Source organism: Lytechinus pictus, chromosome 11, assembly GCF_037042905.1.
Source record: "Lytechinus pictus isolate F3 Inbred chromosome 11, Lp3.0, whole genome shotgun sequence".
NCBI lineage: Eukaryota > Metazoa > Echinodermata > Echinoidea > Temnopleuroida > Toxopneustidae > Lytechinus > Lytechinus pictus.
In genome coordinates, this window is record NC_087255.1 from 26,708,243 (window position 1) to 26,852,421 (window position 144,179).

Here is a 144,179-nt window from a genome sequence, read left to right on the forward strand (position 1 = left end):
GTGCACAGCGTTTACTTTAGAGCACTGGTATAATAGTTGGCACCGATCGAGTTTAGTGGTCCATAAATGTTTCCGATGAATATTATGTTTTATCAGCCATGTCAGTCACAATTCTGCTTTGAAGACAAAACACCCATCTCCCATTCTCCTCTTCACGACTAAAAAACATTACATGTGTTTGTATTGAATATGACGGGCATCGCAGTATTGGGATGGAGATTAAGGGGAGGGGTTGGGGGTTAGGTCAGCTGAGGTGGACACTCATTTTGAAGAAAAAAATATCGCCAGAGGATCGTTAGATTCTTGTTGATATTTTCGTACGTGCAAATGCAGGTAATTTCGAAAATGCTGATTGGACCATTCTATAAGATAAGAAAGAAAGAGGCTGTTCTCACTACGTTCCTAAAACTAGTTTACTGGAATCTAGTTTAGTGGAAACTAGTTTAACGCGTAGTGAGAACGGTCGAAGCGGTCTTGGAAGCGATCTTCCAAACCAGTTTGGAAAACCACCTCGCGATGTAGTTTTCATGATCGCTTTGCCTCGTTAAACTGGTTTTAGCGTAAGTGAGGACACAACCGTTCTTCGGGAAGCGATCTTCGCACATTTTGAGCGCGCTACTCCACACGACAGGTGTAGAATGCCTATGCTGCGGTTTCGAATTTCGCGCGAAACGTGTCACCCCACTGAGAGCGTTTCCATAGCAACAAGAGCGCTTTACGTGAAGTAATTTTGAAAACCACTTTCGTGTGATGTAGTGGGAACGCTAGCAAAGCGATCTTCCAAAGTGGTTTCCTGAATCGGTTTCCAGTAAACTAGTTTTAGAAAGCGTAATGAGAACGGCCTCAAAGTGAATTGTGAGAAAACGGCCGCACATTCATAACGCGAAGTATTACTGTGCGCACCAGCCTATTTTGAAAGCGCCCTCTTGAGGTGAGATTAGAAACGTTCTGCCAGGATGTAAGCCACAATGTACTACTCTTTGTACAAGCTTCGATACCTATTCAGGGTTTTCCCTTTTTTTCAAGTTCGATTAGAAAATAATACCTTCATCACCCCCTACCCAAGTTCCCCGTTTCACCTTCCTCCGTTGTCCGTTGTGATTAATTTTCCTTGATTTTAGATACGCCCTCATCCGTCACCGCGGCTTGGTCAACTTCATAAATCTTGACCGAACAGAACAATAGCACCAGAACTTAATTTAAACGAGCATTTATTGTTTCCTCCTTCATACAGACACCTGCTTGGCTACATCACAGCTTCACGATCACAGGGAGTGTGTATTATCTTGCACGGTCATTTTTCGTAATTCCCTTTATTTATTGATCCAAACTTCCAAAGCAGAAAATATATTTTGAGATCATGAAGACCGTTTGCATCCACTCGTCCAAGTTAAGGTTCAACCAATAAATGATCTCACATTCACTCTAAACCTTCCAATGGTATGTGAACTAGAAAATACTCTAGAAAAAAATGAATACACATCATACGTGCACTTTGTAGAATTTCCATTTATTAAAAAAAAGTTTATAGAAAAAAAGGATAGTGTCTTTTAATTGAATAAAATGTATTCATTCATCACCTATACGTCTCTTTCTGGTTCAAGCCCTTCATAATTATCTTTCTGAACTCAACAACAATTACCGATCTTAGTCACGAACCCTTTTTATGAGGCCGCCATCAACTACAAGCTTAACCGCTCACGATGGCGGTCTCCTGCGTTCATTTGTTTATGCTGCTTTTTATTATCATCCTAATGTGAAGTATATGCCCAAATCATTTTTTTCTATTTATGTAATGTGAAGTATATACCCAAACCATTTTTTCCTTCTAATTATGATAAATGATAAATCCATAATTTATTGTTCGAAAATAGACATGAAATGAAATACTCCGAAAATTTGCTTTGCCCAATTGATCGTGGGCCCGGCAGCCGCTGTGCAGCGCCAGATCGACGAGGCTCTATCCCTTTAATCGTTGAACGCCAAACAGGGTTTATTATGTTTATGTTGTAAACATTATGGATTGTTTTATATATTGCAAACAATGTAAATAATTTTTGATAATGTATTGTGAACGCAGAAATAAAATAAAACAAACAAACAAACAAACAAACACACAAGCGTCTCCTTCAGGTTCCTCGTTTTAAGACACAGTACTACGGCCATAGCTCCTTCACCTTCAATGCTGCAACCCTCTGGAACTCTCTCCCGCTTGTCATCCGGACTGCACCCTCTATCCATACCTTTAAGACTGCACTAAAAACGTACCTGTTGAAGAATTGATGACTTATCTAGTAAAACTATGTCTTTGCTTTATAGTTTTTATTTGCACTGTAATAATACAAGTCAGAATTTGGAATATGTTAAGAGTTAAGTTATTGTATCATTAGATAAGCGTTATCATAAATTGCATGGTTTTATGCCATGCTGTATAATTATTGAATTATCTAATCCTAGTGTAATCTATTCTTTTCAATGACCATATTGCATATTATTAGTTGAGATATTTAATTCATGTATAGTGAAGCGCATATGAGACTTCGTGTATCATATGCGCTATAGAAATGTAATTTTTTTAATTATTATTCTGATAATAATCTTCTATTTTAGATAGAAATCATATTAAGTGCCCCGCTTGAGGAATATATTCAAATTTAAATAGATTTTACTCCACTCTAATAGCTTTGATCGCTCTGGAGTCGATTTCGTTTGTGTGGCTGCTATATGGCTGTACCTGCTGTTTGTAAGAAGTAGAGTAAAATCAACAACGAAATTTTTGATAAATTCTAACTTATTCCTGTCTCTCTGGTCGTTTGTTTAGGTAATTTAATTCAATATTTCTCTTTATTTTTCAGGACAATATTGTTCTTTATCTTGAGGACCCTGAATGGTGTCTATCCAGAGAAGACCCAATCAATGGGGGATTGCAGAGCAAGCACGAACCCTACACCCAAACCCCCAAACCCTTCCCTTGGAATATAGATTCTCCCAAAATAGGAAAGTGGCGACCGTTCTGTAGTTTATAGTTCTTGCTTTTGTAATGTTATTGATATTTCAAGGAAAACGGATTTTAAAAACTTTTCTGCTAGACAAATTTCGATGAGACAAATGTTGACCCATTCTACCTCCATGACGTTTCTTCGTCTTCTTCTTTTTCTTCTTCTTTTTAACCGTTTTTCAGTCGAGGAGAATGACTTTTTTCTGGCGGGGGGGGGGGGGCAAATTGAACCTCTTAAAAAAATACGGGTTTGGTATCCCTGTATTTCGGATTGACATTACTTTTAACATAGGGTCCATGCTTTTAACCATGGATAATCTCCTTGTTGGTCCATGTTTTAACAGGTCGAAATTTGGACCTATATATTGTCCATAAGAGTGGGATAGACACGGGTCAGGGAAAGTCAAAGTGCACGGATCAGCAAAAGTCACTGACACTGTCTATTTTGATCTGATCGTTCAGAAGTGCTTTCACCAAGATATATCACGCGTAGTCGGGTAACCAGTTGAGTGAATTATTTTATTTTTCTTTAAGAGAAGTAAAGTAAATGCTTTATTGTTCTGCAGCGAGCAATCCACTACTTCAACAAGTTGAATTGTTTAGTAATGAGTTTGGTTAAGAAAATATGAATGAAATAGAAAGAATAATAAGTTTCCATTTCCAAAAGTCATTCAGAATGATATCCCGACAAAAATATTTCATTGTCTTTTATTTTTGTTTATATATTTTTCAAATAAGAGTAGCAATAATATAGGTTAAATGAAATGTAATTATACGAAACGGATAGCCTAGCAGGCAAGGACGTAGGAATTTTGATTTTCTTTTCATTAAAAATTATGATTATTAAGTATTATTATTATGGATTCTGAGGTTCTATAACCTGCAGCTATTTATCATTGTAGTGTATTTCATGTAGAATTGAATAATTTGTTTATTTTCCCCACACATTCGCTATTCGCCAGTCTGAGAAAATGTATAAAAGATCATGACCACATAACGCACACAACTGCACTGAATAAAATGATAACTAATATTATTTTGATGGACACGCGTCATGTGTTGGCACGAGAGATGACTCCCGGCAAAAAGAGTGTTGACAGACACACAGGACTGGTGGTGCTGGTCGCCGCGTTGGCTTGTGGGTAGGGGAGTTTCCCCCTAAGGACTATGGGGGAATTCCCCCGGGACGCGTGTAAATTACCGCAGTGGTCTAGGTCAGTGTCACTAGTGGTGAAGGATGTGTATCTTGGCTGTTTTTAAAGGGAAACATCGAGGTGAAATTGTAATGGTATGAAAACTATATATTTCGAACAACAAGGGATTATGAAATGTGAATTCATGAACGGGGTAAATATTTTGATTGAAGTGTGACGTAATATTGAAGCGTATATAGTGTAGACCTAATTACTGAAAATATTTTGCATTGAGCCATTCATAATTTGTATTAAGAGTTAGAAGCACTGACAAATTATTGAGCGCATTATTTGTTTTATTTACAGCCTTTCGTTAACGTTGTCCCATGACAACCGTCATTTTGATAATAAACCACTGCAGTGTACAAAAATGAGTTGTTTTTCAATTTTTAGTTTTCAATAAGTTTAATGTTTTTCAATTCAATTCAAATAAACATTAATTTTCTTCAATTATTAACAAAAAATATCATTATTCAATATGAATTCAATAAAATCATTTGTCACTAAATCTAAAATGTTTTTTAAAAGAAGAAGTACTTCCCTGAAAGCAAAAGCCGGTGACGGTGGTAACTGGTAAGCACCTAAGAAACGCACCTGTCCAGTCTGTATTATGAGAGAACCATAGCCTCTGGTGTTAGAAATACAGCATGGTGTTTGGCAGTAACACCAACATAACATATCAATGTTACGTACTCTGTTCATGATGTTAATGTTCTTTAAATAACTGACAGAAAGTGTTGTAATAACACCAAAGGATGCTGATCTAACACCATCAAAACTGGTGTAAAACGTTTGTTGTGCAAGGTCTTCTATGGACACTTGGGGTGTAGTTCAAACACCCCTGTCTCTGCACTATGACCAGCTTTCTATTGTAATCAAGCCAAAATCAGATTCGATTAAAGATGAAAGATGAGAGAGCAAAAATTGTTCAGCAAGGCCAGTCGCAGCTTATGTCAAAGTTTGTCAAGTTTTGATGAGATGCGACAGATTCATTTTCATACTCTTCCAAGAAATTAATATTGACCTTTACCGGGTGAAGAGGAGTCGCTGATTCGGTTAGGGTTTTGTTAACGATTTTACTTATATACGAGGAGATTCCTCAAATTGGCAATATTAGTATTTTGGTTTTATACCATAATTTGGTTTGATTTCTCGTAATTACCGCCAGGTTGATATAAGAAACCGCTTGACAAGGATTTTTAATTGTTTGAAATGAATGAAATAGTTCCTAGCTATTCTTTATGCCCTTTTTAATCACTGTTGTGGATCTAATTCGAATATCTTCCTCTATGTTTTCCGTAGTTTATTCTATTATAAAAAGTAATACGCATGATTCCATCTCTCTCTCTGCCCCTTTTATCTATTAATCCCCCTCTCCCCCTCTCTCTCTCTCACTCTCTCTCTCCCTATATGGTCTCTTAATCTCCCTTTCTCTCTTGTTTGACTTTCCATTTAGGTTTACAATTATGTTTCTCCCCTCTCTCTCGCTCTCTCCTTTCTCTACATTTAATTTCCCGCGTGTCTCTGCGCAACTTTTTTCTAAAAATATCATTATATACCCCACGTGTCTCTCAGAAAAGGTACATCAAATACCTCAATTGATACCCGTAGATCAACCGTGACCATGAGGAGATAACTAGGATGAGTCGGAGAGGAAACGCCTTAATATCCATACCCCTATCCGAATCAATTACGGTGTGTACATGTTAGTCTGTCAACCCCCCCCCCCTCACCTCAAAAGAACTCAATTTTTTACATATTTTTTTTTATAATTCAGTATTTAATAACAACATAATCAATACAAAATTATAGATAAATCGAGAGAAATCTTCGTTGGTTCACTGACAACTCGTCCATTTCCGACATTACCCCTGATTTTTTTCTTCTTTTTTTTTGGAATGCGGGTGGTGGTATCGCTCGTCTACTTTTCTACCATGATTACAATAATTTCTCTTACCACTTTTGGTATTCTTCAGTACAAACTGTACCATTTTATTTTAACATAAAGACACACCTCTTATACGACTGTAAGGGCATGAAGGGTGTTAACGATTTACCTCGGTAAGCCTGGGAACAACATACTCCCTATATAGCCGACGCTCTCAATGTATAACAATGTACACTCCAGTCAAATATTCATGTTTCGTCTGTATGTCATGAAAACCATAAAGGCGGATTACGGTAACCTTTCCGCGTGCGCGAAAAAATTATTCACCTGTTCTTGCATTGTTTAAGGAGTTACCGTCTCCGTGACTTACCGAGGTAAATATTTAGTTTTACCGCGTTTCGACATCGGTATGACTTCCCATAGGCATAACGTCCAATCTATGAATGGCAAATTGCTAAATGAAATCAATTAACAAGGACGAAAAAGTAGTCACCCGCTGGTAATTGGGTTGTGTGAGAACGAGACATGCTTCGTGAGGACGACTGCATGAAATGGCGACAAAAGCAAGTCGGACGAGCACGATACGGACATAATAAATATTGATTTAAGATGTTCTTCAATATCATGGATATACTACATAATAGTAATTGTAATTTACAGACGATAAAAAGCTTAAAGAAACGGGCTGAACTACGGGATGAACTACCACAACATACCATGTAATATAGAGCATGATAGGAGCGTGACAGCGTGTGACAAACTCAATTTCACGGGAGGACGTTCACGGAGAGTGCCGTCTTTCCCGCCAAAGATCACAAACCATATCTGAAAATGGCGCGAAATAACAGGTCAGGCGTGCAACCAAGTTTGAAATGCCGTCTGTCAGCATCGGTACGTGGTTGAAACAAGAGAACAGTTTGCTCATTCTTTCTTTTCTTCCAATCCCCTCTGGTTTCACAGATGACTGGTAATATTGCCAGAGGTAAAAAAAAAAAAGGAAAATGAAAAAAGAGATTGGGATGGGGGCGGAAAAGGAGGGGCGATGTGAATATAATATAAGAGGTTGATCAAGTGCTAACAAGAATGTAAACCCCCCCCCCCGAAAAAAAATGAGAGAAGAAAAAAAAAGTAAAGTTGTTGGAAAGTAACCCAACTATTGACCCTCCAACCGTAGGTCCGTGCTCCAACAAATGGTCCTGTTTTGAGTTCTCTGAAGTCGTGAGTTGGTCAAGGGCAAGGGTTTAAACGATTTGGCTTGGAATAATGTGATGGTGGGGATAACCCAAAGAATATTGATTCCAATATCATGATTGCCCAAGTATAAACTTGCCATTTGAACAGAGAAAATCTATTTCGATTGAGTTGTTTAAATGTTTATGATATCCCGAGCGAAAAAGAATAGTATCATAACCAGTTAACATAGTGAAACTTATAACATTTTGATCATACAACAAAGTATAGAGCCTATGCAACAAGACGTTGCAATGAAGAGATAATTATCATTATGTGAGGGAGTGTAGCGACCAAGCCATGTCAAATACAATTACGACACGGGTTTCAACTAGATGAGGTAAATGGGTTTGGGCGGTCTATGGACTACAGTAATCCCCAATGCCTTGCAGTGTCAAATTAGTGTTCGTGTTAGTGCAACAAAGTGTTTCATTCCCTATTATTGATTCGATTCTATATTGTTTAATTTATTCCGAATATAATAAAATTCAAGCAAAAATCTGAAATAATGTGATGAATTTTGTTGACCGAGAGTAGCGAGGAGATGAAAACCGAAGAGCACTTTAAATCCAGGTAACAGCTCAAGATGGGTGACGTATTCAAAGAAAACCTTTTGATGATCGGGGTTAGAGCTTTTAAAACCACCTACTTTCCTTTCTTGATGAAACTTTAAACAAAGTTTTAGTTTTTAAGGTGGAGGTAAGTCAAAACTAGCCTTGGGCTGAGTGGGATGTAATGATAAAGCCAGGATACAGGAACCTGGGTATAGCCTGTGACAACATGGCGCTACACGCACCAATAAGCATGTCGTTCATCACCGATATATCATACAGAGATGAGGTATCGATGTCACGATGTGTGACGAAGAGGCTTCGGGAACCCAGCCGAGATGATCGGATCCTCTCGGAGATTATCGAGACCTTCCGGAGAAGAACGGAGGTTGCTTACGAAATCATCGAGAAAGTCCGATCTTGAATGCCGTGTCTGAACTCTGAAGAATGGTAAAGGAAGAGATAAGTATGAATCAGGTTCATTCAATTTCAAAAGGTGAGATTAAGATAGATTTGAAATAAAGGTGCAATAATGTGCGTGCATAAAGATAAAAGTTGCATTCGAAAAAAGAAGAAACATTTTGATATAAGGTCATATGAACTAGACCCTGTAATCAAGTTGTTGGGCGTTGGTATTATAATCATTTATTTCAAGAGAGTGTTCAACGACGTCAACGATCATTGTTGGAATGCTTCCCAGGCAAGGGAGTGGATAAAGTGCATACATTGTATTCGGGCAAGCAATTAGCCGATGACCGGGGCAATACTAAATTTGTAAAGCATATAACGTTGGAGACATCGTTGTGATGTATAAAAGCAGACTATTGTTATCCTTATTATATTATATTGATTTTGTTTAAAGTTGATAATATCAAGAACGTGTTCACTGGCACTAAAAATTACATATTAACTTTTATTAACAAAAATACGAAAGTAGGTCAAATATTACAGTTGATTTATAACACATTGAAACTCACATGTAAATCCATTGTTTTTCACATTTAATGACCATGAAATAGCAAAATGAATGGTTCAACGTTTATAATTCCACAATACCCCGTGATTAAAAAAAAGGATTATTGGCGCCGATAAAAAGTCTTGAAAAATCATTATGATTGTGTTGGTGAAAGTTTAATGTGCCGGGGGTTCGGTTCATGTTCTGGTTATGTGGGTAATATTACCTTCAAAACGAGCATTTGTTTGATGATTGTTTTCCTGAGCAGTTGCGAAAGTTGCTAAGGGGGTTTCCGTTGTAGCATGATTGTCTGTACACACCTATCATCAAGCAAAATACTCCATGGTGTATTAATAGAGGGTCACAAATGAAATATTGATACCAAAAGGCATTAAATCCTCATTGCTTTGGGAGAACAGTTCTGTGAATATACTAACTACTACTAACAATATTAGCTGGATTTATACATGTATAGCGCTTTTTGCATGGGATGGGGATACAAAGCGCTGCTATTTTTACCCACGCTTTAGCTCGAGCCCGGGCTCGAGCTACCAGATTTTCAACGGCGCTCAGTGCATTCAAGGAATTAATCCTAGGTACTCATTCACTTCACCTTGGTCGATTGCAGCACAGTGTGAATATTTTTTTTACTGAGTGTCAGAACCACTATATCACGACAAACCCAACACTGATGGACGCCATACAACTGGTGACATCCCCAGGTCAGATATAATAAATTTGTAAAACGTATCTTTTACGCCAATATTAATATTGATATTGTATTAATATTATTATATTGTATGTTGATGGGTGGGAAGCGTCCCCATTTGGCTGACTGTGGTCATGTTTGGCGTCATAACGTTCGTAAATGAACCCGGTTATAAGGGATCGAATGGAAAATGTATAACATCGTTCACACATGCACGTCCCCACTTTGGCAGGAAAAGATAAACGGATCCCCTTTGACACTTTACAGGAGTGTAGGGGTACGTGATATTGGCATAAAAACATGGACCCATTGCCGGCGGAAGCCAAACAATTTAGGGGTGTCCACCTGAAATTTAGGGATGGACACAGGTAAAAAAATTGGACAAGCAAAAAAAAAAAAAAAGTTATCAACCACAATTTAAGGGGGGGGACCACAATCATTTTAGGGGGGGTCCACCTGAATTTAGGGGGACGCAGGAAACAAAATTGACAAGCAAAAAAAAAGGTTATCAACATAAATTTTAGGGGGGTCCGTCCCCCCACCTCAACTTTAGAGGGGGACAGGACCCCCCCCCCCGCTTTCGCCGCCTATATGCATGGACCTATTAATGAGAAGTAACACAAATATTCATTGGTATTCTATAACTCAGAAAGGTCGCATTGTTGATATTTAGGAAATATTTTGCTCATATATACGAATTATATTTTGCTTATAGAAGTATACTTCATTTGTGAAATTGTGGTAGCTGACCTCTGCATTATAAGTTTTGTACTTGTTTGAATTGTGTCTATTATCCATTATTATCATTATCTAAATGTCACATTGTAAATTGATCAATTCTTTTGTATGTTTTTTTCGTGAATTTGTATTTCTATTTATCAATTAATGCAGAAACTCCTGATAAAAATATAAACAGAGTTATCATTTGGACCATCTTCCTCACAAATATGTACCGATATCACGTGGAGTTCAAAATATATACATGTATAACCGTGTAAATCTTACATGTCATTAAAAAATGTGGAAACAACATTTGATATGCAAGAGCCTCGGTATAACTGAATTATTCGAAGACTTGAATACCCATAAACCCTTTTAAATCATCACCAGTGATTACTTGACTATTTCTAGCTACAGTACGAATGAAAAAAAAAAATGAAATGAAATTTCTATTTATAAATCGTTATCTACCCCTGATTAAAGCAAAAACAAACATACTAAAAGTTCAAACAGATATTCCTTGAATCTCTGGCTATCACTGATTAGGCCCCTGGCGAAATTATTCCATGGATTTGCTGCTCTTTCTTGTCATTTTATAAGAAAACTGAAGCAAAAGACGGAAAGGGATTTCGTGAGACCACGCACCGATGACATATTTAAGGCGGGAATTTGGCGGGATTCGGCGCCAACAAAAATTGGTTACGTTTCCGCGCTGCGTCGTCTGTTCTGTATCTCTTCACGCTGCCAGTCCCGGCGCCTCCACGGCTTACATGCCCCCTTCTGTCAGCACAGTACCTGGTGCTAATTACGTGTCCAAGATTCTTCTGCTTTGGAGAGAAATTGCAGTGTTTCTCTTGCACTTCACGAAAGTTGCCTTTACAAATCGACTCTCGGCTTCACTCTATATTCGTCTTGCTTTGCGTGCCCTCACGCTAATCCGCTAAATTAGTCTGGTGATAATTTATGTTTATTTTTAAAGATATGTGTTCTCTGGTCTCGTTTTGGGGGGAGGGAGGGGAGAAGGGAGGAGATAGAAACATATTTTGGGGCTATGTTTAATGGGTAGCTTTTTACTTCTATGTACTTGACACACATATGGCGCCACAAGATAAAACAAATTGAATAAAACTTTGACAAACATTTTGTTTACCTGATGCACCTGGCATACTTTGACATTAGCTTCGGGTAAGTTAATTAGTTCCATATATTTTTATATAAATATCTTTTAAGCGTAATTTGTTGTGTGTTTTTATATTCTCCCTATCACATTATGTTTGCTATAAATACTTTATCAGGTGATCTGAAGTTACTCTAAAAAAATACATTATACACATTTTCTTACTCTCTTATAGTCTGAAATATAACGATTTTCATATCGTCCCCCTCCCCCTTTAAACAGTTTTCTCCCGTCTGAGTTTTTTTTTCTTGTGGCTAAACTCACGACGAAACCGTCCGACTCCAAACCGACCGATGGATGGAAGGATTTGGTCGTTCTTGAGTCGGTTTTGCCAGTGTTTATACTGCGGAATAGTTTCGTAAAGTTGATTTTCGTCAAAGAACGTACATATTCGGACTTATTGATTTCATTGATTCTAAACTGTCTTTTACCACATTTTTTTACAATCATGTTGTTAACACTTCGATTAGAATAATAAAGAAGTGATAGAAAAGGTGCATTCTTTAAATGTGTTTTGTTCTCGGAGATGTGACGCAATGGTCCCTCCCCTGATGATGATGATGGTGACGACGACGATGATAATTATTATGGTGATGATTATGATAATGATGATGACGATTTTGTTGATGACGACGATGTTGTTAATGATGATAATGATGGAGTTGTTGTCTTTCATGATGATCATGATGATGATATTGATAATGATGGAGTTGTTGATGGCGATTATGTTGTTACTGATGATGACAATCATGATAATGATGGTAATGATGATGATAACGATGTTGGTGACGCTATTCTTGATGTTGTAGTTTGTATGCAGCGCTCTGTAACCGAAAGGAAAAGACGCTATATCAAAATTGAATTTGAATGGATAATGATAGTAACGACGATGACGACCAAAGTGATGTTATTGCTGATGATTGTGAGGACGAAGGCGACGCCGACGATGTTGTAATTGTTGATGATGAGGACGAAGATGACGGCGATGTTGTTGCTGATGATGATCATGGTGTTGTTGCTGTTGATGATGACGAGGATGCTGTTGATAATGATAATCACGATGATAATGATGATGCGATGATAATCTATTATTATCTCGTTCTGTTCTAGAGGTGACTCATTGGTTATAGTTCTGTAATACTGTTATCTCTAGCGTTTGTACATCCATCTCACCTTTTACTTTCAATCCCGTCAGCCCCTGGGAGAATTCATTTCGCTGATGTACATCCGAGATAATCAACTCGTATACGTAAACATACACAATAATATCAATGGGAAGCAGCGTAATGTAATAATATTTTTATAACGTGCATTGTCTTTTGAATACCTTTTCTCTTCTTGACTATGGTTGAAAAATTAATGTTCCCCTAGACATAACTGAAAATGAAAATGAAATGAAATAAATGTTAAAATAAGGCTCGTTATAAATCTTAGAAATTTTTAAATCCACGCAACTTAACAAAGAAAATTATTGAAGAAACTTCTACTGCAAATGAAATTTGGTTAGAATGCGTGAAAGGATAAAGGGTTTGACTTCCAATAATTTAATCTTCTGGCGTTAATGCAAGCAGTTCCCGTTCCATAAATGCGCTTTTTTATAATTTAAAATGATTTGATTTTTAAGGTGATTTTTCCGCTAGCTGGTGACATCACATAACAGTACAAAACTTAAAAACTACCCATCTCGGCTAATCTTTGCTGTTTTTTTTTTGTAAAACCTACGATAATATGTTATTTTTCCTCTTATTTCTCTACATTTATTACATAGTTAGGATGAACCCCCTTTAAACAATATTAGAACCGTTTGTCCTTAACTTCAAGACAAAAGGGTCAGCATTTCCGTCACTAATTGGCAAGATAATAGACAGAAACAAGTGGCCAGAATGGGCGTGGTAAGCATTGAACTCGAGCAAGTGTCTATTTTCTATTCCACCCTTCGCGTCTCACTGCGGTTACCCGGCATTCCCTTCGGACGTGTGAGTTTGCTTCCGGTTTACATAAAGTAATGCCGATTGAAATTTGATATGACTTTGAAATAGTAAGAAGAAACATTCAACATTGATTTTCTTATCGCTGCTTTCTCGCAGTTTATTGCCATGAGTAAACCACACGTGTTTAATTAGAAAAAAGTTGAGATTTAAGAGAACGAAAATGATATCAGACCTAGATACTAAATTTAGAGCCATAAAAACAGTTATCCATGTTAAAACTATATTTAAACACATATCGGCGTATACCAAAAATTACAATTGTGAATTTTATAAAAATAAATATATTGGATATTTTACAAAATGTACACTATTTAAGTATATTACTATTCAGATTCATACATGCCTGTAGTTTTTGTATCCGGCGTGTGCTCTATGAGGTAAAGGCCTATATCTTTTGTAAACTCGACGACCTTACAAATGTGACGACCAGCCAGTGGGGTGTCATATTTTAACACCAGCCTTGGAAAAATGAATCTGCCATTTTAATTTTCTCAAGATAATTAGTTGAATGATGTGACAGCGTATATTGTGTCGCGGAAATCCCGCCTTATTGTCGGCTCTTGCCAGCGGCCTCTCACACACAGTCATACCCCAAACTCTCGGGGGAGATTTAGAAACAAGAGTCCCCCAGATTTCGTGAGTTGTAACCCAAGTTAGAGTTGGAATGAAACTTGATTTTGGATGGAATTAGAAAGGTCAATCCGTTAACAATTTAACCAGAAGGGCAAGTATACGATTGGAAGGGTGAGAGATTAAATGTTTATTCACTGGAATCCAACTAAATAATGTGTGCTCGAATATCGCTTGCCGATTGGTTACTGGAGGAAATTATGATGTGTATTCCAGAGTTGCAAATGACCTTAACATGTTTTCTTTTTGTTGTGAGAATTATACGGGTTCTAAAAGATGTGTTTTTATGAAATAAATCTTTATAACAATAGGAAAATATCTGTACAATATAATATTACAATACACATACTGCTTGTTCCTTATCTTTATTTAATGAATTTATTATTGGATGTCCAAGTACCTAAACCCAGCACAAAAACATTACACACCACTGATCTTAAATTCAAGGAAGACAAGGTTGATATTTTTTCTAGAAATTTCAATACGACAAAAACGTCATTTAAAAAAATTAAGATTTCAATCGTCATCATATCGATATCGTCTACATCATAACCATCATAATTTGCCATCGTGTTCTTCATTATCGTCGTCATCCTCATCATTATCATCATCTTCATTGTCATAAACAATAGCATCATATCCGTTATTAGTCAATATATACATAATGTAAACAATGCAAAATTATGATATTCAGTGAATTCTATACTATTATTAATAACGTTTTATTTACCCAGGGTAGCCACTTCAGTTAGGAAACTCCTCTACCAGTGGGCCCTGCATAACATTACTATGTTAGATTTATATTTTAGAATGTGATTGGATAGACCACATTCATTGCGCAAGATGGAAACAGACAAATTAAACGTGGTAATTATTACAGCATTGACATATGAAATTAAACAAAAGCTAGTCTATTTGGGGCACTAGGAAGGTCGACGATCTACCCCCTTTCTCTCGTTCTCCTTCAAATTGGGCTTATACCTCTAAACGTCAGAGTCAATATACTCAGTCGATCCTGGAATAGTTCCTGCAAATGTTCTAATTTTATTGGGTTCACGTCCAATTAAAACAAAGTCCCATAAAAGGTCATTCAGTGAAATACAAATCCTTACATTCATCGGGAAACCTGTTTGCAATCTAATGCTGCAGTTACACCATTAACTTACTGACTCCAGACCGATCAAAGCTATTATCATCGGTCGATTAAGAGTTCCCTAAAAGAAAAGTTTACCCAATATTGGGTAAAATGGGATCATGCGTGTTGGTTGAGTAAAAAGATACCAAATATTTTGTACATTTTACGTAATGTTGCGTTGATATTTACCCTTAAACATGCATTTTGCCCAATATGGGGTTTAAAAAAATACCCAGCAAATATGCATGTTCCCTTTCTACCTAATGTTGGGTAAAATTTTACTCAGTGTTTTTAGAGTGTTGGTTTCGCCGGTGTGACACTAGCATTATACAGCAGTGTATGAAAAGAAGAAAAACGAATATAAATAATGTATTTAAATTCAAAGTCATATTTCCAATATGAAATGCAGTCATGTTAGGTACAAAACAGCGCCATTTCAGTAAAAAAAAAATGACCATAAATCAAAGCAAATGAAAACAGCAACCTTTACACTTTAAAGTCAAACCGATCCGATTCTAGTAAATGACTCGTAGTCTAAGATCTAATTATAAGAATCTTGGCCATTCTTATAAAATATAGGCCTATGTCACAGTATTTCGATATGTGTACGTGCTAACCTTTTTAATATTTCTCTCAACAATTTATTCAATTCTTTGTTTTTTCAATTTCTTAAAAGCCCAACTACTTTATCCCTATTTTTAACATTTATCATTGTAATCGTTTGATGGAATTGTGAATGAAATGAAATAAAAACTATTTTTAGAAAGAAATTTTGATAATTTTTAACCCTGTGGCATATTACATGATAATAATATGTTGAAGTGACAAATATATTGGAAGTCTTCGGAAGCTCTCGGAGTTGTCGAAGAATCAGGTCGATCCAGTTCACGAACACGACAGCTTTGGAGCGAGCCGGAAACGACCGAACACACCCGAATACGTGAATCGGGACAATCCGAATCACTCTCAATTTCCGAAATCACTTCGTTTCAATTCATTCAAATTACAGGAATAAGGAGTACAGCCCACAAAACTTTTCTCGCAGTTTGCAAAATGGTTACTACTGCAGTGAACTAACAATGTGTATAATAGACTAGTCTATCCAATATCATTAATTGAACTGCACTTACTCTTTTCCGTATCGAAAGCCGGGAACTTAGAAATGATGTTCTTTAAGAAAGCATTCAATAGATCCTGAATTGGCCTGTTTCTGACTTGAAAAGGGTATAAAATCACATGGACACCTTTGACACTGTTAACACGGATTCAACTATATTAGAGTTTAAGACATGTCGAGTCAATATCAATTTCCTTCAGCAAGGAATTCATATTAGAATGGTCATGATGGTGTTCCATCAATATTGAAGTTTCACAGAGCCCGAGTAAAGTTAACTGGAAAGGGAGTCACTTTGACTCCCTTTACGCAATTCCAATATTTTTTTTTACTCAAATTGAAAACAAACGATGCAAACGGGAACCCGAAGTCCCTGTAAAATAATAAAAATAAAATGATAATGGAATAGTAAAGTCCATGGTTAGCATGATTTTTGTTATTGGTGTAAAATCATTTTTTTTTATTCTTTGAATGGAAAAAATATAAAGAATCACATAATTTATTACACTGATATTATTATTTCCACTTGAGCTCATGTCAACATGGTCAAAGATCTTGACGTCATAATCTGAGAAACATCAAGGCGTGTTACTTTCGGTGCTGTCATGGATTGTAGCTCATTCTCTTCATTTTTTTGCAACTCATCATTTGGTTCGCCATTTGTCATTTATATTTACAAAACTTAGTAGATAAGTCCATACAAATTAAGTGTATTCTTTACAGTCAAGAACTTTGTTGAAAGTATTGCAGTCTACCGTTTTACTCTTCATTATAACTTATATATATTTTATGTCCATTAATGGTAATTATTGTTGTTGCTTTTTACTAAAATAAATGAGAATTAAATAAAATGAAACAAATCTTGAGATCTTAGTATATTGGATATTTTTCAAGTATGTCTATTCCAATAAACGAACGACTTCTCTCCTTGTTGCCAAAGTATTGCCCTTATGCCCACCTCAACGGATGCGGAAAAGGAACAACAACAACTTATAAAACTGTTGTTGAGCGCCGCCTTTTCTTATCCCCGTGTGATTAAACTTGGAATGAGTCAGCAAAGTCGGCACCCACATGTGGGTTGTCAAAGCACCAAATATTTCATTTTTAATAATCCAAAACCTAACAACGACACATGGGTTTCATCTGGCCTTTGCCTTACACCTGTTCGCGGGCATCATGCCCCCTTTCCCTCCCGAATCATCTTTGGCGGGGGACACATTGTTTTAATCTCAATTTCTGGTGGTTTTTATTTCTTTTCTTGAGCAATCTTGGAGAGGTGATGACGACAGCAGCGAATTAAAGGCCTTGCCAAAGACGTGTCCACCCTGTTACGAAAGTCATGTTCGCGCCATGCCGATTGGCAGAAAGTTGGTTGACGTTGCCATGGTGACAGTCATTAGAGGTTTATGAGGTCTGGTCAGGTGTGAAGGGTAGGAAAGACGTGAACCACCTGCTAGCAAGGAGTAATTAACAAAATAATTACGAATAGCTTCTTTACATTGCATGCATTTTATGATGATATATGGCACAGAATTTCAAGTTGGTTTAAAAGTCAGTTTTCGTGTAGTTAGATATAGTAAGTAAATCAAAGATTGTAAAGTAACTTTGATTTCAATACAAATTGAAGGGGGAATAGTGAACAGTTAAAGGTTTTTCCAGATGTGACTACTTTTAATCCCAGTGATCACTCAGTTTCATAATCAATGATAACGTTTATCGACTTTCTGTTATTTTGTTATTCGCACAATTCTCCAACAAACCTCAGTTGGCTTATTCTGCTCTGCTAATACATGATCCATCCCCTTCTCCAACTGATTGCTATGTGATTTCCATTTTTTTTTTAGATTACAAGTCAAATTATTCACGGTTATCATTGTAGTAATACATAAATGAAACGCTACAGCACAAGTTGAAGTTGAAGTTATTTATTTTCATTTAAGTACATTAAAACATAAAAATTAATATGCGATTCACATATAAATAAGTAAAGTAAAGTAAGTAAATTATCACATTAATAAAGATTAGCAAAGGAGATAAAGGCAGACGTATAAGTTGATGACCTTAAACAATCACAAAGCAAACTTACATTTCATAATATCGAACTTTATACATGTTATATGAACAATATCCATGGCATAAACCCCTTCAAAAACACACACAAAGGTATCAAAATATAGTTTAGGCCACGGGTTCGTTCTAATGTTCGGCTCTACATTTTTGAATGATACTTCGGAAATTCTTCTCAAAGAGTCAAAACTCGAGAATGTGTGCTAGGAAATTCGTCAAACTTCCGAATCGTCTACCTTTAGCCGAAGAATGCGGAAGGATCTTCTCGGATGAAGCTTTATGGATCTTGGGATAGATGATGGAATATCATCCAAGGTCTTTGAAGTCATCCAGCTTGATCTGCAGACAACGAAAGTTCCATAAAGTTCAAACTTTGAACGAACTACTTTTATTATTTTCACGATTTGGATACATTATACAGATAAAATATGAGTGCAATAAAGCGTTTGAAAGAAAACAGATTAATGGCGGATTGCCATGGTAAAACTTGTGGATTTGATTCTTAGTTGTATACCACTGGGCCACCTTTTCATACCTCTGAAATCACAATGGCATAGAAGCGGGAGTGCTGGAGGTGCTGAAGCACCCCAAAGATTTCCCCATGGGATGCTGCGTGTATTATTCTCCATAGGCAGCACCCCCAGGAATTCTGGTAGGTGTGGCAAATGGGGAAATTATAATGAAAATGACCAACATTTTTTTTAGTGAATCCCTGTTTTTTTTTTTTGCTTGTCAAACTTCTTTAAACAAAAACGACCTTCATTTTGTAGAGACACCCTTTTCTCTTTGTTTTGCCTGTCAAATTAATTGCATTGATTGTGTATGTATGATCAAGTGTAAAAAATCAGCCCTACGCTGTGTTATGGGGTCCAGGTGGGTGTTTCATAAAGCTGTCCGTAAGTTAAGAGCGACTTTAAGAACGACTGGTGATTCTTTCTTGTGGTAAATGGTATATTCATTGGAGATGGTTCAGCGCGTAAGAAAGGATCACCAGTCGTTCTTAAAGTCGCTCTTAACTTACGAACAGCTTTATGAAACGGCCTCCAGATCTAAATCAATTGTATACTATAATATATCACCTTGATTTCAAACACTCTCGAAATGATTGCTCAATGCATGCGTCTACAAGATGTTGGTTAACCGTGGAGTTCGTATTCAAAATAATATAACCCCATGCTTTTACTGTGACGGAAAGCCATGGGGAGATATAGGATGAGGGAGATTTTGTTAGATCGTAATACGAGAAACGTGCAAGGAAAATGTATACCTATGGATGAAACATATGACAGCTGAAAGGATCGAACTGAATTTGATGAACGATATATTGATCTTGAGGGCTACCGATGAAACTTCTTATGAATTTTGGCTCAGACATGATAGGCTTATATTTTAATTGACTCCAAGACATTGTATTATGTCTGCGGATTGTTGCCATGGATATAGCAAATGCATCTGGAATCCCCGAGCGAGGGCAATTTCAAGAAATACTTTGTACCAACTCAGAGGGATTCTATTTAAAGACTATTTTGGAGATAGCCTCAATAGAAGCACGTTAAATTATTCAAATCCTCGACCTTGGCCAAATCTTGAATTATCTTCCCCGATACTTGATACAAAGAAGTTTTAATTAAAGTTTGTTGGCTCTCAGTTGGTTCAATCACCGAGGCAGCCAACTCTAGCTAATGTAGCAGGCACACCAACTCAGACGACCCCAAACCGACCGATGATATACCATTCAAAATAATGTAATAGCTTTGATTGATGTTGAGTCGGTTAGGCTGGTGTGATTGCAACATTTACATCCTGTTTACCGTAGTGTCACTAATCAATAAGTTCGTTAGATTAAAGAGCGGTTTTAAATCACTCTTGCCAGAATTTCGTGTGTTCATCAAACATTGTGTCAAAGCTCCGCTTGATGTCATTTTTTTGTAGAATTTGGGAGAATCATAAAATGTTATTAATTTGGGAAGAACCTTCAGGACTGATTGAATATGTATTAAGTGAACAAACGAGAATCTATTAAAAGGGATACTCCAGGCTGGAGATAATATGATTTGAATAGATAGAGGAAAATCAGACAAATATAACACTTAAATTTTGATCAAAATGGGACATGGAATAACAATGTTATGACATTTTAAAGTTATGCATTATTCCGGTGAAACAGTTTTAGGCTTGTCTTCATGATAATTCAATGAGCAAATTGACGATGTCATATCCCCACTTTTTTGTATTTTATTATATGAAATTAGGTTTATTCATTTTTTCCTCCAAGAACTAAGAAAAAACTTGAATTGACAATTGAATGTGATTTTTATATGTAACTTTTTGATGTCATCACTCATATAGGCCTTCTTAGTCCGGCCGTCGGCTGACGGGTGTGATTTTTTTAATAAAGAATAAACTACTACTACTACTACTGATTTAGTGCATTAGATATTCAACTTATTCATTATAAGGGAAACATATCATTCACACATGTATGAAATAATTAAAAAATTATGATTTCATGTAATAAAATAAGAACAAGAAAAGTGGGGATGTGATATCATCAGCCCATCTAATGAATATTAATGACGACGTGCATATAACTGTTTTCACAAAATATTGTTAAGCTTTGAAATTCAATGACTTCGTTATTTGTTATCAGACTTTAATGACATTTTCAGCATTTTGCTCTGTGAATTTTACTCTGTTTATTTAGATATACATATCCGTCAGCCCAGAATACCTCTCGAAGGGAGAGGGATCAAAAGACTAGGAAAGAGATAGTGAAAAAGGATAATATCCTGAATATAGTGAGATTGAGAAAGGTAAACAAATAATAAGATGGAAATTAAAATAATGAGAAGAAATTAATAAAAGAGAAAAGGAAAGAAGAGACTGAGAAAAAGAGAAAGAAATAGATAAAACACACAAAACGGTGAAAAAGTTGGGGACCGGGATTTGTATGTAGCTATCGGATATAACGTTGATCTTGAAAATCGATCTATATGAATAAATGATGTTTTCAGCTGGTTCTTGTTTCTTCCTCTTTAGTCTTAGCACAGGATAACAATACTGTTTATGTTCTTTAATGTTCATAATCGCAAAAAAAAATTGTTATACATCCACTTAATGAATAATCAAATAAAATAAATTTGAATTTTAAGCCGATGTATAGCCAATTTGATAACAGGTCTCAGATGCATTACACCACTGGACCCCCAAACCCTGAAAACCCTTCCATAAAATAAAATCTGCAAATTGTTGATTTGGATAAAAAGAGGGAACCAAAACAAGCATAACACCGAACATTTCATAAAAATCGGATGTAAAAAAGTTATAACGTTTTAAAGTTTTGCTTATTTTTACAAAACAGTTATTTTCAAATTAAATCATCTCACGTGCTCATTATATCTAATTTCATTAGATGAACGATATTTTTCTTCATTACAAATTTGACCATAAGCATGATAAGGACTTTCTTAACTCAATGATATCTGGTTGCATTAATGACAATTCCACATGTTCAGAGAGGCATCATGACCAGGATGTACGCATACTTTTCTTTATAATTAATTCAAACGTTAAGAAGTCATTGCATTTTTATTTGATATCCGATTTTGATGAAATGTTTAAGTGTTATAATATAGGCTTGTTTGGGGTCGGTTTGACCTTTATGATTCATCAAAACTTCTTAATGTTTTCATCATTATTGCGATTATCACGAGACTCATTTTCTCCGTGCAAGTAGACACTAAAGCACAAAATCATTGGATCACGACTTTGTGTAACCAAAAATATATATTTTAGCTCCTTTTCATAACTTATCGTATGCAATGTGACGAAATGTTTAGTGGTATACTTTAGTGTAAACATAGAATTAACAATGTTCCAAATTCGTGCAACTCCTTCCACGTTTTTCATTATTATCTTACTCTAGAATGACCTACTTAAAGGGGAATCCAGCCTTGGCCATAAAATGTTGTGTTGGGAAGGAGAAAAATAAATTAAATAGAATGGCGAAAGTTTGAAAGAAATCGGACAAGCAATAAGAAAGTTATAGCTGCTTTAAAATTGAGATCACTAATAGTATGTAGATTTCAAATTGGCAATTGGGTGAGTAAATTATGACAAGGGGCAAGGACAACTTTCCCATAGGCCATGTACTTTATTATCAGGGATTTGTGGTTTTCTCCTAAGTACCCATTCCCCGTGGGCAGTAATCTAAATATAATCCAGGTAGTATATTGTTTTATGTCCTTATGAAAGAAAAATATAATTTGAAATAAAACTTTTGGGAAAAATGACATTTTAGCCATAATATGTATTGGAGTACATGTAAGAGTAGTCCTTGCCTTACATCACTATGACATCCCATATGCGGCCAATTTGAAGTCTCCATGGGTATAGTGATTACCAATATTTACAACTTTTAAAAATTCATAACTTTGTTGTTGTTTGTCCAATATTGATGACACTTTCACCTATCAACTTGTCTGATTTTTCTCTTTCTTATAAAAGCAAGTTTTTATTTGGGTTGGATTCCCCTTTAATGTACTTAGGTCATTAGATTCCATTTTTATATTTCCAGGGCAAACGGAAAACGAAGCAACGAAAATGAAAGTAAATATGATTAATTATCGTCGTATCCTCCCCACATTAACAAATCACTACAGTTTAGTAATAGGCCTACCAATAATGATTTAATAATTATGTTATGTTCAAGAGAGTTTATATTTCTGTATCTATATATTCTATTTTTAATGTTCGTGTATACACTGCACTTTTTTTAATCGCCATGAGCACAGGAAAAAGGGCACTTGTGCTTTTTGTATTTTATCATTTTGTTATATCAAATAAAACATGTGTCTCTGGTACTGTTGAAAAGAATTTTTTTTCCAGTTTTTTTCCCCTAACTTTAGTTTCTGGAACTTTAAAGATTAAAGAATGACTGCGACTCCAACGTGACTCTAAAAATAGCTCATGATTTTCGCCATGTTTCATCAAAGATTTACATGACTTTTTTGAGGGATGGTGAATGGTTAAATCGCCCTCGACAACTAATCCCTTTCTAGGCTCTGGATCTGATCGATGTTACATTCGTATTCAGTCACACCATTGAAACCGACCCAAAACCGACCGATGATATGCCATTCGAAAGCAACGTTATAGCTATGATCGGCCCTGGGGGCGGTTTCATCGTTGTGACTGTAACATCAGGTTCACTATCAGACTTTGACCTCACGTATCATAGTAACTCCCCCTATGTTTATACCGGGCTCGTGACTCGAGAGATCGGGGGCTGTTTCACGAACGGTCCCGTTAGATATTTCCACCGGCAACTGTTGGAAGCTCATGAAATCCTTGTATCTGATTGGCTGACTGCACATTTCCAGTGAAAATCACTGACAGCACGCTTCAAGAAACGTTCACCAGTTCTATTTCGGTCAGGTTTATCAATCGGGTTTACTCTGTTAGCACAGTATAGTGCTGGAAATACGATTTGTGGGGATGGCGAAGAGTAACTAATAAAAACAAACAACAAAGACACAAACAACAAAATAATTTAAAGGAAAAAAAAATCAGCCAAAAAGGAAAGACCAGAATGAGAACAAGAACATAATTATTGATGATTTATGTTTTTTTCAAGGAAAGATAATTTTTCTATCATTTTGACGATTCAGAATTTGTTTCAGCTGGGGAATTTTCAACATTTCCAATTCTAAGAAGAAAATACTGATACAGAAAAAGATACCAAAAACGAGATCTTTCTGCAATAAAAATATTAACCAGGTTGATGCACTCAACAGGTGGTCAGGCCACGATGCAATTCCCGGATGTAGTAAAATTTCCAGGAAATTCCTTCGAAAACTGATGCGCTATTCAGGCTTATAAATCCACTGTCTGGTTGGATATCTCAGAACCGCTTAACACAATTACATAAGCCTTATATGAATTATTATATACATACCGAGGATTTTGTTTCATTATATTTCTATTAGGATCTAGCCATACACAGTTCGGTTGGGATGTGCATGTAGTTGTAGTAATGGGAGGTTATACTGTTTGGTCATAAGTCATAATATGCAAGTTATACTGTTTGGTCATAAGTCATAATATGCAAGTTTAGTGTAATATATATAGATAAGAATAATTAAAATATAGGCTAATCTCTCAACTTATTATAGTCTTATTACATCTTCTTCTACTTACCTCCCCACCCCCTCTCTCTTTTCCTCCTCGTCCTACTTTTTCTCCATCTATACGTATATACCATCCCTCACACCATCATTTTCTTTCTATTTAACTACCCCTCCTCTGCATGTGTTTCCCCTTATTCCAGCATTTGTTTCCCCGGAATTGCCCTCTTCTGTTGGTATTATCTCATTTTCTTTTCATTTGCTCTGCCGTTCTAAGATTCTGAATTTCTCTCGACCTTTCCTAACTCGCACCTATCCAATTTTATCTCATTTGTACGCAATATTTTTCACCGATAGGAATAACTTATGGGGCACGATGGGCACCCTAACATGATTGCCCCCCCCCCCCATCCCTTCGGCTTGATAAACTCCTTAGCACATTTAGCTTGCTTTGTAATTTATTTCAGGAAGAAATCGTGTCATATACGAAATAATGATTTGTTTTCTAGTTGCCGTTTTGGGGATTCTGCATCCCCACTTCTTTGAAATCCTGGATCCGCCCTCGCTCACCGACAAACCTAATGGCCCTCTTGCATCCTTTATCTATAGAGATAAACCCCTCGCAGTTTACCTGAAGTAAAAGCGTCTTAGCCTCAAGAAAATAGAACATTTATCTTCCTATCACGTGCTTATAATGACGGCCGTAGCCAAACTAAACTATTTTTCTAATAGCATCTAAGGAGGGGAGATAACATCCCGTATCAAGGGGGTAAAGGTATCTTCTTTCATAGGGGACACTTTCCGACGTCTTACTTCTGGAGGAGGATGGAAGTTGGAGGGGGGGGGGGTATCAGTCTTTTCATGACCTAATATTAATAATTTCGAATATATAGAATTGAAGTTAACTGAACTACAGTTTGACGTTGGTTAGGATTTAACGTAAAAAATGACAATGATGAGAGGAAAATATTCGTGAAAGTTGAGGAAATACCGAATGCGAATGTGAAGCTAATCAGTTGTACAAGAAAAAATGTCATATGACTTTTCAATGAAGCGTACAACTGACGTCATCCAAAGGGACTTCTTTCTCTCTCTTTCTTACTTTTTCTTCACCTCTTTATCTTTATACACATACACACATACAGCCCAATAGCATTTATGATATCAACTATCTTATACCCCTCTTTCTCCCCTTCCCATAGATCATGGAACGAAAGCTGATCAATACGATAATGAAAATCAAAATGCATTCCATTATCAATCAGTATTAGAAATAGCAGCAACAACAGTAGTAGTAGTAATATTAGTAGTAGTAGTAATAGAAGTAGTAGTAGTAGTAGTAGTAGTAGCAGTAGTAGTAGTAGTAGCAGAAGCAGCAGCAGCAATAGAAGTAGTAGTAGTAGTAGTAGTAGTGGTAGTGGTGGTTGATGGTAGTGGTGGTAGTAGTAGTAGTGGTGGTGGTGGTGGTGGTATTAGTAGTAGTAGTAGTGGTAGTGGTGGTAGTGGTTGATGGTAGTGGTAGTAGTAGTAGTAGTAGTAGTAGTAGCAGTAGCAGTAGCAGCAGTATCACTACTAGTAGTAGTTGATGTGCAGTGATGAGTGTAGAGTTAGAAGCAGCAACTAATAATGACAGCAGTCCAGCAGCAAAATATTGATTGGAATGTTGAAAAACAACAGATGTATCTTTATATAGGCCTTCTTGTACAAAAGGTTGTAAAAATCAGTATTAAAATAGCATTCGTCGTGCAGCAATAGAGGAAGTCATTGCAAAATACGCGGTGAAGATTCGCTATCACTTTCACTATCAAAACCTTCTTCTTGTTCTAGTCTTAACACCAAAAGATCACGTCTCTCTTCGCTTTAAAGGAAAGAGTTCGTTACCTGGAATCTCATGGGCTGTCACACTAATCGAAGGTGTTGAAAGAAAACCTCGAAATATTTCTCTTTGTGACTGATTCCAGGTGGATCAATGGACTTTATGTTTAATGCTACAGTTACACCGACTCTATAGCGACAAATGGCATGCCGTTCTAAGTAATGTAGTAGAGTGATTGGTCTGAAGTTGGTGTCGCAGTAGCATGGAGCGGTCAAGTCGTTTCACCTCATTTTACAATAGACAATGATAGAGCTCAGCTTAGCATTGTGAACTCAAATACACATGTGATATTACTCATTTGTTGGATCATTAGGATTAAACTGTCAATGCCACTGTTACAAGTGAGGACTTCATTCAGGGGTGATGCCACAGGAGCGGGTACGGGAGGGACCACCTCCAATGATTTTCAAGGAGTAAAGAAAGGTGGAAAAGGATACGAATAGAAAAGAAAGGAAGAAAGAAAACAAAACAGCATATAAGAAAGAGCCTTGGGTCGTTTCACCAGGTTAGCCATTATCATCAAAAAAGAAAAAAAAACAATGACGTCACATTTAAGTCACCTACCCCCGTTCCCCTTTCAAAATCGAAATATCCTTGTATTGCCCCCCACATCTCTTATTGTTTACCCTTTTCTCTTATTTCTTTTCAATATCAAGTGAAAATTGTACGCATGGTGCGGCTATAAAATTAACGCCATAATCGTTTTCTATTTGAATATCCAAAGGATATTCTTAAGGCATTTCGGGATTGTGGGATATTATCAGTGTCCTATCTATGCTGTTGAATGTCTTACCTTACATTATCGCTGTTCTTTCTCTTTAAAAAGGTTGGATGTCATGGTTTTCCATCTTTCTGTGTCTAGTGCAGTATCAAAACATTCATTAATCTTTCTGCCCGTCATTTCCTCGATATTTCCAAGCCAGCCTTTTCAGTTGAATAAAAATTTATATTGAAATACAATGGAAGTTATACGTTACACCGGTGTCTAGATTTAGGCCTTCTAACGTTAATAAGCCGTGGGGAGATTTGGGTCTTTTATGGTCAGCCAGCTGTGACGAAATTTGAGGGTTTTCTTTGTTACCTCTTTATCAACTATGGTTGATGGATTTGAGGTCCTTTATCTCTCGTCCTTTATCTATCTCTTCACTATCTATAGTAGTGAAGAGTTTGGGAATTTATCGTCACCTATTGGAAACGATTTAAGGGTCTTATATTCCCGTGGTTATAACAGGTTATGTGCCTTTAATCGGTAGCGAGTTCGAGGCTACTTATCGCCATCAGGTCATGACAAGTTATAATATGTTTTTCACCCATTCGTCGCCCAATATTTACAAATTTGGGGCGTTTAATTTCAGACAGAGATGGCTATGTGGAGACCTTTCGTTTCCCTCCAAGTTGGCAAATATTGTTCCTTTGTTTTCATTGAGTGATTATAATCTTTATACCTTCCATTTAGCCCAGTTATTATATTTCAGAGCTGTTTCATTGTCATCCAACGGAATTTAGTCATTACCAAGTGGTGACGATTACTTCTCGGCCTCTCGTTTTCCGAGTGGTGGCAAGATTTTGGTCTTATATTTTTGCTTAATAGCAAAAAGATTTGAAATTTAATTGTTATCTGGTGGTAACAAAATATTGATTTGTCACTTTTCTTATCCGTTGGTGACTAGATTTTGACCTGTCATATTTTTCCAGTGTTGACGAGATTTTGAACTGCCCTTTTTCTTATCCAGTGCTGACAAGATTTTGACCTGTTATTTTTTCCAGTGCTGACGAGATTTTAACCTGTCATATTTTTTCCAGTGTTGACGAGATTTTGACCTTTCATTTTGTAGTATTGACGAGATTGTAACCTGTCTCATTTTTACAGTATTGGCGAGATTTGACCTTTCATTTGTCTAGATTTTAACTGGTCATTTTTTCCAGTGTTGACGAGATTTTGACCTTTCATTTTGTAGTATTGACGAGATTGTAACCTGTCTCATTTTTACAGTATTGGCGAGATTTGACCTTTCATTTTTCTAGATTTTTACCGGTCATTTTTTTCCCAGTGTTGACGAGATTTTTACCTGATATTTTTCCCAGTGTTGACGAGACTGTAACCTGTCATATTTTTTTCAGTGTTGAATAAAATTTGTCCTTTTATTTTACCAGTGGTGACGAGATTTGACCTTTTATTTTTCAAATGGTGACGATATTTTGACCTTTTATTTTTCCAATGGTGACCAGATTCTGACCTTTCAATTTTCCAGTATTGACGAGATGTTGATGTGTCATTTTCCTTATCCAGTGATTAGGAGATTTTGACCTTTCATTTTTATCCAGTGGCTACGAAATTTTGACCTTTCATTTTCCAGTGGTGACGAGATATTGACCTGCCATATTTTTTCCAGTATTGACGAGATTTTGAACTACCCTTTTCTTATCCAGTGGTTACGAGATTTTGACGGTTGACCTTTCATTTTTATGCAGTGGTGACGAGATAGTGACCTTTCATTTTTCTAGTGGTGACGAGATTTCGACCTATCATTTTTCCAGTGTTGACGAGATTTTGACCTGTCATTTTTTTTTCAGTGGTGACGAGATTTTGGATCTACCATTTTTTCTAGTGGTGACGAAATTTCAACCTGTCATTTTTCCAGTGTTGACGAGATTTTGCCTTGTCATTTTCCTTATCCAGTGATTAAGAAATTTTGACCTCTCATTTTTCTCCAGTGGTGACGAGATTTTGACCTTACATTTTTCCAGTGTTGACGAGATTGTAACCGGTCATGTTTTTTCAGTGTTGACGTGATTTGACCTTTTATTTTTCCAGTGGTGATGAGATATTGACCAGTCTTTTTTTCCAGTGGTGACGAGATTTTGATCTGTCATTTTTTCCAGTGGTGACGAGATTTGGATCTATCATTTTTTTCCTGTGGTGACGAGATTTTGACCTTTCATTTTTCCAGTGTTGACGACATTGTAACCGGTCATGTTTTTTCAGTGTTGACGTGATTTGACCTTTCATTTTTATGAATTGGTGACGAGATATTGACCTTTTGTTTTTCCAGGGTTGACGAGATTGTAACCTGTCACATTTTCCAGTGTTTACGGAATTTTGACCTTTTATTTTTCCAGTGGTGATGAGATATTGACCAGTCTTTTTTTCCAGTGGTGACGAGATTTTGATCTGTCATTTTTTCCAGTGGTGACGAGATTTGGATCTATCATTTTTTTCCTGTGGTGACGAAATTTTGACCTTTCATTTTACTAGTGGTGACGAGATTTTGACCTTTCATTTTTCCAGTGGTGACAAGATTTTAATTTGGCATTTCTTCCAGTGTTGACGAGATTTTGATCTGTAATTTTTTTTTTCAGTGGTGACGAGATTTAGATCTACCATTTTTTCCAGTGGTGACGAGATTTCAACCCGTCATTTTTTCCAGTGTTGACGAGATTTTGCCTTGTCATTTGCCTTATCCAGTGATTAAGAGATTTTGACCTGTCATTTTTTCTAGTGGTGACGAGATTTTGACCTGTCATTTTTCCAGTGTTAACGAGATTGTAACCGGTCATATTTTTTTCAGTGTTGACGTGATTTGACCTTTCATTTTTATGAATTGGTGACGAGATATTGACCTTTTGGTTTTTCCAGGGTTTACGAGATTGTAACCTGTCACATTTTTTTCAGTGTTTACGAGATTTTGACCTTTTATTTTTCCAGTGGTGATAAGATTTTGACCAGTCTTTTTTTTCCAGTGGTGACAAGATTTTAATTTGTCATTGTTCCAGTGTTTACAAGATTTTTACCTGTCATTTTTTTCAGTGGTGACGAGATTTGGATCTATCATTTTCTTCCTGTGGTGACGAGATTTTGACCTTTCAATTGTCCAGTGGTGACGAGATTTTGACCTTTCATCTTTCCAGAGGTGATGAGATTTTAACATTTCATAGTTTCCAGTGGTGATGAGATTTCAACCCGTCATTTTTTCCAGTGTCGACGAGATTTTGCCTTGTCATTTTCCTTATCCAGTGATTAAGAGATTTTGACCTGTCATTTTTTCTAGTGGTGACGAGATTTTGACCTTACATTTTTCCAGTGTTAACAAGATTGTAACCGGTCATATTTTTTCAGTGTTGACGTGATTTGACCTTTCATTTTAATGAATTGGTGACGAGATATTGACCTTTTATTTTCCGGGGTTGACGAGATTGTAACCTGTCACATTTTTTTCAGTGTTTACGAGATTTTGACCTTTTATTTTTCCAGTGGTGATGAGATTTTGACCAGTCTTTTTTTTCCAGTGGTGACAAGATTTTAATTTGTCATTGTTCCAGTGTTTACAAGATTTTTACTTGTCATTTTTTTCAGTGGTGATGAGATTTGGATCTATCATTTCCTTCCTGTGGTGACGAGATTTTGACCTTTCAATTGTCCAGTGGTGACGAGATATTTACCTTTCATCTTTCCAGAGGTGATGAGATTTTAACACTTCATAGTTTCCAGTGGTGACAAGATTTTAATTTGGCATTTTTTCCAGTGTTGACGAGATTTTGACCTGTCATTTTTTCAGTGGTGACGAGATTTAGATCTACTATTTTTCCAGTTGTGACGAGATTCAACCTGTCATTTCTTCCAGTGTTGACGAGATTTTGCCTTGTCATTTTCCTTATCCAGTGATTAAGAAATTTTGACCTGTCATTTTTCCAGTGGTGACGAGATTTTGACCTGTCATTTTTCCAGTGTTGACGAGATTGTAACCGGTCATATTTTTCAGTGTTGACGTGATTTGACCTTTCATTTTATGCAGTGGTGACGAGATATTGACCTTTTATTTTTCCAGGGTTGACGAGATTGTAACCTGTCACATTTTTTCAGTGTTTACGAGATTTTGACCTTTTATTTTTCCAGTGGTGATGAGATTTTGACCAGTCTTTTTTTTCCAGTGGTGACAAGATTTTAATTTGTCATTGTTCCAGTGTTTACAAGATTTTTACCTGTCATTTTTTTCAGTGGTGACGAGATTTGGATCTATCATTTTCTTCCTGTGGTGACGAGATTTTGACCTTTCAATTGTCCAGTGGTGACGAGATTTTGACCTTTCATCTTTCCAGAGGTGATGAGATTTTAACATTTCATAGTTTCCAGTGGTGACAAGATTTTAATTTGGCATTTTTTCCAGTGGTGACAAGATTTTAATTTGTCATTGTTCCAGTGTTTACAAGATTTTTACCTGTCATTTTTTTCAGTGGTGACGAGATTTGGATCTATCATTTTCTTCCTGTGGTGACGAGATTTTGACCTTTCAATTGTCCAGTGGTGACGAGATTTTGACCTTTCATCTTTCCAGAGGTGATGAGATTTTAACATTTCATAGTTTCCAGTGGTGACAAGATTTTAATTTGGCATTTTTTCCAGTGGTGACAAGATTTTAATTTGTCATTGTTCCAGTGTTTACAAGATTTTTACCTGTCATTTTTTTCAGTGGTGACGAGATTTGGATCTATCATTTTCTTCCTGTGGTGACGAGATTTTGACCTTTCAATTGTCCAGTGGTGACGAGATTTTGACCTTTCATCTTTCCAGAGGTGATGAGATTTTAACATTTCATAGTTTCCAGTGGTGACAAGATTTTAATTTGGCATTTTTTCCAGTGTTGACGAGATTTTGACCTGTCATTTTTTTCAGTGGTGACGAGATTTTTACCTTTTATTTTTTCCCAGTATTGGCGAGATTTTGATCTGTCATTTTCCTTATCCAGTGATTCAGAGATTTTGACCTCTCATTTTTTCCAGTAGTGACGAGATTGTAACCGGTCATATTTTTCCAGTGTTTACGAGATTTGGCCTTCCATTTCTCCAGTGGTGACGATATTTTGACCTGGCATCTTTCTAATCCAGTGGCGAGGAGATTTTGACCTTTTACTTTTTTGTAGTGTTGGCGAAAGATTAACATGTCATATTTTCCAGTGTTGACGAGATTTTGACCTTTCATATTTATCCAGTGGTGACGAGATTTTTACGCTTCATTCTTATCCAATTGTAATGAGATTTCTTTTTTCAATATGAATATGAATGTGGACGCTTTCAATTGTCGGATTCGCATCTAAGGGATTGTCTCACCATCTTCACTAGCAATATAATTTGCTTAGCATCGAAATATGTTTCATAACCACCATTTACATTCTCGTGATTACGATCACGACATCACAGTCTTTATCATTACATCTGAAAACCAGCATCATCATCGTCACCACCATTATCATTATTATCACCGCCACCAAATTCGCCAACTCCATCACCACTATCGTCATCATCCTCCTCCTCCTCATTTTTTATCATCATCATCATCATCATCATTACCATCATCATCATCATCATCATCATCATCATCATTATCATCATCATCACCACCATCATCACCATCATCATCATCACCATCATCATCATGACCATCATCATCATGATCATCATCATCATGATCATCGCCATCATCACCATAATCATCATTATCGTCATCATCATCATCATTACCAACACAGTTATCATTAACAACATTAACACCGTTTTGTCATTATCGTTATCAAGAGCAAGCATAACAGCCACAATTTCTTTAATGTTGTTATCTGTTGCTCTGTGCTTTAGCACCAACCATGCAATTCTTCCATTAACCTTTTTAGGATTCACCCAATCACCTGCATTCGATAAGAAGCTAAGATAATAATGACGAAACAAACATCATTCGTAAGATTCATCTTTTTTATTATTATATTTTACAATCTCTTTTTATGACATGAAAATATAGGAATGTACGTACGTGGAATCTTCTCATATGTCTACAAAACGTGATATGAAAACTTTACTCGCTGAATCTACTTGCCTTGCAAAGTTCATTGCTCCCATGCAAGGTAGGGCCCAATCACACTGCAAATGTTCATGCATGTAGGTAGATGTATGAAGTTTGCGGTGTGAAAGAGGCGTGGAATCACATTCATCGAGTCATTGCATTTGTTATTTTTTTATCTAAAATATAGTATAAAACGTGCAAAAATATTTTCTACTTATTTTTTTACACAAAATAGCAAGCATTAAAGCAGGAATGTACAATAATATAACACTCTTCGCACATAGAAATACATATAGGAATGACAATGTCTAACTTCCATCCAACCAACATTTAGCATTAAATCGCTAAACAATCTCAAAATATATCTTTCAACTTCTTGTGAAAACAAACAAAATAGGGAAAAGGCACTTGCGGTACCAGCCGCATCACAGCAAACCATAGAAAATAAAACTTCAACGTAACAAATATACAACATAAAATTGTAAACTATATATATAAAGATAATATCGCGACAAAATTAGGGAAAGTGCGGCTAGACGGCCTTGTTTCGATTCTCACTTTTAAAACGAAATTGCTTAGATTTCATCTGGGAACCATTTTCCTCTTTAATTATGAACTAAAATCCAGCAGTCGCAAAAACAATCTATATGCAAATAAAATCAAATGCATGATACAATTGAATACATATAACAATATATTTGAATTTCTATACATTCGTGACAATAGTCGGTCAAATTCTACAGCGTAATTTTATGCTTTTTTATCTCAATTTAAAATTATAGTAAATCTTAACTCAAGCATACTCCAACATATTTCTATTTGTTTATACCGATAATGATGTTAGAACTGTCTATATATTGAGCCGATTTTTAGAATATTCAAAAAGTGGGTAGGTAGAGGGTAATCAAAATCAGATTCTTTGATGAACCGTTTAATTTGGAAGTCTAAAGATAAAGACTTCCCCTTTTCCGAATGATGTACGAATAAGTGTCGGATTACCCCCTGAAACAGCACATAGCAAGCGTTCGGGGTAGTCTACTCATTCAATACCAGAGGGAAGAAGGGGCGTGGAATGCCGAGGGGTGTGCATGATTACCCCTACTTTTCATTCTGCCATGATTTACAATTGCAAACAAAATGTAGGCATTGATTACACAACGTTGTTAAACGTGGCACATTTAGGATTCCAATATCCAATAACACTAATGTTAAAGTTGCACCTGCAACCGTATTGTTTGTAACATTAATATCATTTAAACACCTGCTCAAGAAATATCAATCTACAAAAATGAAGAAATTGTATTTTACAGCCAATATACCTGGAATGCTTTCAATCTTCAACGTTTTATAATCTTGTTTCAATTTCAACATCTACTCATTTGATCCAAAAAGAAAATGACAACATATATTTTACAGCTGATATGTCTGGAATGCTTTCAAATTTCAGCGTTTTCATGATTTTCATACTGGAATGGTTGAAAATCTAATATTTTCTTTAGCAACCGGAAAAGAAACGGTCCTCAAAAATATCATTACTTAATTAATAGTTTGGAATGTCACTGTCCGTTACTAAAACTTAAAACCGGTAAAGACAGGGAACTCACCAATTGGTTCCTAATTTGAGAGTGGTTCAAATTAATATTAAATACCAGTCATCGCTGAAAAACGTGGTATTTTAAACTGACGTTTAAAAAAATTTGGATAGAATACCATCCTAAAAAATATCACATCAAAAGTAGGTCTGATATTCACATTCTATATAATATATTTGAATTATAAGATCTTCCCTGATAAATGCTACTTTAGAATATAAATATGTCATAAAAATTTGCTGAACCTGACTTCTGATTTATAAATTTTAAACAGTCTGGGTTGCAAAACATGTTTACGCCTGAACGGTATTGTTAGAAATGTCGGCCATGTAATTTGATTTTTTAGTTACAATTACAGCTAGACTGTTGTTGAGTGGTAAAAATGAAAAATTGCCTTGTTTTCTTGATTTTGGTCTATATTTTAAATTCAGATCTGTGACAAACAACAAATATTAAACTGTGCAATGTATATGCAATTCACCTTCTGATTTCATCACTACGGCCAATTTTACTGAATTGTTTATGCCATTTATGTGACCGTCCTGGCAATGCAGCTGTTTGTAATGATTATAAGATTGGGTCTAAATGAAATAGGTTAAACATACATACGTCTTTCATTGGTGTACTTCAGTTCATAGGTGTATTTTGAGTGAGTTCCCTTAACAAAAATAGACAATGGATAAACTAACGTTTTCGAAAATTCCACCCCAAAACACGATTACGAATAATACAAATAATGTGTTTTATACATACATACATAATGATTTTGATAGCATATTAACTCTTATGGCTTATTAAAAACAATATCTGACGTTCCACTGACTTCTATTTAGATATAGGAATGTGAAGCATTGATTTGCTGGAATTATTCAGATTTTACAAAATAGAATGTTTTGAAGTTGCAAACAATTTCAGACTCTTATTGAATGCATATGAAAAATATAGCAGCTTAGTAATTTTTTTAGATGTCAACAAACGAACAGATGAATATTTTCTATATTTTTTTAGGTATGCTTTTATTCAGCGCAAACCATAATAAATTTCCCTTTATCATGTTTATACCGCATATTCGCATTTTTTCCACATGCATTAAGAAATATAACAAGAAACATATAGCGTTAACATGAGTCTGTTACATGTGTGATTAGTAAATGTATGTCGTATTACTTAATGCAGTTCATTACCCAAACAACGATAGAAAAAAATAGTTTTCATAATTAGAAATCTAGTAAAAATCTGACCAAATATATTGCGATCAATTTCATTTTTTTTGCAAATGCCATATGTACTTCCTTGTATTTTCAAAACATAATTTGAAAAATCATCTGAATCATAATTTATTTCCAAATCAATAATAATGCCTCACAGGACAGAGCGAATAATCTTCGTTTTGAATAATTTGAATACAAATATTCTATAAACCTCTGAAATAGGATTCTAAAAGAAATCGAATCACCGTATCGATCAACGCATTATTTTTTTCACAATTGATAAACATGATAAAGCCAAATCAAACCAATCTGCAATTATCATCTTCACAAATTCTGAGAAAGATTGTGAAACTTATTCCGTTTCCCGGATTTAGATGCTGCACATTATACCAAGAAAATATTTGTGCATTCATCATCCACATGCATCGTCAACATAAAACATCTGTTACAGTGATCATCTTTATTGAACGTTAATGAATTGAATATAATAATTTTTGCGGCTAAAATAACAGGGAAATGTAAAACTTGGCAGCATATACATAAGATATTTAAAACATTTTTTTCGTTAATTGTTGCTTACATTTACTGCAATAATTCTAATATGTGAAACGCTTTAATTGAATTTTTCTTAAATTTCGAATGTTGCCATCACTACGACAAGCCTCAAATTGACAACTTGGAATGTAACCGTCTGGTTGTTACTACGCATGCGCGCTGGAATGGCAACTCCCAGGTGGAATTCTATCACGTCAAAACGAATGGAATGAGAGAAGAAAGAAGGAATGAAGATAGGAATGATCTTCTTGATAGAGAGTAAAAATGATTGGATTAGAGCGAATCGGGAGAGAGGGATAGAGCGAGTCCAATCCCCTTTTTTTCCTCTTCATTTTGTTCCGTCCAGGTCACCTTAACTTGGCAGAACAGGCGGTGTGATGTGTCAATTATACCGGGAAGTTTCCCGTCTCAAGGAGGAAACAGAATGCTACGTCCCCCTCCCACGGTCCGCTGATGTAGCAAAATATCCAATCAATCTCACATGAATAATTCTGCAGCTTTGCCTCAAATTACTGCAGGCGCACGTAGCTTGGTAGTTCACGTCCCGAATCGCAAATTTAATAATTCATAGTTCGGTCATAATCTTTCTTTCAGTGTTTTCGTCTCTCCATTTTTTTTCTTCCAAAGTCTACGGCGCCTTTTTTCTCAGAATAAGATTAATACAATATGGAATGAAGAATTATAGGAATGTCTGAATCAACATGCATACATAAATGTTTATTATGTACAAGTAATATCATATTTCTCCTCGCGATTTCTAATTATCTATCAAGCGAGCGTGAAGACTTGACGAAGTTTAGTTCACGAAAGTTCTTTTTTTTTTCTCAAAAGAGAAGGTTGTATCTTAAAGGCTCTCATTGCTAGCTGGCGATGAGAACCAAGGCGGGCTGATATCACCAGGACATAGCTGGTCGTCGCTGGATTCGCTGAAATAAACGCTGTTCGCGCTTCCGCAGACACTTCCCGTGCTCCCGCAAATGCTTTCCGAATCACCGATCCCACTTTCGGACGAACTTCGACTGCTCCTCGCTCGGTGTCGGACCGGTTCGCAGGTCATTGGAGGGTAACCGATGACTTCGATTGGTGAGTTGGGATCGGGCTCGGTTTTGACCACCATCGGAGTCGGAGAGGGAATTTCGGGTTCGATGTTCTCGTAGGTCTCCATGGGTGCAGCAACAGCTTCCTCGACGTCACTTCCGTCACTCTGGTCATCACGAAGCTTCATCAGGAAGTTGATGTACCGTATGGTGAGGCGAAGAATCTCGTTCTTACTCAGCTTCTTATCAATAGGGTGGGTGGGGAGCAGCTTGCGAAGCTCGGCAAAGGCAGAGTTGACATTCTGTTGCCGCCATCGCTCTCTGCTGTTGGTGAACATTCGGCGGACGACTTTTCCCGAGCCTGTCCGCTCAATTACCGGTGCGTGCATGGCTTGACGAGGAAGATGAAATACTTTCTGACTTCTTGGATGTACGGTGAACGTCTGCTGGTGAGGGTTGGTCGGTGCTTGGTGCGACTGGGGCTGTTGCTGAAGCTCAGAGAGCCCTTGGCTAGCCAACGCAGGGTTAACAACAGTCGGGAAGGTCCAAGTCACCTGGGGTGAAAAGTGCTTTCGTTTTACACCGCCGGTGGAACCAATCTCTGTGGTGATGTCTGGCTTCATGTCTGGATTGGAACCAGTCAACATCACTTGCGGGGCTGCGATGAGCGTCGGTGAACGCGAGTCCTCGACTTCAGATGTGTCGGTTTTGATTTGGACGCGTTCAGAATTCGGAAGAGTAGGACTCTGGACTACCGGGCTAACCAGGTTGCATCTCGGTGTTGGAGCCATGGTCGTATCTGCACGACCTAAGACCTTCCCGGGTTGAGATAGAGTGATGTGAGGTGGTCGAGACTTGATCACCTTGCTGGTTGGCAGCGGGTTGAACTTCGCTACGGTATCCGCATCGGTCGGTGAGGTGATCGCGGAGAAGCTCGGGTTGACGTGGCCGAGTTTGAGTGACAACATCGGGGCCATATCAACGAAGTGATTGGCGTGGTGGAGTTGGGTGGGAGGGGCTGCCATGTCAATCATTGTGATAAGGGGTTTGACGTCACAGGTCACGTGGAATTCGATAGGTCCGATTGTTCCGGTGTTGGGTGATGACGATGATGACGGCTGTGAAATGATGAGGAGGTATTACGTCTGTAAGGGATGACAAAAAAATATAAAGGAATTGTGAGTGATTTTCAAAAATCGAACTTTTCCATTCATACTTAACATAATATGTGAAAGCAATTTTTCAATCTTTGGAAATCTCAAATATCCAATGAAAATAAATATGTAATCGTCGAAGACATTATAAATGTGTTCGTCAGTTTTTTTTAACAGGTTAGTGTTTGCAGATACTAGGTAAACAGTCTTTTGGTAAAGACTAAGTGGAAAAAACAGCGACTTAAAGGAGAATGAAACTCTTGGAGCAAGTTAGCTTTTGTGAAAGCAGAAAAATCAAAGAATAAGATCAACAAAAGTTTGAGTAAAATAGAACTAGCAATAGAAGAGTTATGAGCATTTGAATGTCGAGATCACTAATGCTATGGAGATCTTCCCATTGGCAATGCAACCAAGATCTATGATGTCACAGATGAACAACTCTCCCCTTTTGGACACTGAAAATATACCCCAAAACATCTCTTTTTGCTCATTCTAATCGTATGACAAACGATTCATCAATGATATAATGTTGTGAAACCTCTGTACTTGTCCTCTCATAAAGAGAACACCTCACCTTGTGATAGACTCTATAAAAGAGAGAATATAAGTGAAATAAGTACTAAAGTAATGAGGGAGTTGTACGTGTGTGACATCACAGATCTTGGTCGCATTGCCAATGGGAGGATCTACATGGCATTAGTGATCTCAATATTCAAATGCTCATAACTTTCTTATTATTCATTCAATCTTCCTCAAACTTTCAACAATATGTATCTTTGATTTTTCTCTTTGATATGGATTCAGCTGGTTTCAAGGGTTTCATTCTCCTTTAATAAACGTAGATTATCATCAATATCATTAAAGACATCTGAAAGGTTTAGGGAAAAGGATAAAGCACAACTGAAATATTCACTTCAAAGTCATATCAGCATATGCCGGTTCCATTGAACAATATGCAGACAACATAAGCAAGCCACTAACAAAAAGCAAAGGCTATGTGAGCCAACCGAAGGGGAGGGACGAAACTCCTTATCATAACTCTGGATTTCAAATTAAATACTTTCTTCCAGATATTTGTAGGACCTCTATATACTACAAGACGTTAGATGCAGGACCAATTACGTTGATTCTCAGAATCCACCTGTGATAAGAAACAGGTTTAAACAATGCTTTCCCAGAAACCGACACCTGCAACAAAGGGCATTGAAAGTACATTCTGAAAATACTCCATTCTACTTTCCGAGTACAAGATGTTCAGAGGTTCTGGACATAGTATCACTTTCAGGAAATCGACCAGAAAACATGGAAAAGGAATATTATCTAACATAAGCATGATTGCGTTAGACCAGGGTTTAATAGATATCACTCTAATCTTACCAAGGTCTGGTAATATCGCTTTCCATTGACCGATTCTTATTTAAAATTGTATACTTGCTATTCCCTTTGTTTAATGTTCCTAAAAGTCATTCAAGTCACGAAACACCTATGTACGATTACAAAGATATATCCTGAAATGGACAAATTCCATTTTCATCATACCATGAACCTACTACTCTCGGTCCGTGATCATACCAAACAGAATACTTTTATAGGCCTACACTCTAGATAATAAAAAAAATATGTTATTAGGAACCAAACAAAAATTAGTTCATTCTTTTTTATCAACAAGATTGATTTTCCATTTTATAACTTATAAGATTCGGATTTTTAATCTTATTTTTATTTTGGTCCCTAATTACACACAAATGAGTGAGAGTCACGGTGGGATTTCAGATCAGAACTTTTACATAACATGGTTATGTAGTATTTTTTCACCTTTTATCTATGAATTCAACATTTGACAACGATAAATACTATTATTATCAAAATGCATTAAAGGTTTTAAACATTCGGAGCTCTTGGACCAACTTTTTCAGTGTTGCCATGGCAATTACACTCGATCTTAAAACAGATCGTGAACTCCACGTATTTACAGGAAAAATAAACACAATCGCGTGCACGCGTTCATTATCTCTATACTTAATAAAGGGGCTTTCTATCAAAATGAGTTCATCGCCTATTGATTTTCAAAACAAGCAAGTTTTCACAGACTCTATTCCATCGTTTTGTTTGAAAACTTCTGGGAGTTCATTGACTCTATCGTTTCCGAGCTTTGCAGGATCGTTTAAACATCAGCTGTTAGTCACACATTGACCAAATATAAAGTTTAATTTGAGTATGAAAGTACAAACCTACTCCACCATTCTAAAGAAGGGTGTGATACTATTCAATTATCAAACGTGACTATAATGACGCTCACATTTGAACTCTTAACATGTATTTCTTTCTGTTTTTAAGCTATGATCAAGGGTAGCGAAAATCTAGACCATTGAAATCATAAAACAGCTTAATCAGGGATCATCTTTGGGTCGTAAATTGGGGTTCCAAGCGTAAAATAATAAATTCAAATCTTTTCAACTCATCCAAAAATCCTTTTCTTCTTCATAATCATATAAATCAAGGTGACCAACATGTTTACCACACTCTATCTAAAACTTCTGAAATTATGTCCTGGGCTCCTGAATAGTCCTGAGTTGTTCCGAACACGAAATAAGTATACATTATTCCACATTTTACTTCCCATTTGAACATGCAAATGGGACCATTAGTACCATGGGTCACTTTCTGGGCTGACGAGGTAGCGAATCGCCCTGACTTTTTCGTGGAGACCAGTAAGGACATGTTGTGAGATTACCTCGCCAGCTGGTGGCGGGTATATTCTTTCCCTAAAAAAAAACAAACTGATCAAGGTGTCTCGATCTAAATTATACACTCTCGATTACCCCCATTAATCACCTTGTTTCGGGCCTTGTTTGCGGTTAGCTGGATAATTTATACAAATTAGTTTTATTTCTATTGACTATTGATATAGATTGTAATGTGACTTTTTTTGTTACTTTTATCGTTTATCGAAACATGTTTCTATCGATGTCATAGCATGCATCACGATGATCACGATGATAACAAATTACCCGAAATGGTGCCTGGATATTGTGATACTGTTTGGGGGCAAGATGATGTGACGTCATTTTTTTCGCAATTGAATAACCATGGTAACATAGCGTTACATGACCAAAACCTCAGTATTAGCTGTTCTTTTCTCTTTCCTTCCTTTTCTTCCCATTGTTTTTTCTTGTATTTTGGCACCATACTTGAAAAAGCATCGAGGCGCGGTCATCCTTTGCCCTTTGTAGCACCATGCACCACTGGGTATGAATATGCAAAATGAGAAAATGTGTGTGCAAACTGACAATTGTGCAAAAATCGTTTGTGACCGAAAGGAAAGCAAAATTCTAGTAGAAGATAGCATATTGATACGACGTGATTCCTCTTCTGAACACCATACGGTGATAAAATGATTATGAAGGAAAAACATCCCGACTTATCTTCAAATATTATTTTTGCTGTTGGGTCCAGACACCACTATCATCAGATGAGCTCCTCGCCCACCGAGATCTAAGACAGAGATCAAGGGGCCGTCACCGGTTCTCATCCCCTCCGATCCCGCTACAATCCCCCTCGTAACAACGTTTATTTTTTCTTGATTGAAATGGATATAAACAAAATGAAAACATACCTGAAAATTAGCCTACCTTTCAAATTTCCAGTCTTTTTTCCCCCTCACCGACCAATATTTGAGGTACATGTAACATCCATTTTCAAATCTGCTAATTCAGCCTTCTTTGGAACTCACAGCAGTCTATTTCTTTTCAAGACAAATCCTCTATTTGTCTCCTTAAACACCATTACAAAAATAGTGTCGTGAAATGAAGTTTGTAGACTATTGATTGGTGGTGGTGATTTTTTTACCTGATTGCTAAGAAAGCATGAATGCTTGTAAGCAAGCAACCAGAGGACCGACGGCTTAAGGTCCCCTCCGAAGGACCTATAGTTATTCCAATCACAAATATCATCACCAGAGGTGGTATCCTTGTACTTGATGGTGATGGGGCGGGGGGTTGACCCAACAGGCTGGCTTGAGTTAATAACCAAAAAAGCCATCTCTCTTTGTTTAATTACTTTTTTTCTCAAGTTGGGTTCTTTTTTTTACCTGTAACACCGGCCCTGACCATCGCGATTCTAGGACTTTAATAAAAACGCTCATGTTTATTATAGCATGGAACTACTAAGGTCCATGATTATAGTGAGATGTTGAACATAGGGTATCATCTACCTCACCGAATCGAAAGAAATGTTCCTTTTTTATGACATGATTGATGGGATTTTATTCGGCTCGACGGAAGTCATGGAACATGAAATCAGTATCACACACTCCCTGTTCATGCCACGATAACGAAAGCGATGATTATCATTTCGGCCACCCTAAAACAATGAACTTACTACGGATGTTACAGCATTCAATCACAAATGTTCTAGACATACTACTTTGTAATTACTACTGGTTTAGAAGAAATGGCGAGGGGTGGGGTCGGGGCGGGGGGGGGGGGGGGGCTGGGCTACAATGGGTCGGCCATTAACCACGTAGCCGGGTCACTGTGGCGGAAACTCGATGCATCCGGAGGTACCGTGTTACTTCCTCCAACCACGAATTTGAGCCTAGCTCTGGTTGGGTGGTGTTCTACCAGGGAATAGGGTGTGAGAAGAAGAAGTAGTAAATCAATTATTTCTAATATATATACTGTATTTTCAGTCAGCGGCATATATAGTTTTCTGAGCTTGAATTAAAATCATACAATACGCCACATAATGTTTTATGAGCTATTTTAGAGCATTTTACTTACGAGTAGATTCCTATTATGTTTGTACATTCAGGGGAGGGGAACGACTTTAAGAATGGGATGGGGAACCTTGAAAAAATCAAAATCAGGTGACATTTTTTACGTCATTGTAATGGAAAGGTTTGGGCTCAAGCCCCCAGCAGCCCCCCACCCCCCCCCTTCCGCGGCTCGTGGAATGGATCATGGCCTCCAAGTGAGAGTATTTCCATTTCATTTTTTCACCCCAGAATTCATGTATAACAGAATGAATAAACAAGCAAAGAAATAAATTAATTCATAGAGATATGAATGAATATATATAAATTAACACATAGGCCCTAATCAATAATACAGTAGAAAATAGAATTGATAAACAATTAGAGCTAATGCTATAGTGAATTAAAATGTGCAAATTTGAAGTAGTTAATTAAATGTGATAAATACGGGGTTTTCCCCCAACAATGAATGAATTAATGAATGAATACATTTTTCAAATAATTTGATTAAAAAATAAAGCATTTTGTTCTGTGTTACCAGTGTTGTTTTTAACCTCGAAATATATTTTCCAGTGGCATTGCAGGGCGCAATCCATTCATTTTAACGCATCTAGGCCTATCCGCCTATACATGTATACTTTACAGTTTATATCTGCCTTTTTAGTAATCGCTATCATATGAGATCCTGGAAGTTCCGTTCATTACACCCTCGACAGAAGAGAGGATGTGACGTGTAACAATAAAGCGTATACGCTAGTATTATGATCCCATGCTGAAATAAATAGTTAAAGGTATATATCATATTTTATAACCGCTTTGCTCTCAATACAAACAAATGAAATAAATAAACTGAAATATCGATTTTTTTTTTTTTTAACGAGAGGGGGCAAAAATTGATACTTAAAAGTGAACATTTAGATAAATACAAGTCTTACCGTATATTCAATGACTTTAAAACGTTTACTAAAGCCTTTTATATGGCTATAGATTTTCTTGTTTCTACGAAATTACACTTGAAATAATGGGTTATATCCCATCGATCCTCTTTGGCGCGAAAATGACAGAGTTCATGTGGACGAACAATTGCTGCTTTCATTCTTCATTAAATCATTACACACCAAAGACTAACGGTCGACTCGGAGATTAGTCGCGCTAATCAAGGCCCCTTCCGAAAACTTGCGACAATTTCCGCGCCAAAAGAGACGCGGGAAAAGACATTGTTTATGTAACATACAACATCAAGAGTAATCAACAATAAATTGAAATTGGGCAATTGCCTCTTTTAATTAATCTAATTACAAGGCATTACTTTAATTGCCATTGCTTATATGCTTAGGTTTTCTGTATTGGTCGTTGATCAATTTATTGCATTAATTGATAACTCGCTTCAACAATGCGAATGAAAGCAACAATAGTAACTAATTTGATGACATTTCTATGAAATTTAATTGTTATCTGAAAAAAGGTATTATGGTCATTATTACTTTATAGCCATAAACGTTGCACATTCAAAAATAAAATGTTTCCACATGCTGCAGACCGATGCTTCGCTTCCAGAAATGAAAATAATTTCCAAACCAAATCGGATATATTCAAAGAACATGAAGAGGGATTATTACCGCGGTCGTAAAAAAATACGTTCCTCCAAAGGCGGTTCAATCATTTGCCCATTTCATTTTATCTCCTTTTTATTACCATCGCACACTGGTCATTTTTAGAAGAGAGCCAGGGGTGCAGTTTCGCACCCCTCCTGCACCCCTAACGTTCTTCCTCACGGACTGATATACTACATTGAATTAGAAACAGCACGCGCACTAAAAGAATAATTGTTACATTTCAACCGTTTTATTGCTATCGTAAGGTCACCAGCAACTCCAATTTGATCCCCTGCAATGGGCCATTTAAGTGTCATCACCTGTTTTACGGGTTAAGCTTATCTTTGAAAAGTTCTGAGAAAAGGCATATTAATAAAAAAAAAAAGGTGGATACAAAAGAAGAGAAACGTAGTGAGACTTCGAGCAATTAAACCATGTAACTATTTTTCTTTATGTTCATGATAAAGCTTCATATTTTGTAAAACAAACAAACACCAAAAACAAAAAAGAAGAGAACTTAAGCTGAAGTTTGTTTTATTTTTTACTTTATCTGTTTAGGAGTAACGTCCAAGTCATGGGAATATTAATCTAGGACCTAAAATATGTGGGTTTATAGCATAAATGTATTTCAGAGTTTCCCCTAACGCCGTGATAAAAAAGAAATTGAAACTAAAATTTAAAGGCCAATATAAAGAATGAAATGATAATTGATCTATGCATCAAGAGGAGAGGGCAGCCCAGGGAAACTACTTCAGTTCAAGAAGATCCAGCCTGTAAAAAAACTGGCTTCAATTCAACGGTCCCGTGGGGAGGTTCCAGTCGGCTGGAGTCGGCATGTCTCTCTGGATTATCGCGTCAGCCAACCCAAATCGAGAAATCAAACAGATCTACAGATACACTTCCACCAGCCAGTAAATCACATTTTCAAAAAGTACAGAGAAGAAATCCGGGGAAGAAATGCTGCATGAATGTCTTGGCAATGGCATCGCCAGGGCATGTCACAGAATATCGGTTTGTACTATTGGTATTCAGAAGATATTCATTGGATAGAAATCTGCTGCCAAAAAAAGGTAGCCTGTAAATAAATTGGACCCATAATTTCATCAATATCGCCGTCATCATCGTTTCGCAAATTTACTTCAAACGAAAAACACGTTATCGATTTAGGAATATAGCATGAAGTGAAAAATATATCACACATTCAACAGTCTTCACTGAATCATATTGGTGATTGGTGAAACTTGGATATTAATAATGTTCATGAGACCCTTAATTGTCCATAAATAATAGAAGTATAAGATACAGGCACGATCCATGGTTGAAGTTCTCTCTTGGAGAAACCACTAGATATTAAATCTTTTCAAAACTCCTACACATTTTTCTTTTATTATATAGTGGAAAATAGAATTGTAAAATGCCGCTTCTGACCATGCTGACTGGTGTAAGCAAGCATGGACCTTTATGATAAAAGACGACAGAATTTTATTTAGCTGAAAGGGTTTATGTCTATCAATTCATACATGTCATATAGGGCCTATTTTCTAACCATAATTAGTATATCCGTGATCAAACCGTCTCCTACATAACTTTGTGTGGAATGAAGATGTTTTATAATAATCACTTAAGGGTCTTGCAAATATTATTCAAGCAAAAATTTTGATGCTTTTTATACCACCTCCTGAACAAATTTGCGACGCAAACAGAAAAAAATCTATGCCATCTTCATCTGTTCATTTGCCATCGACGTGATATGTGTTGTTAGTTGTCAGAGGAGAGGTGGAATTACGACTTTTTCAGAGAAAGATGGAGTGATATCATTTAATGTCAAAGGTCAAGTCCGGTGAACGTCTTGACTTACGTTACCATAGCAACACAAACATGGAGTGTGAATAATAACATGACTATACCCTCAGTGACAAGACCTTAGTTATGAGTAGCGAGGTTAACAGCAACCTTCCAACATGGAATTATGTACGGTAACTCAATGGTCATGATGGAATACCAGATAAACCCTTGGTGTAACTGGGTTGCAAACTTACGTCTTTCATCTTTCTTTATTGTGGCACAACGCAAGAAACATCCATTTGTTTTTTTCACAGGTTTCTATCAATTAAGGTCTTTGGTATATCTCTTCCGTATCCTTATTTTCCCTCTTTATTATCACGATGTCGAAACGTCCATGTTGTAACCAAAGACACATTCTCGAGTCAGTACCCTCCAGCTTTGATGTTGAAATCACGGCTGTGTCTGCTCTGCTGTCAGGGTTTTCCCGAATTGTCGTCACTCTACTTGTAACAGAAGTTCACATGTCATGATTTTGGCATATATTCCAGACGACTGTGTTTTGTTTACTCATATTTCTATATTTTCTTCCAATGTTTGGGTTCGATAATGGTTTAGGGATGTATTAAGGGCCATTAAACCTGCATTGAGAAGTCAGGGGTCACTGAACACTTGTTCATCTCTTCCTGAGTCGGGAATTTTTGCAAAGAAAATGACGTTAGAATTGTTATCGAGACACGATACAGATAACAATGACCATTGACATCTACATGATAGAACATTCAAGACTCCTGAAGAAAGAGAGAGAGAGAGAGAGAGAGGGAGAGAGGGAAGAAAAGGGACGACAACTTGGTTCTTGAAAGGATGACGAAACATTGAACATCTACGACATCTTAGAAGCATTACTATGTCAGGGAGATTATGGGACTGGGAATCATTTTGTTAGGTACGATCACTTTCCAATTATGATTTTAATACAATCAAAATAATACTCTCGTCGGTAAAAATACTTCATAATTTCAATATCTGGAACTTTCCCTCTCTAATGTCACCTGTTCTAAGTATGTAACCTCTATTCTACAAACTGAATCTCGACGTTGTTGTGCTAACAAAGTCAACCAATCGTTCTACCACCTGTCGGATCCTCTACTCTTCCATACACTGATACAGGTTCTTGAACTCAGTCATGCCCCTCAGGTCAGGTCTGTCTTGTCGTGTCCTTGAGGAAACTGACCTTCACGGGGGCACCCAACTCTTCCAGAACCATCACAAGCCCATCGGAAACTTGGTTCCAGACATCCTCAAGAATACCTAGACAATGACCCAATGATATCGACATATTTTTGAACTTCCATCCCACTCATCGAGAAGAAATATCTCAAACCCATCGGAAACACAGGCATAAACATCATCAAGAACATGAAGAAAATGACCCAAGAAACATCAACTTCTTAATAAGAAAGGACATTCAATTGTCTTCGTCTCATCATGGGAATATTAACACAGATCTCCATAGACTCATTAATGAATTCAATCTAAGAAACATGAACTTCTTTGTAACAGGGCATTCAACTGTCTTCTTCGCATCATCACGGACCTAAGTTGGTAGGCCCACGGTCGCATTAATGAATTCAATTTGTAGAGCTATTATTAAGAGGTCAAGAGACCACAAACAACAGAATTAGCGGCATCTGCTTGAAGATTCATCGGGTTCAATGTCATATCACTTCAGACATCATCATCGTCGGATGAGGATTCTTTTAACCACCTGTTTCTTGGGTTCTTCGTGTCTACAGGGTGTTCAACCAACAGCGAGAACACGGGGGAGGTGAGTGGAGGGGAAGCGGCGAGAACAAGAGCAACGTCGATATTGTATAACTAAGAGATCTTACTGTATGAGGCGATCTGGAATGAAAACACGACGTTCTTAATAACCATTTAGGCCTACTATACTCCATTGCTATAGAAACGTGGAAATCAAAAGGAAAATCATACAAATAAAACCAAATGAACCACTTGATGGCAAATTGTGATATCAATACGGTGATTGCCATGCTCCCATGCCAGTACATCCCCGGTCAGAACATAAATTATGTTTGGGTTATGGTAAGCGCACATTTATGTTGTCATTATTTATGTCGCGGTTGCAGTTATTAAGGACTGTAATTTTGCATACTTTAAATAGAATTACTGTTCGATAAGATAAGTTCTGATACATACCTATATCGTGTGCGAATCTGTTAAGTGATCTTCGATGATGTGTTTAAAGGTATTCCTCGAGTCTACGTGGTTCATTGGCCTGAAGCATAGAAGAGGTACAGAGATTCGAATCCCACTTCACACATGATCTCATTAAAAACACTAGATGAGACTGACATCGTATAGGAATTACTGTGCAGTAATGATATTATCCACGTCACTGCGAGGCTAAAATCATTCAGTATATAGTATACCAAAATATGATACGCATACAATCGTGTATGTCCGCTGAGATCCGGGTGCGAAGCAATACCAGTTATATAACCTTGAGGAGATGTACGAGTTCAAAGCAGAATTCAAGTCTCCAAACGTTGCCCGTTTCCACTATAAATCAGTTCACATTGAGATGTTCCAATGCCGTCATGCGATGTTGAAGTATATCCCGCAATTCATGTGTAGAATGAAGTCTTGTTTTGTTCCAATAGACGTCGTGGATATTTACCAAGTCGGTTGCTCGACCTCGTTTGATTACAGTGTACTGGAATGTGGTTGTTGGTGGGGAATGTATCTGGTTTTCGGTCGCGTGCTGTTCGCGCGAGTCGAACGACAACTTGTTGCTTCAGAGCCTCGCACGCTTTGGGTTGACTTCTACCTGTTACATTCGACCTCCGCAAGAGTTTTATATCAGCGCTCGTATGCTAATCTCCCCGACAGCGTGCGATTCAGTTGCTTGTGCCGAGGGGGCGGGGCTGGTGCTGTACGCGTGCCCGATCAGCTGCTTCAGAGTCAATCAATTCGTTCAAGGCTCGCGTTCTTTTGGCCAATCAGCGCTGCGATGGCCTCAGTAGAGTGCGATAGTTTTCTCCAGCTGGCGCTGCTCAGCTGTTCGGTGAAGCACTCGCTCGCTGATTGGTTGCAGTCGCGTGAGCATTCAACATTACACGATGATCCTACCAACAAATAATGGTCCTTGGTAGTAAATTCTTGAAAAATACAGGGAAGTAAAAGAGGACGAGGTTTTATTAAACAACGATATCAATCCCATCACCATACTCCCTCTCCTCCCCTTCTGCAATCCTTTTCCAGCTGCAGTTTTCGCCTTCCATTCTCCCTTTTTCCGACTATTTATGGAACATGTAATAACAGGTCCCTAGGAAGGCAGAAGTTTTAGCAATTACGCGTCTCTTATTCCCGAATCTTTATTACTTTATGACTTTACCCAATGTGCCCTAATATCTTAAAACTTTACTGTATTACCTAGATTATTCGGAGGTCGTTGATGTTTTCACGACGCCCAGCTCCATGATTGTGATACGTTTAAATGTTTGTAAGTATTTAGTTCATATACACAATTATAAAGGTTCTACCCGAAAAACAGATTATCTGGACAGCATTGTAATGCAACAGTCAGCCCAACGAAAGAAACAGACTCCAAAACGACAGATGAAATACCAATCGAAATAACATAATAAGTTAATCGGTCTAGAGTCTTTTTTGTTGGTATGACTGCTTCATGATATTTTGAAATCGGCTCAGTATTTTGAGCGGGACCAATGCGAGAGGAGGCGGGAATGATATTCCAGGGGAGCGTTTCATGAAAGAACTTGTGTCCCATATATCCGACAGTTACCGTAGTAGCAGTGCTTCTCAGCCAATCAAAATCAAGGAAAGTTGTCAGATCTAACAACTTGTCGGACATAAAATGTTGATGAAACGCTCCCCAGGTCTAAAAATTATGTTTAAAAAATAAAAATCAGGGAGACTGCCCTATAATTTCCATTGGTATATTTTGCTCCTCCTCCAATTAATAGTTCATTCACAGCAAAAACTGAGGTGTTAACCGGTGTACATAGAGGACCACACCAGTTATTTTACACCGGTGTTGAATTGGTGGTGTTAGTGTTACACCTGTAGGTGTCATTAGAGCACCTTTGGTTGTTACATTTACACGTTTTGGTGTTATTTTTAATCTCTAGGGTGTAATTTTAACACCTCGGGGTGTGGTCCTCTATTAACACCAACTGGTGTCAGTTTTAACACCGCAGTTTTTACAGTGTTACAAAACCTAAGTAAGAGATGTTTTTAAATGAATTTATAGTTTTTTTTGGTATAATCAACCATAAAGGGCCCATATTCATCTAGTTGTGAAATAGTATTGTGTACGATTGAGTAAAAGGCGCTGTATCCTGCACCATCAGGGGCCCATTGCAGAAAGAGTTGCAATCAATCACAACTCAAAAAATCAAGCGTAACTTGATTTTCAACCAATCAACCGCGCGCATTTGGGACTTGCGATTGATTTTTTGACTTGCGTTTAAACGCAACTCTTTCTAAAACTGACCCCAGAACTGCATATTTTTGCATCACTATTCTTGAATAAACAGCAGTTGATGTATCATGTATGTTAATCATCATGCATACCAATGATGTACATAACATTGCACTTTAAACACTACCAATTAAAAAGTATGAGTTAATCGTCTCGAAAACGATTTTTTAAGGTGGAGATCCTATGGACAAGTGCAACAACCCCTTTATTATTTAAGAAGACCTTCTTTTTATTTTATATTTGTTTGCCTCTCGGATTTTTTTTTTGCGACGAGAAAGTCCCTCTGGACAATGGTGGCGAACTTTGATCTTTGTTTTTATATATTCGTTTGTTTGTTGCTGTTTTTTCGTTTCTTTTTTTTTTCTCGTCCAACCCCCCCCCCCCCCGGGTAAATCCTTGATCGGCCCAATCCTGTCTCAACTTGCAAGAACGGACCCAATGCAGGTTCCCAATCCTACATCACATTTCGAATCGTCGAAAAAGTACGCGATCAATGGACTGAACGTGGAATGAAGATTTGATTATAGAACACTCTTTGACTCGCTTCTTAGTTCTTACTGAAAAAAGGAAAAAAGCAGTTTGCATATTTGAAGAACCAAATATGATTTCATTCCCTTCCGTTGATCCGTGTTCATTTGGCTTGATAACGAGAGATGGCGGTATTGTAAAACACAAACGCTCAGTCAATACCAGTTATTCCGGAGAAAATGAAGAAAAAGGGTTTGAAAATAATTGTAAAAAATACTTTCCTCATATCTCCCTCTCTCTCTTTCTCTCTATCCCTGTAATTATCATTTTCTTACAAAACAAGAGACTCGGTTGGCATGGTTGACTTTATTTATGATGATTTGATATGCTCTTCGGTGGAAATTGTGTAAGTAACTTCACCCACAATATACATAAAAATATGATGGTGATCATAATCATCTATAATATATTATATTTCATTATTCTCAAAAAAATTGTGAATTCTACGAATGGAGGACAATAATCCATTTCATTAGCTGTGCTATTAATTAGTAGTGGGGTCTATTTTATAACAAATGTTATCTTAATGTGGGTATAACTATTTACACCGTTATACCGCGTTCATATGCTATTGAAAGATTAGAAAAGACCTCGAAACTGTACCACTTAACACACCCCAAAACATTAACCTAACAACTGCAGTTAGCCCCAAATTAAAACCCCATCTCCAATTTTCATACCATCATTAATTTCAAATACTTATTCATCAAGCCGACCTCTGGCCGAGTTATGATCGCTCCGAGTTCGGGGTAGACGGAGCGGCATTTGTCATTTTGCTGATTGATTCCATAGTTAAGCGACCTTCGGAATAATAGAAAAACGTGCAGAGTTGAAATATAAGCTTTAATTTCATTAAATTCTTTTTAATAATCGACGTGAGCTAACTATTAGCTGGGACCGTTAATTGACAGAGTGCACGTGGCCCCCATTACTTCGCGTCAAAGTCATGAAAGTGGAATAATTCACCTTCAGAAATTGGTAGTAGATTTGTCATACGTCCAGCGTCCAGGGGAAATAACTTGAGGACATTCACCTTAGAAAATTGGTCATTGGAGAAATCGTTGATGGCGAAATGCTTCTAGACCAAATGATGTTGGACGATGTCGAGCGTTGAATCGGATTGCACCAATTGCACCAAGCGGCAGTTAACCGTAAAATATATGAGGCAAACTCCCTCAATAGCTTCAATTCACAAAATTAGTTAATTTTCTTCTTCTTTTTACATTTACCAAGGATATTATAGGACCTAACTATTGGACGAAATGGTCAATGGAAGAATCGCGATAAGACGAAATATTCTTTGACCAGACGTTTGGGCACTGGACCCACTGATCTATCATCTAGCGGATCGATGATTCGACCGGATGGCGTTGGACCACCAATTGGCAATTTACCGTTGTAAATGGTGGCGGCACCGGGGACTTACTATTTGGCATATTTTCTTAATGATTTCATTTTTCTTACCGAGTCATCTTTATTTTTTTATTTTGTCAGAATATTCATCAGAAAATTACATGTTCCATGTTTCATTAACAATTTTGTGGTCTGATAGATTGTCAGATCTAACAATTTTCCTCCATGTTTATTGGCTGTAAGAATCATAGGTGTCCTACTGTTGCTATGGTAACTATAGGATAAAACAGACTTTATCGGGTAAAATATGCAAATCGTTCATAAAACGTTCCCTCTGCAACAACGACTCCCTTTCCAGAAGAAATTGTCAATGGTACAAATGGAATAGAGTTCCGTAGAGGAAAGGGTGGAGTGGTTAGTGATTTGAAAGGGAGGGGGTAGGGGCTTTTATGGTAGACTTTGGCTTATTAGGGAGTAAAATGTCTAGGTTTTTGCTTTATAACTTAATATTACTAATTTTTTTTATCAAAACAATTATTTCAAAACATAGTGACCTCAACCCTCCCTCAACCAAGCTAGGTCTATTTATTCGCTTCTAGATGACAATACTGCACTGTTCCATGCATTTTTCACACTAGTGTGCTTTTTTTTACCTCTGCGAATAATTCCTTACATTCTAAACGTGTAAAGGAGAAAATACTCTCACGAACATAAAAAAAATTAGTATAATTTTTTTGTAAATGTCTGAGTGTCTGGTGAAAGTCCGTCTCGGCCCATTTGGCAATCGTCACGTGACTCTTAATCCATTTTAATCCCTCTCCCTTAATCCACGGATTCGCGTTAATCACTGATGGCAGATTTTAGATGCGCACTCTCTTCGTTACAGAACGACATAAAATTTATGAAATAAAATATTGGGACTGCAGAATCATTTTCCCTGCAAATCGACAGTCATGGTTCACTCATTAAAATAATCTATTATTCTAGACCACGGTTAACAGTTCCCCCGTTTTCTTGTTTGGTTTAATTCAAGGTAATTTTTTGCCTCAGAAAAACACGATGTTACTCATTACGATAGCTCAAAGTTATGTAATATATTTGTAAACTTTATACCAATGCCTGCAGTTTGAATCGACAGTGTGATACGCCTTGAATAATAACAAAAGTATAGGAGGAGTTGGAGATGAAAGAAGAAGTTTTAATCAAAGAAGACAAAAAGAAGGAGGAGAGAAGAAGGATGAGAAGAAGAAGAAAAAGAAGAAGAAGAAGAAAAAGAAAGAAAGAAAGAAAGAAAGAAAGAAGAGAGAACAAACAAGAAAGAAAATATAATGATATTGGAGGGGATGTCATTGGAAAAGAATAATTGAGAAAGCTTTAAAGAAACAAATAAATTTAGAAAGAAAAAGAAGAAAGCAAGTCAAACATTACACCAATTTCGAGAATGTATTTGGACACCATTTCCGCTTCATCTTAATTCTCTTTTTAAAAATCCCTGTGGGCAAAAACGCTTATTTTTAGAAGTAAAGACCTTGAAATTTGTAGAATAGACAAGCAAAAAATTGGAAATAAATAAAAGACGAGACAAGAGCAACTGTAACGAGTTACTAAAAATAGAACCTATACGGCCGCGAAAGCCTCTCGCTGACGTCATAACCCATGTAGGGGTCACGGGGTCAATAGATAGTCTCCGTTCGGGATGGCATTCGGAGTTCACAAAGAGGGTTCAATAAAAACACGACTGACCTATTCCTTATTAAATTGTTGACTGAATTTGCGTCATAGGCACTTGTTTATACCGGAAACCGAGAGAGGAAGTTTACAAGTTTAAGGGATTAAACATTCTTCAATTTTCAGAAAGCACTAAAGTATTAAGGTCCCAAATCACAGATTGACCTCTATGTTTAATGATGAAGAGCTAAATATAGGAAGAAGTCTATGTTATCATCGCAGCATCTCAACATTAAAATCAATAAAAGGACACTATACCTCGTGGTGTGCTCTTGAAACTTCCGAAGGATGTGGTGATAAAGAGGCAGAGAGAAAGGGGCACATGGGTCTCCGTTTTTTTTGTTTTTTTTTGCGTTGTAACATTCTCAGTCACTCACTACGATAAAATATGACAAGATTTATGACCTCTAATCACAAAATTATAATGTCCATTATTATTTGTTTGAATTGTGTTAGAAAAATAGTTTTGTTTTTCAGAGTTGTAAAAGACAATTTAGGCTTCTTAAAACACAAACGAATGTACAGTATAAAAGAACACTTTAAAAGTGCTAAATTCAGCACTTTCAGGAGCTTGTATCTTGACTGCAAAATAAGTGTTGAGTTTTCTTCACATATATAGTTCCTTGGGTGCTTTTTTGAGCACGTTACATCCGGGTTTTTTTTTACCACCGAAAGCGCTAGAAATAAGCACCTGAATCTAGGAGGGTGGTGATATGTCACTAAACATATATCTGTATAAGCTGAAATCAGACCGTGAAGAGTTTTAGTCCAAAAGGAGCTAAATCCACTTTTGGCAATCTTTTGTAAATCAAGGTTTTTTTAATTCACCACTTTCCCTTATCCAGTGCTATCTCAGATTAACTAAGTCATGTTTTAAAAAATCTCGCATTCATTATCAATTTTCAAAAAAAAATTGGAATTTTATTTTCATGGATTTAGCTCCTTTTGGAACAAAACCATAGTAGAATGTAAATTTTTGCTAATGTTTAATATTGAAAATTGAACACGAACAACATGCCTGAATATTGCTATAGCAGAATACATTTCACACCCTTTCTGATGTTTATCCATTGAAAATTACATAAAGAAAAAGAATATTATATTTTTTTATCTTTTCTAAGGACGGTGACTTTTTGATATCTAATTTCAAAAGGAGCTAAATCCAAAAATATTCATAAAAACAGTAAAATTCTGTCATTTTCATCAAAGTTTGCACTGATGGTGTGAACTTGTATCCACATCATGTACCTACAAAATAATATTGACTGCATAACTTTATGTAAAGTAGCAAAATTGACCAATTTAAATAACCACATAATGGATTTAGCTCCTTTTTGGAATAAAACTCAAATTTGAAATCAATTTTTACCAGCCTTCTATTTTATTTTTCAAATGCGATATGGTGCATTTGATTCACACGTCTAAGATATATATATATATATATATATATATATATACATATATATATATATATATATATATATATATATATATATATATATATATATATATATATAATAATAATTTTGGCCAAAAGTGGATTTAGCCTTTTTTGGAATCAAGCTCTTCACTTATAAAGTTTGAGATCCTTGACAACCTGAAAGATTATAAGTGGTTTGTCAGATACAACCACAAATGATTAAACAAATAGGCATAGTTTCGTTATTATTATAACTACTTACTAAGTATCCAGTAAAAATGCACGAATTGTGGTCAACTTGCCTTTAGAATTAAAGATAAACATTACTTCTTCCAATGTGCAAAAAGAGTTTCTGCAAAACAAAGCCCAATCTTATAGGGAAATCATATACTTCTTTTTCGAGGCTTACGTATCTCCCACTTCCCCATGTTTACGAGACTAAGGGGGTAAATCAAAGTTCAACTTGAGAGTGATAAATAACGTTCAACTTTTTGTTAAGAATCCTTGAAGTTGAGGTGAAAAACAATCTTGAAGTTGGACACCTGACGCTTACTTGTCTTCCCCAAAAACATGTCTTCTCCGATTCAATTTGAGATGAATTCACAAAGTGGGAGGATTGAGAAACCAGCTGTAGTTTATAATGCTTTATAATGATATCTATTAAGTTAACAAGCGCCGGGATAATACTGGCGTAATAGGACGTTTCCTATTCTGATACCAGCAGTGACGTCACGCCAGGCGGGCGGTGCTTCGAACCAAACAGCTGATTTTGGAGGAAAATGTCGAGTTTCTGTGTGAGTTCACTCTCTTTTTTAGTTGGGGGCTTGTTTCTTTCATTTTATTTCTTTATTTCGTCTTTTCCTCTCTCCCTTCTTCCTTTTGTTATTTTTCAATCCATCATCATTTCTTTTATTTCTTTCTTTTTTTTCGTAGTCACATCTTCTTCTTTACTTATATTTTCATTTGTTTATCCTTATTTCTATCCCAGCTTTACTACTTTTCTCTGTAAAATAGGGAAAGAAATTAGACAGAGCGTCAGAAAATCCTCACATTTTAAAAACAAAATGAATTGTTTAGATTTTACAGTGTAGTATCAAAAGCGCAGATTACTTTATGATTCGTATTTGCTTTTGATCTCTCTATTCATATTGTTTTTAATATTTATTTCATTCATTCATATATTAATAATTTGCTTATAAATTTCTTCATTTTTATTATATAGGTCCTACTTATTCAACTAATCTGCAATTTCAGCGAATACAATAAATAAAATAAAAAAACTTATACTGATTCAATTTGTGTATTTATAAAGCACGGTCTTTTGAAGGTGGCAATTGACGGCCAGGGAATACGATAAACAAAACTAATAACTGTAATATATACTTCTGCACCCAGTCAACTGATACATCGTAGAAAAATATTCCAAATATAAGTAATCAAATATGATAAAAACCGGTTACAATGCAACCCGATTAAAAGGGGATTGATGGATATATTCATTACTATAATTATTTCATGTATCTCAGTCATATAAGCTCACTTCAAAGTTTCAAACCTATTAACTATTAATAAAGGTTAATATCCAAAGTCCAATAGTTTCAGTTCAGTTCAGTTCAATTTCATTTATTTCCAATTAAAAATCACAATATCAAAATTCATAAAAATACATAATGTAAACCAATTCATGTACATGTATTACAAAAGTCTTCCACATAAAATATATATGTATACAATAAGTAAACATTTTAAACAACAGAGGAAATAGGGAAATTATAAAAACCCCAAAATAGAGTTTGTCAAGATAACCTCCCTTAAAGGAATTAGACAAAATATAATTAACAAAATAAGATATAAAAAACTTATTTGCCCACAATAAAACACAAGATCAAACAATAAAGAGGAACAAAAAAACACCAAACAAACAATACACGCAAATGATGAAGGGACCCATTGGTAATTTATATTCTAGAAGTTATTGATACTGTCTTGAATTTAATGACCGGGTAATAATAATATCACATATATATATTTATATATATATATATATATATATATATATAATCGTTATTATTATCATATTTTTATTATTATTATTATTATTATTAATTTCCCTTTTCCTGAACTGACCACAATACCTGTTTTATCCTTGATGTATTTCTTCTTTACTCAATTAAAACAACTGAATGATTTTTTTAATGCTTGCTGGCGTTGACTGACATGTCTTTCTTACACATGATGTGTACCAGGAAGAAGAAAACGAGATATCGAGAACAAGGAAACGACTTGCCCGTGATTTCCCCGATAGATCAAGCCGATATCCCGCTAAGTTAATCACCCAAATGTATTGTTTTTATACTCATTAAACACGTCTTATCACGCCTTTCGTAAATGCCGGAAGCTATATATTTTTTGGCAACATTGAATTATTCGTACCGGAACGATACCTTTTCGCTATTTTCTATTTACCAATCAAATTATATGGTCTATAGCCTATACTTGTCTTGGATTAATCCATTTTAAGTGGTCTAATTCAAGTTGTCTTCCTGTATCATTCTTTTGTTTTTTTAGTGCTTGCTACTTCTAGAACTTGTGCCATTTAGGACCTCTGTGCGATTGAGCCATCATACTTCAATACATATAAATATGTAAATGAAAATATGCATAAATTATTGAATGATCAGGTAAATGAATAATTTATCAATTTAGTAATCAATTAATGGATACATGGATGCATGTTCGAAAAAATTAAGAAAATAGTAAACCAGTTAATAAATAAATTAATAAATTATTAACAAATGAATAGAAAGTACACAAACTATATCAAGGCAAACTTAAATGAATAAAGAAAGTAAGAAACAAATGTGGAGATAAAATTACTTTCATTAATAAGATTGTCGATTCCATAATACATTTTCGCAGTCATGTTAGAAAAGTCCTATAACCCAAACCCAATAAAGATGTTTGACCGATAACCACGAATCATGTATTAAAAATGCAAAATGTTAAGGGGATGTGGGGTAAAGACAGTGAGAAAACTGTACCGAACATTTGCTATGATGGTATGGAATGGGACAATTTTCCAGTTTTTTGTTTCGTAATAATTGTATTCTGTTGTTTAAAATAATTATTATTGCAGCCTTTTGTGTGTTAGCCCCCCCCCCTGACAGAAATCTGAAGACATTTTTGTTTGTCAATATAGGTGTTGGCGATTGGTTACCGAAATGGCAGTGACATGTGAACTTGTTATTAGTTATCAAAACTTCTGCCTCCTCGTGTTTTCAGGTATTGGCATGCATGCAGAAGTATGTTTGTTTCCCTCATTTTGAATCAATATTACAAGAAATAGTCTCAGAATTTCGCTATATTTCGCACACCCAACTTTCAAAATTACAACAATGAACAAATTCGAAATTCATTTTATAAAATTCTTTGGCATTTCTGATGTTGATACATTATTTGATATTTCGGCATCGGGAGTTATCATGCCCCTTTCCAATTCTCACATGAATGATAAATATATTATACTCAATGTTTTTCTAAAGGTAGGCCTATATTTTACGGATAATCATGTGAAAATTTGTCATTTTCTAAAGTTAGCTATTTCCAGCAACATGGCTTGAAAAACAGAGAAAACAGAATAAAAGTGCAAAAACTGCCAACAGCTAAAAGGGCCATACCCTTCTTTTGTCCTGTACTTCGACCACATCTCCCAGAAGATATACCAATATCTCTCTTCAAAATCAGTTTGACCGAAAATGACCTCGCCAAGAGAATATCATCCAATGAACTCTATATTCTTGTTTTTTTTACTCAGCTGATACTTTCCAAACTACACTGCAACTCCTCCCAGTTTAAAGGTTAGGAATGAGTAAAAAAAAAACGAAAAAAGAATCCCGCCAATTGTACAAAAATCCTCTTGGAGGCATCGAACCCTCGCGCGCTCTCGAGAGAAATTCATTCTCAGCGCGGCGTGAAATTGACAGAGGACGAAAGTGACAATTCGACGGGGAGCTCCAGAGTAATTAGTTTTGGCGGATTTTAAAACTTTTGCCAAGGAAATGTGATATGTCGTGATAAATATCGAAAATAATGCTAGGAAAATGGAAATATAGGGTAGTCTTGCCGAGTAGACACTGATGAAGATCGCTCTTCACACTCACTGAGAGAAAGTGGAGAAGTTTGCACTCCAAATACAACACTTGCAGCTCCTTTTGGGTATCATCTTGCATTCTATCATGCCTATAGTGCAATGATAAAGGTGCAAAAGTACAAATATTCGTTCCTGGTGGTACCCACATTTGCACCATAAAAGGTATGACATTGCACCTTTTAGGGTACGAAAGAGAGTTGTACCATCAAAGGGTATAACTCTGCCCCCTAAATTGGTGCAAAATGTTGCTAACAGCTTAAAAGCGTCTTCGGGTGCAAAGTTGCACCGCAAAGGAGCTTCCTGTGTTGCATTAGAGGGTGCAAAATTTCACCCTTTTAAAATATGTTTATATATTGTATGCCAAAATAAGATAATATCTGAACTCGGTAAAAAGAAGAAATTGGAGCACTTTAACAGCGAAGCCGGAATCGTACAGTGTACCATCGTTAATTACCAGGATGTTTCCTTCAAGGAAGTATTGTATTCAATTTCATTTATTCGTGAATTCATCAATTTTTATCGGAAGACGAGTGAGAATATATCAATTTTGGTCCAAGAATAATTCATCATGAAGAAGTGTAATTAGCTCTTATGTTTGAAATATTTTTATCTGATCTCAGACCACAGATTGTTAGGAGGCGGAGAGACATTATGAGTTATAATAATTATTGTCAAATAAAACAATTTGACTTGACTTTACATATAATTTCATTATCTGCCTGCTTTTATCATATAGGTTATTTGTGTTGGTTTCTTAAACGATTTTTTTTGTTTCTGTTTCTTAATCATTTCTTTGAAAATAAAAATTATTTATGAAAATATATATGTTTCTAGAATTTTGTTTAAAAAATATTTTTAAAGGGTGTGTTTATTCTGCCTGCAAGTAGACACAAATTTCCCTTGCTATATGCTCCCGCGGTACAAAGCAATTATTTTTAAAAATGAGAACATTGGTCTAGAATTCCCCGAAAGTTTCACTACCAAAACCAAAAGAGAAACAGAAAAGAAAAGGGTGAAGTGAAATATTATAATATATTTTGAACATTATGTCACAATGTATCATTAAATCAGATTTTGCCTACTCGCTTCGCTCGTTCGCAAGAAATTTTGCCCCGTATGCCATGTCTAACCCCTTCAAAAATTGGCTCATTATGCCACTGAGAATGAAAGAAAATGGAAATGGAAGAGAAAAAGATATCTCTACAGACACACATTGGAAATCATTATTTTTTCATAACTAATTATTTTCAGCTCTTGCTCTTTATATGATATTTTATGGCCCACAATGCCCTCAAATAAGTTAATGTTTCGCAATCTCGGCGACTTTTTTTTTAGGGGGCGGTGAGCGATTTTTTTTTTAACCTACCGAACTATTCATTTCAAATGGATATTTCATGATTTCATGAAATCAAAACGGTTTTTAATTCCAGACTAGACGGGTACCTGGGACGAAGTTCCGAGTCCAACTGGGAGGGGGCAACCCCCAAAGAACATAACATTGTCTGCTTTATATTTTCGCTGGATGTCGATTTGCACGCACAGCCACGTGTAGATGTCATTTTCTTCTCTTTTCTATCTTTTTTCCTCTGACTTTCTCCCCTTTCATTTCTTTCTTGTGGTTGCACGGTCGCCCCTTGATAATTGATATTGGACGAGACGGTAAATAGGTGACGAAATAAGTAATTACGATGCCACTACCCGTATAGGTGATGCTGTCAGAACATCGGACCTATCAGCACCCATTCATTTCGGCCTCATGAAATTCGGCTTGTACACCTCGGTCATTAAAAGTACATTTTACCTTATTTGGAAGTGTGATACGTGCGAGCAATCATCGCTCATTAAATTGTGATTCGCAAAACGTGAGTCAAATTATTTATTCATAATTATTTATTTCTTTGTTACTGCATGTGAATGAGATTTGAATTTATTAGGATCAATACTGTTATTTTTCAGGTGAGAGCTAACGATAAAAGAAAAGAAAAACTATTTACCTTTTTGATGATGACGGTCTCATTAATTACCTATTTCTTTAAAGACAAGTTCAAATGATATATCTTTGTATTTCTTAATGTATTTCTTAATTTATACTTTGTTATTTTGTTATTTGTTGTGTTATCTATTTTTTGAGGGGCCCACATTGTACAAGCATTGCTTTTTAGTGGGTCCCCCCATTTCCATCTTAATTTAATTTCTATTGAAAAATAGTATACATATTCAAAACCTACAATGTGTTGCCCAAATTGTCTAAGTGTTTTTTCACAACATATGTATCATTAATTTTTTTTTGCAACGGATACAAATATTTATGTTTATATATGGTATACAATTTGTTTTTGTTTGATGGAAGTGAAATAAATAAATTTGAATTTGAATTTGAATTTGAATTCGAATGTTATGTATCCTTATGCCTCTTGTTTATGCAAACAGACAAACTTTTAGTAACTGTTTTCTGTCTTAATTTTACACACAAAGATAATTAAAAAGTCACTAATTCATTCCAGATTGTGACACCTCGTGAAATATCTAAGATCAAACCGACACATTAGCGTGTTCTAAAACAATTAACCTGAAAACTTTATGAAGTTTAATGGTTCTATAATTTTATTTCGTCCTGGTCATCATTCTGATTATAATGGTTGTAAAATAATTAATTGTGATAGATATTAAATTTCAATTCTGCTCAAAATATTTAACATATCCCGATCATTTTTCTGTGGTAATAATATATGACCAGCTGTTACTTCCTCCATTTTGCGGTTATCTAGTAATTCGTTGACTATATACCTTGCCGGACATGGCATCAATCGACATCTGCTCGGAAATCATCGTCAGAGCGTATACACACCGCTCCATGTCAACTCAATTTGCCCCAAGATCAATATTTCTCGCTAGCAATTAACGCGCTATTTTGCCCCGGAGAAAAATGCAAATTCCAAAACAAAAGCTTGACTTTTTCTAAGAGGATAATCGGAACTTATTCGTACCCCAACAGATTCCCCTCCCCGGACACAAGGAGTCTAGAGAAGAGGGCACTCGGGGAGAGCTATGGGGGAAGTCCGTGTCCATAATTGGCCTCATGCCTTGGAGCGGTCTGTCGCCGGTTTCCTCAATCGTCATTATCATGATTATCATTGACTGGGGGCTGTTCGATGATTTTTTTAAGAGTGTCGTACCCATTCCTTGGGGGTGGGGGAGATTGACCCATAGTTGTATATTTCTTACCCATGACAGGATGAATTCCTCATTAACCTCCCTCCCCCAAAAAATCCATTGAATCAAAATATAATGATAATGAATTAATCAATAAATGCTTAAACTTAGACCCTTTCTCCTCTTTTAATCGTCTTTTCAGTAGGTCCTATAACTTTAATGCAGTTTTTATTTCAAATTTCTAATATTTCTAATCCCCTTATTCAATCACCCAAATTTTCCCCCTCTCACGCATCCTTCCATCTCTATTGATTCCATTTTCTCTGCACATAGCCATTTCCCCCCATTTCTCCTTATACCCCATTAATTCATCTTACCCCTCACCCCCTTTTTTCTCTTGCTCTTTCTCGCTCGCTGTCTTCCTGTGTTTTCCCTTTTATAGGTCCATGTTTTTTTATAGAGTTTCCTATCAACATGCTATCATCATTAGATGTCGACCTCCCAAGAATCGTTGACGACGTGAAATTATACTGGATGATTATCCATTCATCCAAGCAAAATAAAATGTTATGAACTAGAAAAAAAAACTAGAAACTTGGTCATTATCAATATAAAGGGATGTGACAGAAGAGGAGGTAGTGCCATCGGAAAGTTCTGAGAAGACTAAACATTGGGAAAGCAATGGGTGCGTTAGAACACAGATTACGGTAGGGAGACATAATAATTTTTGTTTGTTTTTAAACATAAAAGTAGTATAAAAATACAGCATGGAGAATTTTATATCTCCTATCTCCATGCTTATATAGAGATGGGTAGGATGGCAGAGTGGTGACACGACATTCGCTCCTGCGACATTTGCTCCGTCCTTAATATTTCAGAGGGTATTGGGTTAGAGTTAGGATTGTAATATAGTTTTTGATTCAGAATAATGCGAAGATAAGGATTATGGTTTATTTATGTTTTGAGATTAGGTTTATGCTTGGCTTAACGTGCAGATTTTCCTTCGGAGCAATTGTCGCCGGAGCAAATGTCATGGAACCGGCAGGGTGCCCCCATCCTCGCCGCACAGAATATTGATAACATTTTGGAAATTATGATGACCTTGGACTATGAGAAAATGAGAGCCCCTTCTGAGCAGAGTATCATATATGCCACTGGCAACGTCTGTAAAAGGGCTTTGACTATCAGATGGCAACAATCGGTCAGTATTTAAACAAGTTTCTAGAAATTTCTGACGCCATCACACGTTTACTCGTGACAATAAAATTGCGCATTATGTGCAGTCGCAATGAGGAATAGTTTGATGTAAAAAAATGATAAAAAATATTGAAGTTTTGATGAAAATCCATTAAAGATTAAGAAAGTTATTAGAATTTAAAACTTTGAATTTGTGACGTCACAAACGAGCAGCTGCCCCAATAGTTATGTTATATAAACGCCTCAATTGTTATGTAATATAAAACGCATATAAATTTCAAACTAAAAAAAATATGATAGGCTTACGAAATGTTGCGAAATTCTGACACAGTTTTTTCTAATAATATACAAACTGAGATAGAGAACAAAGGTATAGCTTTGGTAACATCCACCATACATATACCACATCCTGCCCCCGTTAGCTACCATAAAACTCCTTTATTTCAGGCTATTTTTCTTCTTATTCCAATATTTTCGTTTGTTTTTTCTTTCTTCGTAAATGTCCACATCCTGCCTCTGAAACGGATGTGCAATGTGGACCGAATTTTGCCAATAATTTACTCCGAGGTTAGCTCCAAAAACTCAACTTGTTTCTTCCGGTCGTCCAACGTAAAATGCGTTTGTGCCTTGTAAATATTGAAATTTGTCTATTCCATTTATTTGTGTGCATTTAAATGAACATAAAATACTAACATCGATTTAATCGTTACGATGGATGAAGAGGAGCATCGATGATTTTAAGTGACGATCTTATTAAAGACATAACACACAGCTATGAGATGACGTAAGCGTACGTAGTTTCTGGAGCATCCTTCATCCTGAAATTGATGACCAAAACATGATAGCAGTAGAATATACATCTTTAATCGCTCTCAAAATTCAGATGAGAGTACTTTTGTTTAAATAAGAAAGGTTATTGCCTCTGTCCTGCAAAAAAAAACCAACAAACAAACAAACAAGTCCGAATTAGTACGACCCATATTTTCAAAATGATCTCTCCAATAAGTTACAACTGTTGAAAATAAGTAACATTACAATGTGGCTGCCATTGTTTGACCCAAATTACTTCATACACCACTAATCAGAGACGCCATACTGCTACGCAAATGCGCATGCGTGGACAATGCTCAAATAAAAATTCGGCTTTGTCTGAGTGCTGAGTTGAGAGAGTCCAGTCTTCGCATTTTTGAGCCAAAAATTAATCTCTTCCTCTCCATGATCTCTGGACCATTTTGCAAATACGTGTTCCTTGTCCTCGGATTATTGGAAGCGACAGGTGAAATCAGGTGATGAAAATTTGTTTTCCATTATCCAGTTTGAATTAATGACCGAAAACGGTCAAGTGCTTCCCATTTTGATATATCATTATGAGCCGGTTTAGGAGGGGTGAAATTGTAACTGTAACGAAAGAAATGTACTTAACTCGCATTAAGTGATAGGTCACGCCCCTTGATTACACCATCATCGAATGAAAAGTCAGTCGATTCAATTATTTCGCAATAAGTACAATTCAAATAATGAGAACAATATAACAGTTAAAATTATAAACATGATAAAAATATGCATAAATGAATAGATACGAAGAAACAAATACAGGAGCAAATTGTGTATCAATAAATTTAACTCAAATCAAATGAATGAGTAAATAAAATTGTTTTAAAGGATTAGCATATTAATTAATAAAGTCGAAAGCCAGCGAAAATTTCAACCCTTTTCTATAGAAATCTAATTTTGTGATATGTTTTAACATCATATTCAGAAAATAATTTCACACCACACCCGTTTTTTTTTCTTTATTCCTACTATCCCCCCCCCCCCCTTGATCGTGAAACTTTTTTGAGATTCAGTGGTCCAAGCCCCCACCCCATACACAAATTGTCTGTCGTAAGGGGCTACTCTGCACTGGTAATAACGACATAAGTAACGAAAACTTGACGTTTGCATTTTTAACAGCCTCACAAAAGTTTTCATCACGTTCCGGGAAATTGGTTGACACAAAGTTATTATTTCAGATCACGATTCTACCCAAAATGTCAATTTTCTTGATCTCTAAGGAATGACCCTCATCCTCTTTCTAAAGTTTCCCCCAAATCTTGGAAAAGAGTTTCACCCCGCCCGCTTCTATACCACTTGAGCGGGAATTTTAAGCCGAAAATCGGCTGCCCTGGGAGTGTCGTCTGCGTCGAGGATTTGGCGCGCATTTAATTCATCAGAGCAAGGGCGCTTTCTTTATTGGCGGGAAAAAGAAATTTGATGCATCTATGTCTGATTAGTTTGGATCCCTTTGTATAAACACCGCGTTAAGTATTAGAAAGCAATACTATGCGATGCTAATCCTCGAAAAATAAGTTTTCTTCAAGATAGTGTATAGGCCTGCCCCGATGATGGGCGATCAGCATGTGTCATCTTTGTCAACCATCACTCGTCGTGGTTGATGGGACTAAAAGTTGAGAATTCAAGTATGAGGTGGTGTCGAATTCTTAGAAAGAAATATATTCATATCATTTAAATTTGTTTTGCTTATTTACTAATCAATAATACCCATGGATGTTCTAACAATGTGTTCAACATCAATGTTACTAAGACCTGTTAATTTTACTTCACATGCATTAACAAAATAAATATTTTTTAATTTCTTTGATAAAAAATAAGATTAGGAAAAAAGGGAATGTGATTGTGCTGAAAATTATGTCGAAATCTATCACAGAATTAGATTTTCATTCTTAAAAGACAATTTTTGTTGCTCGTTCGGGTCAAATAGGCACAATATTGTATGTACCCCGGACTTTACATGTATAGCCAGACACGGCACCTCCATGTTGGTTGGGTAAAAATATACCCCAAAAAAGTTACCCAGCAAACATGCATGTTCCCTTTATACTCAATATTGGGTAAAATGTTACTCAGTATTTTAGAGTGTATACTATTTGTCACGTTTGTTGACTTTCTTCTCTTTTTATCTGACTCGGAAATGAAAACATCCTTTCAATCAAGTATGGTTTCTGTGCCTTGTTTAGGCCAATTTTTTTGTCATAATGAATAGATAAATAAACAATTCTATGTCAAACTTTGCATTTGCGATGTGTTCTGTCAATGATATGGAATTGGAATTAAGTTAGAGTCGCTTCAAAAAATAAAATTCTTTATCATTTTTCACAGTAATGAGGGAAAGTTTTGGATGATCACGTGTGGCGAACATTTTGAAATAAAGATTCAGCGAATCTTATCGTTTACAGAAAAACGCGATGCACCTTAGATTTATTAACCTTTAAGGATTGCCAAGTGTAGTAATTGAATGCATTTAAACAATGACTATTTATTTCAACCAGGTGTCACTGTCCTTTTTCATATTAGCTTTGGGAAGAATTGAAAACGCAACGGAGCGAAATATGTCAAGATTTGACCGTGTAAAACACAAACTTAACCAGGTGAACTCACAACCCTGGCCCATTTGGCAATAACGATCCATCAATGACGACTTTCAGAGTACCATAAATTAACAAAAAAATTAAGAAAACTCCGATAGAGGAGACGGAGGGGTAATACTCGATCGAAATCCGATCTTTGGGCGTTGGCCCCTATTGGATTAACCTGACCCCCTTCTAGCCTCAGTCACATTCATGATACAGAACTGCACGCCGAGCGCCGATGCGTCATTCAAACTCGCGCAGTATGGTCGGTCTATTTGAAGTAGGTTTTCTTGGTGTGGCTGAGGTATTGGAAATTTATGAAGTGGTATAAGTAGGGGGTTAGGACTGTAAAGCGTTAATCATTCTAACTGTATGAGTCAGTTGGATAATTAGCTATACTTCTATTGCTCAGACTTGGCCTTGGTGTATGTCATACGATTAACAATTCCATGCCATCGGCAAAGATATTTAACATTTTAGGAGGTATAATTTTGATGACAAATTTTCGTATCTTGTGTTTCCCTTTCAGGCCACCGTCGATTTCAAGTAAATCACTCATAATGATGTTTTTTAAGTTATTCTATTATGTATTACATCATTAAAAAAATAATAATATTAATTCATTTTAATTAAATGTACTTTTGATGCATCTATGTATATACAGCACACTCTCTCCGTAATGGTTTCATTTTCTTTTGAAATTACTCATATTCAGATTCAGATATTTTTATTGTATAATTGCAATCGAGTACAAATGGAAATTCAATTTGTTCGCACAAAATAATTTAGAATATCACATGATACACACAAAAGATTACACGATACAAACATTGTACAAATCAACAAGCAAAGATAAGAGAAATTAAGATTAAGGCAGGAAAGGGAGTAACATAATTTCAGGTATATAGCTATTAAACGCACGGATTGAAACTGGAACGGAAGAATTCTGAGACTTTATCTTACAAAATTTATGATTGAATACAGAAAATTGCAGAAAAAGACATCGACCGTGCCTATTCTATGCTCTAGAAGTGGTTTTATATTAAAATATATTACCTGGTGGGTGTTTCATAAAGCTGTTCGTAAGTTAGGAGCGACTTTAAGAACGACTGGTGATCCTTTCTTGTGGAAAATGGTATATTCATTGGCGATGGTGTAAGAAAGGTTCACAAGTAATGCCAGTCGATCTTAAAGTAGCTCTTAACTTACGAACAGCTTTATGAAACGGCCCCCTGGATATTTAATTTTGATCGGAGACCCAGCAAATAAATAAATGTTTTTTTTATTAAATTTTTATTAGGAAGTCAGCACACATTAAGTGAGCCAATTAATGCCGATTGCATTTATTTTTCGCTGTGTAATATAACCGAGCTCGATGCTAGAACTCATTTAGCAACATGTCATGAAATTAAGATTTCGTTTTTATTATGAATGTGTTGTAATGTTGGTAAATTTATTACGATTAGACTTAAATTTGAGGCGTATGTACGGATGGGGCGGGGTGGGGAGCAATTAGTAAAAAGATTATTACCACAACTACGTTCTTTCGATTTTCGTGTAGGCTTACAGATCAAGAGGAAGCTTGGATGGTCTTATATATAATGGTGACCGGAATCAATATAGGTCAGGCGTGATCAATTTGTTTAGAAAACCTACATTTTAGTATCCTTGTATCCACATCATTGACATGATTTTGTGTTAGAAACCACCTAGATTAGCGCAAACAGTTCATAACAGTTGTATGAAATTGGGAGGTTGCCAATGGTGTATCTGGGAAATCTCGTCAGCGGGGGGGGGGGGGGGGGGGGGAGCAATAAACGTAAAAAAAATCGAAGAAACTTGAAAGAGAGGGGGCGAAGCGACCGGGCTTTTCACGAGGGCGTGCTTTTGTACTTTCTATGGTAAAACTGAAGGATCTCGTGCACACACGGTGAATTTTGTGAAAACATGATTAAAAAACAGAAAGTTTTCAAAAATTTCTTAGTGCCCCCCCCCCCGGCGTACGGTCATGGTTCATATGAGGCAACCTTACAATGTGGTTACTACAATAATGGTGTAACATCAGTTGGTCACTGCCGTATCTGGGGTAACAGGACAAGGGTCGTCATCACAGGCAAGCGACCCCCTCCCCCACAACCCCCACTCTCACTCTCCCTTGATACATTCATCTCGATTGGCGCTTGTCGGGGAGGGGATAGTCCGCCCATACAGTTAGATTTCCATAATACAGGTGGTATAGTCATGTAGTAATATCATCATACTAAATGAACATTTATTTTCACAAAATCCATGCAAGAGCACGAGAATGATATATTGTGGCTAGAAATGTCATCACGGTTCCATCTTTAAAAATATATTTTCTAGTAAAAACCCTAATAATTAATTGGTCCGTCTTTCCCGCTAATATGGGATTTGAATTGGGTGGCTGCAGCGATGACCCCACCCCCTCCCTCACAATCAAATCTTGGTATCTCCTCCCATCCCCCCCCCCGCTCTACTTACGTTGTCACAACTCTTTTCTCCTCCATATCCATGACGACGCCCTTGTACGCTGAGCCTTTATTTTTTTCTTACTCCAGTATGAAATTACCATTTTGATCTTGAGCGTTGTGACGAGGAACTAATTAGATTGGACAGCAATTGCCCTTACGTTCATGATTTTAATGTTATTCGTTTCATAAGCTCTACTTACTTCGATCAAAGCAATCCAATAAAACTTGAAGAGCGAATGGAATTGTATCAAGGATAATTAGATGTTGAAGGGTAGACTCCTCGCCTCGAAACTTTAAATTATATTGGTAAAAGGTACTCTCGTCTCATGTTCAGCAATAATTTTTGGCACTGATCGTATTTGGAAATGATGAATTGAAGGACTGGAATATGATGGGTGCAGAAACCATGAAGTCTATATGTGATATGAAATATGAACTATGTCTCCTTTTTGGTAGCATTCGACCCCCTTTGTCCGGAAGTTTTTTTTTTAATCTTTGAAAGGGGGGAAATGAAGCCTTTTTTTTGGGGGGGGGAGGGGGTGTAGCATCCTGAGATCCGCTCGCTGAGCACAAACTTAAACAACCAGTAGTCTATTACAATAAGCATGATAAATCCGTAGCTTGTGAATTTTCGCCCTTCTTGATTCAACAAAGATTTGTTTGTTCAGTTACAGTCGTACCATGGGTGTCTACCTCCATGGTGTTACCAATAGACACCATGTGTTCCTTTTGACAACTCTGTCTAATGATTATGTAATAAACCATGTGCGTTGCTCTGTCAGTTCATACATCATTTTCTTAGGAATGCTTCATATTCAAATTCGTATTCATTCATTGAAATACACTCCATCTCCAGTCATAAACCATAAAACATAATCCAAACCTAATTGATCTATGTCACGGATGTGTCTAGTCATGACTCTTGAACCAGCCCAGAGGGCATTGAGTTAACATGGTTAAGGAGTATTGTTTCCATAACCTATCACTGACCTTAGAAAGGTGTATCTTTCGAGCTCCATTTTTAATTTTCTAACCTTACACTTGGCTAATAAAATTCATATTTCATAATTTCCTCTCTTGCGCTCCACTCCGTCATCGGGTATCGGCATGGCATGAGCCCCGGGAATCCCTCGGGGATTAGGTCGCGAGCGTCTGTGGTATTGTTTTGGGGTCTGTCTATTTGAACGAAGAAAAATAGCAGATTAGAGCATGGACCTATAGGTCCATGATTAGAGGCACGTGGCGAAATGTGCGAAGATAAAAAAAATTCGTAAGGTGTGCATAAGAAATTATATTGAATGTTCATCGGGGTCAAATCGTCTGCAAGCACACGCGAGGGGTGATTTTACTTCCGCGTGTGGTCGCGTGCCATCATGGTGTTGACTTTCAGAGCATGCTAAAAGCAAATTCACCCCCACCCTCCTTCAAGATTTTATTCTTAGAGGAGATTTTTTTTTTAAGTTAAGGTCCAATACTCTGAATATAGGCCTATAATAGCGTCCTTCTCTGCCCTTCCATAATAATTGCAATGCTTGTTTATCGCTCCAAATCGATATGTATCATCACGAATTTTGATATTGGGCTTATAAGTAGGTACTTTGAAGGCAAGTACAACTCTTCATCAGTCTTTTAACTGAAAGCTATACATTGTACCTTATATAATTACATTGACAGTGTACAAAGTATCCCATCCCTCCTGTTTTCATAACCGACATCCACCCCCCCCCCCCCCGCCCCGCCCCTCTACATCTTTCCCCAACTTCGATGTGTGTTCTATAGAGTACAAGTCGCACCAAGTCTGGAGTCCAGTGTCATGAAAAAAATAAATTATTACAGTGGTAACATTTTCTTTGATGAGAATTACCATGACGTCAGCGATTTTCAGTGATAGTTTTGTAATTTATACCATGAAAATTACCATTAATCGCTAAGTTACCCAAATCATGATAACGGTAACGGGTCCATGAAGAAAAAAAAACAGATAGAAACGAATATCTAGTCAAAGAACCCGTTTGATTCTTGTAAAGAGGGGGTGGGCTCTTGTACGATGGACCCCCACCCGTATGAGTCTCCTGCTTCTGTCGAACGTGATGGAGTTCAAGAAGTGTGTTTGTTTCCATCATGTTTTATAGTTTAATCTCAAAATGGATTAGTGTCATCTTGGATCAAGGGAGGGGATTACTCGAGACGCGCGTGGGGGAATGGTTGCAACGTGCAAGCCTAATCCATTGAGCTCATACGGCAATGGTCGTATATTGTGATCCCGCCCCCTTTCCGCATTTAAATGCTGGTAGTCAGTGGTAGATCGTAGAGAAATGCGTGACATGGGTACCCCTCCCCCTCACCAACACCAGTCAAATTCTTGCCTCCTTACCCCTTTTTCTCTCGCTCTCTCTTTCTCTCTCTCTCTCTCCTTCAATTCTCACCGTTGCCCCCCCCCCCACTCCTCGGATGAATTATTGATTTATTGATTTTAAATGGATTTATTCACCAGGTACAGGCCGGGCCTATCATAGTAAATACAAATTCAATCTTATTTCCAATTAAGTCCTTACCTCATTAAAGAAAGAGGGGAGGGGCAAAGAGATAAAGGCAGATACTTACAGAGAAGACAACAAATATAAGAAATATATATGTTTTGGTTTTTTACTATCAACGGTTCCAACGATCCATCTCCCGCCCTTTTTGGAGAGTTTAGCGGAAATCAGTTTAACTGGGGTTTTCCTCTGCCATTCTCTCGAAATAATTACCCCTTATGGTATCTGACGCCCTGGATATTGTCTCCCATTTCCTGCCCTCCAATCTACCTTTAATTTTCAGCCCCGAAGTGGTAATAATTCAAGTATTTTGTTGTCACTGTTTCCAAGTAATCATATATACAATTTCGTTCTTCATCTTTTAACCCTCGCATAAGTCCTCATGACGCAAAATTTTATATTATGTAGGCATTCACTCCTATTCAAAGCTATAGCGAGTAAAAGTTTTCGCTTTGCTGACTGATCAAGTACAACGCGCGTAAAGCCCCTTTCACAATTGACGTACGACCTGTTTACGACCACCTGCAACAGTTTTTTCTTGTTGTTGCACGATCGATCCCTTGGTGTCTTGCGAGCACTCGCAGTCGTTGTAGACGATCGCACAAACTCGAGGTGGTCGGAGGTGATCGTGACTGGTCGCATCTGAACTTTGAACATGTTCAAAATCCAAACGCGATCAAATACGATTGATTCACTCGCAACAGGTCGTACCATCGGTCGGGCGATCATCGTGTGAGTGTTGTTCAACGTTGTACGACTTGGTGCGAGAGGTGGCACAACTAAGTATAGTCGCATTTAGTCGACTGGAGGTCGTACAACACTTGCACATGTGCTGGAGACCTACAGAGACCAGTCTTGCGACTGGGTGCGATAATATGAGACTGTTGCAAGACCGATCGAAATTACGGCTTACTACATTCCACTACCGTTGCATTCGCATGTATACGACCGTTCAGCCCCTTTCACAATTGACGTCCGACCAGTTTACGACTGCCTGCAACAGTTTTTTCTTGTTGTTGCACGATCGATCTCTTGGTGTCTTGCGAGCACTCGCAGTCGTTGTAGACGGTCGCACGAACTCGAGGTGGTCGTGACTGGTCACATCTGAACTTTGAACATGTTCAAAATCCGAACGCGATCAAATACGATCGATTCACTCGCATCAGGCCGTACCCGGGGTCGTACCATCGATCGGGCGATCATCGTGCGAGTGTTGTTCAACGTTGTACGACTTGGTGCGAGAGGTGGCACAACTAAGTAGTCGCATTAACTTGACTGGAAGTCGTGCAACACTTGCACATGTGCAAGCGACGTACATGTACAGAGACCTGTCTTGCGACTGGTTGCGATAATAATATGGGCCATAAGACTGTTGCAAGACCGATCGCAACGGCTTACAACATTGCACTACCGTTTCATTCGCATGTATGCGACCGTTCCACTCGCAATCCCTCGTGCAACACTCGCATGTGATCGCACGAGCACAATAAGAGCATATGCGACTTACTCGTGCAACGGGGTTTACTGGCTGTTTTTGTTGTACGACGGCTGTTGCAACTGTGAAAGCCTCTGTGCGATCTTATGAGATGACTAGCGATTGATGCCTGTTGCAGCCTGTCGCACGACCAAAAGGTCGCAAATGGTCGTACGTCAATTGTGAAAGGGGCTTAAAACAATGGTTTGAATATCAGAAGAAAAAGGATGTGTTTTTTGGAGGTTCAAATGGATGTGTTTCTGCGATTTTTTTTCATTTAGGGCATGGTCTATACTCTACCACGATGGTCTCAATTTGCGTGCGACCAATAACGAATAATTGATTACTGTTTTACAGGTGTTATGATACAGCCATACTAAAAGAAACCGACCCAAATCGATCGATGGTATGCCATTCGAAATAATGTAACAGCTTTGATCGGTCTGGAGTCCGTTTCGTTGGTGTGACTGTGTGGTAGAAAAACCTGTGGAAATCCACGAGAAAGCTATGAATTTAGTAAAATTATTTATCAGCCCAAAATCATAGGTTTTATCATTCTGAATTATTGTTATATCATTCAATTACGTAAAGACGATAATTTTGGTTAAACTTTTGCTTATTATTTTTACCCTCTCTATACTTGATCCAACGTTAAAATAAGGATTCGATAATATAATATTTGTAGGATTTTATCGGCTGTTTTTTTTCCTGAAAGCAAATAGGCCCCTATTGTGTTGTGTTAATAGCCAATACATTATTAACAAGACTTCCCGTGTTAATTGTTTCTAATCTCCTAAACAAGCTATAAACGTCTAAATGGTTCCTTCGTGTCTTGAGTGGTGGATGAAGAATGTCTCGAAAAAGACAAAGTCAAATTTATTTTTAGACATAAAAACTTGACACTAAAATGCTTGAACTATACACTGTTACACAGCTCATTCACTATTCAACATAGGATGGACTGGAGCGTTTGAACAACATTTTTCTTAGACAATTAGTAAAACTTTTTTTAAATATCTGCAAGGTAACCAACGAAAATGTTAAATATACATGTAAATATTCGTCCGCTTGACCGTAAATTGGGGGAGAGAGAGAGCTTGACCATAAATTGGGAGAGGGAGAGAGAGGGGGGGGGGTGGTCTAACAATTGCTCCTGTCAGCTCACACCCCCACCATGATTATACAATCTTGTATCGAATTAGAGTAGACCTAGATTAAATTTCATTTCAATTTTGTTCATTAATTCTTTCAAAGTTTAATTAAACGTCGAAAGACTCTGCGCTTCGCGCTGGGGGAAATAAAATTCACTAGCATGATGTGCACGTTCTCCAGCTCGATAAAAACCCTTTCCCTTTTGCACTGGCGAGGCTTTGATTTTAATACGGGCATTGGAGCCTTGATTTTGTTTCCTATAATGGCACTCAAAATAACTTGGGGGCACATATAAAAACAACCCCCACGCATACAGGTGCGTTCTTCTCATAGCCTCAGGGAACTTAGTTACGGTACACCGACAAGCTGACACAGTCGAATTGCTACATGATAATGATAATAAACAAAATGTAAAATACATACTTTGAAAGACGGTTATTTCTGTTTTTTATCTAAGTTTTGGTGACCCTTTTTTTGGGGGGGGGGGGGTGCTGTTGATAGTAATATATACCTGGGCTGTATTTTGATTTTTTTTTTTTACTTTGGAGTCACTTGGAGTATTATAAAGTAATACAAAAAGTTTCAAACTATCAGAAATTTGTCGTTTCGAAGTATATTACGATAGAAATTTATGTCCCATTCCTGCTCATTTTCAACGAATATCAAAACTAATCTCCCAAAGTTGACGTTACGCAATAAGAACGAAGAAGAGTTGATGGTTGTGATCATTATGCCCTCTACGTCTACATCAGGAAAGGGAATCGCAAGTTCCGGTCGGGAATGGAATCACTGAAAAGGTAATTAATGAATTAAATTACCTCATCTGAGTGACCCCCAATTTTCCCCCTTTTGTAAGTCCTTTTGTATATGAAATCTTATTTTCCCCTCTCTGGCCCTTTCAATCTCTCTATCTATCTATCTATATATCTATTGATCTACCTACCCTATCTACATGTATATATTTACCTATCTATTTACCTATCTATCTCTCTCTCTCCCCCCCCCCCCCCCATTCTGATTCCCTATCAACCGTTCAGCATCTTGCAAACCTTTCATTTCTTTAAAAAAATCATATTTTAGTTTCGGTAGATCATTAAAAAAAAAAATCATCGTCACAGTGGGGTTCCCCCTATAGTTCTCATCCAGGTTTATTATTCGTACGTCCATTCCCCCGAGCTTTAAACTGATATGGACGTGTAAGGTGTTGATGGGCTTCGCATCGATGTATTTCCTCCTCCTCCTCTCATGGAGTGTGTTTCACAAATCCAAAACCATCAAACTTCTTTTACTCATTGATATGCATATTTAATAACAATTTTATGGAAACTTTGTAAAGCCATCTACTTGACGAGATGGCGATATTTTATCTTTCCATGTTGACTTGATAGCCTTATTATGTCGACATGGCGAGATACTTTATCTATCCATGTCGACTTAATAGCTTTTATTATGTCAACATGACGAAATATTTTATCTTTCCATGTCGACTTAATAGCCTTATTATGTCAACATGACGAAATAGTTTATCTTCCCATGTCGACTTAATAGCATTATTATGTCGACATGGCGAGATATTTTATCTTTCCATGTCGACTTAATAGCTTTATGACTATGTTGACATGGCGAGATGCAACTCCATGTAAAGTCGACTTATAAAAAGCTATAGGCCTATGTTGACGTGGCGGGATATATCATTTCGCTAAGTCGACTTATAAAAAAAAAGTTATAAGTCGTCATGGCGAGATACGTAGTGAGGCGACGTCATAGTGACTCGTTTTGACGACTATAGCTTTTCATTTCATTTTATTTAATTCATTGGTTTTTAATTGGGCAAAATTTTTCATAAAACAAGAAAATACATATCTAAACTTTGACATCAAGAATAATGAACAAATAATTTGTATTTAAATCATCAAATGTATCATGCACAAATAAACAATTGGTATTTTCTGTTGCACAATAGATAGGATGGTTGCAAGGGTCGTCAAAATATCAAAGCTTAAAGCGTGACAACCATTTGTATGTACAAGTAGATCTCGAAAGGTTACCTCTTTTACCATGTCGACATTGTTTTATAAGGTGCTAAGTCGACATAATGGCAATATAAAATATCTCACCATTGCGTCAGTTAGTTGACAATTTAAGTTTTCCATACAATGCTCATCTCTATGTTTTGTTCAAGGCATTTGTAGCAATGAGACTTGGCTTGTTCAAGAAGTCGTAAACTCGGAAAATGTCTTGTGAAACGAACCCCTGTAGATTCCGGTCGCGCTTTCGGCCGACCAAAACCACTTCCGCGTTCAGAGAGGGGGAAAATGACGTCACAGTTCTGATAAAAAACGAGACATTTCAATTAATCTGAATCTGAAGACTAAATTGTTTATCCTTGTTTGTAAACAAAGTGAAGGTTACTTGCTTCCTTCTTCCTTATATCAAAACAATACCCATTAAAAGTGCTCTTAACCTTCCAAAGGCAATTCGATAGTTATCACTGTTCTGTTACAATAATTTTAACAATTTATGTATTTATTATGTGATTTTATATAGGCTAGGCGGTACAAGATTATATTCGTAGGGGATGCAAGACAACCTGATAGTAACAATTTTCTTTTTCCAAAAAGGAAATTATACTAAAAGCTACCCAGTTCTCTCTTTTTACAGTCCTCTTCCTTCATGTACATCTCCCATACCGGTTTTCCCCTTTTTAATTCTTAAAAATATCGTAGTCGCATCCCTGCACCCTGTCCAAGGATTTTTCTTTAATTAGTCAAATTAATTTATGATAGGCAGGATAATAATATTTAGGATTTTAACAACATATCTAGTTGCAACATAAAATTTAATGACACATCTAGTTAAAAATTATGCTTTGGTAGCAAACAACTGCTACATAGCAATGTTGTTTGTGATTTTTTCTGTCTATTTCTCAATATTTCTTTTTATAACACACACATATACTTGTTCAGAATGAGTATCTGAAATGTTATTATCCGTAGGTCGGGGGGGGGGGGGGGTTGATTTGGTCGCCGTCGGCTTATTGTACCGTCGTGTGATGGCGCTATTCCTGATTGCCTCGCAGAGCCACAGTTGACATTGTCTTGTGTACCGACCTCTCGTCAGTGGAAGAATGAAGAGCGTTTATATATATCATTCCTTGGTCATGAGGTTGTTGTTCAGGAGGGTGGTATTCATTCATCCTACAAAGCATCGATCTGAAAGAACATTATCATTATCAATGATTACCAATCAGTCAATCACTCAACCAACGTACCAATCAACGTCTCAATCAACTAATCAATCAATCAATAAACCAATCAACCAACCAATCAATCAATCAATCATTCAATCAATCAATCAATCATTCATTCATTCATTCAATCAATCAATCGATCTTTTAATGAACCAAGGAATCAATCAATAAGTAAGTAAACAGATGAATAACTAAATGAATAGATAGTTAGATAGATAGATAGATAGAAAAATAAATGAATAATAGATAAAGTAATTCATAAAAAAATAAAATAAATACATTTATAAAATAGTCAATCAGTCCTAAAGGCACAATCACTTACAAGGCGTTCAAGTTTTATATTTGTTTCAAATTCCATAATCTTCGTTTTAAGGTCAAAATTATTGACCAAAACGACAATAAAAGTTTACAATCTATACGCTTTTGACAAACACACAATTAAAATCAGTAAAACCTCAATAACATCTATAATTCCTTTGTTATTCTTATTAGACTAACATATCTATTATAAGCACATATCTGTCGGTATGAAATAATTTATCAAATCAAGTCATTTTATTACAATCAAGATAAGCTAGTCCAAAAAAAAGTTAGGACAAAATATCAATATCATACTAAAAAAATCATGCAGTTTTTAACCGAGTCTATGAAAGCTACAGGCATTTTGATAGCTTAATTCAAGCAGCAGTAAGTCCCCTGAGAAAAGGAATAAGTTAGACCAATAGAATATCGAAATTTTACAATATCGGTGCACTGATTTTGATCACCTTTTGCTTCATAACAGAAAATATGATAGCGAGAGAAAATTTAGGGAAATTATTTTCTAATGGATAAAATATAATAGAATTACATAAACATTCTAAAGACATTCTAGTCAGATTTCACTAGATTATCGGATCCTCGAATTATCACGATTCGAGTCAAAATGACTGCGGTGTATTCAAATATCCCAAATCAAGAACATCTTATTTTCACTAAAATGCTGTGCATTATATTTTAGAATATTAGTTGTCCCGGTGTTCGGGAGATGTAGTAGACAATAATTGTTTTTTTATTTTAAGGTCATTTAGTCTAGAATGTTGTTATGTTAAAAATTCAGTAAAAAGTGACTAATTTTCTATTTGCGAAGGTATGGAAAAACCCAAAAGAGAAAATAGTCTGGAACAGACAAAATACTGGGCCCGTTTCAATGAAGACATGCAACTATATGGTAAACAATTATAATAATTATAGTAAAACGACAAGCCGTATGTGCGTCGGCATGCGCTGGTTTAATCGTTCATGTGTTACAGCCCGTCTTTAATTTCGATCGCACGACTTATCAAACTAATCGATATTTGACAGAGGAGATATTAATATGCTTCGACTTTAATTAGACCAGACCCTACTCTCATGACCATATAGCTGCATCTCTGAATGTAATTAAATTACCCGAAGTTTACAAACTACAATCACGCAGTGGTATCAGAAATTATAACGCGTTAGAATAAATGTACTGCGTTAAAAGGATTCAGTATTACTGTCGTAAAAATTGAAAAGTAGATCAATATCAACGAAGTTCGAAATTGTCCAAAATACAAAGATTATTATCAACCATGATTGTCTTTTGGGGGTAGTGATTATTTCAGAATATTAAAATTCATTTTTATGCTATCATAATATCTTTTTAACAAGGGAGTCTTCATCCTTGCTTGTCTCCCATTGCTGGTGGCACATAATTACCTTTCCTTCTCCTGAATGCATTCATCATCATCCGAGCCGCCGAACTATCTTCCGAACTCACCGAAGACGCCGAATCTTCAAACGGTCTCCCCCGATCACGCGTTCGGAGATCTCCGGCCTTCGATTTCCTGCCAGCATTCAGGTCTATACTACTACTGCTGCTGGACAGTCGACTGCTCCCACTCATGTTTAAACGTGACTGCTGTCGCGTCAATTTCCCAGACGCATGAGCATGATGGGTTTGACGCGGTGTCAATTGTTCGATGATTGGTTGGATATCAGGGACTTTCATGTGCTCCGGAGTTTTGGCGCACTGACGGAAGGAATCGGAAGACTGGATCTCGTAGCGTTGGAATATCTGCTTGAAGTGGCTCTGCTGGTAGTCTGGCCCAGGGTCAGACTGCATGTTCCTGTGATTCTTTCCTCGCTGGCGAGAAAGACTGGTGGTAGAAGAAGAGTGTGGCGCAGAATGCATTTGCAGAGTCTCAGATGTTGCTGGCGCTGGTGCAAAAGTGGCAGTAATGACCTGTCCTTTTGAAAGGTCTTGGACCCAAGGCTTGAAGAGCATTCTGCGTTTTGTCGATGTCGATGGTAGCTTCTTTTCCCTTTGCAAAGAATTCCTCGGTGAACTAATGGCATCTTCGCTTTTCGTCAGTGATACGACGATGGCGGGAGGTAAGAAGACATCGTCTTCCATGAGGTGACTCGCCCTAGAGATGGAGATGGATGGTAAACCATCGCTGCCATTGCGTGATGTCGACAGGCTAACGGTCCGTTTGCGGGCCCAAGCGTCTTTATTCAGCAGCCAAGGTTTATCGTAAGACCTTCGTCGGGGAGCTTCCTCAATTACCCTTTGTTCATGATCACGTCGCCAGTCAGTCGGTCCCCAATGTAGGATAGAATCTTTGACTTCGATGGAGGCACCATGATCCTCAAGCATCTGTGCCACTCTCTGGTGACCCTGTCGACAAGCCTCTAACAGAGGTGTCATTCCCCACTTATTTGGCTTATCCAATGGAAGCCTAAAATGCAACAAGGATTCGATAAGAGCCTCTACGACCGCTTCGTTTCCCTTCGACGCGGCGTAGAAGAGCGCGGTGTTGCTGTATCGGTCGCGTTGGTTAGGGTCATAGTCAACCGCCTTGAGGAACACCTTGACGAGCTCTGCGCGTCCGTAGATGCACGCAGTCATGAGAGCGTTCTGACCGCGTCGATCTGAGTGGCCCACCATGGCGCCATTAGCGAGGAGAAGCCTAGCGATGCCAACTCCCCAATCCTCCTGTTCTATCGTAGCACACAGCATTAGAGGCGTCCGATGTTCTGCTGGATCCTGGATGTTGACATCTTCCCCTGTTGTCACCATGTAACGAATGTCCTGGAATTGACCGTTGCGGATGGCCGCGTGAAGGTCAGGAACGTCCTGGATACTTGTCTTTGACATCTTGAATCTGCAAGAGGGAAAATTGATAAAGAAAGAAGATAATTGGGGGAATCGTGTATGAGGGTATAAATATGGTATTTTTAAAGATATTATTGTCTTTAAAACACTCAAATGCCAAAGAACGACTTAAACATAAGACTGGTAGTAGCGTCAGCAGCTCTGTGTTGCGTATGGAAATGGAAAAGACCAAAGTTGAATTTTCTAGTCATGTGAAAATTATTAGTTATAACGACAAACCAAACTCATTCCGATTGAATCCGGGTAAGAATTAATGAAGGAAAATATCATTTAGTTTCATGAGTAAACAATACCTGCATCATTTAAAGCAGGGCAAATATTTATCAATGTTTTAATAGGTCCATAGTTCTATCATGAATATCGTATAAAAGTGATTTAGAAAAAAAAACATTAAATCTTCATTTTAGATACAGTAGCCCCGACCCCTTGTTATTATATTGTAAAATAATAACTCTTTGTGATTTCATAGCAATTTATCAAAGTTACGCAGGTGTCTTTCAAATTTGTTTGTTTGTTTGTTTTATTTTTATTTCTGCGTTCACAATACATTATCAAAAATATTTACATTGTTTGTAATATACAAAATAATTCATAATGCATACAATATAAACATAATACATAATTTGAAGAAAAAAAATGGTGTGGGCATATACTTCACATTTTAATAATAAAAAAGGGAACATTAACAAAATTTAATGAACGCAAGAGACCGCCATCGAGAGCGGTTAAGCTTGTAATTGATGGCGGCCTCATAAGAAGGGTTCGTGACTATGATTTGTAATTACTGAACAAGTGGGTGCAATGCAGGTGCAGGTGTGGGTGCATAAGATAGCTGTAGAATTTATATTTTTTATTTAATTTATAGTGGTAAATGAGGATTAATTTGAAGGTTGGGATGAATAAGATCGAATGATATTTCTTTTAAAAGTTGATTTTAAAGAGTGTAAAGTGGAACAAGATTTAATATTTTCTGCAAGATTATTCCAAATGTCTGGACCATGATGTCGAATTGATTTAGAGGTAATTAACAGTCCGGGGTTTGTGAGATGAAAGTTTCCAGATGTACGAGTTGGGTAGGTATGGACAGAACTATTCAACTTAAACATATCATCAAAAGACGAAGGGAGTAGGTTATTAATATACTTAAACATAATGATAGCTACTTGAAGAGTATATAAGTCGGCAACTTTTAGTGTTTTCTGTTTGAAAAATAATGGATCAGTGTGAGCCAAGTAATGAGATCCTGTACAAATGCGAATAACTCTCTTTTGTAATTTGAAAATAAAAGTCAGCTTTGTTGAGCCACAATTAGCCCAAACAACGTTACAATAAGTAATATACGGGAGTACTAAGGAATTGTACGATAGGAATAAAGTTTTAAGAGGCAAAATAAATTTTAACTTAGAAATAATTCCAATGCTTCTCGAAATACACATTGTAATATGGTGCAGATGCTCATTCCAAGATAAAGCTTCATCTATGATAACCCCTAAAAATCTAGAGTGAGTTTTCCGTTCTAATGACTTGCCGTCAATCTGTAGGTGAAATTGAGTGTTAGAAATATGAAAGTGATGTTTAAAATATATGTAATGAGTTTTTTGTGTGTTCAAAGATAATTTGTTAGCTTTGAACCACTGTGATACTTTGTTTATTTCATGATTTAAAATATTGTATAAGGAAGTGGGATTTGTATGAGAAAAAAATATATTTGTGTCGTCAGCGAATAATACAAAAGATAAAATGGATGATGTATTAATTATGTCATTGACATATAGTAAAAATAATAGTGGGCCTAATATGGAGCCTTGAGGGACACCACAATGAACTAAAAGTGAGTCAGAGTCATAACCATTAAATGCGACGTATTGTTTTCGATTTCTTAAGTAATCTTTAAACCAAAGGAGGGATTGACCTCGTACGCCATAATAATTAAGTTTTGAGAGTAGAATGTCGTGATTAAGTGTATCAAATGCCTCACTAAGGTCAGAAAATATGCCAATGACATGTTCTTTGTTAGCAATGGCGTTTGTAACTTTATCATAGATTTGGATTAAAGCAAAGTTTGTTGAGTAATTTTTCCTAAAGCCATATTGATTAGAATTTAGCAGATTGTGTTTGCTGATGAATTTATAAAGTCTGTTATATACTATTTTTTCTAAGATTTTTGATATAGTTGGGAGAGGAGAAATGGGGCGGTAATTAATAATTTTATGAGGATTGTCTTTTTTGAAAATTGGATTGACTTTGGCGATTTTGAATAAGTCGGGAAAAACCCCTTGTGATAATGATTTATTAAAAATGTTACTAAGAGGATTAGCAAGTGGGTGAATTATTTATTTTAAAAGAGACATACTAATTCTATCATGTCCATGCGATTTTGAACTGTTAAGAGACCGTGTAATATTGATAATTTCAGTTGGGTCCGTAGGGTTAAAAAATATAGAGTGTGGGTTAGGTTCGGGGAGATAGTCGGTAAAACGCGCATTAGGGCTATTAATTTTGCTTGAAAGTTCGGGTCCGATATTTGTGAAAAATGAATTAAATGAATTTGCATGAAGCGGGGAAGAGTCAATTTTAAAACCGTTTAGAGTCATATCATCAGTAGGAGGGGAATCTGTCTTTGTTCCCATTACCTCTTTAATGATTTTCCAAGTTGCATTAGTGTTTGAACTGGCATTCTTTATTCTATTAGCGTAATACATTTTACGTGATATACGAATTAATTTTGTCAATTTGTTTCAAAATATATACTTTATATGTTTTTAAGTTAGCTTCGAACGGTTTGTGTAAATGTGACTTGTAAAGGCGATTACGTGTCTGTGTTGATTTCAATATACCTTTTGTTATCCAGGGATGTTTGGGGGTCTTTTTTCGATTATTTTTCATTCTACCTATGGGGATATTCTTATCGTAATAATGTTGTAATTTATCATTAAAGCGATTATAAGATGTGTTTGCTCCAACTTTATTATAGACATCCTCCCATTCCTCAATTGCTAAGTCTTGTTTCAATAATTCAATATTACGTTTAGATTCTCTTCTATATGTATGTTGGTTAAATGTTTTGAGGTATGGTAGTTTTAAATCACAAGTTAGAAATATTGGTAAGTGGTCTGAAACTTCAGAGCATAGAATTCCTCCTATCATTTTGTTGATCATGTTATGTACGTTGGAAAAAATGTTGTCAATTTGAGTTGATGAATTTTGGTTGATTCTAGTGGGATTATTTATGAATGAATTGAAGCCGAACGAGTACATTAGTTTCATGAAATTGTTTGATTTATTATTGTCGATTGAGGGTAAGAAATTGATATTAAAAGCACCAATCACACTCCGCCTCTTTTCCCTTTGCGGTCTGCCCTAATCAGCTTATAATCTGGTAAGTTAAACAAATCTGGGGAATTTTCGTGTAACCATATCTCGCTAATACCAATAACAGAAAATTTAAAATTGTTTAACGTGTGTAAGAGATTTTCAAAATATTCGAAGTTTCTATTCAGACTTCTTAAATTTGCATGTAAAAGAGAAATGTCATCATGATTATTATTAAATATGTTGTTAAATTCTTGAGGTGTGTAATATTTACTGTTGTGTGAATTTTCTATCAAATTATCAGGAATAAAAGAGAGTGAATCCATCAAAAAGTACCGGCGATTATGTAAGGGATATACTGCGAGCGTGCTTGTGGTGAAGGTGCGTGTGATAGTGATTGTGTGTATATTCATGTGTAACTGTGGTGCTGATGTGCAGTTAATATAAATGAAAAATATGTCTACAAAAATAACAAGACCCATCTTGGTCTGCATTTACAATATAGGAAGCACTACGGCAGAGCTCTGCCACCTAAGTACATATATACAAGAGTTGAAATAATTACATATAAATAATAAACGATTACATACAAATGAATTAAGAGCAAACCCAAAATATGCCTACGGATCTGTATTCATAATAAAAAATATAATGTGTATTACTATTGGCATGGTAAATCACTCCATTAACTCCATGTATTAACGCATGGAGTTGAATCGGAAATATGATCAATGAAAACATTCTTACAATCCAAATAGTAATTTTCTCATTGTAAAGAGACGAGAAACGGTTGAATACTGTTGAATGGGGCACGTAGCAGTAAACTTCCCCGAATAAAGAAATCCAATCACATTAAACGAAACATTTTAAATGAAGCATATCGAGTACAGAAAAGAGTAACACAAGAAGGATGGAGTCTATAGAGGGTTCAGTGCCAACACGACCATGGGAATAATATCATCGGGTCCATTATCATGACAATAGCGAGATATATCGTATTCCTCTTTTGTACATACACTTCAAATGTTTCACTATAACCCTATTCACACCCAGTGACACCGATACCAAAACGATAATACATTTAGCAATTATTACATTACTTGAGTTGCCGCGATAGCTCCAGTATCGGTTATTGATTTGGAATCGTTTGATAATGTCTGGCGTGTGACTGAGACACCACGTTGCAGGGGTCAAGTAAATAAACCGTTTACTGGCCAAAGTTCATCATACGTCTGATAACATTTTTACTTTTGCAAATAATCGTCGGTAAATAGATTTCGTAAGATTTTGAATACACAGTGACTTCATTTTGTATATGCATGTAATCTGCACTGATAAAAGTTCCTCCATTATAAGACCATGTGTCATCCCACATGTTGACTTAAATATACAGTAGGGTAGGCCCCGTTGACAGCCCCTAAGTTACCAAAAGCATTTTAAAGAAAATGTCACATGAATATTTCGAAAGTGCTTTATTTTCAACATCCCAGCACTTTTCGTCTAAATTAAAATGATAGAGAAATAACACTTGGATAGAAATAGAAATTCCTTTTGAATTCTAGCTTTTGTTGAAATACGGTATTTTTCTACCTATCAACTACCTTGTTAAACTTCCATTATTGTGTATTTGGGAAGATAAGGACAATATAACCATTAAGACTATTTCATTTTACATTTTACCCGAGTACAAAAAAATAAAGAAACAGAAATTATACGAATATACAATTATTACATTAAAGTTTAAACTACTCTTTTTAGTTTTACTTACCTTGTAATGCAGTTAAATCCACGGCCGATCGTTGTAAGTTTTCACCTTTTAGAGGCGGATTAGTCACCATCTTCATCACCAACTAAACAGTGATGATTGTTCCATTTTGATTAATACTTAGAACGAAATAATTTCTGTTCCAAATGATCTGTTATTGTAAGTTAGGCGCCAACAAGATAACAGGAGATTTGAAAACAATCAAATATCCTGACAAGATGTATTCCTTACAAGAAGATTGTCCCTCTCAACAGTATTCAGATAAGAAGAAATGTCCTGTTGGCTTAGTCCGTATACTAGAAACGGATAGGGCAATATTAGTATTCCTCCAAATTCTCAAAGCTTTCCAATCAGAGCCAAGTTTAAGATCAGAAAACGGTATACGTCTTGGGCAATGGTTGAACAAGAGCCAAAACTCCTGTTTAAGAACTTTTTGGTCCTGAAGATATGCGTATATATATAGAAATATGCGTATATAAAAACGTATAAATATATAAGAAGCGTGGCACTGGTAGTAGATTGGAAGACGCTCTTTGTAGATTGGAAACAGCTCTTATGACAAATATAAATATTTATCAGTCAGTAGTTCAAGATTATAGTTTGTGCGTACGACTTGAGTGGGCACCGTGACTGGTTGAACAAGAGCAACAATTCCTGTTTAAGATCTTTCTGGTCCTGAAAAAAAAAAAAATCGCCGAAACGTATCACTCTCAAGAACCTTGGTATTTTTGCTGGTGCAGCCACTGGTAGTGGATTGGCCACTGTTGTGTGACAGCTATATTCATTAGTCGTCTGATCAAAGGCTTCTAAGTCAACTCACATGCTCCAGAAGTAAGAGAATGTAGACTTTGAATACAGGAGTTCTGGAGGAATAAAACATCCTACAGAAATGGACAGCAATGATCAGGGGGTGTGAAGATCGCATCGACGAAAACTGATTTTTTTTTTCTTTAAATGTCGTTTAACTAAATTAAAACAATTTAAAGAGAATTGTCCAAGATTGATTTAACATTCAAATGGCGACATTTTTTTTGTTTGTTTCCCCATTCGATTACAATGCCAGTATGCTATTGATTATTTTTTAAAGAATAACACAATTCAGCACAATTCAAAGCCATGATGGTGTACAACATTTTATTGTTTTTTAAGTGCTTTATCTTAGGTATTCATTATATATTACATGTGATATTCATTGTTTAAACAATCGCCGTCTTCAGTCAATAATATTTAGTCATTAACACGCCATCTTCTTGCTCTGTTATTTTTATTTTCTTGAAGTAACTTCCCATTTAGAAAATGGTTTAAAAATAGAGGGTTGGGGCATTGGAACCCCCAAAAGTTCCACGCACAAGAAAAAGAAAGAAAGAAAGAAAGAAAGAAAGAAAGAAAGAAAGAAAGAAAGAAAGAAAGAAAGAAAGAAAGAAAGAAGGGGAACTTAAAGAAAAGTATAAGTGTATTAAATACCCTCTCTATAACGTTATGTCAAATATAGGCATATCACGAAATTTGGATTTTCATTTTGAAACAAGGTCAACATTTTCGCTAGTTTGCTTCGCTCGCTTGGGACTTGCCCAATTTTTTTTCTTTTTTTTTATCGCACCACTGCCCTTGAAATCCTAACATGACTCGAATTTCACTCCAATGAGGTAGGGACCTCTTAGTGGTCAAACTGATATTGGAATCTTCCCTTTTTCTGCTGTAAAATTTTCAATTTTACGCAAAGTTACGAGATATTGTCAAAACGACTGGACTTATCCCTCTACAAACTCTGGCCAACCATAATGACAATAGCGCAGGTACTCTTTACTTATCGGATATATTGCTATGCAACGGTACACAATCACTACCGGCTATAACGGGAGAAGCCCTTTGGGGACGCTGTAGACATGTGATGGTCTCCAAAGGGTTTCTATCTTTCGAGCTATTTGCTCAGTTACGTAATTAGTCAACTTTTTTTGCTCATAATATTTTGGAGTTAGGACGAGGTAAATACTTCAGAGTGATGGTTGAAAATCGGTAATTTATTCATTTTAACACATCGACAGAAGGGTGTCGAAAGTTTGGGGAAAAAATCAATCTGAGTTTGACACACACATCAAACAAGAAGCACACTTTTTAGCAGAGAAAAAGGAGTTATTAACCCATCATTTTCCAAACTTACTTATTTTGAAAGTGTGATTCTTATGGATATTGCTGTTACTAACTTTCGACAACGATGGGTTCTTTGATTGTTCCGAGATTAAGAATTCAATTGTTTTTAATTCCCAATTTGTTCCTTTCTTTCCTTTCTCTATTTCCTGCCCTTTTTTCCGAGTCACCGCCGAAAGTGGCATAGAGGGAACACGCCCCCCCCCCCCCACCCATAAAACACCGCTCAGGCTGATAATGCTCCTTGATGCAAATAAAATGGTGGGTTACTTCGCACCATTTCAGATTTCTTAATTACAGGTGTAAAAGACCTTGGGGCTGAGTAAACGGTAGTCATTCGTGTGATATAAAGGAAAACAAATAGTGAAGAGCAAACACTAATTACTCGACAATTACAACGATACAATGCCTTGGAAGAAAACACGACGACATGTACCACGGGTATGAATTCTAGACAGAAGAAGAAGAAGGAAAAGAAGAAAAAGAAGAAGAGAAGAAGTAGAGAAGAAGAAGAAGAAGAAGAAGAGGAAGAGGAGGAGGAGGAGGAGGAAGAAGAGGAGGAGGAAGAGGAGGAGGAAGAGGAGGAGGAGGAGGAGGAAGAAGAAGAAGAAGAGGAGGAGGAGGAAGAAGAAGAAGAGGAAGAGGAGGAGGAGGAACTAGAAGAAGAGGAGGAGGAAAGAGGAGGAGGAGGAAGAAGAAGAAGAAGAAGAAGAAGAAGAGGAGGAGGAGGAAGAAGAATGAGAATGAGAAGAAGAAGAAGAAGAAGAAGAGGAGGATAAGGAGGAGGAAGAAGGAGGAGGGGAAGGGGGAGGAGAAGGAGAAGAAGAAGGAGAAGAAGAAAAAAAGAAGAAGAGGAGGAGGAGGATGAGGAGAAGGAGGAAGAAGGAGGAGGGGAAGGAGGAGAAGAAGAGGAGGGGGAGGAGGAGAAGGAAGAAAAGAGGGGATGAGGGAGAATAAGGAGCAAAAACAGCAGTAGAAGAAAAACATTCACCCTCCTGATCAAAATAAGACCCTTTTAATTGTTTTTATCAAAGACGCCACACTTCACATACGGTAAACGTCTCAAAGTGCCCTTCGAGAGTATTTGTATTGTGAGCCTGCTATTCATACACCCCCTTCAGATTGTCATGGTTTAACTCCAGATATTTCTTCGAGATTTGCCTCTAATATTCAAGATACTTTACATTGGTGATCTTCTATTTAAATAAGTTGTGTGAACAAAGCGAAAAAAGGAAGTGAGGTATAAGAGGTAGAGAGAGAGAGGTAGGGAGAGGGGGAGAGAGAGAATGGGGGGGGGGGGAGAGACAGAGCAGGGAGATATTGAAATAGAGAATTGATTAAAGGTTGAGAAAAAGAGAGTGAGTAGAGAAGAGAGGGGGATATTTCATAGCGAATAATATAAACTCACACAACATAAACTCGGGGTCAATTTCTTGTTCATAATCAGTATAATAAACGTAATTCAGGCCGGCATCATGCAGGGTACTTTGATTGGGGGGGGGGGGGGTTGAGCAAGAGGATCCTTCTTTTTTGGAAAATAAATTGCAATGATTATGAAGAGCTACACGACAAAATCCCTTTTGTTTGATACCATTTCTTTCTTTTCTATTCTTTTTCTGCTATTTTCCCCTTTTTCTCACTAATTAAAATATCGTAGAGAGTGACTCTACATATTTTATTCTTCATAGCTTAACTCTAATTTGTTGCTGAACACGGTTGCTGTTAAATTTGGTGTTGTAGAGCTATATTACTGTTATTTTTATCAGACCGGTAATTCTTACTGTTCTACTACATTTCGCGTTTTTTTTTTCTTCAACAATCCATTTAAAAGTCAGAAATAGATAAAAACTTATTCTCTTTCTAGATTAAAAAAATCTCCCAACAAAGGTAAACACTGGCGAATAACATACACAAGACACTACAAATATTTAGACAAGAAATATTATATTTTATTGGCTCCCAATGCGAGGAAGCAATATTTATGTCATAAATTCTTCTCTTTGAAAACAAATCTAAAGAAATAATCAGCTCACGGTACGCAACATGGGTATTATTTGACATCACTAAGTATACATTGTATTGCAACAGTATTCATAGATTATCATGCAATGTTCAGGATGACACGGAAATAGAAATTTGTGTTAAAAAATTCACAATTCACTTGGTAAGACATCGAATAATAGAAATCAATTAACTTTATCACTGATTTATTCGATTAACTAGTCAAGAAAGCCACAAAATTTCCCAATAACTAGTCAAGAAAGCCCCCAAATTTCCCAATAGTAGATGTACGATTAATCAAATTCCATATTACAATTACCTAGTTGGAATTTTACATCATACCCGTCCATCACCTAAGATAAGAATATGAAAGTTGCATTCTGATCATAATTATGGCGTGAAGTTGTACATAAAGTCATGCATAACTTACGAACAAATTTGTGAAACGGTTCCATGACAAAATCTCCGGCGACAATTGCTCCCAAGGAAATCATGCACGTTAAATCAAACATAAAGCCTAACCTCCAAAACTAAATAAACCCTAATCCTTATCTTTACATTATTCTGAACCCAAAACTCAATTACAATCTTAACTATTATCCTATGCCATCTGAATCTGAACGGAGGAAATGTCGCAGGAGCTTATGTCGTGTCACCCATGAAACACTTTGTGGGTCAGTCCAAAGTTCACTGACCTTTCAATGCCTTGCATAAAGATTTAATTACAGAATATAAAATATAAAACATACATTGATGCATGCATATAAGAGTCATTTTTGAGATTGAGGCAAGGTCCTGAATAAATAATTCAAGGATTCAAATAAACATGAAATTAGATTTTTACAAGATCTAAAGGACATTTCAGCTTCACTAGGCCTCAGTGTAAATTACATTGAAAATTCTATCACGCACTAAGATTGCAATAATAAAGAATAAAGGGCAACGAAAAATATACAAACACAATAGTACAACAAAAACTAGTACATTAACCTATATTGCAAGAAGTAAATTCAAGAGAGCTATACTATGTATATGTTGGCTTAGTGGTAGAACAACCCCTCGTGAATGGAAGGATTCGGGTTTGAGCCAAGGCAGAGCCATACTAATGGCTCTTCTTTTTTTTTTTAAATGGGACTTTCTGCCTTACTTAGCCAGGTGTGTGGCATATTGGAATGGAGAAGCTAGGGTATCATAACATAATATGTCATGCTTGAAGTGACTATCCTGGGTAGATAAGAATTGTATTACCATTAATATCATTATTCTTTAACAAATGAGCTGAATAAATGAGAACAACTAAGTGCAAAATACCTCATGTTCAACTGAGAATTATAAAAAATATGACATCGTAACGCACAGAATTGCATGAAAAGAAAATAAACAGATTGGTACAAATCTAATCATAATTTCAAGAAAAGTATGTAAAAACAACTCAAATCATACTACTTGTAATATTTTACAAAAAAAAAAAGAAAACTTGTACTTCATCAAAAGTGGGATGGATCAAGAAAAAAGTACTTCAGCCAGAAAAAAAGTACATACACAGAGGAAACAAAAATTAATTCATCTAGATGAACTATTTACCATTTTATCACTTGTCCAGGCCAAAATAAAACCAAGCAACATTGGACATGCTGATGTGAATATGAAATAAATTACTATTCATTCCAAGAAATAACAAAAATGTAAATTAGATAAACATTCGGCAAAAAATTTCATAAAAAGTGAGGAAGTGGATATCTATATACATGTATAAATAAAGAGTAGAAAGGACTACAAAAATGTATACATGGAAATAAAAATAACACAAATACATAACAAAATAATATGCGTTGATGAAGAACTGAGCATTGAAAATGAAAATAACAAAACCAGCAAATATTATAAAATGAAATAAAGTTAAAGAAAATCAAGACACAAGCAAAATTTAAGATGGGAAAAAACCTGATCATAGAAGATGATACAATACAAAACAATGCAAGTCAGAACCGTGCATAACTCAGGTGGGTCATCAACAAAAGTGACCAGATCATAACATCTGGGCCCATCAACATAAAGATCCAATTGATTGTACAGTAAGTTACAATTAATAGTAAAAATAAAATGTATCATGTTTATTGTACAGGGCCTACATTGTGTATACAGCAACATAACTTACAAATGTATCAGCAAAAAGATTTTTAAAATGAAACTGTCCTGGATGTTATTGTTAAAGACAAATAAACATGTATGCATTAATTCTGTAAGTCACTCATTTCCGAAACAAACCAAACCCTGTATAAATAATACACCTGTCAAGTTTTACTCTGTAAGTTCAGAATGGTATGTGCACCTTCTCAGTAATATTACCTTGACATGGTACACCAAAGTTACCCTAAGCTCATTGCAAGATGATGTTTTTTATGTATACTGATGCACATGTAAGCAACACATGAAACTCGTATACTACCGGTATATCCCCTGATAATTCTTTGTATTAATCAACCCTTTATTGTATTTTTGAAATAGAAGTAATAATAATTTTAATGATGATGATGATAACAGTACTACGCAAAGCAATACTAATAATGATAGAGTTAAAGTAACAATGAAGTGGAATAAATGAGAAGGGTTACAATAATGTAAATAAATATAACTTAATTCCAGGAATGTTCTGCTAGCCATTAATAAATAAAAAAAAGGACATATGTACAAGCTTTTAAAAAAGAATACATCCTGGGATGTGGAAAGTATATCATTTAGTAAGGGGTAATATACCAGTTTATGAATCATGTAAGGTGGTAGCTTTAATGGTGAAGTGCAGCAACAACAAAAAAAGATGCACAAAGCAAGACAAGGTTTAAAAGGTATAATGGAATTAGAGTATAGTCAAGAGTTATGAGATGAAGTGGGAAAGCATTCTCCAAAATTATAAATAACTTTACAATCATAACTACAAAAGGTGTATCTATCTTTCAGAAGAGTTACAAAAGGCAAGTTAGCACAGTATGCATCTAAACACCTGCTTACCACAATAGAAAAGAGAGAAAAAATAATAGTCACATTCAGTAACAAAATATTGTTGAATTTTGCATTCCTGAATTGGATATACAATTTATATTACACTGCTCCAGATTTTCTCTTCCTTTCCATCTAAACATGAATATAAACATCAAAACTTTTACAGGGTAGAGTTTCATAAAACTGTAAACTATACATGATTTTACAAACAACTGATGACCCTTCCTTCTCCTAAATCAGATTTCCTATTTGTTTTCCCCATCAGCTAAAGTTGAAGTCCCGTCTTTTCAGATTGAAATTCGTGTTGTTAATAAGCATTTAATGCAAAGTGTGTTGACTGCCAACATTTGATCAGAATTCTAGAAGGTTCACTGCCATAACGATGAACTTTGGGATATTTCATATAACACAAGAAAGGATCACCAGTCCTGCCTAACTTATGAACAGCTTTATGTATTATGGCCCATGGTGGGTGTTTCATAAGGCTAATAGTAAATTAAGAGCAACTTTGAAAACTGGTGAACCTTTCTTATCCGCTAAATGATCACCAATGAACATTTAATGGTGAATATCACTTAACACAAGAAAGGATCACCAGTCATTCTTAAAGTCACTCATAACTTACGAACAGCTCTATGAAACGGCCCCCAAGGACAATAAGCAAGTATACATTTATACATAACAAGAACTAAATCCTTATTTGTTGGGCACTAGGCAATAAAGGTGCATTATTCGTGAATACCATTTTCTATTTTCACATTATAAAACAGCAGAATGGATAAAAATGCTCTGATCTAGCTCCTAAATAAGAAAAAAAATGGTACATTTACAGTAAATAAAAGAAATTAGAATCACAGATAAACATGAATCTCAAATGTTCTCATTAATAATATTCATTGATAATTTTTGTATAATTGCTCTGATGCAATGGCATAATTGTATAAGAATAAGAAATTGATTATATTCAGAACAAATTCATCACATGATTAGGAATAATAATTGAAGAAAAAAAATCCCACATTTATTGTAGCAAGAACACAACATATTCATGTCCATCATGCATAAAGGTTTGAGAACAAGCAAAAATGTAACTGAAAAAAATGTTCTTCCACTTTTCCTCTTGCCTTTTACAAAATAGGTACTTCAAATGTAACTCCCTAAAGTAAATTCACACATTAGACTTAAAATTAAGAGTTTATACATACAAGAGTTCCCATAGACACAACCAGGACTGTTTCATGAGAAAAAGTTTTCAGTGATTTCCACTGGCATCTGTTATAAGGTACTGAAATCCTTGCATCTGATTGGCTAAGATTCATTTTGTCAGTCAATGTCACTCATAAGACACTTCATGAAATGCTCTCCTGGTCTGAGATGGAACTCTTGGGTTTTTTTCATCAACTAAAACTGATTTATGTTACATGTACATTCATTTAAGATTCGTGAAACATCTCTCTGTGCCCGTTTCCACCTTAAACTGAGCACACAAAAAAATACAAAATATAGCAAGATCAACAAAATGATTATTTATGTACTATAACTACAGATATTCTGCTCAGAAAAAGCAGTTCTCACATATCTTTAAAATCTTGTCTTCTGATGAATTCCGATGTTACTTCCCCTGCAGCACAATTCAGGATCCCGTCTTACAAAGAGTTGCAATTGATCGGATCAATTGCAACTATGGAAAGCCAGCAAGATCAACATCTAACATACATGTTTGTTCAAAATATTTTCTAGAAATGACCTATATTCATACATTTACTGTTTTCTTGACAAATCAGTATGCTTCTCTTTGTTTTCAATGGACATTGAGCAAATTTCCTAAAGAAAAAATTATGACAATGATGGATTTCCATACATTTGAGATTGATGGGATCAATCATAACTCTTTGTAAGACAGGGCCCAGATTTCACCAAGCATATTCACACAAAACTACCTATATTACATTCACTCCACACGATATCACAATACAGCGGCATACCAAAAAATGCCCTTACTGTCTTACTATACTAATTATGAATCTATTGCTCTGACGTATATAAACTATAGAATGATTAACTGGCATGATAATACTGGTCATGTAATAGCAGTCAAAACCTTGTTGCTAAGGTCAGAAATATATACGCTACCAAAATAGAAATATTTACAATAAATAGCACTCTTCATTTTGCTTTACTATTTACAAATTGGTCATCGAAGGGGTACCAACGAGAGTTTTGACGCTCAGAAAATTCTGGTGAAACCATATACATTTGTTTTTCTCTCTTTTACTGCCATCCACTTAAATTTTTATGTGCAATTTTTATCTTTTTATAAGTTTTCTTACATTTTGCAGGTCGGGGGGAGGTGTTATATTTGTCAAAATCCCTCAATCACATCTCAATTCGTGATAATCTCAGATTATTAATATCATTATTGAATGATAAGCACAAACAATACTGTTAATTGCCCAATGTCACTTTAAAACCCGTAACAAATATTTGTGTATTTAAAAGAGCCCTGGAAGTCAGTTGGTTACAAAAGAAGTTTGCTGCCCTCTGGAGCTGAAAATAGGATAAGGATGGTAAGAAACCATCAATAATTCTTGATTAAATATATGCATTATTAATACAGTAAATTACAATGCAATATACATGGTTCTTGATCTGTACAGTAGTACTGAAATTGTAGACCGAAACAGGGTCTGGTCAAAATCAGGTTGGTCACTTCTGAGATTGAAAGGACAAAATTCATTAATTATTCAAGATAGGAATATTACACTATGAATTATTAATTCTGGAAAGAGCCACCTACATGAGCCCCCGCCCCCCCCCCAAATAAATATATATATATGGCGACAAATGGCGTACCATAAAGCCCCAACATTGATTAACTGCTCGCCATGGAAACCTTCAGAAGTTACTAGAATAGTTTGAATTGGCAAATACTTGGGGTTAGAGATATCTACAAAATTAAAAACAAATCATAACATTGTGGATGGACAGATATCTGAAAAGCTTTGGAAATAAAAAAAAATATACATCTCCAACTATTCAGATGGAGAAGCCTGCAACCTTGCATACAATAGCACAGTGAGCCTGGTATATCGACTTCTCTTAGGCAGTGCCCCTCTAACACAAAGGTTTGAAATCAATCACTAAAAGGCAATGGCCAATCAAGATTATTGTTGCATAAGCATTTAATTCACAACATTGACCAGGAACCAATCAAAATTGTTCTCTCATATATGCAATCAATTGCAAACCTTTGTGCTACGGGGCACAGGCACCAGGTACCTTAACAAAAGTCATGTCCTGGGTTTGCTGAATGTGGGATTACACAGATTTGCATTTCCCTTCCCTATCATCCATTTTCTTATCTAGAGAGAAAGTGGAGGACTGGAAAGGGAAAGAAGCCGAGGATTCCCCCTAAAAGCAGGATTTCTCAGCCATTTCTAGATCCTCCCTTGTTTTAGTCTATGGAGAAAGTGGAGGATTGGAAAGTGAAAAAAGAGGTTTCCCACTAAAATCTGATGCGGAAACTGGTTAGGACATTTGTTAAGATCCCTGTCAGAGTTATCACCTGCCTGCCTCACAGCAAGAAATTTTTTTTTTTAAAGGGCTGAAATAAGATAAGATTTTCAACAAGGAGGGTGCAGAGGATAAAGAGAGAAAATCCCAGGCCAGGTTACTGTATGCCAAGCTTCAGGCTAACTCACAAGAGATCAAACATCATAAATCCTGGCTTCGTTCTTGCGTCCCGCTCTCAAGGTAGGGCTAATACCCCTTCTCAGTTGGCGTCATACATCATGGTAGGCGTGACCGTTGGACTTCTCGCGCTCCGTCAGGATACGCCCGTCGACGAGGTCAGAGGTCACCATCGGAAGGACATTCCGTGACCTGGTCTGATCAAACTTGGCCTGAAAGGGAAAGAAAGTTCAGAGGTTTAATATGAAAAAGTTCCATCCATGGAACCATGCATTTACACTTTCTTCATAATTGTCTGCCCAAGTCATATGTGTTTGATTTACAGATAAGACAGTGTTGGTGTAAATCCAGTAATGGCTTTAATAACAGATAATGTTCATTAATGATAATTTGAAACCATAAAATAAGGCACCAAATTGTTTGTTTCGAAAAAAATATGTAAGTACAAGATCATCTGATATTTTACTCATGTGTGTAGTTGTGCCCGGTGTGCAGTTCTAACTTTATGCTTTTTAATCACAAAAATTGAAGGTATTATCTAAAACTGCTTGAAGCCGATTGACAAAATGGTGCAGAAGTATCAAGTCACTGAAACCCTGCTAGTCTGCAGAAAAAAAAAGGTTCAAAGGAAAAGGAGAACTGCTGGGACAAAAATTCTGAGGAACCTGTTTATAAAAATCATCAGATGAAGATGAGGTAAGCAGTCTTTATATAAAGCAGATGGTCTTTATGGACAGATTTGTGCGATACAAGTTTCAACGAGGGAATACAAGTTAGGGGATACTACAATTGTGGTCTTAAGCAGACAGGCAATCCTTCTATGCCGGTAGTTGCTAAAGCAGGTTTGCTTGTATTATGTAGTAGGCTAAAGGCTTGGTCCCACTGCACTTACGGATGCAAAACCTTGACATCCGTTGGAAAGCATTATGTATCCGTTGTGTATTCTTTGCATACGTGTTTCATACACTCCATGTACATTGAGCATCCGTCCACTGTAATTTCTTTGTTTGCCCATTTTGTCCATTGTCTGAAGCGGATGGAGCCACCTCGAAATTTTGCTTGTCCACTGTATCCGTTATGAGTATGTTTTGTGTCTGTCGGCCAGTGGGACCAGACCTTAACCCTTTGCGTGCGGGCCCGCGAAACCGGATACCTCTCCCTGCGGCGGAGCCGTTTTTGTACATTGCTGGTATTTGGATCTGTGGCGGTGTTTTCCTAATCTATTGCTAATTGCGCCAAACTGAAGTGTTTTCAGGAATTTTAGTAAATGTATAAAGATGAAAGATTAGACATTTTTCTTTCTAGAACTAAAGGTCTCGCTTCTCAAATCAACAGAATAGTTAAGAAATTTACGAGGAAAAAGTCGTGATATTTTGTCAAATCTTCGCTTTTTCCCAAGTCAATAGGCACTGTGTACAAAAATGCGTAAGGGCAATCAGCACGACCGGACAAGTCGGGTTCGATCGATACCGCTTTGTTGTCTGCTCAGGTACTTTTTTTCATTGCCTATTGTCACGCTACTCATGAATGGTCTCTTTACCCCCTTGTATACAGATCATTTGCAAAGTGTATAATTACGACGATAATCCGTTTTGGGTGAAATCACAGCATACCAAATACCTTTATTTTCCAGAATGAATAAAAAAGGGTGAATATTCCCTTGCAAGTACGACGATGATGCTGCGCAACGAAAGTCCGAAACTATTTTGTGATTTTTGGCTTCTGGGCTTTAAGACGGTGGCCTCAATGTTTCACTAAAAATCGCCTTTGGTTTCTTCTTTTCATGAATTATAGTTTGTAATAAAAAAAAAAAATTGTTCCTGAAGATTGCATACCAGTCTTCGATTTGTTTTCCTGTTGCAATTTCAAAGAGCGAAGGGGGTAAATGTGACTCAAATAGTGATAAACACTAATCTTCCTTTTGTTCGGGGCGTTGACCATCTGTATCCTGCTCTTTTCGGAAGGAATTTGTTTGAGTGGCCGCCCAAACATTCTTTTGTTCGGGTAGTGCCGATATCACGAACTACATGGACGTTTCCCTTTTGAAAAGAGCAGAAGATGAATGGTGTGCTTAACTGCTTTCTTTTCTCTTTTTTTCAGAATAGTAGACAAAAATAATAAGGGGGATAATGGGGAGGGAAAAAGTTCAAAAGTACACCGAGATCAGCTCAAAGTACTAAGACATTACAAGCTTTTTGTTTTTCTGAAACCAAGGAGATATCATTCTATCTAGAGTGATATCTTCTTGATTAAACAAATAAGACGAAAATGGTGAATAAACGCGTAGCTTATTACGTGACGATCTTGCAGAAAAGGTAGCGTATATAATTATATCAGAACAACGATATGGATCAAATCACGTGATCAGAACAAATCACGTGATCAGGCCTTGTGCGCGCGCGTACGTGCTCGTCACAAAATTTATCCTCCCCGTCAGACTCCAACGAAAAAATCGGGTAAAGTTGAAACGATTTCTTATTTTCTGGATTTTTCCCCACGTAGCTGTATATTTTTTTCAATCTGTTATCGAAATAGGTTTATAAAGGAAATAGTGGCAGAGGTTTTAGTACATAACAATTACGAAAAAGCTGAAAAACTTCATTGAATTAAACCAAACATATCTCGGCTTTTGTAGAAGCCCGTCGTAGCTAAGTGAACGACTCGCTGGGCTTCTGTGGAAGCCCGTCGCACGCAAAGGGTTAACCTATATGACCTGCACAGATTTGTATCCATTGTCGATGGAAACTAGGTGGTCCCTATACAACACTTTTATGCCAATTAAATGATAGAGATGAGTACATATTGTTGACAGGTTACTTACTAGATTATAACACGTGACCCCAAGCAAGGCCGTTGTCATGCCGATTACGTTGAGGGGCGTGACTGGATTCCGAAGCATGATGAGGGACATGAGGACCACGAAGATCCTCTTGGAAGCGTTTGCGATGGAGTAGCTGAGGGGTGTCACCAAGTTGAGGACACTGAATGCGAAGATGTTCTGGGAGAAGTTTAGAAGACCACTGAAGAACAGTAAAGAGAGGGTGTAGGACCAACTGATGGTTGTAAGCTGTGAAAATCAAACCACAAGAACAGAGAATTGTTTCATGAATAAAAACAAGTCAAATCAAATTATCCACAAAAAAGGCTATGCCATAAAATCAATTAACAATTCTGCATGATCAACTCCTATATTTTCCAATCTTACTTCGCTTCGAGATTTTTGGTAATTGGAGACCATTACAACTTTTCATATGAACCAGAGAGAAATCATTTCAGAAAGCTTCCATATGTTGGAGGTTGGATGTAATGTCCATATTTTACAGGATTGGCCAGAAGCAGGAGATAATTTGGCTGGATTTGCAGAATGGTGGAGTGCAAGTAAATGAAAGGTGATTGAGTGGGATTCCTGATAGAAGCCATAGCAAAAATATGACTCTAAGCTATTGGAGACTGAACTTGAACCTTTAATGGGTCCGCCATCACTGATCACGATGGCTGTCTCCAGAGTTCATTAATCAATTTATTTGTTATTAAAAAGTGAAATTTGTGCTAACATCGTTTTGGGGGATTCATTATGTATTATGACTATATTGTTTATAGTATGGATTATATTTGTATATTCTATATGTAGACACATTTCATATTATGTATTGTATTACTTGATACATTTGTAGTTGACGCATTAAAGTTTCGCTTATTTTTCACAAAACAGTGATACGCACAACTCAGTGACATGGAAATGAGTCAGTCGATGATGTCCATCACTCACTATTTCTTTTGTTTTTTATTGTTTGAATTATACAATATTTCATTTTTTACAGATTTGACAATAAGGACCAACTTGTCTGAACCATATAGGATCAAACAATGCTAATTCCACATGTTCAGGGAGAAATTAATTATTATAATTTCATTTGACAATGAGGAGAAAATTAGAATATTTCATATTTCATATAATGAAATACAAAAGAAATAGTGAGTGGATGACGTCATCATTCTCCTCACTTGCATACCAACCAGGATGTGCAGATAACTGTTTTGCGAAATTAAGCGAAACTTTAAAATGTCATAACTTTCCTATTTTACATTCGATTTTGATGAAATTTTCTGTGTTTTGCTTGTTGGAGTTTTCTCTTTTTATTCAAATCAACTTTTTGTTGGGGTGGACTTGTCCTTTATAAAGTCGTTTGAGACTGAACCTGTATGTAAGCAAGCTTTTATGGAAAATGAATGACGTAGCATGATCGGCCAGTCTCCAGCGTATTACGACCAGTGACAACAGAAAGATCACACAAAGATTAGGATGGGGCAAGCCATCGGGTGATAACATTGGTTCGACCATCCTAAACTTTGTCTGATCAGGGCTCCGTAACACAAAGGTTTGCGATAGATTGCAAATATGAAAGAACCGCACTGATTGGTCCCTGGTCAGTATTTTAAACCAAATGTACGTGTATCATTGATATTGATTGGTCAGTTCATTTAGCGATTGATCGCTATTCTTTGTGTTACGGATCCCAGAACATTCCGGTGCCACTGGTTAAGATACCTAGACATGCCACTTCCATTGCTCAGCTATATTACTTTTTTATTGGGAGATACACTGTAAATCCTCAGCAAAAATCAGGTTGACTCACCACTTTCCTATCGACAATGATTCTTCGGAAGTCTAGGAAACACCATATAGGAAGAAGCATAAGGGCACCTAGCTGTCCCAGCATAAGGAGCAGCCGTAGATGATGGATCTGTAGATCTCTTAGAGCCTAGGACAAAAAGAGAAAGGAATTAGGGGAGTGTGACACAGAGAGACCTTGGTGCAATTTATTAAAATTGCATTTACATGTACCTTTCCAGTTGCATGCAGTATAATTGCATTGGTCTAGTCATGCTCAGAGAACCTACATGTAGTCTCTTTGATTAATATTAATATGCAGTAGTGCATGTTGAGTTTTGTACATTAGCACTTTAGCATGACTTATAAAAGTCACACTTAATTCTTTGTGGAGCACCCAAAGATTGCGTAATCTGGTGTACACGTCTTTGGATTGTGTTTGAGTAGTTGATTGCTATTACACTGATTATTCAATTGTCAATTCAATAGCACACCAGAGTATAAGTTGCCATGGTGAATCATTTTGTCCCCTGATATAGAATTATTAAGACTGGACAGTAAATTTGTATTCACCAAATGCTTTGAAATGATGAAATCTACACTGACTGAGAATCACAAAATCAGATAAATGCGTGTGGGCCTGTGTTTTATTAGTGCTCGTTTTGCCATTTCTCTGCAATTGCCCTAATCTTCCAGAATTATTGACAATTTAACATTTTTCTTCATGATACACACAAATCCTTTTGTGGTGCTTTTGTTGGATTCCTTTCCTTTTAAGTTTAATTCAATATATAAAAATGAGAAAAGCAGTTCAACTACTTCCTACTGCACTTTTTAACAAGATCCAATTGCAGAAACACATGTAAACAGTGGCGTACAGATGGGAGGGTTTGGGGGTGCTTAACCCCCCCCCCCTCGAAACAAAATTCATGACCAAGAAAAACAAGAGTGTCACTAAGGCGAGCATATAATACGCCTACCTCTAACATGGAAAATGGAGTTATTGGTCAAGCAAGAAAAGTGGAAGGTGGTGACTTCACCTTTGACCTTCTGACCTCAAAATCAATAGAATTCCTGGGATCTATGCTAGTATCATACACACCAAATTATATGAGCCTAGGTAGAGTTAAACTGAATTTATCGCGTTTACAAGAACTGCAGAAGGGTAAGATGAAAACATGTCACTGTGACCTTGAACTTTGACCTCAGAATCCATAGGCTACCTGGGATCTATGCGAGTATCATACACACCAAATTATAATAGCCTAGGTTAAGTTAAAGGAGAATGAAACCCTTGAAACCAGCTGAATCCATATCAAAGAGAAAAATCAAAGAAACATATTGTTGAAAGTTTGAGGAAGATTGATTGAATAATAAGAAAGTTATGAGCATTCGAATATTGAGATCACTAGTGCCATGTAGATCCTCCCAACGGCAATGCGACCAAGATCTGTGATATCACACACGTACAACTCCCTCGTTACTTTAGTACTTATTTCACTTATATTCTCACTTTTATAGAGTCTATCACAAGGTGAGGTGTTCTCTTTATGAGATGACAAGTACAGAGGTTCGTACAACATTATATCATTGATGAATCGTTTGTCATATGATTATAATGAGCAAAAAGAGATGTTTTGGGGTATATTTTCAGTGTCCAAATGGGAGAGTTGTACGTGTGTGACATCACAGATCTTGGTCGCATTGCCAATGGGAGGATCTCCATAGCATTAGTGATCTCGACATTCAAATGCTCATAACTCTTTTATTGCTAGTCCTAATTTACTCAAAGTTTTGTTGATCTTATTCTTTGATTTTTCTGCTTTCACAAAAGCTAACTTGCTCCAAGAGTTTCATTCTCCTTTAAACTGAAGTTATCGCGTTTACAAGGAAAAGTAAACGGACGGACAAACAGACGGACACCAAGTATGATACCATAATACGTCCCGTAGGACGGCGTATAAAATAGAGAAAAGGAAAGAGAGAAGGGGGAGAGATGATATTATCTTCTGGAAATATGTTAAAAACTATCACAAAAATTGAATTTGGGGGATAAAAATAGGATTAGGGGGATAAAAATGTTGAAATTTTTGCTTGCTCTGAACTTTTTATAAATTTTGCTCGATACGCCATATCTGGCTATCTGGCCCTTCAAAATTGTTGACTCATTACGCAACTGCATGAAAGTATAATATCTAATACAGTACATCATTTGAATGTTATTGGTATATCACAAGTTGATTGATTGATTTAAAATTACTTTTAAAAGGCAATAAAAAAATTATTCAAATTAGAAGCAACATATCGGAAATAAGAAAACATGTAGGAGTGTGTTACAGATGTTGATAAAAAATTGATTTTCTGACACACTACATGTATCTGATTTCTCTCTGCATTTACAATATGAGAGGAAAATTGACTTTACTACCATTAGTAACAGCTGTTGCACATGAAAAGGAATAAAACAAAATACAAGCTGTGTGTATATACATGTGCAGCAGCTATTTCTCAATAGAAACAGCTGCTATGATTAAAGCGCATTACAAGGATATATATTTACCTGACTTGTTTAGTTACAAAGTTGGCCAATCGAACACATGGCCATACGCATATTTTTTTGCTGGGGGTGCAGGTAGCATTTAAACTCTTTTTAAAAACTTAAAAGCGAGGGAGCGAAGCGACCAAGCTTGTCATCGGGGTGCTTTTGCATTTTGTAATGTGAAATTGAAAGATTTCATGCACACCTTTGGTGAATTTTGTGAAAATTTACAGTATAAGATGGTAAGTTTTCAAAATTTCATGGGGGGGGGGGAGGGGGATCTGCCCTACCCCTGCTGCATAAGGCCATTTTTTTTTACAGCATAAATTTTCTTAATAGATAAAAATATCCACTTTGTCCTATATGAAAATGGCATTGAGGTCAGTCAACAGGGCATCATTCACAGGCCATGACCATGGATTAGTTTAAGCTACAGTGTATGCATTAGATTTATTTCTTAATATTATGATACCTACATGTATTTAATACTAGTATAAACATACATGTACTGAATGCTGCAATAGATCTGTGGAAAAGTCCCCAATATCAAGCTACTCCCTGTATGAGGACTTGGGGTAAATTCTCAAATGATACTGATCTTCATTTGCCACTCTCAACCTAGGTGGATTATTATTTATTTTTATGTCTACAAGTAATTTGTATGATTCTAGTATTGTTTGCTTTTATAACAGAACATTCCTAAAAGGTATATAGGTGGTAAAACATCTACTTGTTGGCTTCAATTTATTTACATGGAACTTACCTTTTTGGAATATACATTTTGAAGGGCAAAGGTGATGGTGGATATCAGAGCTGCTATGAGACCGAGGGCATCAAACGAAAGTTCTGTCAGGGTTGCGATCATCACACCACAGATGATAGGAAATAATGATAAATATACCTGTAGAATAGCAGAATTATACCATGGATTTAAGGTCAATATAAAAAACTATTCAATATGTAACTTCAATTGGAATGAATGCGCCTTTCAGAGAAAAGACCGTTTAAGTATATGTAGTCCATTATGTAGCAACTTCATACACGTGTACATGTAGTAATGGACCATAGTTAAGATATTGAACAAAATTTAGTAAAGATTTTGTCAACAATTAACAGATGATAAGTACTGACCTGTTAAATAGTAACAACAAAATACAGTAAGCAATATTCAAGGTCAACATGGAATAAATCTAACTTGACGTCCTGAGTGCATCAATATAGTGACGAAATGTGAGTGTGAAATTGTGTCAATAAAAATGTCAATGACTATCCTTTTAAAGGGGAATCCAACCCGAATAAAAAGACATGTTTAGAGAAAAAGGAAAAATTTGACTGTACATGTAGTAGATAGGTGAAAGACAAAACTTTATCAGACAATATCCATCTCATGGGCTTGGGAGATTTTTTGTATCAGGTCCAGTTGCATACTGTCTTTTACCCATTTACGCAGTGACATAGAAATGTGCCCTTTGGGAAACTGTTCTTGTCCTTTAAAATATTAAAATTCAATTAGCTCCTTTATGAGATTTAAGATTAGGCACATGTTAATTGAATTCACACAAATTTGCTGTATCAGTAGGCCTCCCAATTATTTTTCTAAAGACTGCACATTACATGCAATGTACATAGAAGTAAATCAATTTACGGTATATGAACTTCCATGAAAATTTCAATTATGAAGTGGACCAAAAAAGCATTGTTACACCAGGGTATGTCAATATGCACACATAATACATGAAGGCTTGCAAGACGTGACATTGACTGGGAGATTTCCATTAGAATCAAATAATAGTGCAACCGCACCATGAAACTACATGTACCACTTTTACATTTACTGATTTACGAATTCCAAAGGGCAAGTCCATCCCCAAGAAAAGGTTGTTTTGAATAAAATGTAAAAAATGAAGCAAGCTTAATGCTGAAAATTTCATCAAAATCAGATGTCAAATAACAAAGATATAATATTGTTATGTGTTGCTTAATCTCTACAGCTGTACATCCTGGTTGGTTGCATGTGTTGTGCATATTTACTCATTTGGAGAAAATACACAACATTTTTATAAAAATGACATAATTTACATTTGATTTTGGTGAAATTTGTCAGTGTTATGCTTGCTTGATTTGTCTATTAGTATTTTCATTCAACATTTTGTAGGGATGGACTTGACCTTTATAGACTTAAGTCAAATGTTTTGAGTACCGGTACTGATTCTCATTTGTAAGATGTACATTACTAATGAATGTCTTTAAAATACATGTTTTTTTATTTCACCATTCTTTTCTTGTCAGCTTCTCATGGAAGTCGGTACATGTAAATACTAAATAGTTTTCACACATGAAGTAATCAGTTCTCAGCAAACACTACTATTTATTATTTCTCAAGGCCAATGGATCATTGACTACTAGTATTTGTAGAGCATTTCCACCCACTTTTGAAAAGTCAAGTGAACTGAAGTGTGGTAAATATCATAAGAATACCCACATAGTGTAGAAATACAGGCTCAGTTTCACCAATTCATCAAAAATGCAATGACTGGTAAGTTCAAAATCTTGTTGCTTGTTTGTTTTGTTTTTTTACATGTCTTGTCTATCATTCATTGTGACTTTACTAACAAAAACAAGATCTGATTTTTTCACCAATTAGCATTGTTATAATAGGTAGCAGTCATGTTTTTTCATATCTTATCACCATTCAACTTTATAATACCCACTTCATCTTGATTTTTGCAGTAACATCTAAACTACATGTATTAAAATTGAATCTAAACTTTTTCTACTTTCTTGAGAATATACTGAAAAATTTGTCTTTTTATCATTGGGGGACATATAACAGGCAGTTCACAATGAGACATACCCCCTCCAAACTTCCAAAGTCATATTTCTGATGTACAGTATATGTAATTACTGATGGACTTTTTTGTAATTTTGGTAGAGTTCTCCATTATATGCTTACCTTTCTGGGTTTTTTTTTTGGAACACCCACTCTTTGCATTCATGTAATTCATTTCATATACAGTTCAAGCATCAATCTGTTAAAGTCTGAATTTAAACATAAGAATATAAATTTGATCATAAGATTGCTACCCATACTTCAAATTCAGATTCATACAGAAGAGAAAATATTCTGGAGAACATGAATTAACATCTACATGTTGGGAACTAAAAGATATGAATATCTTACCTTTGTTGTTTGTTTTTCTCCTAGGACCAGCCTTGATAATATAACTGTAAATATTGGCATAGTGGCTTTAACTGAAAAGATAACAAATATATAAAATAAAGATATTTGTGAGCAAATTACACAATTTTAATACTATTCATATGGAAGTAAAGATAAACACAGGAAGAAAAAAAAATAGCAACACTTTCAAGAGATCTGAAATTTAATTTCCTAAGCCTCCAATCGTACATAGTACACAAATATAAATAATAATGATGTTCAGATGCATAATTTATGGGGAGTGGATTTCATCTTTACTACACATCACGGACACAGCAAAATGTTGGGCCAATAAGGTTACAGGTCAGATACTATAATTTGGAGACTGAATGATTTTGATATATTCCAATGGGCTACATGCAGTCAGCAGACTCAGCCTCCAATAGATTAATGAAAGTATCACTGGCGTAAATCCGTGTTGATGGGTGGGGGGGGATGACTGAAATATTTTGGCATTTTTTTGCAATCATGTTTTCAGATATGCAAGGAATTGTCATTGATATGTCCACAGTGGCGTACCGTACGTAGGTCACGGCATTGGGGGAGGGGGGCACCAGCAAAATTTTTGAATCACTGAGTGAGTGCGCTAGTGAGCGCGCGAAGCGCGCTCAGTTGCCAGTTATACTGACCTATAGAGACATTTTAAGGACAATGTCATTAAACGGATATGTATCTCACTAATCAAATAATGCGAGCGCGAAGCGCGAGCTGAAATTTTGTTATATTCACACCTAAAAAGGGACATTATAATCAAATTTGTGTAATCATGATAGGTACCTGTTTCGCTAAACAATGCGAGCGCGAAGCGCGAGCTGAAAACTTAGATAATTCAGACCTGAAGTGGGGCATTCTAAGGTTTCTTTGTAGGAATTAACTATATAGGACATACGTATTTCATTAACCAAATGATGCGAGCGCGAAGCGCGAGCTGAAAATTTTTGATATTCAGATTAGAAGAAGGGACATTTTAAGGACTGATTTTAGGAATTCATGAAGAGCAGACATATCTCACCAATCCACTAATGCGAACGTAATCACGGACAGGAAATGTTTCATATATATACGAAGACCCTAACATGAGGCAATCACTTTTTGAGTCATGAAAAAGAAACATATGTAACTACGTAAAACAACGATAACTCAAGTGCTAGGAAATATAATTCGTTTATATTGACTTGAAAACGGGATGTTTTAGTACAACAGGATTACCGGTATATATCTCGTTAAACAGACAATGCGAGCACCAGGAACAATGAAGACGTAGGCCCTGGGCAAATTATGTTTCATGAAGTTATGATAAAAATCTTTCTTATGTATAATGTAACATAACATAATTATAATATAATATAACATTATAATGAATAATATTTTCTTCTTTCCCACTTCGCTTCTCTTCCTTTCTCCCTCTTTTCTCCTTTTCCCACTTTCCCCGTTTTTTGGTGTCAGCCGATGGGGGGGGGGGGATGTGCCCCCCATGCCCCCCGTAGTTACGCCACTGTATGTCCATATGGCAAATACCCTCCAATATTATTATCTTTTTTACCCCATGATGGTTAATGGTTTTATTAGAGATTACATTAAAAATGTTTTGACATTCCATCTTAATCCCTTCCCAAAGACCCCAACATTGATGAATTGGAAGAAACGGGGGTTTCTCTTCAATGATATAATAAGGACATAAGTATTTCGTTTGGAAATGGTGAACTGGCTCTCAAGTTTATTTGCATTTTATGATTCAATAATATTGTTTTATTTGTTAAGCGGTATTTTAGGAAGAATTTTCACCAATAAAACAATTATCTCTTGTGATATTTTTTTTCATTTCTTTCGTAAAAACTGGGGGGGATGTTTGTACAGGCCATCCCCCCCTCCTCGAAAAGTGGGGGGGATATATCCCCCCGATCCCCCCCGGGATTTACGCCAGTGGAAAGTATAGTTAGCATAGAATACAAATACAGATTGAGTTGAATAAATAGGCACCTGCAACTGGGAGACACTTGATATTTATTGCATTTACAATGTAGATATGTAAACATTAACACAGTATATTTGTGACAACAAATTAGGTCCATTGAACAATAATACTTGAAATATACATCATCTGTGTATTGGTATTTCATATCATGGCTCCTTGAGTGTAATTCTATAATTTTCTGATAAAAACGTTCAGTAGTCCCACACTGTACTATTTTTTTATAAGCCCACATTTAATTCCAAGTTTTGTTAGACCTTTAAAAAGTGAGTACTCTCTTGTTTTCAACTGGTCAATAGTGTAGGATAGTAATTCAGGCATTTTCTTATTTTTGTTGATTTCCTTTAACTTGTATTTTCTTCTCCTGCTATTTTACACTTCTGTTCAGTCGAGAATTGAGTTCATTTGCATAATTTCTTTTCAGCACTGCCCTTGCAGTCTGAACTTAAAGTAGGTTACTAGTATATGAGTTTAATGATTTTTCAATTGCCATCCATTTTCTCCACATTGAATACCTTTCCTCTCTTTTTCTTTTGTCATCTTCATTCCTTCTCTATTTAGGTGTTCCACTCATTCCATCCCTCGCTTGACTCCTTTGTTTCTATTTCCATTATTACATACATGTAATAACCCAGAGTCCCAGACGCCTTTATCATCAACACCTCCTTATTCCTCATAGGTTTATCTTATGAATTGGGTTCTGAAATTTTAGTTCGATCCTTCCTTTCTCTTTAGTTTGATTGGTTGTTATTCCTAATTTAAGATTTATGAAAATTGCAATTTGACGATATAATTGTTTTAATTCCAATGCCAATCTAGAATGCATAACTGACAAATCATGGACTTACGAACTATATTTCCATGGATAAATGATTTAGCTTCACTTACGCAGATTTGAGTATTAGTGCAACGTACTGTATTGGATATTAGAGTATGGTCATTTTCTCAGTATAGGGTTTTTTTTTTCTTTCTTTTTCCGGTCAATACTGTATTCCATGAGTGATTATTAGCATTTTCAGGACAGGTCCAAAATAAACTGCAAAAAGTATATTCTATAGAAGATACTGTACCTCTCAGGGTTAAGCTAAAAATATGAGAGTTCTGTTTTTGCAAGAAAGTGATGTTTATTATCACCACCATAAGCTATTGAGCAGTTAATGCAGTTTCATATAGCCCCGTGTATGAAGCTCTTCAGAAATAGCCATTATTGTACTGGTACTGGAAATTACTCTGGTATCTCTATGGCAGACATTATGTTATTATGTAACAACAAGCACCGTATTCTGCATTTACCCTGCTCCCTTCCCCAAAACAATGAGACAAACTCTTAAGAAAAAAAAGGAGATCACTTGAAAAGTTAGAATCCTTGTAAAAATACAAATTCGGTTTCAGATCCTATAAAACTCTGCAATAAAGTACATTATCAGACTTTTGATTGCAGACATACCCAGCATTCTGTGAAATTGCTGACAGAGTGAAGACACTTAATTCACTCTCAGTTCAGTTTGACTGATTAAAAAGTACAATGCATCCTATTAGTGACCTGTTAACTGTTAAAGGAGAATGAAACTCTTGGAGCAAGTTAGCTATTGTGAAAGCAGAGAAATCAAAGAATAAGATCAACAAAAGTTTGAGTAAAATAGGACTAGCAATAGAAGAGTTATGAGCATTTGAATGTCGAGATGACTAATGCTATGGAGATCCTCCCATTGGCAATGCGACCAAGATCTATGATGTCACTGATGAACAACTCTCCCCTTTTGGACACTGAAAATATACCCCAAAACATATCTTTTTGCTCATTCTAATCATATGACAAACGATTCATCAATGATATAATGTTGTGAAACCTCTGTACTTGTCCTCTCATAAAGAGAACACCTCACCTTGTGATACTCTGTAAAAGTGAGAATATAAGTGAAATAAGTACTAAAGTAATGAGGGAGTTGTACGTGTGTGACATCACAGATCTTGGTCGCATTGCCAATGGGAGGAGCTACATGGCATTAGTGATCTCAATATTCAAATGCTCATAACTTTCTTATTATTCATTCAATCTTCCTCAAACTTTCAACAATATGTTTCTTTGATTTTTCTCTTTGATATGGATTCAGCTGGTTTCAAGGGTTTCATTCTCCTTTAAGGATCTTGTAGGCATGAATGGGTCACAATGCTATCTAATTAATCCACTTCAAACGATGTCTCATTCAATGTATAAATATTTCCTGCTCAGCTTCGAGTTCATGTTTTATTGTGAGACGAACAACCTGATGAAGCTTAATGTCCCTACTGGGTTGACAGAACTATGCATTGGAATAAAAAAGAAAGCTGTTCAGGACAGTATGTATGAAGGTGATGAAGGCTACATGTAGTGTGTGTGCAAATCTTAAAGGGGAATCCAACCCAAATGAAAACTTGTTTTTATAAGGAAAAGCAAAATCAGACAAGTTGATAAGAGAAAGTTTGAAAAATATTGGACAAACAACAAGAAAGTTATGAATTTTTAAAAGTTGTAAATATTGGTAATCACTATAACCATGGAGACTTCAAATTGGCCGCATATGGGATGTCATAGTGATGTAAGGCAAGGACTACTCTTCCATGTAATCCAATACATATTATGGCTAAAATGTCATTTTTCCCAAAAGTTTTATTTCAAATTATATTTCTCTTTCATGAGGACATAAGACAATATACTACCTGGGTTATATTTAGATTACTGCCCCAGGGGAATTGGTACTAAGGAGAAAACCACAAACCCCTGATAATAAAGTACATGGCCTATGGGAAAGTTGTCCTTGCCCTTGTCATAATTTACTTACCCAGTTGCCAATTTGAAATCTACATAGTATTAGTGATCTCAATTTTAAAGCAGCTATAACTTTCTTATTGCTTGTCCGATTTCTTTCAAACTTTCACCATTCTGTTTAATTTATTTTTCTCCTTCCCAACACAACATTTTATGGCCAAGGCTGGATTCCCCTTTAATAAGATACATCACTGATCTTGAGACTCCCAATGCAGACAGTGGTTTAATAGAGCCAAGTAAAAAAATACCTTGCCCTTGTGATGGCTTACATATATGTGAGGACTGAGGGCCGATTCAGAAGAGTGAAAAAAATTATGAGAATCCTACTGTAACCCGGCAAGTATTCAATTGTTTGTGGGTTCTGTTTTGTTTCTTATAGCCTAGGTTAGGGAGAGTAGCCTACATGTACATGTATGTCTACAATGTACATGTATGTAGGGAGTTCGGTGACTTTCTTGAAATCTTGAATGAATCCCAACAAATTTGGAACCATTTGAAAGCTTGTGAAATAAGAAAAACGATAATGCTTAAATCAACTCATGATGTCAAATATTGACAGAGATATTCCTGTTTAAGTTAAAGGGGAGAATGTGCAGATTTTGTTCTACAGCAAAAGTAGACCTGCATAACCTACACAAAATGCAAAGACTGGGACTGTGCAATCCTTCTTTTTAAAGTTCAATGCGCTGCTATGCGGGGCAAGGTACAGTATGCCCTTGAATTATACATAATTCTACTCATAAAACTTCAAAGTTTCTCATGGTATAGGTTCCCATAGGGTTTTTCCTCCTCCTTTATCGCTTTTTGTAATATTTACACTTGTTTTACATGGGTGCACAGTTGCAGACACAAATTCTAAAAGTGGCATTTCACTGAACTCTCTACTTATAGGGGTTCATTTGTTGAGAACAATTTCATAAGTCTATAAGATGTCATGTCACTTATAAAGTTCATTCAGTTTTAATGGAACAATAGGATTCATTCTAATGAATTTACAAGCCTGATTCCTCCCCTCCCCTCCTAAATGGATAAATAAATCAAGCCATCGACAAATAAAAACAAATAAATCAATGTATGATAGAAAAAAAAATATTGTAAACTCTACATTTATTTGTTTCTATTTGTTGATGGCTTAATTTATTATTATTATGATTTCTTTTTTTTGGGGGGGGAATCAGGCTTGTAAATTCATTAGACTGAATCCTATTGTTCCATTGATATAATATTGAATGCTCTATCTCAATTAGATCTACTATTAAAGTAGATCTATGATTATACCTGATGACTTTATCAATTCAATGGGTGATTTCAAGTCCGGTGTTGGCCTTGGTGTTGAAATTTGAATTGCTTCCCCGAGCTCCAAAACTTATTCAGATTTTGTAAAACTGATCCAGATCACATTATTGACATCTCAACAACTAGTGAGTGACTTTTCGGGACGATCTTCATTTTATGTTTGGTGTAAAAATTGACCTACATGTAACACCAACACCAAAAGGTCAACACTGAACTTGAAATCACCCAATGTCTTACGCTTTAGAGGTCCTATATCCAGACAGTCAAAGCATATATAAACAAAATAAAAAAAAACAATGTTTTTCTCAACATAGGTGCATCAATTTGATAAAAATTCAAATAACAGAAATTTGGCCATCCTCGTCCCGGTCTCACATCTTTTGCAAGGAAATAATTAATATTGCTCGAATTTAATGAGATTTTCGGCACACACACTCTTGCAGTAGAGGCGCACGGCCAATATTGGAGACTGTCTCCAATGTGGGAGATTATCTCCAATATCAGAGACTTTTGTAAAGAATTTGGGTATCCAATTTCAGAGTCTCCAGTTTTGGAGTCCAATTTCCTTTGTTTACATTTGCTGCAAAAGGATTACCTTGGCGGCAAATAAAAATGTGATAAGCAGATTCCTCATGAAAAATTACCCCTTTTCACCGTCTGTACTTTACATATTCACCGTCTACTTTTGTTTTGATAAGGATTTTTGTTGTCAATCACACACAAAACAAATGGGCTTCTGACCTCAGTGAGACAAAATTTTGGGTGGAAAAAATCATGCTTTTATTGGTGTTGTTTCTTTTGTCCTTTTGCAAAGCAACTCTCCAATGTGGGAGATTGTCTCCCCTATTAATATTATTAGAGAGAGTCTCCCATATTGGCCGTGCGCCTCTACTGTCTTAAAATATAATAAGTCACATTATCAACTGAAAATTTCCTTGGGTTTTTAAAAAGAAATCCATGTTCAATCTTAATATTCTTAAAATCTTAAGTTCAATTTTTTTTAGGATAGACATAACCACAGACCAGCCGCCCCCCCTCCCCTTAAGTTAAGTTCATACATTTCATAATTATTATTTTAATATTACCGAACTTTAATCTTGACTTTACTGCAATTGAAAAAATTATGGGTTAACAAATGAAAATGCAATTACCGGTGTGTGCAAAAGATACTGATACTTTAAGAATACTAAATTCCGCTGAGACTGATGAAAAGAATTTTCCAAATGCAAGAGGTAAAATCAAAATGTAGAAATGTTTTCTGTCAATGACTTCCGGAGCAGGCACATTCCAGAGTCTCAAAACTGGTTCCAAAAGTATTGCAACTGCCAACATATGAGTCATGGAAACCGTCGTTGGGTAGGGAAATTCCTTGAATAAATGTTTATTGATGACATTTTGTCCCAAACTGCTGAAATACCACATGATACAAAGAAACAAAAGCCGACTGGCTTCACGGTAAGTGTCCTTCCCAGACGACATCTTCACCGGTAACTGGCAGTAGGCAGCTGCAGCCACGGCCAAGTTACGCAACGGTAAAGAGTTGTTCGCCCTGAGTTCCGGCGCAGACGTTTGTATGGCTACGTGAGCATTTTTTCACGGACCGCTGTAGATGCCGGTATACGGTTAGTCCAGATTGGACCTTGTTGTTTGGAAGTGCCTTTTCCCAAAGCTAACATAGAGGGCACATGTCTCCCTATCTCTAATCAGCGCCAATCCACTCATCTTCCCTCCCCAACAAGGTCCAGTACAAAACTTTGCTGTACCAGAAAAGCTAGGCATCAATCAAACAAGTTACACGGTAGGGGGTCAGGTGCCCTAGTCTCACACACCAAACAAGACACATTTTTACCCAAAACAACTTCACCTCAAACAGGGTGAAAAATGCAAAGTTGTGTTTTTTTTTTTACACTGTAAACATAAGGCTCCGTGTTCATGCACTTAAAAAATATCTATTCAGCGCCTTCCTCTCTCGTCAAATGATTCCACCCATGAACCAAGTATCAAAGTTTGAATAAGTAGACTACACCAGTCACAAGGAGGCAACAGCTGGTAAACATCTCTGGCTCAGGCAGTATCAACAGATCCTGGCCCCCACCCCGATCGTGGTCAATGGGCAGTGGAGGGTCAGGGGAAACCAGACCAGTGGCCTACAGGTACGACTAGTCTCTTGTACCAAACTTTTGCCTCCACTCAAATACAAGTTTACCCCCAAGGACGATGAAAATACACAGATGTGACCGATGTTCTACAGAATAGACATATACCAACATGATAATTTGATATTCACATTTTGTTCTATTGAAATGTTTTTTCTCTTACCCAATGATTTCATCCGTGGAATAAGTATTACAGTTTATAAGACTAGACTATGAAACCCAGGACCCTGTTGCTTCCATGAAATGACCTCCTGACCTCCATGATAAGGGGCAGTCAGTGTAACGCAATACATACATGCATGGAGCTAAGTTGTTTCAAATGTATTGATGAGTTTGTTACTCCATAATTGGGTACTGAGTTCCTATATGGGTTATTTCCAATTCGTCTAATGCTAATTCGTCCATTTGCAAACTGTCTATTTGATCTACCATCAGTTCGTCCTCTCACCACATGGTCTACTTTAATTTAGTTTAATGTCATTCCGTCTAATGACCAGTTGGCCAATAGCCATTTAGTCCATTTACCATTTGGTCTAATTAGACTATTTGTTGTGCAAAATGAATGAAAATAAAGTGGAAATTAAAGGTCAAGTCCACCTCAGAAAAAAAATGATTAGAATCAATAGAGAAAAATCAGACAAGCACAATGCTGAAAATTTTATCAAAATCGGATGTAAAATAAGAAAGTTATAACATTTAAAAGTTTCGCTTATTTTTCACAAAATAGTTATATGAACGAGTCAGTTACATCCAAATGAGAGAGTTGATGATGTCACTCACTATTTATTTTGTTTTTTATTGTTTGAATTATACTATATTTCATTTTTTTTACGAAATTGACAATTAGGACCTCCTTGCATGCCCGAACCACAAAATGTTCAAATAATGGAATTCCACGTGTTCAGGGAGGAATGAAACTTCATTTCACATGACAATGACGAGAAAATCCAAATATTTCATATAATAGAATATAATAGAAATAGTGAGTGAGTGATGTCATCAGTTCCCTCATTTGCATACCAACCGAGATGTGCGGCATATAACTGTTTTGTGAAATGAAGTGAAACTTTAAAATGTCATAACTTCTTATTTCACATCCGATTTTGATGAAATTTTCAGTGTTATGCATGCTTGTTGGATTTTTCTCTTTTTATTCAATTCAAGTTTTTGTTGGGATGGACTTGACCAAATCAAATGGGTTTTTTATCAAGAAATTGAAAATTATGAAAATTCCGGCAAGTACCAATTGTGTTCAAATTTTGATAAACTTCATCCTTCCTTGAGCTATTCAATTTGATGGACAATTGTATATTAAGTTAGCAAGTATATCTAACAGTAACAGTTAAAAAAAAAATGAAAATATAATTGTTAATGTTTAGTATTCTAAAAATGTTGAGAAAATGTTGCAATGGTATCTTACTAATGTAACAAGTGAATGTTTTCACAATTTTAATATGCTTTCAAGGTGAAGTTCATCTCTACAGCTTTATCCCATAAAATAGTTTATCATATTCTAATCCTATCCTTATCTTAAACCTATCATTCTATATCTACACCTATCCACTGAAACCTGCCATTGATTCCTATATATGAGACGACTCTCCGATACCTGGCAGAATACATTTAATAACAATTTTTCTATATATATACCTTAAAATTTCACCTATGAATGATCTATTTAATGAAATAATGATATGTTAATCAGGCTCCATACTTTTGTGAAACTTTTAACAGGTACGTAAACATAGTCACGTATATATAAGCTGAAATTTTGGTCATTCTCTGGCTAATGAATATGTCCAGATGGCCAAACGTTTTCCCAACGTTGAATGTTTCTGTAATTGTTCGAACAACCCAGGAACAAACTACATTCCAACGTTGTACCATCGTCACAATTACTATTTTCACTGTTAAAGTCAAGATGTTGTTGTTTGGTTTTTAGCAGCGCTCACAAAAATAGTATATGCGCCAATCAAAATTATTCTATCATATAAAAAAATATATATTTTATCATTTCTCAGTAGATTTGGCCTTATAATTTAAAGGACAAGTCCACCCCAACAAAAAGCTGATTGGAATAGAAAGAGAAAAATCAAACAAACGTAACACTGAAAATTTCATCAAAATCGGATGTAAAATAAGAAAGTTATAACATTTTAAAGTTTCGCTTAATTTTTCAAAACAGTTATATGCACATCCTGGTCGGCATGCAACTGAGGGGACCGATGACATCATCCACTCACTATTTCTTTTGTATTTTATTATATGAAATATGAAATATTTTTATTTTATCGTCATTGTCATGTGAAACAAAGTCTCATTCCTCCCTGAACTTCCATTATTTTAACATTTTGTGGTTCAAGCAAGGGGATCCTAATTGTCACCAATTCGTAAAAATTGAAATATTGTATTATTCAAACAATAAAAAGCAAAAGAAATAGTGAGTGAGTGACATCATCGACTCTCTCATTTGCATATTACTGAGTTGATCATAGAACTGTTCTGTGAAAAATAAGCGAAACTTTAAAATGTCATAACTTTCTTATTTTACATCCGATTTTGATGAAGTTTTCAGCGTTATTCATGTTTGAGTTCTCTATTTATTCAAATCAACCTTTTTCTGGGGTGGACTTGACCTTTAAGATTTGAGAAGTATAAGGCCGTTCATTGGATAGAAGAGATTTCGCAAGTGCACGCAAGCTTTGTTACACTTAAATACAAGTTAAAAATATGGTATAACTCGAAAAAAATATCAACATCATTTCGCATTTGTAAACACCAGATGAAGGCGGAAAGTGCATTGCAATTTTTATAACAATAATGGTGATGTCTATGAAGTATAAGACATGTCTGAAATGATCAAAAGTATAGTTTTGCATCATCATGATTCATCTGTCGGGCCTGGTGCCCTCCTGTTGCTGCCCCGTTCATATCCAAATTATATTATAAAAACGATAAAAAAAATGAGTTCAATATTTTTTTTCAACATTTTGGGAAAACAAAAGAAAAAACATTTTTCAAGAATGTTTAACTAAAACATTTTGAGAACATATTTTCATAACTTTTATAGAACCTTTAATGCTATTATTATTAAATTTTTTCCAAAGTTTTAAGATAGTATTTTTTATATATATTTACCGTAATTATAGAGATATTATAGTAAAATGTTATTTTGTTTCTTAAAATTATGATATCATAAAAACATCAAAATATGAATGTTTGTTGTACAATTCATTAGTACTTCAGGAAAACATTAGAAAACCTTTTTTTTTCTCAAAAATGTTTAGTTATTAAAAAAAAATATATATTATCATAATTTTGTGGGAAAGTTTGTTATTGTCACACCCATGGCATGATAATTATTCGTTTCTTAAAGGACAAGTCCACCCCATAAAAAGTTGATTTGAATAAAAAGAGAAAAAATCCAACAAGAATAATACTTAAAAATTAAATCAAAATCAGAAAGTTATGACATTTTTAAGTCTCGCTTTATAATTTTCACAAAACAGTTATATTCACATCTTGGACAGGTATGCAAATGAGGGGACTGATGACATCACTCACTATTTCTTTTGTATTTTATTATATGAAATATTGAATATTCCAATTATATCCCTGTTGTCCTGTGAAACAAAGTTTTGTTCCTCCCTGAACATGTGGTATTACCTTTGTTTTAACAATTTATGGTTCGATCAATTCGGTCCTTATTGTCAAATCTGTAAAAATTGAAATACATTTTATAATTCAAACAATATCATACAAAAAATGGTGAGCGAGGGACATCAACTCTCTCATTTGCATGTCCGAGTCGTGCATATAACTGTTATGTGAAAAATAATGGAAACTTCGTACCTTTCTCATTTTACTTCAGATTTTGATGAAATTTTCACCGTTGTGCTTGTTAGAGTTTTTCGCTATTTATAAAAATCAAAAATTTTCTGGGGTGGACTTGTCCTTTAAAAATTATCATAAAAATGTCAAAATTAGGATGTTTCTGATTCATTTTTCAAACATTTTTTTTTAAACATTGGAAAAGCATTTCTAAAAATAAGTTTTGTTAAAATATTTGAGAAGCATAATCATAATCATGACATTTCGAGAATGATGTTTTGTGTTATTGTCATATTCTACCAACATTATTTTTTTCACATAATGTATAACATTATAAAAACGATGATAGTAAAATGAATTTATTTCTTAAATGATCAGATGATGTTATATATCATAAATATGTATTAAAACAATATTTTCTCTCTTTTTTTAGTGAAAATACTATAAAGCAGTTTCAGTTATGACATTCTAAGAACGTTTGATGTCATTGATATGATACTAGTATTTACAACCTTTTAAAACTAGCACATCAATGATGTGGAGCTCATCCAGCATATTTAACACAATTTTAATATCAGCCCAGTTGACGTCACTGTAGTGAATTATATTGGTGACATAAATTGAGGATATAGAATTGAAATTGATGAAGAAATTACATAGAAGCTTTTTTGTGATCTATGAATAAATTTTATATAAATTAGCATGAATAATTTTCTAGTCAACATTTCTAAACTCTGTGTAGATACTTGGTGAACCTCATGTAGCTCTCAGATGGAACAAAAATAATCAACAAATAAATACGTCATTTTTTTAGTTGAAAATATATAAATAACTTAGCATATTTCATGAGTTTCAAAATTATGTGTTGAAATTCTGTATCACCACCTAAAGCGATCATATAAAGCAAAGAAAATTAAAATTGATCAACAAATGATGTACAGGTTTGGTGAACCTCATGCAGATCTACCAGATGGAAAAAAAAATCAAAATCGGTCAACAAATAAGAAGACGCATTTCCTGTTGATTTATGAATAAATTTCGCATAAATTAGCATAAAATTTTTCCTAGTCAAAATGTCAAAATTCTGTGTAGAAATTTGGTGAACCTCATGAAGTGCTACCAAAAGGAAGCCGAAATAGGTCAACAAATAACGAAGGAGAAGCATTTTTTTGTGAATTTTGAAAAATGCGCATAAATTAGCATATTTAATGAGTTTCAAAATTCTGTGTAGAAGGTTTGAATCCCCCACCTAATGCTATCAAAAGCAAACAGAATTAAAATCAGATTTGAAATGACGAAGCGGGCAGCATTTTGAAATTCAGTCAACAAATAAAGAAGAGGCAGTTTCTGTGATTTATGAATTTCGCATAAGTAAGCATAAATAATTTTCTACTCCGGCCAAATTTCAAAATTTTGTGTAGAAGTTTGGTGACCTTCATGAAGCTCTACCAGATGGAAGCAAACAATTCAAAATCGGTCAACTAATTAAGAAGAAGCATTTTTTGTGAATTTTGAAAAATGCGCATAAATTAGCATATTTAATGAGTTTCAAAATTCTATGAAGAAGTTTTGAATCCCCTACCTAGTGCTATCATATAAAGCAAACATAATTGATTCCGGACTAGAAATGGCGAAGAAGAAGCATTTTGAAATTGTGGACGGACGCCAAGCCACGGCATAAGCTCATCTAGCCCTTCGGGCCGGATGAGTTAAAAATCATAGATCCCAATAACTTTATCAAAATGTCAGCAAAATACAAAAAAATGTTAAAATTATACTACTAAAAATAAGGATGTTTCTAATACGTTTTAAAATATTTTTGGAAATTATATTTCAAAAATGTTTTGTTGAACGGTTGATGTTGTCATAATATTCTTACAAGATTTTTAAAATGTTTATTTTACATCAAATGTATAACCTTACAAAAATGTTAGTAGTATTATCAAGTTTCTGAAAAAATTATATTCATATCATCATAAAACATAGAAAAACATGTTAATGATATATTTAATTAACGCTTTTGAAAAATATTAGGAAATTTTTTTTTTCAAGAACGTTAAGTCAAAATGATACATAAACATATAGTTTCATAACATTTATTATCACATCCAATGTAAGTACATGTATATAACATTATAAAATTGTATATCTGTTTTGTTTCTCAACAATTTATGTTAAAATTATCAGGATGTTTCTAATATATTTTTTAAAGTTAACATTTTGGAAAACACTTGAAAACATTTTTCAAGAATGCTTTGTTGAGATGTTGTAAAACCATATTTCATATCGATCATTTCATTTCAAGTATTCTAACAACATTTTCAAAATGCTATTTTTACATCCAATTCATGTACATGTAGATGTCAATAAAATGTTATTGTGTTCCTATCAAAATGTTAATTCAATATGCAAAAACGGCAAAATTATCATCTATCTACTATATTTAAGAAAATCATAACATTATCAAAAATGTTTTGTCGAAATATTTTGAAAACAAACATTCATGACTTTTTTATCATCATCATAGTCATAACATCGAACGTTTGAAAAAAAAATATTCACATTAATTATGTAACATTATAAAAGCGTTAGAAAAATATCATTTGTGTCTTAAGAATGTTTTTTTCATCAACTATGGGTAAAGATCTATGTAACATTTAGGAAAATATATCTGCTTGGCATCATAATATTAACGTTTAGTTCATGTTTAACATCAGGGGAATATTGTTTCATTAATGTTATACAAATGTTCTTAAAAAATTCTTTTGAAAGCATTTCTAGGATCTTTCATGAATGTTATTATAGTTAGCTGGGTATGGACATGGATGTCCATAGTATGAAATACACTGCAAACACATGCATATCAAACCATGTCCAAACCATGGAGCTATATATAGCTCCATAATACAAAAACCACTGACTGCCCCTTATCATGGAGGTCAGGAGGTCATTTCATGGAAGCAACAGGGTCCTGGGTTTCATAGTCTAGTCTTATAAACTGTAATACTTATTCCACGGATGAAATCATTGGGTAAGAGAAAAAACATTTCAATAGAACAAAATGTGAATATCAAATTATCATGGTGGTATATGTCTATTCTGTAGAACATCGGTCACATCTGTGTATTTTCATCGTCCTTGGGGGTAAACTTGTATTTGAGTGGAGGCAAAAGTTTGGTACAAGAGACTAGTCGTACCTGTAGGCCACTGGTCTGGTTTCCCCTGACCCTCCACTGCCCATTGACCACGATGGGGGTGGGGGCCAGGATCTGTTGATACTGCCTGAGCCAGAGATGTTTACCAGCTGTTGCCTCCTTGTGACTGGTGTAGTCTACTTATTCAAACTTTGATACTTGGTTCATGGGTGGAATCATTTGACGAGAGAGGAATGCGCTGAATAGATATTTTTTAAGTGCATTAACACGGAGCCTTATGTTTACAGTGTAAAAAAAAAAACACAACTTTGCATTTTTCACCCTGTTTGAGGTGAAGTTGTTTTGGGTAAAAATGTATCTTGTTTGGTGTGTGAGACTAGGGCACCTGACCCCCTACCGTGTAACTTGTTTGATTGATGCCTAGCTTTTCTGGTACAGCAAAGTTTTGTACTGGACCTTGTTGGGGAGGGAAGATGAGTGGATTGGCGCTGATTAGAGATTGGGAGACATGTGCCCTCTATGTTAGCTTTGGGAAAAAGCACTTCCAAACAACAAGGTCCAATCTGGACTAGTATACGGTACGTGGCATCCGTGAGCAACACATCAAAACATCGAAAATGTGTGACGGATCTTAAACAACTTCGTCCAGCTTGTACATCGCCTCAAAATGTGCGCTATACGCCGAACTACAAGTGGATATCACTGAATGATCAGGGATACTGATAATTGTCATAGTTTTTTTAAAGAATGGTGGGTATTAGAGCTGGATATCGATGGCCATGGAAATGTATAGGACAGGCCTATTGCTGATAGGTTTTAGACAGGGTTCCCGGCAGTGTTGGGCTCAATTACAAGGTAATTACAAAGAAGATGTAGATGTACTGATGTAGTTACTGCTTGTAGGTGATTGCCCCGGTGATTGCATTGAAGACCCGATTTAAGAATAGACTGCATAAGCATTGGGATAAGATTGCCTATATGATTTTGAGTGATATTCGATTCTCGTGTGTTTTCATGGAAGTTTTTGCTGTCTACGATACCCCTGCCACCCATCTCTGCCAACATAAGCCTAGCGCATATCTAAGTTTGTCTGAAGGAGAGCAGCAATTAATAGACATTCTACTTTGATCGATGAACAGGCCTAGTCCTACAACATCGTTGTAGTAAACTAAACTAAACTAAACTAATTGATCAATTACGACCTTGATTGGCTTGATTACAGTTTTCGAGCAATTTGTAATTGTAATTTTAAAAGGGAAAGCAATTATAATAGTAATAATAATAATAATAATAATAACAATAATAATAATAATAAGAAGAATAAAGTATATAGGCCTACGTAAGATGTTTACTAAATTATTGTTTCAGTTGGGAATACACCCTAAAAAAATGAGCTTTACGACTGGCTTATCTGCATGCTTGGAAAACAAGTTGGATGAAAATATTTTTTCCTGCCCCCTCTATATGCGAAAGCTGGATCCGCCCTCAATGAATGACCCGAATCTTAAACAATTGTTAATTAATCCCGACACGGAAACTCCCGGGGGGGGCCACTTCCATTCACGAGTGGATACCATGCGCGACCATGGGGTCTCGAAAAGCACCCTAAACACGTAATTTCCATATTCTGAAAATGCGCCCCTTAACAAGTATTGGCGTGTGAAACCCTACCCTTAACAAGTATTGGTAACAAAACGATACTCTTGGCAAATGTTCCTTGAAATGAACCCCTAAACAAGTACAGAATGTTTTATTGTTACGGGTCCTTCGGTCGTCGGCTTTACCTTATTTGGTTTAGTACGACCCCACCTTCTACACCTCGCGCAAATCGGACTCTAAACACGAAGTGTTGGGGCAAAAAGGACATCCTTTATAAAACATTTTAATTTTGTTTTATCATCCCCGCGAATTCGACCCTAAACAAGTAATTTTCCTAGCGAAATAGATACCCTTTTTTCATTATTTTTGTGTTTTTGACACCCTTATCACGTTACGTACGTAACGTGCCCTATCGTGAAAAAGACATCCTTTTTACGTGTTTTTTTGGTCGCGCATGGTATCCACTCGTCAATGTAAGTGGCCCCTCCGGGCGGAAACTACTATGTTTTAGATATGCCATGCACTAACCGTTTTTACAGTTAGGCGTGCATATGAATTTGTTACCCCCTATTTTGTTCACCTAATATGAAGGTTTTATTCAGCTTGGGTCGGCTGTATTTGGCAGTTAATGATACGCGTACCGCCTTGACCGAACTGTGCGAAGTCTGTGTGGTCTGTGTGGTAGAGATAGGCCGGGCCGTAAACACTACTTCCTGGGGGTGCATAAATTGCCCTAATTAAGTTTATTAATTGTGACAAAATAGAATCACTGTAATTTGTTTATGATATTGACTGTGGTACGACATAAGGATAACGGAGCAGCTTCTGTTTATGTTAAGATATAGACATATAAGGAAATGTTTTTTTCTGACCAAAAAGTGAGAATAATTTTCTCTGATTCTGTACTCCTTCCCTCGATGTACTCCCGAGTTCAGGTTCAGTTGTCTTAGCGACGCGTTGTTTACGACTGCGCGCATTGTGTGTGTACGTGATTATTGCATAGAAAGGTATTCGGCGTATTGTGTGGTGTATACACCGTTCATGCGCTGCACGTATACGTATATGCACCGGTATGCACACATTATTCATCCTGGATTTGGCTTCTTGAAATGAGACAAGCATGATTTAACGTGAAAATTGACGGAGCTAAATATTAATCAATCAATATGAATTTTATATGTATGAAAAGCTTGCATGTTACATATCCCTGTCTGGGAACGAGGATTTCCAAATCTAACGCAAAACGCGCTGCTGCCAGGTTGAACATCGTATAACAAAATCCAAACGAGCACAGTGCGACCAATTAATGGATATTGTGCATGATAAGAACAAAAAAGTTAATTGCATAGTAAAGTTTAACCTAGAAGTGACGAATGTTTTTTTTTCAAGAATGGGCATGATTTTACATGTAATGAAAAGGAAATGTTCTCTTCTTCTTCTTATATCTAGGACGAGGATATTGTACCCCCTTTCAATTTTTGATAGGAGAGGAAAGAGTATAAATAGTTGATAGGCATACTAAAATAGACAATCGTGCGCAGTGCGACTAATCAATTGACGTAGATTATGCGTGATAAATACAAAAAAAAGTTCATTGGATTGTAAAGTTTGACCTAAAAAACACGGCGGTTTTTTTCAACCAATTAGGTTGAACCTTATATCACAAGAAAGAGTTACAACCTGTCTATCTGATAGTCTTTGAACTGATACATTTTGATACGAAAGTCAGACGCTGTAAGAGAAGATCGAGCCCAAAACAGTGCAAAAAGTGCTTCTCTCACACAAAAACACGAGAAAATGTGTATTTTCAGTCAAAAAAACACGGTTGTTTTTTTAATCAGAATATAAAATGACAGATATCATGAGATGTAGAACAAGTCTAAGATTAAGAAACCGTTTGAACCCGTGAAAAACCTCGAGCGGTTTTTGAGATATGAGTTAAAAGAGCCGAAAATGGGTCTATTTTGTCAAGTTTTTGACGCCGGAATAGGGGATTTGCCACGGTGCGCGTTAAGTGAACACAACAAATTCATATGGTCCTTTTTTTTTCAAACACAAGACATAAAAGAAGGATTTATAATTTTTATTAATAAGAAACTAAGAAAAGACAAGACAAAAGAATAAGAAGGACGTGGAATTGTATGTGATTTCACATTTGAATTGTTATTTGACGAATATTTTAAGAAATTCTATAAATATATAACTAGTAGCCGATTGGTTAGCTGGTGTGCCCCTTTTCACGAACAATTAGCACGCGCGATATTTAATTTCTCTATTTGTATTGAAGTGTTATTCCTCGAAGATGTTTAATCTTGTAGGACCTACTAATATAATAGGTGGATGGGTGACTAATCTATATTAATATGTCATATAATCGTCACCAATGGTTTAACGTCGTATGGATCACTTTCCTTTGCCGACGACGTCCTACTTACGAAAGTGACTGGCGCGTATAATCTGGAGAGATTGAAGAGCGCCATCATATTCAACAACAACAACAACAACATCTAACTGGGCGTTGTGGCGTGCGCCTGTAATCCAAGCTATGCGGGGAAGTTACAAATTGATGCAAAGGTTCGAGGTTCGAGCCCTGGTCACGTCTTTCGGATGGTGACGTTAAAGGTCGGTCCCAGACGTAAATAATCATATCTGATTGATACACGTCTGACAAAACTCAAATACACACACACACACACACACACATCAATGAACGAGGTCACGACTCACAAGTCAAGTTATGATGCTGTAGGCCTACAACTGTACAGAAAGCCATGCAAATCTATATCATAATTATTGAGAATGTCAATTGACTTTATATGCGATTTGCACTGATCACAGTCACTAGCGTACCTACGGGGGGGGGGGGGGCAGCCGGGGGCAGTCTGCCCCCCCCTGACGAGCCACAACCCATGCAAAGGACGTATCCCTGCCCCCCCCTGACGAGCTTGAAAGGCCTTTTTGCCCCCCCCCCTGACGAGCTTGAAGACCTTTATTGCCCCCCCCCCTGACGAGTTTGAAGCTCTTTTTTTTTTTTTTTTTGCTTGTCAAATTTTTTTCTGGTACGAAATCCTTCATTTGTGATTAAAGACCTTTTTTTTTTTTTTTGCTTGTCAATTTTTTTTGCGGACGGTTTTGCCCCCCCCCCCTGTGAAAAATCCTAGGTACGCCACTGATCACAGTGCTCTCTAAAGTCTAATAAACCTTCATTCTGTCAGTTTCTATAACTTAGAATTATGTTGAAATGGGTGGCACTGGGTAGTGTACATACAAAATATAAACTGAGTTCATTTATGACTTTATAGATAGAAATTGTAATTGTGTGCTGTAGGCCTAATCGTAATTGAAAGTAATTTAACATTTCTATAATTGTATTGTATAATTGTAATTGAAGAAATTATTAATTGAGCCCAACCCTGCATGGTTGTAGGCCTAATATTTTTTAAAGTGCCAGGGCGGATCCGAGCATTCGCCACTAGGGGGGGGGGGGGCGGAAAAAAATTTCACCCACATATTCCCCGATCGGCCGGTCAAAGTTGATTTTCGTTTGTTTCTTTGAAGGGGTAGTCAAACTCCTTCTTAGCTATATTCTTATAAAACAACATTATGACAATCATCATGAGCCCTATATCGCGCGAGCTAAAATTTATGGAAATTTCATGTATTTTGTCCTGAAAAATTGAACGTTATTATTACTATTATTATCGTTATTATTATTATTATTATCATTGTTTTCGGAGGAGACTCTAAGCCGTCGGTCCCGTGTAAAGGAGAGTCACACCATTTGCACGTTAAAAAACCTACTCCTCTTTTCGTAAAGAGTAGGGAAGTTATCCCGGGGAAGTAGTTAACGTATTAATAATTATTACTGATAATTACTAATTTATAATCCTGTTCCTTTGTAAAGTTGCATAATTAGGGTAACTTGTATTATTATAGTAACCTTTCCAGATTAACTGTCCGACACTTATATGACACGCATGTGTTGATAGTGTCGTTAATTTTTTTATCAATCAATCAATATTATCATTGTTATTATTATCATTATTATCATTATAGGGGCCCGGGTATAGGGGCCTATTTTTGTTGTTGTTGTCGTTGTTACCCGCACTGTCACTTCCCGTGTTTATGTGTAATAAATCCGTTTCAAATCAATGTTACAGTAAATTCAGCTTTTGTGCTACATGCATATTTTCATTTACCTAATTAAATTAAAAACAAACTTCTCAGCCAATCAAAATCACGGGAAGTTCTCATCAGACGATGAGGCCTGTATACAGACCACTGCAGTGATAGCATATGGACCTAGGTCCCTAGGTCCATGGTGATACAGACCGAAAATAATGGCACCGAATTTGGGATCGATGTCGCGTGGCCGATTTTACATGTAGGCAGTCGCCTCGGAGTATATCCATAAAACTTTCCAATATAATATCAAATTAAATACTTTTAAATTAAATGCTTGTTAAAATCAGTGTAAAAATATATAAAATAGTTCAAAAATATATAATAATTTTTTGGTAAAAGATATGAGAAAAAAATAGTCTTTATTACACAAAATTGGAAACAAACATTTGTCAAGACGAGAAAATGGCAGCGCCCATGCCCAGTTATTCCCTTTTTTCTTGCCAAGGCTGGGCGTGAATTCTGAAATGATTATTGCATTTTGTCAGCTAAGCTGAACCAACATAGAGATAACATTTAATAGTTTTCCCACTCAAGGAGTCGAGCAACGGACTAGACAAATTGGTAATGGACCGCAAGTGCGCTTTCGCCTCGCCCTCGGATCGGCACCGCCGCACAGTGTAGCAGTGTATATGTAGCAATAGCATACGTATATGGGGGGTCGGTTGCCCCGCGCGGCCCGGCCGGGAAGCTCGGCTCGATACTGTGTACTGAGCTGTGTTCGGGCTGCAGCAGTGCAGTAACTAAGTCTAAGACTAAGGGGGTCGGGTGTCCGGACACTTTAATTTTTGAAGCCTTCTTTTTTGTCTTCGGATTAGGCCTACACTAAACATATGAATTCAATAGTTGTAATCATCTTCTATTTTTTATCTCTATAAATAATATTTCCTAACATATTGCAGTTTGAACCTTTGTCTGTTTTTTTCCTAATACAATGTCAATAGTTAAGTGTGTGTGGCATCAGTGTCCAGTGATGTAAGTGGATTATAAAATTATAAATTATAAGCTAAGGATTTGTCTTTGATATCCAGGTATTTTAATGAATTAATGAATTGATTAGTTTCTGCCAACAACTTTAGATATTTGACTTACCTTATTTTTATATGCACCAGTGCAATTCATCATAATATTGCTTAAATTTTCTTCATTTCAGAATACCATGGGGAAAGTCCAGTCCCAGATTCTTCAGATTCTAATGGCCTTTGGTGCGATCTTTGTTGTGTTTCAAATTTACGTTTTCAAATCAGCTTGGATGAATGAAGATGATTCCGACAAGGAGAGAAACGAAAAGGTAATAAAAGTTTATGCAAACTTAAAGGGGAAGTTCACCCTGACAAAAACTCTGATGTAAAAATAGCAGAAAAAATATTGGTGGACATTTGAAGAAAATCCATTGAAAGTTATAAAAAAAGTTATTAGAATTTCAAGTTTTTGTTTTGTGACGTCATAAATGAGCAGCTGCCTCATATGTTATGTAATATAAAATGCATAAATTTCATATTTTAATGTTTCGTGATGACTTATTTTGTCATTTCTCTTTAGGAGCGCATGGGAAATAATATGTGTATTGATATACTGAAGGTACAATAAACCATTTTCAATTTTCTGAGAAAATGACATTTCATTTATTATGGTGCTTTGCTGATGTAAAATTGTATTGAACACCAACACCAAAAAGGCCAGCACTGAACTTGATATCAACCTATTTTCCTAACTAGTAATCATGAACTCCCCTCTATATATTCAACATGCCACAATCATAATATTCCTCTTGTGATTCCATTGTTTTGTCTTGATTAATTTATTCCTTGGGTTTGTCAAGTGTTCTTTTGAAGCAATGAAAAATTTAAGACAAATCAAGCAGAGTATTTGTAGCAGAATATGAGTTGAATTCCCTTTCACAGTAGTTGACCGTACCTTGTAGCCTAATGCCATTTAAAAAAATATATTCTTGAAATAAATCATAGAGGAAGATTTTTTTTTAATCCAAATTTTTTTATGTGGTTTGTCTTGTGAAGCTCCTTAATTTGTCATTGGTGTATTTTTTGTTTCATGTGCATGATGAGATACCAGATTTACCAAGGTTACCAAATCCTGTCTATATTGGATATTTCAGAATGAAAGAATTGTGTCCTACTGTTATAATGAAATTTAATTGCATATTCCTCCCCTTTTTCCATCAGAAAAGATCTGATGACTGGACTCCGCCTCTTGACTACGTAAGTTACATCTTACAAGCTTCATTTTCCTTTTCTGATTCCTTTCCTCTTAAAGCTTTATATTTCACCACTCTAACTCATTACTAAAGTGTATATGAATGTGGATGCCCTAACACAGTAATAATATGGAGGATATAAAATAGAAAATGTGCTTTATGGGTAAATTTTAAACATAATTTTGATTGTGAACCCGATCAAAGTTTAAATGTTTGCATTAAGTTTTTTATTCATTTCTCAAGTATGACAGGGGTTGAAAATTTCAATAAATGATCTTTGTCTAATAGATAGGATTCATATATCCAATCACTAAATTTGTAAGCTACTGTACATGCTCAAAAGGCACATTTTCAAGGAAAATATAAACAAGATTTCAAACAAAAATGAAATTAAATAACTTTACAGAAATGTGTATATCATTAGGAAGTGATTAAAATCAAGAGTTTGAAAACCTTACATTGATGACCTTGATATTGTGAATCGTGATGTTTAGCCCTCATCTACTACAATCTCTTACAATGTAACTCTAAACAGGCTGGAGCCAGTTTGATTACCCCTCCCTCCTCCCCCCTTCCCCGTCAATATTTCTGTTGATGCTGAGCAATTGTCACAAAAGGTGTTATACAAATTACAATCACCCTTGATTTACCAATACAGATCACGGTCGAAGCATTCACCAGCATAGCCAAGGAGTACAAAGTACCCCTGTTCCTGCTCGAGCCGGCCATCTTGGAGTCAGTATGGGCTCATAGGACGGGTACAAGACCCTCCAAGGGGCGATGCCGGTTCCTGTGCAAGGGTGCAGATTCCACTACGTTTGGTGTTATCTCTGCTCAGTGGATCACGCAGGTATGAATTAGGGCTGAGTCAAAATTAATATAACAAATGTTTGACCATTAACCCCCCCCCCCCCCCGTTCAAAGTTTCTGAAAATTCGCATTTCACATCTTCACATCTATGAAATTACAGTCTATTGTCCATATCACCTTATGAAAAAATGTTTATATAGTTGAAAACTTTCAGGAAAATAAGGAATATACTCTTCTTTCTTGACTCGTTTTTTTCTGGAGTCAAATGCAGATTATAATTTCTCAAATAGAATTAAATTTTTTTTTATGTGGAACTCTAAATATATTACACTTTATTCATGACAAAACATTTTAGATCGACACCTTTTGAATGAATTGTTTTGTCAATCACAGAATTTCCTGGATGCCATGTGGAGAAGTGGCTTCAGGTCATCCCTCTCCAAGGGCAGCGATCCCAGACTCCTCTCTGTCAACGAACTGGTCCCACCCAGCGTCATTCCTCAGCATTACTTCTTCCAGTACCAAGCACACCTCATCCACCTGGTGGTCTTCTATGAGAGGGCGGGGTCGTACCTCTGGCACGGTACCGCCTCCGAAGGGGAGTGGGAGCCGGGTCATGATGGGCAGTTTCTCTGGTTTCCAGTCAAGAGTCTGCAGTTCGGGGGTGAGCGAGAGGGTGCTTTTCAAAAGTAAGTGGGAGATACTGTCTTTTGTCATTATGTTGGAATAAACCCAAGGCCCTTCTGAGGTTTCCCACCAGGGCCCTGTTGCATAAACATTACCTTTATGGTAACTTTGCCATGCAATTGTAACTTGCATGGAATGCTTGATTTTGATTGGCTTTTGATCAGTGTTACCATGGTATTTAGCATTGGAGGGCAAAGTTACCAAAATAGTAACTTTTATGCAATGGGGCCCAGACATTCCAATACTAATTGGATGAAGTTTTTTTAATGTTTTCTTAACTGTTATATGGCTTATACTACTTTATAGGAGAAATTAGGCCAACTATACATTACGATAATTGAAAATTGGACTAAGTGGGTATTAGACCAATTGTAGTGTAGACCAAATAGCAACTAGACCAAATTGATGGTACACCAAATTGGTTTAGCCCAAGTGGTGTTAGACTATTTGAAAAGTAGACCCACTGCCAATAGACCAAGTGAATATAATCAATTTAAGCAACCGGTCATGGATGATATCATGATATCCTGTTCGATGTAGAGCATTGTGGTCTGGTGGTTCCAACTCTCAGCTTTGAAACTGAGGGTTGTGGGTTCAAATCCAAGCTATGGCATATTTTCCTTCAGTATGACATTGATCCACACTGTGCTGCACTCAACCTAGGTGAGATGAATGGGTACCCAGCAGGATTATTTCCTTGAATGCACCAAGTGCCATTAGTAGCTGGAGCTAAGCTAGGGTAATATCAGCCTGGGTAATATACATGTATAGTGTGCCATTGAATAGGCAACTTGATAATCTGTGCCTCATGAATGCTATATGTTATTATTAGATGTTATAATGGGGGGGGGGGGGGTGCTGAATAGAACTACAAATTTGTATCGAGGAGCGTAACTTTCATCATAAAACTCATTCCATCTTCTACAATTTTCAGAATGGAATTTGCAGACATCAAGATAGATGGTGTATCACTAACGGTCCCCAAGCACCCGATGAAACTACTGCAACAGGTGCCAAATTCTACTTTTATAGAGTGCAATTACCAGCAAGCTAGGGAGTTCCTGACAGAGAACGGTATGGATGATACTCCCAAAGCTGCTGATTTTAGAAGCAGAGCCAGAGCGATCCTTGAGAGGGGGATGATGGCCTTAGATGGAATAGGGGTTCCCTTCTGGATCAGCAGTGGAACTTGTTTAGGTAAGTTATTACATTCTAGTCTCGTGGAAATGGTGTTTCATGTTTTTCTTTCAAATGAATAATGATTTTAAGTCTACATTTATTGTTTATGTTTACGTGTTTGCATGCATTAACATGGACAATTTTGAATAAATTTTTCATATTTCTTGTTACACTAAAACACAGGGGTGGTATTATTGAGATCCATGCTACACGTATCTCAGAAACGGTGATATATTTTATCTCAGCTGAGTTCAGTAAGATGAAATACACTTTAAGAACTCTGGCCCAAATTCACAAAGGTGGTCTCAATTGTATCAAGGTGCAAAACCATGGACTATGCAGATTTCTTGTACGATTGCTCTTCATTCAAGCATGAATGTTTATAGCGCCCTTTGCCATAAGTGTGCATTTACAATGGGACTTATCTTAGTGTATGACTATACGTGATAATATAAGTATAATTATGAACAAAGAATAAGAATAGTCCTTGCTTTCGTACCATGGTACGATTGAAACCAGCTTTGTAAATTTGTGCCCTTGACTTTCTTTTCTCTCTTGTTCTCTCTTGGTAGATATTCCATATGACTCATTTCTCAGTTACTGTGTCACATCTCACACAAATCCATAAGATGTTATTACTATTGTCTTCTTACACACCCTCAATTTTATTCATACCACCAGACCTCCCAATCATCTTGATTTCAGAGGAAATGATATAAATTTTGATAATTTTGATTATTTATTTGATTTGTCTAGTTTTGAAGGTACAAGATTAAAGACAAATTGTTTGTCTTTGCATTTTGCAAACATAGAAGGGAAATCGGTTTCCAATTGCAAGTTAGAAAATATTCAGAACATGAACAAGAACAAAGTTTACCTAAAAGCTGATAATCTCATTACAAATACCTCTGGGAAATCCTGGTTCTTTCCTAATTTTGACCAAAATGATCACTATTTTAATTCATAAACATTTGGAGGATTGTGGCAGCAAACCAGGCATGCTAACATTGCAGGTAATTTATTTTTTATTATCTACTTTTCTCAACTTACTGCCTCAATAAAAAAAAACACCACCAAATCACCAAATCTGAAACATATGATAAGATTTAACATCGCAATGAATGGGGATTTTTCAGTGCTCCTTTTTGAATTTCCAGGGCGCTTTTGACCATTTTAAAGGCACAAAGTTGCCCCGAGCCCCTTGCAATTTTCCCCCTTTAACAGTATTACCCGTTTTGTCATCTTGCAGGTTGGTTTCGAGAGTGCAATATCATAGCCCACAGTGTGGATGTAGACTTAGGTGTGCGGATTAGGGATTATAACGACAAGGTGATACCAGCAATGGAAAGTCAAGGTCTTCAACTTCTTCATCTGTTTGGAAAGGTACAAATTATCCTCGTGTATTCACCTATGTACATCATAGTCATGATTAAAAAGCATTGACAACCATCATTAATTTTCTTTTCATTTTCATATTCTGAATGAATTGAATATGGATATAACGTAGTCTGCAGGCACAGACCCGGATTGAAAGTTTGATCAACAAGTGGGTCTTCACACAGGACTAGCACATATAAAAAATTCTATTCCTAAGCAAGAGGGTTTTTCAGTACATTGTAGACTGCGTATTCAGACCACTTTACTCAAGTGAAGGGTTTGCACAGCAGACTAGATGTAGCATGTTGTCAAAATGAATGATAATCTTAAAATTTGAGCAGAAAGATTCATTTTGCATTTCTGTACAGTGATTTTGTTGTTTTCACCACGTTGCCATTTTAGAATGTAGCTCAAGTCAAGTCAAACTTAACTTGCTCTAAGTACCCCTGCTTCTTCTATACAAAATAAAAAAACCCAAATTCCTTTTGTTGAATTATTTTTCGCAGGTAGAGGATAGTTTTGAGCTTTCATTTGCCAGAGATAGCATCAAGTTGGACATATTTTTTTTCTACGACGATGAAGACTTTATATGGAATGGTGGGACAGATGCCTATACTGGAGAAAAATATCAGTAAGTAAAATTATGTTGAAGAGTACATCTGAATTATACATCTCATTCCCATAGGCAAGTGATAGGATCAAAAGGTCAATCCCACCCCAACATTAACAAATAGTTTAATGATAATAGAAAATTCAAACAAGTATTCATATGACATTGAAAATGTTGTCAAACTTTGATGTAAAACAAGACCTTTGGATTTGACATTTGACATTTTTTCTTATTTTCACCAAAACGTGATATGCACTTCATTCGCAGTATGTAACTTAAGGCCCAGTCCCACTGCACTTACGGATGCAAAGTGGATGTAAAACGTACACAAATTTTGCCATCCATTGGAAAACGCTCTGCCTCCATTGCATACATGTTACATGCGTTCTAGCTGAACAACGAAAAGAGGGAGGATAGATATGGTACATGGAACTTCTATACATCTTTAGTAGCCTGGAAATAGAAAGGATGTTAGCGTATGCATCTCGTATATAAAGTATTCAAAACCCCCGGTAACCCATTCGGAGCTGCCATCCACTTTCATCTGCTAGGCTTCTGATGAACATCCGTTTAACATCCCCGCTAAATACTAGCAACATCAGTTATTTTCCTGTTATGTTTTTTCACATATTTTGTCCATTTCTGGAGCGGATGAAAACGGATGGAGACACCCTCAAAATTTTTGCTCGTCCGCTGTGTCCTTTATGAATACGTTTTGCGTCTGTCGGCCAGTGGGACCTGGGGCGGTATTCTGAGGTCATTTTATCTTTAATATATTTTATTTTATCTCTTAAAATGAAATTGGTATTCTGAGATGACATTTTATCTCTCAGATAAAATTTTAAATTTTATCTTGCGTATCTATGATGATACGCAACAGAGCAGTGGCTGCGTAGACTTACCCATCGCGTATCTGGACATTGCAACGCGGATGATGTGCTTGCGCCCAAGTTACTTTGAAGAAAAAATAAAATAAACTTAAAAGAGGGTAGGGGCTATTTTATCTCCGCGACGTTGATTTTGTCAATATTTCTACATGAATTAACTCCAAATGTTGACATGAAAATGAAGAAAAATTATATATTCATTGAGAACAACACCTTAAAGTTATTCCTGTACAATTGAGAAGTATTTCACACGACTTTTCTTGACTAAGATTGTCTTTGAAATGATGCTTGAAAAGATGCGAAATAGACTTCGAACAAAAGATGAGAGTATTGTCAGTTTTGTTAAAAAGAAATCTCTGAAAGACGAGCAAGCGTATAGTGCAAGCGTATTTGAAGTCAATAAATTGACGCAATCTCACTTCTTTGCCACATCTAGCGGAATGGATTTCCATTGTTCGAGTGATATGAGAGAGCTATAAAAGCGCGTTTCTAATTGGATATTGATTAAAAATAGGTGTGTCTTACAGAGATAAAATGAAGATAAAATTGTTCTCAGAATACCAATTCATAGAGATTTCAAGGGTATTTTATTTTAACGGAGATAAAATATTTTATTTTATCTGAGATAAAATGGATCTCAGAATACCACCCCAGGCCTTTAGGAATCCAGTGATTTTACTCAGTCATTATATCTTTGGTGCATATCTAAGTTGGTGATCTTTAGTGTGATCAGTTTTCAGCTTAGATTTCATGATTTCATTAAGTTCAGTGAATGTAACTGTACCATATCTAGATCCACAATGATATAGTTACAGTTAACTTTGCTTTTACAAACTTTCTCATGAAACTTCTTACATCTTGAAGTCATCACTATTCAATTTATTGTGATTAAGTGAAGAGTTTCTTTATTATTATAAGTTATATTGAGGGATCTTATTGAATTTCTAATTTACAAGGTCAAAGACTTCATTATTTTGAATTATCATTATAATACTTGTTTTTGTAGGTATGTCTTTCATCAATTCAATCTCTGCTGGACAGAGCTGGTGGGTCTCCGTGTACGGATCCCCTGCCCTACCCTGCCTTACATCGAGGCCAACTACGGCACTGAGTGGGACCAGAAGGTCACCCAGTGGGACTGGAAGGAAAGCCCGCCCAACGTCAGACCCAACGGAGTCTGGGAGATGGAGGAGTGGCCTTATGTTATCCAGACGTTTCCAATCATGTGAGTCGTGACCTGTGGGGGATCCAGCTGGATTGGATGCAATACCATTTCAGGGGCCATATTGTTTGCATAATGGTTGGTCGCCCATAAACTTTGATATCTAATCTGGCTAGATCCGCTGCTGAGCGTGAGTGTTGACATGATTGTTATGCTAAGCTGAAGCGTGTCCATACGTGGAGGTTGGGAACTGAAGGAGTAGCCGCAGGCAGTTCCAATCACGTGAGCCGTGCTGTACAGGGTCAGGTATTCTGTATGGACAGCTGAAGCATGTCCTTGACATGGGGCATGTGAATTGAAAAGAGTAGCTGCAGACTTTTCCAGTCGCAGCTTAATCGTGTGTTTTACATCAGGCTTGATATGGGAATCGAAGAGTAGCTGCAGACATTTCCTACCATGTGAGTAGTGACGGGACTATTACGTTGAGCTGTACTTTACAGAGTCGGGTAATTTGTATGAGCAGCTGAAGCATACAAACTGAGCTCCTCATTTCTTCAGTACCTTCTGGTGAGAAGCAAAGGTAATGATTGCAGCTGAAACACGAGTCAGGATAAAATCAGATAGAATTCTGATTTTACAACATTATTTTCCATCTTGAATTCAAATTGCTCTGGCTGTGTAGGTCACCTGCAACATCTATATACAAGTTATTCGTTTTTCTCTTCCATATCAGTTTAATTGTTATCTGTCTATACTTTGTTTATTGATTTTTTAACTTCCTGCTGGCATCCTATAGAATATGGGACATTTATATTACAGGGTAATCTTCACATGCCATTTTTTCTTTTCCTTTGTTGATTTCACATGCCAGATTGAGTATATTTATTGTATATTTTGAAATCTCTAATATTCAGGTAAACTCATTAAGGTCACTGACATTTTGAAGCAGTGGCCTAGGCCCCATAACATAAAGCTAAAGGCCCCCTCACACCTAACCGAATTGCCTGAAATATGCCTTGCGATGGCTGGCGAAAAGCATTTAAAAAAAAAAATCGCTTTCAATGTAACTGATAGTAAATCATATTTACCCTCCGTGTTTGGGTTCGTACACCTGAACTAACAGCTGCGATTATTCAAATGCGCGCGGAAATTTTGAACATGTTTCAAATTTCTTGACGAATTGGAAAATCATTGGTCATCTGTTTGAATTCACATCTCATATTTATTCTGCAATAATTCTTTGTTCATCGTTTGTGTGTTATTGTCGCGCATAGTCCCTCATCGCGCTTTTCCCAATAGTGGACCGATATCTTGAAAGAACCCTTAACGAAGCAACACGATGACACAAACGTACAAGAACGCCCGATCTATTCCCTCGTCTTCGTTTCTAATCGCACGCCATATCAAACCATTGCTCACTGTTTGTTCGTCTTTTTTGGGTTATATCAACCCTTCGCTCGCCTTCGGCTGCAAGAACTCAAAGAGGTGAACTGAAAAATCGATATCCTTTGCATGTCATATTTATCTTTCGCTTTAATACCGTTCGTTGAAAAAATTTGACAATATTTACTGATCGCACGATTTGACAGAAATTTTATTTGAATTTTGCGTGCATTTCGTGCATTTTTCCCATTCGTCTCCCTTCGCCCGCCTACATTCGGTCAGGTGTGAGGGGGCTTTAAACGATCGATCTGATATTGAATTCAACTATTATGATCTATTGCAAAACTTGATTGTTCATGGGGCCCCCCTTGTATTTTATGTTGCATGCGCAGGGCCTTGCAGCATATAATTCAGGGACTGCATTGATATATGATTGATTGTTTTTTTATGACTGATTGCATTGGTTATAAAGTGCAATAAATGATAAAATCAACTGTAAGATCAATTACTAGTCTTAATGTTACAATGTCAGGTAAATTCCCATTGCATAAGCATTGCTATTATGGTAACTTTGCCATCCAATGGTAATATCCATGGAATCCTTGATTCTGATTGGCTGTTGAGCATTGTTACCATGGTAACAATGAATGGCAAAGTTAGATACAGTAATTGTAACTTTTGTGCAACAGGACCATGGAGGATACCGACACCTTTGGAGAGGTTAATGAAACAAAAAGTCATTGATTTTAGCAGGCAATTGTTGTAACCTACTGCAGATCATTGCATCTATCATACTCGCAGTGAGCTGAGAGCAAATTGGTCAGTGGAAATGACTGACAAACCTCTTCATTGTATGAAATGCTGCCCAGTCTGTCTTTGAAATATGCAGTACAAATTGAGAAACCATAGGGAAATTGTAATCTTGATTGATTATGAGTAGATGCTTCATGAATTTTTAGAGCCCATTTTGAAATAGATTCAATCCATCTACTACATGTACATGCAAAATGTTAGTCATAATGTACAAAGATTATAATTAATGCCTTTCCTCTTTTATCATGGAGTAAATTCAATAGATATAAAATGTTTTTTAGGGTTACTGTGATATTATTCATGTCTATATTAATTACCTTGTATAAACTGATATTGAATGAAATAGACATGAACTTGAAATATACCTGGTGCTATCAGAACATTGCATGTACCTGTATTTGATTATATGGAAAATATGTATTTATGTGATATATTTGAAGTTTTTTTAAGAGAACTGAATGTATTGCATGTGTGACTGGCTTATTGCTGATTATTAATAATGTTCTTTAGCTCCTATTTAATCGGCCTGGAGATGAGTTTGTGACTTATGGCCCTGTAACACACAAGATGCAATCAATTGTATAATTATCATCTAGACGTGCTGTAAAGCTCTGATGGTATTCATGTACAAAAAAAGTTATAATCAATCATAAATAATATTGATTTTACTGTTTGTGAAAAATTTCCAGGGCCATTGAGAGGGAGGATCAAGGCCAGTCCACAGGGTATCTAAGACTGGATTTTGATGGTTCTGAGATTTTTACTCCTAAATAAAAATAAAAAAAAGAAAACAATATCATGTTGAAGGATGCTTCATTATCAAATCAAGTGAAGAGGTTTTTGAGGCACATTCCTGTTTAAATATATATTTTTTTAAATTGCCATGGTTCTTATTCAGAAGTTGTCTATCTGTATCATTTTACTTATTATGTGTACTATTTTGTTTTTCTGTTATTGTGTAATATGTACAGTTTTTTTTTAATTATGGGAATTTTCTTCCATTCCTCAATTTATCGAGGTTTTTGTTCTGATCTTGTCAATGTGTACTACAGTATTATTGTTAATATTGCTATTTTCATTGAATTATTTTTATAATCAGTATTATTAAATGTATGTTTAATTTACCATTCTTTTTGCTTGGTTAGGGTTTACTTGTTTTTTTTTATATATAATTTTGTGATTATTATTTACAGTGGACCGACGAGGGGACTTTCTGCTGATTACTTTAATATTCTATGTGTATTCTACAGCATAATGGTTTCAACTCGAAAACCATTTCAGTTTTGTACTAGTAATTTATATGTGGGAATCAAAGAGTAGCTGCAGACATTTCCTACCATGTGAGTAGTGACGGGACTACTACGTTGAACTGTACTTTACAGAGTCGGGTAATTTGTATGAGCAGCTGAAGCGTACAAACTGAGCTCCACATTTCTTAAGTACCTTCTGGTGAGAAGCAAAGGTAATGATTGCAGCTGAAACACGAGGATAATATCAGATAGAATTCTGATTTTCCAACATTATTTTCCAGCTTGATTTTAAGTTTGCTCTGGCTGTTGAGGTCACCTGCAACATCTTTATACAAGTTTTTCTCTTTTCCATATCAGTTTTTGCTTGGTTAGGGTTTACTTGTTTTTTTTTATATATAATTTTGTGATTATTATTTACAGTGGACCGACGAGGGGACTTTCTGCTGATTACTTTAATATTCTATGTGTATTCTACAGCATAATGGTTTCAACTCGAAAACCATTTCAGTTTTGTACTAGTAATTTATTGCCTGGACATTCATATTTTGTTCAAATTCAGCAAAGTTATTAGTTGTGTTGTATTGCCATTGAAGTGGGCATGCAGTCTATTTTTTTTTTAAAACAAAATGAATATATGTCTTATGACCCATTCAATTCTTTTTCAACCTTGAATGAACTTGGAATGTTCATGGCTGTTTAATCCTCTTTGTGGGGGAAATTGCCAAAGTATTCAATTATGCCTCACCTTCTTTATTGTAGATTTCAGAACTTTTTTACAAGGGTCCTATCCAACTTTCATTTTTCGTAGCTTGTCTTTATTTATCAAAAGGATTGTCTGAACGTAATCTACATGTATGTCATTACACCCCCTTGTATTATGCACATGTACATGTAAATATCTATCTCGATGTATTTATACTGAACTGTTCATCTGTAAAATATATTCATCTTCTATTATATCATGATGGACACCTACCTACAGTCTTTGAGGGGAAATATTTTAAAATCTGGTAATATATGAATATGTATATTTTACAAAGTACTACATATATGTGTAATTGTGGTTATATTCTTGATATACAGTGTATGTTAAAAGTTGTACTAGTAATAATAAATAATAATTGGTAAAATACTGGTAAAATAATATTATTATTATTACATGTATGTGTAATTTTGGTCATATTCTTGATATACAGTGTATGTTAAAAGTTGTACTAGTATATTATCATGTTGAATATTGAACCGAACCCTTGTGAAGGAGAAAAGGTACGCTTTTTAATTCAGGGGAAAAATAAAACATAACTTGCCCTGTATTTCATTGAATTTTTATCACTATTCTTAAGATTTATGATATTTTTTAAAAGACACCAAGGGTGGTTTCATAGAAGCCACTAGTAAAGCATTGACAACATTGAAATTCTCAAGATTTCTGATAATATTTTGTAAAAGTCAGCAGGGGTGGTTTCATAAAAAGCCACTGGTAAATTATTGACAACATTGAAGCCTAATGAACAAGTGTCTAAAAAGTTTTTATTAAAATTGAAATTCAATATAGAACATCCTGAGGCAATGTGTTCCTTCTCTTATTTCAAATATAATAATTTGAAATGCATTTTTTCTGTTTATGATAAAATCTGGTTTTTGCTCACAATTTGGCACTTAATATTCCAGTTATTCATAAAGTCATTCACAATTTAAGATCATCAACATTTTTTTTTGTACCAAATGTAAATTAAAATATAGTCTCCTTTTTATGGATATTTATTTTGAAGTAAATTTATAAATCATAGAATTTTATTTAGACACAGAAGAATAAATACATGTATGTAGATTATATTGTATTAAAAGTATAATATTAATAAGTGTAAACATATTAATGTGCCTACATGTAATATGAAATAGTAACAAGTTTTGCATGAATTGCAGATATAGTGCCAATGTGTACAGATTGTAATTGGTTGTTGATCAAAGAAGAAATACTTTGTAGAAGTAATATATGTGAAAGTGGTAAGTTGTGGTAGATGTAAGCATTTCTCATCAAGTTCATGCTCATTTCTGATATTGTGGAAGATATAAAAAGATATAAAAGCAATTGTATT

The 144,179-nt window shown here is 36.1% G+C and overlaps 4 protein-coding genes across 5 annotated transcripts; 1 reads left to right on the top strand and 3 right to left on the bottom strand.

The window, feature by feature from the left end:
• Positions 1-33,086: 33,086 nt before the first annotated feature.
• Positions 33,087-38,727, bottom strand: LOC129271091 (uncharacterized). Its single transcript, XM_054908448.2, has one exon. It carries the CDS (start codon positions 38,615-38,617, stop codon positions 37,391-37,393), a length of 1,227 nt encoding a protein of 408 aa, XP_054764423.2. The 5' UTR covers positions 38,618-38,727; the 3' UTR covers positions 33,087-37,390.
• A 37,806-nt stretch (positions 38,728-76,533) lies between these two features.
• Positions 76,534-88,291, bottom strand: LOC129271092 (uncharacterized). 2 transcript variants are annotated; one of them, XM_064106237.1, is made up of 3 exons: positions 87,501-88,291; positions 80,962-82,409; positions 76,534-79,201 (listed from the first exon to the last, which is right to left on the bottom strand). In XM_064106237.1, the coding sequence occupies exons 2-3, from the start codon at positions 82,400-82,402 to the stop codon at positions 79,182-79,184; spliced, it is 1,461 nt and encodes a 486-aa protein (XP_063962307.1). In that variant the 5' UTR covers positions 82,403-82,409; positions 87,501-88,291; the 3' UTR covers positions 76,534-79,181. The 2 variants fall into 2 exon arrangements, with proteins under 2 accessions (XP_063962307.1, XP_054764424.2); XM_054908449.2 differs by lacking the exon at positions 76,534-79,201 and having other exon boundaries at positions 79,376-82,409; positions 87,501-87,588.
• A 3,281-nt stretch (positions 88,292-91,572) lies between these two features.
• On the bottom strand, positions 91,573-116,433 carry LOC129271093 (solute carrier family 35 member E1-like). The gene is made up of 6 exons (XM_054908450.2): positions 115,936-116,433; positions 108,669-108,739; positions 106,251-106,388; positions 102,974-103,099; positions 101,158-101,403; positions 91,573-98,548 (listed from the first exon to the last, which is right to left on the bottom strand). The coding sequence occupies exons 1-6, from the start codon at positions 116,261-116,263 to the stop codon at positions 98,429-98,431; spliced, it is 1,029 nt and encodes a 342-aa protein (XP_054764425.1). The 5' UTR covers positions 116,264-116,433; the 3' UTR covers positions 91,573-98,428.
• Positions 116,434-130,095: 13,662 nt separating this feature from the next.
• Positions 130,096-141,598, top strand: LOC129271094 (ribitol-5-phosphate transferase FKTN-like). The gene is made up of 9 exons (XM_054908452.2): positions 130,096-130,271; positions 130,861-130,998; positions 131,891-131,926; positions 132,581-132,772; positions 133,126-133,421; positions 134,354-134,616; positions 135,848-135,981; positions 136,482-136,606; positions 138,479-141,598. The coding sequence occupies exons 2-9, from the start codon at positions 130,867-130,869 to the stop codon at positions 138,699-138,701; spliced, it is 1,401 nt and encodes a 466-aa protein (XP_054764427.2). The 5' UTR covers positions 130,096-130,271; positions 130,861-130,866; the 3' UTR covers positions 138,702-141,598.
• Positions 141,599-144,179: the final 2,581 nt, after the last annotated feature.

Excerpts from the sequence above, each read along its gene's own strand:
- LOC129271091 (XM_054908448.2), bottom strand. The coding sequence starts at position 38,617 with ATGATTGACATGGCAGCCCCTCCCACCCAACTCCACCACGCCAATCAC.
- LOC129271092 (XM_054908449.2), bottom strand. The coding sequence starts at position 82,402 with ATGTCAAAGACAAGTATCCAGGACGTTCCTGACCTTCACGCGGCCATC.
- LOC129271093 (XM_054908450.2), bottom strand. The coding sequence starts at position 116,263 with ATGTCGTCTGGGAAGGACACTTACCGTGAAGCCAGTCGGCTTTTGTTT. Across the intron at positions 106,389-108,668 it reads GAGAAAAACAAACAACAAAG|GTATATTTATCATTATTTCC; the intron begins GTAAGATATTCA and ends GCTATTCTACAG. Across the intron at positions 101,404-102,973 it reads TCATTGTCGATAGGAAAGTG|CTTACAACCATCAGTTGGTC; the intron begins GTGAGTCAACCT and ends TGATTTTCACAG.
- LOC129271094 (XM_054908452.2), top strand. The coding sequence starts at position 130,867 with ATGGGGAAAGTCCAGTCCCAGATTCTTCAGATTCTAATGGCCTTTGGT. Across the intron at positions 130,999-131,890 it reads ACAAGGAGAGAAACGAAAAG|AAAAGATCTGATGACTGGAC; the intron begins GTAATAAAAGTT and ends TTTTTCCATCAG. Across the intron at positions 132,773-133,125 it reads CTGCTCAGTGGATCACGCAG|AATTTCCTGGATGCCATGTG; the intron begins GTATGAATTAGG and ends TGTCAATCACAG.